The sequence below is a fragment of the Scatophagus argus genome, chromosome 7, assembly GCF_020382885.2.
Source record: "Scatophagus argus isolate fScaArg1 chromosome 7, fScaArg1.pri, whole genome shotgun sequence".
NCBI lineage: Eukaryota > Metazoa > Chordata > Actinopteri > Scatophagidae > Scatophagus > Scatophagus argus.
Window position 1 is genome coordinate 5062286 of NC_058499.1, and position 123537 is coordinate 5185822.

At 40.5% G+C, this 123537-nt stretch overlaps 1 protein-coding gene and 1 long non-coding RNA gene across 3 annotated transcripts; one reads left to right on the forward strand and one right to left on the reverse strand.

Moving 5' to 3' along the window:
- Positions 1-283: 283 nt before the first annotated feature.
- On the reverse strand, positions 284-65610 carry cspg4 (chondroitin sulfate proteoglycan 4). Its single transcript, XM_046394096.1, has 11 exons — positions 65445-65610; positions 31389-31552; positions 26533-30087; positions 24856-25044; positions 24412-24687; positions 19542-19718; positions 11302-11500; positions 10492-10623; positions 9076-9236; positions 6582-6765; positions 284-5509 (listed from the first exon to the last, which is right to left on the reverse strand). Exons 1-11 carry the CDS (start codon positions 65518-65520, stop codon positions 3639-3641), a joined length of 6984 nt encoding a protein of 2327 aa, XP_046250052.1. The 5' UTR covers positions 65521-65610; the 3' UTR covers positions 284-3638.
- A 14863-nt stretch (positions 65611-80473) lies between these two features.
- On the forward strand, positions 80474-86737 carry LOC124062469. Of its 2 annotated transcripts, none has more exons than XR_006843928.1 (3): positions 80474-80651; positions 82467-82569; positions 85052-86737. It is a non-coding gene; the product is annotated as an uncharacterized LOC124062469 (long non-coding RNA). The 2 variants fall into 2 exon arrangements; XR_006843929.1 differs by having other exon boundaries at positions 82481-82569.
- Positions 86738-123537: the final 36800 nt, after the last annotated feature.

Genomic DNA, 123537 nt, shown 5'->3' on the forward strand with positions numbered 1-123537 from the left:
AGAATGACGGATGCAGAGAACCTTGTTAAATGCTGACGAACGGCTGCAAAAGCTGATCTGGTTTCTGCCAGAGCTTGTGTGCACCCGAACGCCACCTGGTGGCCAAATACGCTTACAGTGTCTATAAAAAGCAGATAACAAAAGCTTGACAGAAAGATGTTTTCCTTATACAGATGCAGCAACTTTATTCTTAAATTTATTCTTTATTCTTTATTCTGTTTATTTTTAGTATTTTTTTAAATTTTATTCTTTCTTCTAAATAACTAAAACATGCACAGTCAGGTGTCTTTCTCTTGAACACTGAATTCAAATACATGTATTTTAATTAAAGGACCAATTTTACAGTAAATAAATTTATGAACTTTTTATTTTTAGTATTAAAATTCATACAGAGATCATGAGGACTATTGCATTACATTTGAGCACATCATACATATATCATTAATTGAAATCAAACCTTTTGATCCTGAAATAAACTAGTTCTAAAAGTTTAAAGTAAATTAAATATATAGTGCAAGTCTAGACATGTTATAATATTAACAACTACATGGACAGAAAATGCTCCAGAATAAATTTCCAAAAAAATAATAAAATAAGAGCAAGAGAAAGACCTTTATTTATTTGTTCATTCTTGTTGTTCTTCTTGTTGTCAAATAATTTGGAAGATCTACTTTCAAGACAAACTCGAGAAACGAGTGGACGCAATGGTTCACTGACCTGAGACTTTAATTTACTATATGGGCACAACAGTTCACACCTTGTTGTTCAGCAATAACTAAAACTCTGTACTTAATTTGAAATGTCACTGGGAGGCAGTGAAGACAAGCCAACCCTGAAATAATGTTCTCTCTTTGTTTGTATTAGAAGACGGGCTCCTGCATTCTGAGCCCTTGGTAGACAAAGTCCTCTTCAGCTCCTTTGCTTAAACAAGAGTTGAATTATAGTAATCTGGTAGGAAGGCAGTAAAACATGGATAATGTTCAAATTAAAAAAACATGCTGGATCTTTGAAGCAATTCAATGAAGAGAGAGCTTTGTAATGTTAAACTACATACCAAAGTACGGTAGTGTGAATTCAAAACAGCAAAACAAAAATTTCACTGATAAAACAATTAACACAGATTTTGTTGCATGAATGGTTTTATTTCTATTTGTGCCAAGAACAAGCTCAGAGGCATACTGTGGCAATAGACATTTCTCTTGTTCCAGAATTTAAACATTTCTTTGTGTCACCATTATCTTTAGAGGCACCTGCAGTTTATACATTACAATTTAATCTCTGACAAAGCATGTCACTTGTTTGCATAAATTGATGTATGGGGAGAAACAGAAATAATAAATAATGAAAATGAGGGGTGGTGATGAAACTGCAAAGAACCCAGCCTTCGTTAAGCATAATACAGATGAGTGACAGATTGAAAAGATGGCCATCTACACGAACACACACTCACACCCAGAGACGCACACTCCTGTGTAGTTTGTAGTTGAGCAGTCTAATCAGATGTGGTTGCATGTACACGTAGCTTTGACGCAAAACATGCTATCTATCTATCTATATATATATATAAATTTCGGAAATTAATCAAGCTCAAAAAATCTTACTCAAAAACAGAATATGTACACATTAAACTGGTAAGATGTGGAGTTGGTGTCCTGATGTCCAGTATTTTTATTTCAGCTATCTGTAAGAGATAGTGTCAGTGGAAAATACACATCACTTCCTGAGCTCTGTGCTGTCTGTACAATCCCTACTTTTATTTCCTGCTTTCAAAACACTACAAAAATATAAGATCACTAGAAGATGAATACTGCAAAGAAATTATTTTATATTCAGTATATGACTAACAAAGAATAAGGTGTCATCGGTATACAGTATGAGAAAAGAAATGTACAGCAAACACTCAAACAATTTTCAGAAAATAAAAATGTTGTTTGAATCTTTCTTTTCCTTAGTGGATCAAAATTATCCAATTCTCTCACTGTCAACTTTCTTCCTCACCTTAAGTACTTACACAACATTCAACAGCCAGATAACCATCACAGGTTAGAGAGACAATAAAGACGCTGATTTACAGTAATGCTCTTCTTAGTTTCAGCATACAAAACAAGTCTAAAAAGTCATAATTTCAGTAAATGACAATCTTTATGTTCAGCTTAAGTATGGAATGTTTCCAATCAAAAACAGCTTTGAAATCCCTAAACCAGTTTATTTCAATCAATCAATACAGCTTAACCAGTGGAACATTTTACTTATTTTCCCCACCCTAGCACCAACCAGTTCTTATGAAGTCTTATCTGCAGACTTGGAAACTGGGAACATACCAGTCTGAGATGACCTCACCCCTGCCTTTCAGCCAGTATGGATGTGTTAACGACCAGGACTCCCAATGTAACCCTGTGGTCTGCAAAATGTGTATTGCGTGGTTTTGCGGTCAGTGCTGTGCCAGTCCAGTGAATATTTACAAGCACTTTGAAGGCATGCAGAAATAATAACATATGACAGGTGATGGCATGACTTTGAGCTAAATTCAATCAAACTTGTGCAAGTTACTGCAACAAGTTTTTAATTTTAGATTTTAGTATTAAACCATCTTCTTTTCACACAAAAGTCAAACTACTAAAATGTTTTCATGTGATGACATTAAATTAACACCTTAGTTCAACATTTTGGGATGTCTAAGCTTATTTACTCTCTTACAGGGCTGGATGAGAACCCATAGTAGCATCCATAGTATCTATGAAAACCCCAACCTCTTATCTGTCTGTTTAATATAAAGCCACAGCCAGGTCATGGCTAGGTTAGCCAAGTTAGCTTAGCATCGCAAAAAGAGTACACACATAGGAATCACTTAGATGTTGTTTTTACACTGCGGTTTTTGTATGGATAATACAAAGCAATTTAACATGTTAATTTATGACTTGTAAATTTTTTTGGCTGTTACCCTCTTAGCCATTATGTTTAGCTAAGCTAACAGGCTGTGGTCTCTTATTGAACAGAAGTATCTACCTCTCAAGAAAAAGAAAATTGGCTTATTTTCCTAAGTGTTATACTATTCCTTTAAACTGAATTTAGCCCTGAGAAACATATAGAATGGTACCTTTAAAACATTATAAAGAGAAAACACGAAGAGGCAGTTTTTCATCTTCTCGATAATACAGCATATATTTACCTCATCATCTATATACAAGGCCTAACAACTTTCATGATGAATCAAAAACTAAAGTCAGACTATCACAAAGATTTTAATTTACCTTTCCACTTCAATGAATAATAATGGCCTACGATATCATATGGAGTACAATGGCAGAGCACAACCAAAATACTTTTTGCAAACACGTGACATGTTTATGTCTTCATTTGTGCCCTTTAACAAAGAGGAATGATAACTACTAAAATAAATAGAACCTCCCTAGATCCTAGATAAGAAACTGCCTCTTTCTTTGCCAATAACTATTCAGTGTTTCATTGCCTGAGAATTTGTCCACAGTTATGTTGAGAAACGTAATAACTAATGGTGTCAGAAAATAATTTTCTTCTAAACAGGTGTGGCAAGAGGTCTTTAATACTGAGAGGAATGATTTGAGGAGACTTCCAAACACTTGACATCCACCTCCCTCGGTGTCCTAACTCAAAGTGTCTCAGACCCAATACTGGTTCTTTTTCAAAGCTGGGTTTGTTGTCCGACAGTGCTGCAACAGCTCCGGGTCTGCATCTTTGGAGTCCATGTTGGACATGGGGATGTTATTGGCTGGGTCAGTTTTGCGAAAGGTTTCTGTGCCGGCCACCTCTCCGTTCTTGGGCTTAGATGCTGCCGTCTGGACGTCATGCTTGCCGGTCTTGTTTTTACGGATCAGGTAGTAGGCCAATACGGCTGCCAGGAGCAAGAGGAGGAGGATTACCAGGATTGGGATGAGAATAGACCAGAAGTTACTGCGTCGGGAAACATGTGGTTTCCCGTGGGGACTAGCGCCAGAAGATGTTGTTGTAGGGGCATCTCCACGGGGCCAGTCCATGTCACCCCTCCAGCGGGGACTAGCTGGAGTGGCATGAGGGGGCCCTCCCACACCAGGGGGGAGATTACTGTCCTTCGATGGGGCTTCTGAGGGAAGCTTCAGCAGAGTGGCAGGGTAAACCCCGGAGGCATTGTATGGGCCAGTCTGAAAGGAAAGCACACATTCTGCAGGAGGAACCCCATGGGCTTTGAGCAGGAAGCGGGCTTCATCCTGAATGACACTACCTTGTGATCCAGAAGAGCTATTCAGGACTTCCATGGCCACACGACCCTCATCCAGGTCCCTCTGACTGAATGTGCTCACTGGCTGACCTGCACCAGGACTTCCAGACCTCACAAAACGAGCTCCCCTTGGCTGTTGGATGACAGTGAATGTGGGGGATGTTCTGGTCTTGTTTGCCAAGGGAGTTGCATCCAGAAGCTTCCTGTCCAGTTGGACAAGAGCACCTTGGGGTAAGAGGGGATCCTGAGCAATGTTGGCCAGAGGCTGGACTGTGATGTTGAGGACAGAGGAGACATTAGCAGCTCGACTACGAGCTACAAATGCGACACTGTCTCTAGGGGAAGTGGACTTGACGAAGCGAACACTGACTCTGCCTTCTTTTATCTGTTTCTGGGTGAAGGCGGATGTAGGCTGCCGGTCTACCATGACAGCTGCATATTTAGGAACACTTGTGATCTTGTAAAGGATGTCCTCCTCTACAGGGCCCCCAGTAGTGGCCCGCAACATCTCCTCAGTCACCAGAGTCTCATCATCACCTTGCTTGACCTTGATTTCAGGGGCTTTGTCAAGAAGCAGGGTGCGAGCTAGAACGCCGATATGGAGAGTGTGAGGCTCTGTTTGGTGTCTTCCATCTGACACGATGAAATCCATAAAGCCATCAGCAAGGCTGCCATCGCTGTAGAAACCGACCTGCCCATGATTGATCATTTCTTGCGTGAACTCAGAAATGGGTTCCATCGTGAGTGAGTCAACCAGTCGACCATTGCTAGGAGCTTTAGTCACTTTGAAGTGCACCTCATCTGGAGGACTGTCCTCATCTTGAGTATTGAGATGCTTCTGGGTCAAGATGGTCATGGAACCTTGAAGAACTTCCAAGAGCATGTCTGTAGTGACTAGTTCAGGGGGATCAGAGCCCCGTCGTCTGACTGAGATGTTAAAGATTTCATCCAGGAACACAGATTCTGCAGGTGAAGCCAAACTATGACCTTCAGACTTTAGACGTGCCCTGAAAGAGAAGCTGTCAAAGGAGGCCCCAGAGTCATCATGGAGATACTCGACAGTTCCTTGAGTTACATCGTCCTGTGTGAAAGTTGGGGCATTACGTGGCAGGTCCTGACCACCCAGGGTGATACGCCCATGGTCAGGGAAACGCTTAATCTCAAAAACCACATCCACATGGCCTTGTTGAACTTCAGATAGGCTTGCGAGAAGGTTGGAGGCATCCAGAATTGAATCATCAATGGCTTTCCTCTGGCCTTGCACAATTTCCAGACCTGAACAGAAACAATAAAAAAAATAATTAAATACCATCCAGTTCAGTTTTCACAGATACTTTCTATCCAGTTTTGACTGTCTCCAGTCGATATTTAATTAGGCAGCACAGTACATTTAGGCTGCTGGCACATTAGGAGAGACAGATGGAGCAGGAGGCTTGTTGTTTTGGCAGCAAAAAAAGCAGGACTGATAAACCTCTTTATCACATTGAACACTTCAGGCAATTAAAAATTACAGTATAGGCTGTACAACTTATTCTAAAACTAAAAGGAAGAACAAGCTGCGATTTCCCATCATAATGATACATTAAATTGCACATCAATGTAAATTTGATCAGATCATGTTTTATGATGGAATGATATTTTAATAAGGTTGAATACACATACACTCTTTACACATTAATGATGATACTACTACTATTACTTCTAATAATAATAACTTTAACAATCGTAATAATAATCTTTTTAAAACAGTGCAGTCCCTCAAAAGTAACAGCATTCATAATTTCAATGTTTCTGACTTCATCCGAGGCCCCTTAGTGTAAAAATCCTCACAGCCATGCAAATATATGTATCTTCCAAGAAAAAAAAGTTAAAATGCTAAATTGTAAAACTGTTCAATGTGTAGGTATGAAAGACTCAAAATAAGGTAATTACAGCCTCTGTTATCCATGATGATGCCCATGATGTATTCTGTAAATCTATTCAAATTTTTTATCATGCATGCTCAGCCTGTCTATCCTGCAAGAATAAAGTTTAAAATAAATAAACAAATGAATAAATAAGCACCTTATGTGCTTATTATGTGCTGCAGATGGTAAAAATAATATTTCCACATTGTAGCTCTAGTGCTATTATTTCAAACAGAGACCACTAATGGGGCTTTATAGACTTAGCCACTAATTTCTGCATCTCCACATCTGTGGGAATGTATGTAAAATAATTACAATTGTCACAAATTACAGGTATTATGGTCATTTATTGAGATACTCCTTTCTGGAGTGGCTGTTTTCAAAAACATGCAATTTACCCCAGTGACAATATTATGTTCCTCCATCATTCCATCATTTACCTTTGTTCTTCCACAGCTGTGAGGAGATGTTGCTGTGAGCGGCATAGTAAGAGATGGTGATGGGCAGGATGTGGCGGACATCTGGGGCTGGCTGGGATGACAGTGTAAACTCTATGGAGTCCCTCGCTACCCAGAAAGGCTCCTCTGGTATCTGGTGCTCATAGTAAACTGCTCCTGACTCCAGCTGTGTATCAGAGACAACAAATTGACAGGAAGGTGAGTTGCTTGAAACTTTAAATATCACAATTTGCAGGTTTTACATACTGAAGTGGATAATCAGATAATATGAACATACTGGAACAAATAAAGACAGTCAAGTTAACTTAACTGATTGTGAAAAATTATTTAGCATCAGCTTTTATGTTAAAACATCTAAAAGTATGAGTCTGGACAAACATTCATGATACTGTTACACTATTTTGTTTGTCAATATCTTGTCCGTATGAGCTTTGACACCGTGTTAACCATCACTTGATACTGACTTGAAGTGAAATTAAAGACATTTTCAGTTTTATTAGTTTTACTCTCTTTTCCTTTGATGTTTGTAAGCACCACAATAAAATGGGAGCTGAAATGACTGCAGCAGTGGTTTGGCTCAGCTGCAATGAGATCTGGGTTTGAGAAGTGGAATCTGAAGGCCTGTGTTCGCTCTCTGAGATCACTGTGTCCTAAACTCAACTTTTCCTTCTCTTTCTCTGTCTCTTACACCCAAGCAAACCCAAGTATATTACACACACATGCACGAACAAACCTCACTGAATTCAAAAGCTCGCATTGTGTTTTCAGTATTGTTAGTTAGTCTGTCACACCTTAAACAGGGCAGTTTGAAGGGAAAGAAAATTTTTTTCTTTGGTCACATGGTCAAGAATGGACACGAAGACACGGTCTGGAATCAGACAGAAAGACAAAAGTGACAACGGGTGGGCGCCGCGTCCGTCACCATGGCAGACAAACACTGGGTCTACCATAAATACATAAAGGCACTACGTGGTCAAGTTGTATACCCAGTAATCCTAAATCAATCAATAAGTAAAAATACAGTCAGGACTGTTTTGATATGCATTTTTTTTCTCCTTTTGGTTATGTAAGCTGATTGAACTGAGAAAAATAGAACTGCTTCTAACAAAAGAGCCCTTTGATATCAAGGACCACACCACGATGAAGAGTTCTGTCTAAAAACCAAAGGCGTTTTGTCATACTCATAGGCTCATGCTGGTGATGAGCTGAAACATCACAATGGCACAATGCCATATTCAATGAGGCCCCCTGCTGGCGAAGAAGAGAAACACACTGATGCCTCATCTTGTGTGAAAGATAACTGAAACATTGCAACCGTGTACAAAATGGACTGCGCTTGCAGATGACCTAATGAAGTTTGAAGCTACTTAACTGCACAGTAGCAGTACGTCTAAGTATTACAGTACATTTCCATTAGCTATAGAAGCAGGCATTTGTTGTGTGATTTAGGTGAAACTGAAGAAGAAAAAAAAGAAGAAGTACTTCTCACATTTATTGCTCATTATGTGACGATTTAAGGACTACATTTGGGATGAATACAAATTGAGTTGGGAACTTCTTCATTTGCATTGTAATCTTATGCGCATGAAATTATGTTCTTGTCTGGGAAAGGTTTAATATCTGGATATACATAACAAAACAGATTAGAGCAGAACATAACTAACAAATACACTACACAAAAAAACCCCCAATAATATTTAACCTGAAAAGTTTGTGTTTGAACTAACTTCCAATGCTGTAGTTTTTCTGCTGATGACATTGTTTACAGCTAACAAATTTTTTAAAGGCTGCTCTCACTCTAGATTGAGGGAGCTTTACTACCGTGTTTATTGCACTGAATTCTGTAATATAAATAAAAGTCAAAGCTGAGTAAAATATATGCAATAACAGTCTTATTCCAATTTTAAAGCATTCAGACAAGTCAAAAGCTGCAACAGCAAGAATTTAAATGACTTAATTTCCACCTCTGGAAGAGTGGTAAGTTCTGCAGCCCCAGTTTGTGGAGGAGGAGGAGGATTAGCTGCATTTATATGCATACGTCTTCTTACATGTCTGTCTGAAGGTCTACGCAGCAGATGACTCGAGTGCCCTGAGCAGCTTTGACTGCTTAGAAACACAAACCTGCTATTAATAGGAGTGCAAAACCTGAAACTGGAGTGGCTTTATATGAAAAGAAGAAGATAAAGTTGAACTTGCAATGTTCCCTTAATGCAACTGCTTATTGAAGAAGAAAATCCATCAGGAGATGCTTTGTTTTTTTTTGTTTTTTTTAATATCCACAAGCTTTTATTATCTTGTGCTTTAATGTGTTCTCTGTTTACTTTTTTACATCACTCAAAATGCATCAATATCATTAAAGGTTAATGTAGAACATTGATTTTAAGAAGAGAGGAAGGGAAATTAGTGAAGTGCCTCTGAACAGAAATACGTGCCAGAAGCACACAATCGGCATCGCACACACAGAAAAAGTAATTACCTGCGTTTGTGAGAAGCGGGTAATTTCCTCGTATTGGTTCCTGTCATTGGCCAGAATGAGCCTTCCCAAACGAGGTGGGCGGATCAGTGAGTAGCTTATCTCATTTCCGTCCTCACTGGTTTCAGCCCCCAGATTGGCACTTGTGATGGGCTGCCTTGATCCTGTGAAGGCACACACACACACACACACACACACACACACACACACACACACACACGGTCCTCTGAGTGCTGAGATGATTCTGTGAAAAATGGCCTCTTGGAAGTGTAGTTGAAATTAAGAAGAGTCTGAAATTGCCTCAAACTTTAGCGGTTCCAGCAGCTCATGCACATTACTGTGCAGAGACGTTTCCTGATGGTGAGGGTTTCATTCCAAAATTTTTATCCAAGCTTTCAAACTCATCCCAGAAACCATGCTTAGAAGAGAAATTTATTATTTATAGCGCTGAGGTTATTTTCTGTGCTGACACTTGCTCACTCACTTCTCAGAAATTTGGGACATTTTCACCATTTAAAACAAAGTGATATTTTATTTCCAAAGTAAAAAAAATAAAATAATAAAACAGCTTCTCTTTGGTGCACTGGAACATTTTAAATCACGTGTTGATCAAGGAAGAGGAGGCTTAAAGCGAGATTATGTAATGTTTGTAAGACACAATAAAAAATCTTCCTCTTATGAATAGAAAATTCAAATTTATAAACAATTCAGCCTTATTATTTTAAATGCTCAGGTTTTGCAGCTACACGCTTCCTGTAGCTTACTCTCAGCACTAATACTGTGAAAGTGACATTAGCTGACTTTCCTCTTCTTGTGCTCCTGTTGCGTAACATTTTAACATGTTTCAGATAAATAGAATAATAAAATGACTAACTTAAGACAATCGTGGGAAATTAAGGCAAATCCATTGTGCCGCTATCTTGCAATTACCACATCTGGCCACAGTGGCCGCTGTTCAGCATCTTTACCACCACAATTTTTAAAATATTATTTCCTTTATGTTTAACATAGAACAAAGACAGATGGATGCTATATCATTGTTCATGGAAATGTACTGTTTTTACTGGTGATGATGATCATTGTTTACACATTAAATGTGTTTATGTGGTACATTTTCTACAGTAAATGACTTAAGGAGTGACAAGAAAAAGATGGTATATTTTTGTGTTTGTTCTGCATCTCAAATTTTCAATCCCTGCGTTTTCTCAGCCAGTGGTTGAAAGGAGTTTCAAGTTTGCTATTCACTAAAAAGTGCAAAAAAACCAAAGCAAAAATGCAAGGACCTGTTCTTACACTGTAATGACTGAAGCAAGAGTTGAAGAATCTGTTTTGACCAGTTTATTGTTATTTATTATAAACAATATATTTATTATTTATATACTTATTGTTACTTTGCTGCTATGGATACTGGCATCTTACCTGGAAATACCATGAGCTCCTCCTGCGTCACCATTGTAATGGTGAGCGGCCTGGCTGTGACAACAAACTGGTAGAGAGGAGACGTGTGCTCTCCATCTGTCACGGTGAAACCGAAACCTCCAGACTCCTTACCTGGACGAGACACAAGGGTTTGGAGGTCACTTACTGATCATTCATTTGGTTAACTGGTTCATTTATTCACCTCTTTGCTCTTGTAATGTAATTCATATTATACTACATGTTCACATCTGATTATTCTATCAATTACTAAAACAGAATGCAGCCCTAATGAATTGTACTTTCACTTAACACAACAAGGGGCAATTAAAGATTACTCTTGATTAGTACACTATGAAGACAAAAGTATTGGGACAGACCTCCTTATTATTGAATTCAAGTGTGGTATGAGGCTGTTTTTCAGGGTTTGGGTTCAGCCCCTCACTTCCAGTGAAGGGAAATCTTAATGTTACAGCATACCAAGACATTTTGGACAATGCTATGCTTCCAACTGTGTGGCAGCAGTTTGTTGAAGGTCCTTTTCTATTCCAGCATGACTGTGCCCCAGTGCACAAAGCAAAGCTCCATAAAGACATGTTGTGGAAAGCCTTCACAGAAGAGTGGAAGCTGTTAAAGCTGCAAAGTTGGCTGTGTATTTATAACGTGATGCCAAAGGTGTGATGGTCAGGTGTTCCACTACTTTTGTCTATGGTGTATTTTTACCTTCTCATGACACATGTCAATGCAGGAAACGATATATTCAGAAATATGACTGAGCAGTTACTTCCTGTCCTCTCAGCCTGGTGGCCTCACCCTTGTGAATGAAGATGACCTCGCCTTTGTTTATGTGAGACTGTGTGAAATTCAGGATGCCCTCCTCGGGTGCCTCTTTCAAAGCCACCATCCCATTGGTTGGCATCTCGACGTGGTAAACCAGTGCCTCTGCAGGGGTATCAGCGTCCTCAGTGCTCAGCATGCTGGAGGTGATATCAGCTTCCTCTCCGGCAAGAACCTGTGAAATATCAAAGACAGTGGGAAAGAGAGAGAGAGAGAGAGAGAAAGAGAGAGAGAGAGAGAGATGAAAAGACACCACAGATTACTCAGTCTGAGTTATGTTTGGGGGAATGTAATTGAAGCCAGGGGTCGGGAGTTTATTTGAAATTATTAGACTCTGCTGAGTGTCTGAAGTTTGTCAGAGTACAGAGGTGATTTTTTTAAAAAAATAGATAAAAGCAAACAAAAAGAAACCAACCCAAAGGAACAAAAGAAATAAACAAATCCTACAAACATCCCATAAACAACAGTGACAAACCGAAAAGTTAATTATGTCTCAGCAACAGCGTAGACGCTCCTTTTATCAGAAGATGGAGCACAGCGGCACAGGCTGAATGACTCTCCCTGGGTGGAGGGGCTTTAATGGACCTCTAATGGTTGGCTGGCTGAAAGGAGCATTAATTGAAAGAAATGGACCAGATCCTCAGAAAGGCATTCTTAAATAGCAGGAATCAGATGGGAGAGTGAGCCGAGGGTGCCCTGCAGTCAGGGGTACGTATTGATCTTGAAAGCTGATACCTTTCCCGCTACCTCTTTCTCAAGACTCAGGGTGAAGAGCAAGAAGCCTCCGGCAAGAGGAAGAGGAGAGAGCAAGCCTCGGCGGTGGATTTTAAAGCTTCAGGTGTCAATCACTGAGAGCCTGTTACATCTGCACAAGCACATGTACAACACATATGTCGAGAGGAATTCTCTAATGAGGCACTAGAGGTGCTGGAGTTGTTTTTCCTTCTTAAATTCCCGAAGCAAACTGTAATGACTTTCGCTGACCTTAGACGGTCGGTGTGAACTTGTGGCATTCATTTGTGGATTGTATGTGTAAGTAGTGACAGCAATAACACAGGCAAGGTTTTCCATTTGAGAAACAGCATGTCAGAACTTAAATCTCAACCTGTCTAATAGCTGCTTTATAGATTGGATACTGCAGGCCTGTCTCTACCTCTCAGATGAGGATTTACTCTACAGATTAAATGCTGGTGCAGGAATTAAGCTGCTTTTACATACCCTGACCTTACAGCATATGTTCCTGTGTTCCATGGGAATTTGAAAATGCACAACCAAATAAGCATAACACAAGCGAGCCAGAAAGACATGGTACATTGACAACAGCTGTTCTCAACAGCGATAACATTTGCTAATTGGCACTAGAAACAAAGCTGGGAATGTTATATTTGGCCACAAAAGAAAGTGCTGAACAAATTCAAAAATTGACCTTTAAGTAGAGGGATCATTTATTCATCCCAAGGGGAGACATGAACGGTTACTTCACTGCAATCCAGAAAATATTTGACATAAGTACTTAAAAATGCTTATTTTCTTTAGTCCTTTCAGCAGTTGGGTCTGTGTCTTTCCTGTGCTTCCTTTGTAAAACTGAATAAATTAAAACAAGGGTAAAGTTTTATTCAACATGTTACTGAAATGGACCCCATAATCTGTTTCCTTTCATCAACTTGGCACACTTCAGAAAAAGCTGCTCTCTCTCAGTTAAAGTGGCACACCCACAGTCCCATTTTCACTGCTTTTATAGGAGGAGTTCCTTTGTCTTTTCCCCAGTGGAACATTAGAGGTATTCACTCTCTGTCTGATTTCTATAATGAGGAAGGCCTCGGATTGTTTTATGACTTGCAAATATCATTCGGCTTACCTGGATGTTCATTTTTCTTTTGCCTGAAAGTGCCCTTGGGGACATTCTCTATGCATGAGACACAAGCTTTGTGTCATTTGGACGTGGGTCTTCAGCCAAGGGATTTGGTCTCTAAGCTCTATAGCTTTTTACTGAAGTACCCCTTTGTGGCCTTCTCATCGTTTATCAGGTGTGGAGAAAGAAATCTTAACTGTCACAGTGGAAAGATAGACTTAGACAACTTGGATAGCACAACTAAAACATCCTAGTCGCATTTCAGTTTTATACTCATGAAACTTCTTTCAATTTGTCCTCTTGGTCTTGTGGGCTCATATGTTCTGGGAAGTCCTAATGCAGCCTCATTTTGGCAAAATGTACCTTTGCTGCCGCTTTTCAATGACAGCCGTTGCTGGAGTCATCTGCATGCAAAATCACATCTTACTTGCCGGTCTTTGCAGCAGCAAATAAAGCTTGAAGCTAGAATCCTCCTCGTGCAATTGCTCTTTCTCTATGACCAATTTCATTTATGAACATACTACACATGAAGCTAGAATGCGTGGAGCGCGAGAAAGGGCTGTTCAGAAATGGGCCTCTGCTGCAGCGGATGTTAAATGGCTGCTGGCCTGAACATTTTTGCTGTGTCGTTATGATTCTATAAATCTGTCTTCTATGTAGTGTGGAACTGTGGTGGGACGGAGTGAGTTGACCTTTCTCGGTCTCAAGTGGTGGACTGAATGACCAACCCACATCTCTAGAGCCACATTGCTAACGTGGCTAACAAACACTCCATTTCCTCCTCCTTAAAAACACTTTGAAAGTGAGCTAAATTCTCCTTCCTTCCTCATGTTGTGGAACCAAACTTAAAGACGAAACATACCGATAAAACTGCTTTCTTGTTAGGTCCTTTTTGTCATTTCTGGTATTTCGGACTCATCTGGAGCGATTCAATATAACAAATGTGTTGTGGAGTGTATAATTTTGTTGCCTTGCAGTCCACTTCTCATAACAACCTGCTGAGTTAGACACTCCATCAAAGCTCTATCACCACGTCACACAGCATGAACCATTCAAAGCCGTAATCCATCATAAAACACTTGGTGTCGTTGTTCCTCTCATATGATAAATTTTATGGCTCCTGACAACTTTACAGACAAGTACTGAGAAGTGGAACCAACGGAAGGCTACTGTTAATGCTCACACCCCAGTCTCTGCTGCTTCTGCATGCATTAAAGGGGCTATTAAAAGTTGGCTCTGAAGGTTGTACCCGCATTACGGAGATAACAGCAAGAAATTTTAAATATTTGGAAAACATTTAACACATCAGGATTGTATAATTAAAAATAACTGAGAAACTTATCCAAGAAGACCCATTTCGCTTTGTGTACCTTCAATTAAATCTGGTTCATCAACATTTAAATGACAGCAATCACATGTGTATTCAGCCCTGCCTTCATTGAATGCAGCCATTTAAATGCTTACTGGGCAGGCACGGTTACCAGGGTGTGAAGAGCAGAGGAGCAGATGTCAAGTAGGCAGTAAGCAGGAAGCTATATTTTGGATAATCCCTGAACCATGAGGGATTAGAGGAGAGTAAGGCCTGCTGCCTGCTTGCGTTTTGCAGACAGTGGGGACCCCAGCTACAGTCCCAAAAGTTACAACACCTGAATCTAAAGCTGGACTATGTGAAACATGGATTGATACCAAAAGTCAGCAGCTCGCCTTGTGCTTCCACCAGCACTGCTTCAATACCTGCAGAGACTGTTTACCAGATTGTGATTAGGTCTGGTCACCATCCTGCCATGAGGGACTACAGAAGAAATCCTGTCCAAAGGATCAAAACCCTTTCATGCATCAAACACCTCCATGATGACATAATCTGCCTGGATGAGCCTGCTGGCGGCGTGTCGCCTTCAGAGGCAGAACGTCACATCACCCTGCCGGAAATTACGGTTCTACATCACTTCAAGCGTCTGACAGGCTGCAAGAATATTTCAGGTTGAAATGACAACTACATCCCATGAGCCTACATCAACAAACGGTGTAGCATTTTATCCACCTTGTTGTTGAAGCCTGCAGAGAGCCTTTGATATCAGGCTTTGGAGAATATCTACCTCCTCTGGGCAGTTTACATCTTGGCAGTTTGTCCGGGAGCAAACCCCTGGTGGGGGACTGGAGACTGAACCCAAAAATTCTGAGTCAAATCTGGACTCTGTTAGGAAAGGTAGAAGTGTATGTGTTTGCCTCAAGGCAGAACGCCCACGATGCACGGCATGCACCATGGATGAGACAGATGCTCTATGCTTTCCCTTTCCTCTGTTTTATCCCTCCCTTTAAAGAGAGAGACATAAGGTTTTTGGTAAATCTGGACATGATATGCAGAGATGGCTTAGCTGATAATAGAACCACCCACCTGGCAACTTTCTCTACATTAAGTAGCATTGCTGCAGGACAAAACTAATGTTACAATGCCTCACTATTATTCTTACACCACTGGTGGGGGGTGGGAAGAACAGAGAAGATGGTCTAAATTTTGAGCACAGCCTCAAGACAAAAACGTCAAGCTATCTCAAACAGTAACTTCAACATAAGCATCACCATTAAGATGAAGATTAGGGGCTTTGATCTGTGGGATGGGCACAAAAAAAGATCCACGGTGAATCACAGTAAAAGGCCTTTCTAGCTCATAACCATTGTGTTTTCCATGATATTTCCAGTAATGTCCTGCATTTTCTGAACAGGAAATGTGAACGGACCCTAAGAGACAGTGTGTTATTTTTGACTGATGATTATACTGCCTTGTGCTGTCCATGATGAGGATGGTAATAATCACCACATATGCAACACTGATTACCTATTGTGCTGAAACACATCGTTGTATAACAGATCTAGTATGAAATAACAGAAATAGAATTTACACTTTTAATCAGCCTTCTCTGTCATAAAAAGGCATCAGTATTTAACATGAGGTCACATCACTGGGTTCACAGTGTAGTCACTACCAGCTCTGATGTGTATTTCTTTTATTTTTTTACAGTATCAGTTCCACTTCCTGACACTAGATGGCCACATCAGCCCACTCCACACCCCAGTGAGGCACCAGACAATCTGGGGCAGGTAATCAGAAAATGTCCTCGCAAATTAAAGGTTTATATAACAATCAATGCTTTTAACACCTAAGAGGATGGGCCGAAAATTTAATTTGATCGAACGCTGACTGAAATTTCATTTGGATGCAGTAATGAAGAAGCTGCCATAGGCAAATGACTTCGTTTGCTGATGACTCAACACCCGTCCCTTAAATGTTTGAGACTCTGACAGGCGCCACATGTCTGAAGCTGTCCAGGCAACCGAAACCTTAGCTGGTTTAAGTATAGGGGACACCAGCTTGTCTTTATAACCCCATACTGGTGAGTGGGGTAGTAAAGGTGCACAAACAGCTGAAAAAAACAACAACATGAAAGATGACTGTCAGTGCCAAAGCTGTAGTCTATGGCCATGAAAACAAGAACGGAGGTGATCCATTTGGATTTCAGCATTTCCTTCAGCATCTCCGGCGATTCTCTCTGAGACACAAACTGACCACCCAAATACCTGCTGCAACGTCTCTCCTGCTCTGAGTTTTGATGAGACATACATCAGACATAATGTACCTCATCGATCACTCACTAGTCATGAGCTGATGCAAAGAGCCTTGATAGATAGATAGATAGATAGACAGACAGATAGAAAAAGAAGCTAGACTATTAAAAAGTCAGACTAACCCAGGGGAATAACTTTTTCAGAGAGACAATAAAGTTGAGTTGAACCAGACAGAGACAGAGTGTCAACCCTAATTGAGGCCAGCTGTATCCTATAGTCCTATAGATTGAGCCAAATGGGATCAGTGGTGATCTTGAACAGAGCCTGATCATGGACATGTTAGTTATCGTGTATGATCATGTGCTGCAGAGGTCATAACACACCCCAACAGACACACACACACACACACACACACACACACACTTCCTGCTTTAAATCAATCCAAGTGTCAGTGAGGCCAGGCCTGGCTCTGTGCAGGGAGACATCCACATATTATCATGTTACATTCTGCAGCCGCAGCAGAGGAGGCACAGCGATTGGATGCCGCCCTCACTCTGCCAGAAAGCCGTGGTCTCGTCGACCATCTTGGTTTTCCAAAAATACGGGTTGCCAGGGAGACGGGGAGCCGCAGGCAGAGCAGGGAGGGCTGAATGACACAGTTGGTTTCCAGTTCTGTGAGCTGATTATTGCTGGCTTTTTCCAACTGCCTCCCCACTCTTACAGCAGAACCTACTTCACTGGAGCTTCAAAACTTTCTTTCATGACTGATGAGAATCAGTTTGAGGGTGTGGCACAAACAAACTCTGAATTACCGTAGATTCTGTTCGATAAAAGATGTGTCTGACATCTCATTTTTACAGTTAAGTTATTTAGTGGTAGTTAGAGAAGAAACACAGACACATTTTCATGTTCTGGATGATAACATGCACATATATTGTCTATGTTAATGTGTATGTAAATAGAAAAACATAATGCATATGATGGGAGTTTTTCTGGTAAAATACGTTTTTAATACATATTATACATATATATATATGCAAAATTTTAATGCTTCCTTTCATGTAACTTAGCCTATTACTTTGTCTCTGTGCTTTTGGCGATTGATAGATTAAGTGTCTTGATAAAGGCAGAATATGTTTCCAATTTACAAATTTTTCATATTTTAAAATGCCACCTATTCATTATATATATATATATATACATATATATATGTGTATATATATATTTATAGCTCATTTCTGAGAAGCAACCCATTTACATATGTTTACACTGTGGCTTTTTAGTCTCTTGTCTCATACACACAGTCAATCTGGTCGACCTGCTTTCTCTGCACTCTATTACTTTATACTACTTTACTTTTATAGTACTTTATGTAGCATATGTTATATGTTAATATGTTTATTTAGTATATGTTTAGTCTATTTTTCCCACTAACAGTCAGGCCTTGTTTGGTTGTTTGTTTGCTTACTTTCGACTAACCTACGCTGCTGTAATGGGCTACTGGATTTTTGAATTTCCCTCGGGATCAATAAAGTATCTATCTATCTATCTATATAATAATAATAATAACTATAATAATAATAAATAACAACCAATAACAAATATCTTTGTGGTGTAGAAGCCATGATTATAGTATGTATTCTGTTCCTACATTTAAATACTTACTGCACACATGCTGTATGCTGCGTAGCTGGAATTCTGCTTGCTCTGCATCAAGTGCACACAGTAGAGAATCACTGGCCTTGTATACTTATGCACCATGCATGATTCAGTTTCATTTTGGATCAGTCAACCTGAGAATATGTTAATTCACCTCTTTTTTTTATGGTTCTTTACAAAAACAAATATGCTGTGGAGGCCACTGCTGTACCAATCCATCGTGCCTCCTCATCTGTGAGGTCAGTATTCTCCGTGTCTTAGTGAAGATTCCCTGCATTTATTGTCCTTGTTGCATTCATTGCATGAATTTAATTGTCAGCTCATACAGGATTCATGACAGTGGACTGTAACTGCAGCTGGAACTATGCAATATGAATGTGAGAAAGATCAGCAAATGACCACAGAGTTCATTCAGAGTTTAGAGTGCATTAATTCTTAAAACTATGATTTTATATCAAAAACCTTCAAAGTAAGACATTCCTGACAACTGTTTGAGTGTGTGATTCTCTTGGGATTTTAAATTAGCAGGTAAACCCGACTAAATTCAGATACCATTTTGTCAGAAAAGGGAGGTAGTTTTTATAAAATGAACCCTTTTCAAAATGTCAGAATCTCAAACTTCAGTCATTATAAAGGCACACATCTGCTGTTATTTCATATTTTTTGGTGCTTGGCCATGAGCCCAGTCATGCAAAGTCTGAAGCAGGTGCCCACTGCCTGTCAATCACATGCACAAGTTGGACTAGTTCTTATTTCCATATTGCAGGAGAGAAAACAAAGATGTCCAAAAAAGTAACATAAATTGAGGACTGGGCCTGATATAAAGCTGTAGGAAAGCAAATTAATTTAAATCTAAATAATTTTTTTCCGTAGTTTCATTGTTTAGTTTAAACTAATCTCTTGTTTTGAAGGGCCACAGTAAGAAGCTTGTTCTTTCCAGCTTCACACAAAGTGACGGCTGTGGTCAGCTTGAATTCTCATCAGCTGAAACGTACTAAAGGAAAAAAGTACTCAACAAACTGAAAGTTTACATTTTATAGAATTTTTCCTACAACAACATTTCCATCCAATTCACCACTGAGCATGTTGGAGAAAAGCTCAAAAGTAACAGCAAACGCACACTCAAAGAGCAAAACATTACCTCCAGTCCTGTGTTACGTGTCAGTTCTGGCGGCTCGTCGTTGACTGGGATGACAGTCACTGAGACGGTGACAGGGAGGCTCCGGCGATCAATCTCATAAACCGAGGCAGAGAGTGTAAAACTGTCCTCTGTGCTCTCTGTGCTGTCATGCATGTAGTAGACGTGTCCAAGTTTCAACTGGAGAAGACAAAAGAGGATTCAGTTGTCACTCATTTCACTATCAGACATAAATGGAAGGAAACATCACAAAATAGGAAAAGGCTCAGTGAGCCCAAAAGGTGGAATATAAAATTTTACATTGTGACTGTGTCTCCTAACACCCATCTCCAAAGAACATTGTTTTTGGGAAACCGTGAAGCCATTGTATCCTGGTTGACTTGGACAAACTCAGTTTCAATTTATTTAATTTATATTTAGCACCGTCTGTGTGTGGACACACATACAAATTAACGACTCAGTTTCCATCTCAAATATTTGATGTGATTCAAATATTTTGCTGCTCACTTTAATTATCTCCTATAGTAGTACCTCCCTCGATACCCCAGTAATTTTACTGAAAATAGTTAGTTCACTCATCAGTCCTACTCACTCTGAGACAACCGTTTTATAATGCCTCCTCTGGCTTTAGAGGGCCTGATTATCTCAGCTATGGAGACTCCATAAATGTATATCAGAAAATCCTGAAGTTACTGTCATGCCTGGTGGTTTTTGGTTATGCTTTGTCTCTTGATTTCAGTCCATGTGCCATGTTTCATGTTTGTCTTTTCATGTGTTTCCATGTATTATGTTCAAGGTTTTAGTCATGTCCTGTTTTATTTTGAAAGTGTCTTTTCCCCTGTGTGCCCTGTTTTCATGTAGCTTTGCTTTTAGTTTTCCTGATTGCTTTCTCCCTCCTGATGTGTGTCACCTGTGTCTCGTTGTCTTGTCTATTTAGTCCTTGTCTTCCCAGTCACCTTTGTCTGAGCGTCTGCATTTTTCCCCCCAAGCCATGCCAGGATCTGCGTTATTTCCATGTCAAGCTAGGAACCTTTTGTTGTACCTTGCCATGTTTGCCCAGGAGTTTTTGCCACAGTAGGTGTGTTATTTGAGTTTAGTTTTGTTTAATAAACGACCATTGTTTTTGGACCTCCCCCTCGCCTGCTCCTTTTGACTCTGCATTGGGGTTCAGTAAATTTCTGCGTCAGCGACGCCGACTATTCTTGACAGTTACACAGTAAAGTTTGAAACATATGAATGTTTACTAGACAGAGTATGTAAAATAAATTATTGGTTGCAGTATAAGAAAGGGAGCGTCGAGGGTTTGGATTGTGACTCACACTAGGGGGCTAAAACCAGCCTGTCCTCACTTGCCCTCTGCTTCCTCATCTGTCTCCTGTAAGTCCACCAACTTTATGGAAAGCAGTGAATGCCCCATATGCAATGAATGAGGAATGGTATTCCACTTGTTGATTTTGATATTTAAAAGCTGAGGACATTTCAGCAGTTCGGGCCAGAATGACACTGTTGCCACAGTATTATTCAGTATATAATACAGCATAATTTGAACACACACCTACAGCAAATACTTGTAAGTTTAAATGAAGCAATGAAAAACTTTGCACAAGATTTTTATTATACAACACTTTGCACTTGTGGTGTTGATATTTTTTTCGGACAGGGTCAGCCTAGCAATTTAAGCCTGTATCAAGTCTTTGTGTTAAGGGTCTTCTAACTGTCTCCTCATGTTTAATTTCCAAAGTGATAATGATCTTAGGCAATGAAGCAAATAAGTATGTTCCCAGAACTATCAAACTATTCCTTTAAGGGTCTCTGTTTAGGGGTCTGTTCTGAAACCTACATCTGTGTACAGTAAGCACTAAAACCTCTGTTGTCTAAGGAGATAATACGTTTTCATAGTTTTGAGATAAAGGCTATAATCAGGTCTTAACGTCTGGGAGCAGCACAGAAACAAGGACAATGTCCCCTGTGGGACAAAACCTTGAGGGAAACCAGATACACAAAGGAATCAGTCACCCAGTGTCCAAGTGTCCAAGGAAAACAGCACCTGCGACCGGGCCAAGCCGGGCCAAGCCGGGCCAAGCCAACTCTGATGACTTTCTGCACGCAGAAGAGGAATCAGCACCCAGTGCCCTGTGCTCTTGTTTCCTGCAGTTGTAATCTGAACCAGATAATCTGCCTACACAGCATCTTCCTCTGATACTTTCTGACAAATTCACAGAGACCCAGGGTGCTTCTCTGCAAGCAGGACAGTTAGAACTTTGTCTTGACAAAAGCCAGTAAGCTGCTGTGAAGAGAGAACCTGCTTCAGAGAGCAGGAAGTCCCAAATGGATCCCATATGACTGGCATCACTGTGGAATAACAACCCCTGTCATCATTACTGATCAGGGAAAGTCAGCGAGACAATCAGTCTGCTTGTTGGGACAATAAACGGTGGGTGGTTGTTGGACACATGTCCTTTGGATTCATTCTGAGAAAGATTGATGTGGTTGTCAATATTTAATGCTAATTTATTTTATTTCTTGTTTCGAATGATTAAAGTTCTGTTTGTGTACTGTTATTTGGAAAATCAGCAATGTAAACCATAGAAGCTCGCTCACTTTGCTCTGAAAACATTTTGTACTTTGTCAGAAATAAAGTTGCCTGTGTGGACTTTAATAGGTTTCCACAGATGGAAGCGCTAATCGATACCTGATGGAGAGCAGAACCTGATTAAAGCAAAGGTGTATGAGAGAAAAGCATTTAAGATTTCCTTTATTTCCTCAAGTTGGACCCCATTCAGCATCACATGTGTTCCTAAAGTGTTTACATGACTTTATTGCTCAAGGCTGGAGTAAATCATAGTCAGCACTTGTGTTAGGAGAATGCCATACACTATCTGACTCATATGCTTAAATGACACATCTGGGCCACATGGCACATATACTTATTTTACATTTTTGCGGCTGGTGATGTAGATCTTCTGCAGCAGACACTTTCAGCTTTTCTCACTACATACCACCCATGTTACTATATGCTTACATAACCTCAGTGAATCACCACAGCTGACAACTTTATCCCTAAATTACCATACACACCAACCAGTAGCATGTCCATTCTTAGAGTCAGGGGGTCTTGCCCAGTAGAGCTTGAAACAGCCTTGAACTTAGGCGGAAATAAACACAGCAATGCAGAAAAGTACAAACACATCTGACTTTCATTTTGGAATGACTATTGTGTGGTTTAAATGATGTGCAGATTGAGTCTTGGACGTTTATTCTTCATTGTGTTACACGGTTGCAAGAAGTGACCTTGTCTGATTCTATAATTATAGCACAGTGAAAGAAAACAGATAAAGAGCAAAAAAAGTCTCCAAGAAGAAGTGCAAAGAAAAGCTCTTTTTTCTCTTTGACATTTCCATCGTGGCAGATGATGATATCTATGTTCATTTTTGCCTACACGCCACCAACATAATCACTGCTACACACGAGACCCACTGGAGTGGCACAGTGGGATCTTTGAGAGACAGTATGAGTGAGTCTGGCAGTAGCAAAGCGCAAGAGTTTTGTGTGCACTCAAACATTATTATTGGAATATACCAGGCCAGTTTATTTTGGCTTCAGGCGGTCCAAAGGCAGCGTCAGTTTTTCCACAATGGTTCAGCAAAATAGAGAGCCAGACGAGAGCTAGATGTAGGAGCTATAAGATGTGTGTCTAACTAGCTCCACTAAACTATGCGGTTCTTTCAGAATGCATGAGGTTTTTCCACCAGTAACTACTCATGCATCTTTAATATTTTCCTGAAGCTGGGGCCTCTGAACCACATGGAGGCAGACCAGATAAATGTGCTGCAGCAACTCCCCCTCCTCCTCCCTCTCTGGTACAACACAACAAATCCAAAACAGCTCTGAGTACTAACTGGGGAAAGTTCCATGGTGACGCTTTGCTGCGGTAATCCTCTTGAACAACCACCATGATCTAGTCTTATGTGCCCTGGAGTTATTAAGACCGGATAAAATATGGATTATTGAGTTTTTGGGTCGTCTTGGAAGTTTTTGGTCCCAAACTGACAAAAATATCTTCGTCCGGGATGAAATTCCAGTACTTTGTCTACCTTGAAGAAGTGATTAATCAAATCTACTTCATGTTCAATGTTGGATAGTGGATCTAATGTTTTGGGTTATATGGCAAAACATATTGTAGGCTACACATATGCTATTATATATATATTTTGAAGGCATCTTTCTGTTAGTATGAAGGGCACATTTTTGCATGGCATGATCACATGCATCGGTGTGAACTGACACCTGACATCAGATTCTTCTCTGATCCAGTGCAGTTTAAAGTTTTGGGATTGAAAGGTGGGATTCATCTTCATTCCTGCTTCTCAGTCTGCTGCAGCAGCAAGACACGGAGGTGACGACCACAGCTCCACTGCTGGGTGTTTATGCACTATAATGTTGACTGCTGACTGGTCGGAAAATGTATTTTAGTTCATGAGTGTACAGAGACGAGAGGGGAAAAAGGAGAGAGAGAGATCCGGAGTCTCTGGTGAGTGCTGAGTTCAGTCAAAGGGTGAGCTGAATTCAAACACACACACACACACACACACACACACACACACACACCCACAGACAACCTCTTTGTTGGATGTTACTTGCTATCTTGCGGCTAATGTACAGTAAGGTAATTTAGGTATCTGGGGTGAAAAAACACCTGTGTGAGAAACACGAATAAACAATAATGATCCTGCTGTCAAAGTGGCACTAGTAACACAAGGTAAAAGTGTGCTTTGTGTTTAGTGCGAGCACACCATAATGATGGTGATATTTTCTGCTGGAATATGTAACTGAATTTTAATTTCTAAATTTCATTTATCACATCATTACATACCTCTTCCCATGTGAAGTAAGCCGCTTCGTCTCCGTCCAGGTAGCGGATGCCCCCGTGCTGTGGTGACTCGTCCACAACAAATTCAATATTAGCTGAGCTGTAGAAGGGATGCGAGATGTTAATGATCTCTGTGTTAATTGCTCTGCTGAGGCCTTCCTTCACTGTAAAGTTGAAGATCTGGATGGGGATGAGCCGGGGCACGATGTTCACAGAAATGTGCAGGTCCTCCACTGTAGTAAAACCATTGCTGACATCCACTGTGAAGACGTCATTGCCCTGAAAGAAATGGATAAGTTACTGATATACCAAATTTAAACCTTGTACGTTAGACACAACAGGGGCTGATGTTGTCTTTTGCCTGATTTTACTCTCGGCGTAAATATGAAAAGGAACAAGCTGCCTCATATGATTTAGGACAGGAGGATAAATTAAATAACAGCAGACCTGGATGAGTGCAGACACATAGAGAATGCGCCCCTGATCAATGTCCTCCTGAGTGAAGGTGTGAATGTAGTCGAGGACAGGCGAGGCTGTGCTGTCCGAGTTGTTTGTCAGCTTGACCACATGACCGAGACGAGGAGGCTCTTTAATGGTGAACACCATTTCTGTGGGCAGAATATCAGCTTGATCCACCTAAAAGGCAAACATTCACAGTTGAATATCATCACTTTTTTTATAATGACAAACTTGCAGAAGTAGTTGGAATCCTGTTCATCAATAGCATACTGTAGATGGCACACATTTCAAATAAAAAACTCACAAGTAAATAAGTAAAAAAGTCACAGATAAAAACCCTTTCATCTGAATGTGTTTGGTCCTTCCTGATAATTGAGCACAGCCCAAAATTCAATGTATGTCATAAAACTGACTGGTGAATGCATTAATAAAGGAACTACTCCCAGCTGACAAAAACACCTGGTGGTTGTGCAACTGTTACAGTGACATTTGGTTAAACAAATCAAATCAAACATTTTTTCTTTTTTAAACTGTCAGTACTGTTTCAACGTTGGACTCACTTTGGACATCTGGAATTGGACACCTTTCATTATTTCCTTAAAGTACAGAGGCAGTATTGTAAGTTAATATCAATACACTGCTTACATTTATTTGTATACTAAGTACCAAAACAGGGCACAGTCAACTTAGGTGCAGTTTAAAGTTAATGGTATGAGGTCAGCATATATTATCTAACTGGGACACCGTGACTGCACAGTGAAGACTAACCTAAAAAAGACATGTGTGATATCTGGCAGCGCTTAAAGTCATGCTGCAGATTTACAGGCAGATTTACGGTCATCCCACTCCGAGAAGATATAATAAACTCTGGAGCCTGAGTGTTTGTCAGTCATGCTTGCATTTGACAATATTTGAGAAAATGGTACTGTACTTTTCATTTCACAGTAAGGACAAACATCAGAAAAGCTCCAAGCCAAGTCAATATTTTGCCTCTTGCAAAGGCCATTCTATCAAGTATTTGTTCAATACACTTTTCAGTAGTATGTGTACTGGTCATTTAGGTTATTGTCCAGTAAATAGTTTAAAAGAAAGAACATTTTACTTTCTGGAATGTCTGTCATAATTTAAAAAAAATAAATGTATATGTAGAATGTATTATGAATGACCGACGATTTAAACCTTAATAACTGGACTCGAGATTAAGTGCATGCAGGCCCATCTTATAAATGACAGTAGGCTTCAGGAAGCTCCTCAGGGGATACTTAGTGCTCTGTTTTCCACACTTAATAGACTATAATTTAGTATATAAACTAGATTAAAAGCAGTCATATTTAGCTCTGCTTTCATGTGGTTAAAATGAAGATTAGAGACAGGGTTACAAAACAGGCCTCAATGAGTCATGTGAAGGATCTATTTCACAATGAGAGACTAAATGTGAAAAAAAGAAAGGCAGGGTTCTATCACATACTCTGTGCCAAAATTGTATATACATTAAATGATGACGTGTTGAATAACATGATTATATGTCCGTCAAGCAAATGAATTCAAACTGTAGATTTGCTAACTGCTACTGTAGCTTGAGATCACATATAAAAATCTTCCAGTTAGTTAAAAAATATATTTTTCTGCTGAACATACTGTCATTACAGAGTCAGTAAACATTACCTTGAGATTATCCTGGTTGATTACAGTGTGCTCTCCCTCATAGGAAATGATGACCTCATTGGTTACCACCTCAGGCTCAGAAAGGTAGCCTTGCTTGAATATTTTAATTCTGAATGTGCCCTCTTCAGAATGTCCTTTTGCTTGGACAGTGAAGCCGAAGGAGTCCTTGGATCTCAGACTTTCATAATTATGCTCATATGAGACGACACCTTTTTTCAGGTCCTCCTGGGTGAACACTGAAGCCTCAATCCCACTCACAATGATCCTGCCATCACTGGGTGGCGATGTGACCTGAAACTTGATCTCACTGTCGTCTCTGATGTCCATGTTGGAGTCAGCACTCAACAGAGTGGTGTTAAGGGTCTTGGTGCTTCCATGGTCGATGACAATGATTGTGTTGTTAATTATTCGCAGGTAGGGCTCACCTGCTTGGATCTGAAGCAAGGCAGTGGTCTTGTGGAAGCCATCCGACACCTGCAGTGAGAAGCGTTCTCGGTCTGCTCCGTGGTGAACGAAGAGGATGTTTTTATCTCGCAAATCAGCTTGTGTGAAACGGAAAAGAGGCTGTGAGGGATTCGATTTTGAGACGATATTGCCGGACAGGATTCCCTCACGAGCATAGACAATTTGGGTGTCATTGAAACCTGAGTCATCATCCCTAAACTGGATGACATCAGTTGTCAGCAGACGCTGACCATGGCGGACTACATTGAAGACTTTATCCACAACCCTAATAGGGGCATGCTCATTCTTGGACTGGATAGAAATTCTGAAAACGGCATCTAATGCTTTCTGATTGTCTGAACTTTGTGCAGATTGATCCAGTGTTGAAAAATGAAATTCATCACTGCTTGTCTTAGAGCCATCGTGCTTGTAAATAAGCCTGTTAAGCTGGAGATCTTCATTGCTGAATACTCTTACTGCCCCCTCAAATCTAGGCTGGCCCGATGGGGAGTCCCTTATCAGCCGGCCATACTTCGGCTGTTGTGTGATCTGGTATACAAAATCTGTGGAACCTGTAGACTGCATCCAAAGATAGTTTTTGTTAAGAGTCTGTTCCCCACCCTGTAAGACAACCAGCCTTTCATTGACCAACACAGGAGCATCTGAACTGGCAAGGATGTTAATAGGGAACGTGTATAGAGGGGAGTACTGATCATCAGCAAGGACTCTGAACTGGAACTGGTCGATACTGTCCACAGCTCTTTGCACATGCGCCCTATAACTTACAGCACTGTCCAAAATGTTCTTCTGTGTGAAGATGTCACCCTCAGCCAACTCTCTGTCTAGCAACCGGAGACTACCAAGTGTTGGAGGCTTGACAAGGATGTATTTTACAGTTTGTGGATCTGGGCTTTCCCCTTGTACCTCAGCCTGAAGCTCCTTGAGTCCAATTATTTGCTCTTCACCGGCCTGCATCTCCAGTGCAACCAGGTTAGAAACTTTCACTTGTGCAGGGATGATCTCGACTAAGAAAGTGTTATTCCAGAGGGAGAACCTCCCCAAGTGGACGTCGAACTGGATTCGCTCAACTACAACATCTTCCTGGTCTCTAGAGTCTGTGCTGACATATCTAAGGCGGTTTTGATCAAGATCAGATTGGTGGAAAGATGTAACCTGCTTGTACATTCCATCACTTGTCATTATCTGTAGTTCTCCAAATATCAGAGGTTGTGTGATGTTATAGATGACATCTCCATAACGAGGATGAGCAAGGACAGCTAGAATTTGAACACCTATGGATGCGTTGCTTCCTTGAGACACGTGAAGGCCAACGTTGGTGACAAGGGTCATATGTGGTGGTGTCACAGACAGCTGAAAGGTAGTTGAATGACTTACTGACTGTCCATCAGACACCTCCAGGGTAATTTCATCAGCACTACCTCCTCTGTGTACAAAATAGATATTTCCATCTTTCAACTCCCTGCAGGTGAACTCAGAGATTCTTCTTCCTGGCTGTTGACCATTTTCTAAGTAACCAACTTCCATCGAAGGCTCTGAGGTTACAGTTGCTACTAATTCATCACAGCGGGTGTCAGAATCCATGCTTTTAATAAGGCTGGGATTCAAACGAGTCCTGCCGTTTTCTGTGATAGTAATTTCTCCTCTACTAAGTTGTGGTATATCATTGGCGGGAAGAATTTCAACTGGGATGACATACTCATGTGGAGTTTTTAAGCATTCTGGAAGGTAGCTGTTAGTGTGAACAGCCACCTGTAGCTGGATTTGATCCGGATGCCTCTCATTTCCATCATGCATATACTTAATTTTGTTATTAACAACATCGAGAAGAGTGAACTTTTGTGTGCGTCTTGTGTTTATGTTCATATCAACCAAGCCATACCAGGGATCATTTTGGAGAGTCAAGATTATCTCAGACTGACGTATCGCTGCAGCACTGAGGTCAAATGTCGGTTTTAGGTTGTTGATATCAACAAGAACTTCGCCACCTTCAGGTACAAGCAATGGGGTGACATCAAGAAGTTTTCTCACATTTTTGAACATTTCTGGTGTGTCATCTGTTGGGTAGCAATGCTGCTCATGTAAGTCCATATCAACATATCGGATGCGAACAGGTGGAGGAGTGGTGGTTGCGTCTATGTCATAGTAACTTGAGTAATCATAGTCCTCTCCTTCACATTTAACATGAACATCTTTGGTCACTAAAGCATCCTGCAGGCTTCGATCCTTCTGATTTACTTTGATTTCCCCCAAGCAACCAATAAAGGATTCGGCTGTCACCTCCTCCTCTGCACGATTTAAGGACCCGCTTTCACGAAAGACGTCTTTCATTTTACCCTGGATTCCTCCTAAGTACAAGTTTCCAACCAGGTCCAATTTTTGTGATGAGTCAAAAGAGAGGGAGGAAGACTGGCTGTCTATATCCATGACAAAAGAATCCTGACTGATCTGCACCTTAACTCTATGCCACTGATCATCATCCAGCTGCACTTGGGTATTATCCAGTACCTCCATGCCACTGCCAAGGTCCACTAGACCTTTAAGATAGCCTTTTACAACCCCAATAGCAATGAAGTCTGAGTCTCGGCCAGGGTGGAAAACAAGTAACGCATCCTCAATGGTGGTTTTCATTAGGAACTCTAAGACTCTGGGAGCACCACTAGCCCCGCTCCAGGTTGGGAGGGACACAAAAGAATCAGGAGTGCTGAAACTAGTTGCTTCCCCATCACCAGCCTCAAACTCACTGCTGCAGGATTCCTTCGTATCGTGACATTGTTTAAATGCTGTGCTGAGAATATCAAACTGATGGGACTCAAATTTGACCTGAGTCATGCAGCCACGAAAAGGGGGGATGGCATTGCTGAGGTAGGGAGTGTCCAGGTCTCCTGTTCCTCCTAGCCAAATGCCCTGGTCAATGTTGAGCTGCTCCCCGTCGTCACTCACAGGAACATATGTTGGGTAGAGCTCATCAATTGTCATGGTCAGTTGACCATCTTTCAGTATGAGTGAGATTTTGTGTTCCAGCAGGTTGTTTAGCTGTACTCCTTGGGATGAGGACAGAGTCACTTCGCCAGCCCCCATGTTCATCCGTGCCTGTGGGGAAATAAACACATTGCATTTAGTTTAAAACTTACAATCAGTTTTGTAAATATACAGTATAATGGAGAATATAAGATACTTAATCTAGTGTATTTGGTTGGTCTGGGCAGTGTATCTACAACCCTAGGAAATTCTTCAAATATGCTCACAGTGTTGACTAAGCTATAATTTAAAAATTAACTTGTTTCAAGAAGTGTTTTGCCCAACTAAAGTTAAATGGGATGATTCTTACATATAGATGAAAGATAAGGCAATTGCGTTTTTGTGAAGCCTTGAGTCTGTTAGCTCAGCGCATCTCATATCACTAGGAGGAACAGAATGAAGAAGGCAGGTGAAGGTGAGATTTCACCTTACTGCAAAATGCAGAGATATTTTGCTTTCTTGGAATAATATGTGAGAACTTCAGTGGTAGCACATCTGATTTTAATTATTCTGCTTTTCAAAGCTGTCATACAATTAATTATTACAGATGTAAAACATCATGGTTCTCATTCCAGTGAGAGAACTCGAGAAGACAGCAGAAAAATCAAATCAATTTAGGTTGTTTTCAGTGTGGCACCTTTGAAATGAGTCGATATACATGTCTCATGGCTGAATGCTTGTCAAAACAACATTCTGACAAGCAACAACAACAACAAGATTTAAAATAATACTCCTCACAATCTATTGTATGTGATGATGGATAGATGGATCATAATAGAGAATGAATCAATAGGTTATTATTCAACTGAAATAATAACACTGGTGTAATTTTTTATCTATAAAGCATTTTCACTGCTTGAAATTATCTTTTGCCAAAGCAACACAGAATTGGAACACCAACTGCATTCAAAAGTGAGCACACAATAAAGGAAATATTTTGTTTTGACAGTGGATTTTACTTACATCCAACACACACACACACACACACACACACACACACACACAGTAATTATTATCTCACTTTTTTCTAAAATTAACAGTGGCAAGTCTCTCAAGTTGTTTTAGTACAAAACACAGTCATTGTTGTCCTAACGTCTCTAACGAGTGAATTTACTGATCTTATTATAATCTGCATTTTATTTTCATTCAAGTAATTATTTTCAGACACCTAATTTCCCTCAGAGAAGTCTCCTCTCTATCTATCTAATTATAAAGTACAGCCCTGTCTTTGTGTTGACGTTGTTTGAGGTACCATCACTAGTTTCTCTTAAAATTCACAAGACTTATTTTTTTTTTTGTTTTGCAGACTTCTGCTGTACCAAATGCAATGACTTCCTACCAATGGCCTCCTACACAGTTTGTTAACCATTCACCTGTATTTTTCCATTTTGGAGCTCGAGGAACAGGTAGTCCTCCATTCCTGCAGCCAGTAAAAGCAGCCCGCTTCGCCGACCTGTCTTGATCTGTAGTGACAAGTGGAATGAGGAGACATCTTGGAAAGCTTGTATACTGCAGAAGCTGTCCCCAAAGTAGGATTCTGTGAAGAGTGAAACATAAAATATTAAAAATGATTAAAAAAGAAAGCGGCATTGAATCAAAGACATACCATATAACTTTAACAATCAGTCTTCATCACTTGGTGTCACCAAAGTTATATTTCACATATTTTCCTTCACTGTACACTTTTGAATAAAGACAAAAAATACACTTTTTAAATTTTTTTTAACTATTTTTTTAGCTACTTAGTCAACAAAAACACTTAATTCTAGTGGCGAAAAGCAGCCTGAATTCACAATTTGTATTTCACATTTTTTGTTACTGTAGCAAAATGACATGGCTCACTAGACTGGGTTAACGTAAAAAGACAGCTGAAAACATTGCTATAAACTCATCCTACAACTGCTGGATAGAAAGCTCGGTGAATGCTAATGTGGAAGTTTGGAGAAACCAATTAGATGAGCATTTTTCCAAGTCTCAGGTTACAGTGAAACTTGCTTGGGACTGATTTCTATCTTTATCAGGTGTCCTCCAGCTGCTCCTGGTTGAAGAGGAGCTCCTCTGGCCTCAAAGGGATTCTCTCACTGAGACATCAGTCATTACTCCTGCAGAGGTTTCCCAGGCATATAGAGTCTAAGGGTGCAGGATTTCCCAGGCTTGAGCTGTCTCATTTCCAAAGATATGCAAATTCAGCCACCTGCCTCGGACTACGCTCTCCGAGGCTCTCGACAAAATGTAAACGACGGAGGAAGTCAATTATTTCCCAGTGCACAAGCTCTGAAATTAAACTGGATCACCTCCAAGACCCAGCTTCCTCAGCATGGGTTTTCCATGGCCTCAGCCAAGAGATATAGAAAGGGGGCTTTCCATTAGCCACCCTGTAGTCCTCACAGGAGTGATGGTTCAAGAGACAGAAACTCATTGGAACACAGTGAAAAAGGCAACACAACACAAATGCTTTGGAATGTTCTGAATAGTGAAGCAGAGAGAGAGACGTTGCTGTGTCAAAGTTAGAACATTCCTATGAGATCATGAAGACCAAAATATTCCCTCAAAATCAACAGTAGCATCCAGTGGCCCAGCAGGAGAGTGGGCTCGATGCCACAAGGCAAAAATCTCATAAAATAACTACTCAGACCCGACCCTGAGTCAGAAAATAGAGGAGAAACTACAATACTAAACATTCACATTCATAGCTATAAATGGAAAAAGTATTTTTGCTTCTACAAAGGTGTCCATGTATGAGCAAGTGTGTGTGTGTGAGTGTGTATGTGTGCAGCTTGTGTCTATGTCCTATGTCATCCACATTTATGCCGTGCTGCCAACTTCAAAGCACTGAAGGGTACATTTGTACTTTGGTTCCTCATCCTGTGAATGAACTGCTCCATCCCAGCTCTGTAACTAACACTGGGAACATAAACAATTTTTTTGACGCCAGCAGGGACGAAAGCAAAGCTTTTTTGTGGCTGTGTTTTTGTGATTTCACCAAGATGCATTTGCTTTTGGTTCCAATGCTGCTCTGTCATGAACAAAGTCAGTGATGAACGGTCTCAGTACAGGGCCAAATACACACAGACTATCGATTACACACTGCAGTACAGCACCGGTCTCCCGCAGCCAAAGAAACGCCCTGTTGGTGGCTCTCAGAAATAAATATCACAGGGAACTGTTTGTGACATGATCACATGTTGAAATTTGCAATCCATATGTGGTGAATAATCGCAAATGCTATGAATGAGACCAGAGAAAACTAGCAGAAGCAATGAGATCCTTCCTGCTACTTCAAAATCGAAATGAAGCTTAACATGCAAATATCATTTGTATTACTGAAATGAATGGAATTATCGCAGTTACACATCATCCATTTTCAAAATGTCACTTTTCAGAGGCTATTGTCATTAGCTGTTAGTGAATGTGCCGGAGGCTATTATGGTACAGTTCTGGTGAGACTAAGGTATTCCAAATGAAAGAGTAGTGCAAACTGCACAGGAGCCTTCGGGCTGAAAGTGAAAAATGTAGGAACAGAATCTTTTCTTACAGGCAATTGCATTAACAAAGAAAATCGCAATGAGCTCCATGGTTCTTAAACCCGAGCTTTTGTTGGATTGTTCACTGAGCATGGGGATAAAAAGCCAGAGAAGAGAGCGATGCCAAGACAATTCTGCCTGGGGATTTTCTGGTTCAAATTTGCTGCTGTTGCCTTCAGGAAAAGGAGCACATTTTCTAATGATACACACAATAGCATTACTCTGTGCAGTGTACCTGGACCTGGAATTCATTAGTTCCCCAGCTAAGCTGAGTAAAGCTCAGGCAGATAATAGGCTTCATGTAGGAAAAGCACATTTTCAATATGCTATCTGTTTAAAAGCCCTGCTCTGTGACACTTCTTTTGTCTCTGTGCCCCTGCTTTCCTCTAGCAGGTATGCAGAAGGAGCCTCATACCTACAGGATGGAAGAAAAACATAAACATGAAGGGCTTCTGAGAATGTGCATCGCAAGTCTCCAGCTTTCTATGGCAACGTGACAGTCAGCTATATTCTCCATCTCGCAGGGACTTGGAGGCTGGTGTAAATGGGATCTAGCTGAGGTAACTTCGCTGACAAGGCATCATTATCTGTAAAGGATCATCCCCACTCCTTAAGAGTGTAAGCTGGAGCTGTGAAGCTGCTGCCACACTTGCTGTCAGTCTGTGTCTGGTGATTTAACCACCTAAAAGGACAGTCTCTGATCTCCCTCAGCTACCACACCCTTTCTCACACTACTTTATTGTGCGTCAAGCAGAATCCTGGTCTCAGGCCAATGCAGATGGCTATAATTTGATGACTGACTGCGTTTGTATTCATAATGCTCCGAGGAAACTGACTCTCTCCTCTCTTTCACAGACGACTGAATGAACTACCCTGTTGTCTTTCTTTTCCTTTCCTCCTCCTCCTCCTCCTCCTCTTTGCCATCCTCTTTTGGTCTCAATCTAGAGACACATGTCCGGAAAAGCTGTAGGGAAGAGAGACATGCTGACCACAAGTGCAGGAAGATTGGAGACATTCAGACGACTTTGTGTCCTGTGACTTGTCTGTGCTGATTAATCAGACTCTTACTTTAAATAAATGTCAAGATGCACTGCCAGACAAGTTTTGATCCTTTGCAATGCTGATTTTCTGCTGCCTTTGTGTTGCTCATTAAAGAAAACACTTAAATCACACACACAATATCCTGCAGCTGAAATTCTCAATGAACTGTCTGATCCATATCAGTCTGACTAGCATTAACTAAAACAGACTAACACTCAATACTATTGTTTTATAAACACGATTGTTCACATTTCTTTTGAGTAATGTGATTTGCTAGTTTAAAAATATTTAACAGAAGCATGGATAGCCACTGTGTGTTCCTCTACAACAGTTTTGCCATGGTAACACTTCCTGGAATCCAAACAAACCACCTACTTGCGAAACCCATGGTTAAACCATGGTTAGCTTGACTATAAATAGTGGTTATGTTGGTCATTTGTTTCTTTGCTGGGCTGCGCCTACTACAACAGGATAGAATGGCTTCTGGATATAATTACATGAAGGATAGGGTGTTGTTAACCATAGATAGAGTTGGAGAGTGTTTGGCTGTAATGGTGTTTGCCATATGGCATCACGGTCATTACCACACTGAGCAATTACATCTCTCACAGGGGTCAATGGCACTTGAGCTTGTGATAAACATTAGTTTTCCTGTTATGTCTGCAACCCAATAGACTATCAAAACATGGATTATAATATATTGTAGTAACTGTACAACAGAAATACATTTAAATAGAAATATATACATAGAAAATCCAAACAATTTTGATTGTCAGTTAACAAGTAAAAATGCTAAATATTTGCTGTAGTTTCTGCTTCTTATTTTCTCCTTTTCTCCTTAAACATTGGCTAATTGTGAATGAAATACGTTTAGGTTTAGAACAACCGTGCATTTGCTAATTCTAACAGCTGATTAACCAAAGATATATTGCACATCGACATTAATCTACAATAAGGTGTGTGCAATATCAGAGCCAGAGAGCAGTGACACCTGAAGTACATTTTTTCACATGATAAACATAAAATAGTGTTTCTACTGAATGTATTCACTAGTACTCACAAACAAACTGGTTCTTTTGTTTGCTGGATAACCAGAAACCTGATTTTTCAACAAATTATATTCCCACACTACTTACAGCACACCAGCGGCTCTTAAAAGGAGGCGATCATGTTGGTGCAACATGTTTACAGACCTGACTCTGAATACAGCAGTCTGTATAAGAAAATACCGCTAACTCCAGCATTGTTAAACAGCAGAGAGCAGAGCCACAAATCTACATGCCTTGAAAGCGCTGCCTTTTAAGGACCCCCCCACCGACCCTCTTTCCCCATTGACTTTTCAAAAGTCACCAGGGACACACTTTTACAGGCTTTATAGAGCCATTTCTCAGACCAGACTATGTCAGCGTGAAAGAAAACACATCATCATTTTAGTCCTCTTTCAACTCCCCATCTACCTCTGCATCCCTCTGAGACATTCCTATGCTACTCAGAGTGAAGAGGTACAATACTTTAAAGCAAAAAAATAAATAAATTAAAAAACAGGCTTGTGGAGCCACAGCAGGTAGCCTCCTCCCTGGTAATAATTAAAACTTTTCAGGCTGTTTCTCTGTAAAACTCGCACTTACACAACAGACAAGGGGTGGCGGCAGCAAGGAAAAATTATGACCTTTCCCTGTGAAAGGAGAATGGCGGTGTAATGTAATTTCAGCTTAGGAAAATGAACCTGTGAGAAAAGGGAGGGAAAGCGTGGAAAGGATGTGAAAGACTCAGTGTTGTCTGGGTCTGTGCTGTTAATGCGAGAGGGGGTCTGAAAGGCTGGGTTTCAAAACAAAATGAATAGGAAACACTCATTTTCTTCCTTGGAGGCATACAGAAATAAAAGAAAGGCCATTGCTGAGTATTACTGACTGTGAAAACTGACATGTTTGCATCTGCTGCCATTCTCTTCCTCCATTGCTGGGACGAGATGCGATTGACAGCAGAAAATCAGGACTTTGTGACAGGTGATACAGGAGTACCTCAATCAAACAACAGCCAATCAGATCAGTGGAAATCATTCTTTTATTCTGAAAGAATTGCAGTCTGTACACTCTGCTGCTCAACTGCCAGTGAAAACATTTCCACCAAATGTTGGCTGCATTTCAGTTTCATGTTAACTCTCCTATACTGTAATTCAAGGCAACAGTGAACAAAGAAAGATTGTGCTACTTCAGAAGTACACAATGGGACATTCTCAAATTTTCAAGTCGGGCTTCAGCTACAAGGTAAACCTCTTTGCTCAAACTCAACATTCCAGCCAAATAAGGTGCGTGACGATTCCTCAATTTGTTGGCTCATCGCACTCAACTAAAAGTCTCATTGGTCATTATGACTTCGGGCTGGTGATCTCACTCATCTAACAACATTGTAAGGCAAACACAGCCGTGAACAGAAGCATTGTAGTGACTCAGGGCTCTGCTGTAGTTTATGACTGGATAATACAAAGCATGCCTCTGTCGGCCCAGTCGGGCTACGGAAGCCATCAACCGCCAAGGTCCCAGTGGGTGGGTCCTGTTAAAATAATCCCCGTGACATCAGAGAGGACTGAACCCACCTTACCATACCCGTACTATTTCAACTTAAACTTAAGGTAACTTAAATCCCCTCTCACACCAACTGAGACCCTCTACACTGCACTCTGCACTCCTTTTGCCAAATACTCTGCAAGAAATGTTGTAACAAGTGATTGTTTATACAAGAAGCTGTGACTTTCTGTTTATAGAAAGACCTGGTGGACATTTTAACACACTGGTAATGAATTCCCGTGTGAGGTCTCATCATGTGAACAGTCAGTAGAACAGCGTGTCGATGGAGAGGACTGGAAGGCAAAAAGTAGTACCAAATAGCTACGTACTAAATAGCTATTAAATATAGACTGTTGAACTTATGACTTTAACAATGATACATTTCTCATCTTGCAGAATAGAAAGTGTTTTGCACTTCTGCATTTCAACACCTGACTTATCCTGATAAATCTAAAGGTCAATAAAGAATTTTCATTACACTACAGTACCTTATTTTAAAAAAAAAAAGCTTAAAGGTGAAAGCAAAAACTAAGAGGACTCCATGTAATGCATGACTGGCACTGTTCTGGCTTTGTTCCACAGCACTGATGATGAAGGTAATAGCAGGAGGAAATTAGACAGCAGTTAAGGACTGTACAGCCACTTGAGTTTCTAATATTTGCAATGTCAACACAAAATGGAAGAGCAAAGAGGTCCTGTGCCCTGCTGCTACATCTACTGATTTCTACGGATAATTAAACTAAATTATTTTAATGTTGGTTGTTTTAAGGCACCAGTTTGAAGCCATCATTTTCCTGCGACGTTGCTTGGTTTACAGACTTTCCCCGTCTTTCATGAACTGTGCATCCATTTTATGTGAATAGCATCAGTTTCTAAAATTTCGACACATGTACAGTGTCTCGCATCTTAAATCTTATCTACCAAAGTTGTATCACCTGTAGGCTGTAAAGGTGGTTTTAAGAAGTTTGTAACTTACTCCTTGACTCATAGCCACATTCATTTTGTTAGACACAATATAGCTGAAAACACTACTTCCTTATTTTATGGTTGTCACTGACTCACTGCTCCAGGGCTCCATCAGAATTAGCATATTTAACAATTTGTTGGCGAAGCATTGAATGTGAGGTATCATACTATAGTGCTGGTTTTAAGACTCTGGCTCCAAATGATGTCACAGCACAAGATGGCAGTGCTCAGGTTTGGGATATTTGGTTTCACTTTTGTACAGTCAGGACACATCGTATATTAAGTGCTTATTATTCTATTTCTTACTCTTTATTTTTATATCTTTATTTTTTACTTATGTATAGTGTTTCAGGGAGCACCATCCTGGAGAAACGCTGTCTCATTGCTTTATGTACTGCACACATATAGATGTGATGACAAATAAAACTCCTTGAATCTTTGAATCCCTGAATGCTAGTTTCATATTACATATGTCAAAGCTCCTCACATAACAGAAATGTAAATCTTAGCGCTTTTACAGGGAATTACATGCTCTAACTGTTTCTTAGAAAACATCAGCCTGGCAGAATAAGCTGAACTGACTGCCTTCAACGCCAGCTCCACACTGTGCACAGATATGAGAGTGCTAATGATCGTCTTTGATGATGGATCCAACTCTTGGCAAGAAAGCGAATATTTTGTGTATTTTGCAAAATGTCAAATTTTCCTGTTAAGAACATTGCAGGAAGCAGAAATATTTGGCAGTAAATAGTGGAATATACATTCACTTAATTTCAAGTTTTAGAGCTTTGGCATACGTAGTCTCCCAATGCAGATGTAGCCAGCTTGTGCCTATATGTCGTGACTCAGACACCCCTCTACAATTCCTGGTATTTCCCTTTATGTCAGAACACTGTACTCTTGAGGTTTTTGCCCTCAGTGTGGGTTTTAATTTTATCTTCATACATATGATTGGTTTGCCAGTGCACACTACCGACAGCGTCTGTGGCATTATCGAGTTTATTGAAAAGTATGAACGAGCTGAGAGCACTTAGCAACACCATGGTTCTGTTTCATAATTTTCCACCATCACTCTTTTTTGGGAAGTATTGAAAAAGATATGTCTACACGTTCCATACTCTTTCCAGGCCTGACTCATTCACTGTTAACAGACATTTCTGACATGTCAATAGCTCCATTCAGCCTTCGCTCAAAGTGCCCTTATGACTGCAGTTATGACTTCGAGCGCATGCATCACTCACTCCACCACTAATTATCAGCATGACATTGGCTTTTCAGTGGGCTGGAAAACACTTCGCTGAGTAGCAGCTCACTATCATAAATCATTCCACTTAAACGTCAGCACAGGGGAAGAGATTTAGGACCAGCACCCTGAGAAACCTTGCTCAGCTGGGGTTTGGTGCAGGGGAACACTTGATCGAGAGGGAGTTTATGTTGGACTTCTCTTCTGTAGGCGCTCCAAATATCTCCCAGACAGATACCATAAATAAACCGACTCTTTCTTTTCTCTCTGTCGTTGTCCATGTTGTACTTAACTCTCAGTATGGCCTCATTTATGTGTATTTTCCAATACTAATACTGATGTGATACCTAAGTTTTGGCTGCTGTACTGTAACAATGTACAGTACTTTGAGAAACATGAACATATACTATATAGATTTATTTATTGTTTTACAAAACTATTTGTTTCATGGGTGGCTGTGGCTCAAGAGGTAAAACAGGTTGTATGTTAATTATAGGATTGGTGGTTTGACTCTTGGCTTCATGTATCCATGTGTCAAAGTGCAATAAAGCAAGACCCCAACCCCAAGTTCTTCCCATTGGCCAGGCAGGCATGGCTGTGCATGGCATGGCTCCACTGTCTTTGGTGTATGTAAATAGGCGAATGAGTGGCATGTTATGAGTTGTTTTGTTTGCCAAGGTCGCAGAGTTGCCCCACTATCTACAAAAGCGGTGAATTTAAAGAAACATATTTTTCCATCCTATTTTTAGTGCTATTTTCCATTGATTTTGCAGAGTTTTGAAGCTTGGTGCCATGTTTTGGTACTTGACCGTTTTTGATACTCAGCACTTCTGACATAGTTCCACAGTTTCATAGCTGCACAGTATTCCATGACCAAATTTTATAGTGAGCCCTTTCTATAAACGAGGCCCCCAGTCTTGCTGTGCTCTGAGGAGGGGAAACTGTGATACAGAAGCTGCAGTGAAGGGGCCTCCCAAAACCCATATCCGGCTTTAACCTGGGTCTGCAAAGTCAGTGTGTGTTTGAGATCAGAGCGTCACATTAACCCCATAATGAGAACCAGCTGAAGGCACACACCACCAGACTGACCCTTTCCAGCTCAGACTGACCCCCTGACACACACACACACACACACACACACTGCCACACAATCTCACCCCTTTCCCTGAGCCCAGGAGACTCTTCTCTCCCGCTTAACTCTGCTGAATTTAGGCCCAGATAAATGCCTTATCCAGATGCTTGCTCTCAAACCCTTCCATCAACAGGCACTACTCTAAACCATTCCGGTGCACACGCCCAAAGACAGAAGTACATGGTGCAAACATAAACACCCACGCTCGCCCATGCACATATTAGTGGCCTTGAACACACATGCGCACACATACACACTCTCTTACTCTCTCCATCATGAGTTAGAAATCTCACAAACTAACAGTCATTCCTCCGCTGCCTGCCGGCTGAGTCAGCCCACCGTCTCCCGCCATTCACATAAGTGTTTTCCACCAGGCTACAGTTGAGGATCTCCGCCCTGCCCCACCCAGCATTTCCAGCCACTTTTCTCCCTACAACTGCTCAGCTCTCATTCAGGAGAGGTTAGGAGCATCCCCACCCCCCACCCCCACTTTCCTGCCTCTCTGTCCTGCCCTCACTCTTCCCCCTCTGTCCTCCACTCTCAGCCCAAAATAAACAGCCTAAATAAACGGTCTACAACATGGAAAGCCTGGGAATGTTGTTCCAGCTCCAACTTATACATCCATTTTATTTTTCCACAGTTTGTACTGTTTGATTTCATTACTGATGTACTGACTTGAATATGAATAGCATTGGTTTCAGTGGAAAATGGCGGTAGATGGTACAGTCCCTCATTGGGGATCTTGAAAAAGAGGACTTTCTCTCTCTCTCCTCTTCACCACAAACAGATGTACAGCTGAGCTGATGCAAGCAGATTTGATTCAGATTCAGGTATAAATTGGTGTGATTCTGAATTCAAAGTGATGTGAATGGAAAGTATGAGTCAAACCAAAACAGTATGCACAGTAATGATCATTTATTAAAGGCACAATGTGGGGATATGGTCCAGTGTGAAGACTTTCAGTTTGTTTACCTAACCTTAGGTTCGCTGAGCGTGGATGCCTTTTTCCAGGAACGCCCTGCTCAGCACACTTACATACACAAACCTAGAAGCTAGCAATACAATGTTCTTCGCTCAAGTCTTCCTTAGTAGTGACAAGGAAGGAACAAGAGCTGTTCTTTGCCTTCTCTCCCCCAGATTTGGTCAGCTGTTCGGCACCGGATCAAGCCGACAAACTTCTGATCACAAGCCAGCTTCTTTTTCGCATCTCAGTTTTTTCAAACCAAAAATGCATTGTGCCGTCTGCCTTGTGAAGTCCTTCCTGTCTCTACATGGCATATAGAATGCACGTTTAACGTAAACACTGGTTTTGTTGGGCCTAAACACACATGCCACATCTGTGGTAATGGTTTAAACATGTGGTGACAAAAATGCCCCAGGGGGAAACAAACTGCGTCCCTACCAAATCATTCACTGACAGCGGCCACACTGCACACCGCAGTGGGCCTGGAGGGATGTCGTGGCAACGTGCATCCACTGTTCACTGTACATAACTCACGCCCTTCGGCAGCTGTGCTGTGTACAGATGTAGCAACAGTGGAAGTCCAACCATGTAATCTATGATGGCTGCATGCACCAACCTGCCATCTCTTATACTTTTCAAAAGAAAGGCTTTTCAGTTTCAGATAAATTCACAAGATATTTGTTGCCCTTCAAACATTTCACAGAATCATTTAGATCAGGTGTGCACAGCCACTTTTACTTAAGGTCTATGTTTTAATTCACTTGGAAACACTTTATTTATTCATGGCTTCCAATGTTTCAGACAGATGTATCCATCTTGGCAACCACAGTGTAGGATAAAAGCAGGGTGGGAAAGACTGGCTGCATACTCCCTAAAATCTAAAACCGTTATTTGAGAAAGATGGTGCAAATACTGAGTAACAAGAACCTTATTCTTATGCAAGCTGGTATCTAGACAATACTATGTGTTGTCAGATAAAACGAGAGAGACAGTGAGAGGTAGAAAGCAGATCAGTCACCTGGTTAGAGTTTGGTTATGTTTAGGCAGCTAAAAGTACTTACTTTGGGAAAGTTTGTCTTGGATAAAAGTTACCACAGTGTTGAGTGTCAACCGTATTCTTTACTTCCTATGTTGAAATATCCACTGCAGCCTATGTCCACCTTTGTTTCTGACTGGACAGTCATACTTTACATGAGGTCACTTACCATTAAAATATGAACACAGATCGTCCTAGTCCTCTAAACAAACAAGCAATGCTGTCTGTTTTTTTTTCTGGTGAAGACAGTCTTCCTGGTGTTTATATGTGAAAGTCCTGAGAGAAAGGGTAACTTGTGACAAGGGTCATGAGTCAGACTTGCAGCCACTGTGCCACGAGTTCATGTGCATCATAGCTTGCTGAACCTCAAGGATGCCTCAAAGACAGAGAGCACAAAAAACTTCACAAAAATTTAGAAAAACAAAATGTTCAGAGGGAAAGAAATATGATCAAAAAGAAGTAGAGAAACTTGGAACCATGCTTCTGGGAAAGACCGAGTGCATGAAAACTGAGAGCTACAACTACATCAGAGAGCCTTCTTTCTTTTTGCTGTTCCTCTAAGTTGGCACAGAACTTCAGCAGATAGACAGATAAGGTCCTTATTACATCCAATTTGCATTTAGATGATAACAAGAGCAGGGAGTTTGAATGGGCTGTTGTTCCAACAACTTCTCCGTGTCTCCAACAGATGTAATTACGAGTAATGCACCTCATTGCCTCTGACTGATTGCAGTGTTATTTCTTCATTTTATCGGAGAGAAGTTGCTCATAATCATCCTTTGTGCAACCCCCAAATGTGCAGGGCTGATTCAACTAAATGCTCGTTACTGTGTTTGAAATGTCCATATGTACTGCAGGTGACTGCAGAGAAATCAAACTCCCTCCCAAACCATTCAGCCCAGCTTAAAGAGAACAGCAGATAAGCACAGCTATTGTTGGAAGCTGACTTCTTGTTCACTATGGGGCTGATCTATGGAAGTGCGTGTCCGGAAAGCGAAGCTGCCGTACCATGCTCAGAGATCTGTCTAAATTGACTGGATACAAGGTGCCTGCAGGTGTGTTTAGAAGCTATGAAGCATGTACATGGTCTTACAAGGGAAAACAACAACTGATGTATTGGTTATAGTGTACAGAGTGGCAGTTGGGAACATATTGGAACATACTGCACCATGTGTATGTTCACAGTTCAACAAGGTATTGATCAAGAGGGCTATTTCAGAGGTCCAAGATTTCTGGATGCAGGAATCTCTTTCATTATCATCATTGATCACATTAGATGACTGGCACTTCAAAGGATTGGAGGCTTTTGAAAATATTTGGAGATAAATTTGTGAAAATAATGAAATGTTCAGATTTGACTTTCAAGTACAGCAGTAGTTAGTGCATCCTGAAGCCTTAAGGGTTGAAATGTTAAGCATTAATCACAGCATGAAAACAAACAAACAACCCCTCCAACAATCAAAACAAGCAAATCACCAAAAACAGGAACATCTGTCAGTGTTCTGCAAAAACTGCGGATTTAAAGTCTCTACAAAACTGCGTTACAAAAGCTACTGGAACAGAAGTAGGATCTTTTGCTCTGAACATCTGCTTTCACTGGACAAGCTCTTCCGTTCTGCATGATTCACTTCTCAACTGCCTCGAGTCTTTTGTGTCTTAAGGGTTCTTCATAAGAGCATCCACTAAAATTTACCTGGTCTACATTCCAGAGCACATGTTCTCCAAACTTGTGCACACCGAGTGGGAATGTCATCATCCATCATCAGGTAGACAAATGTTTAATCTTGCCACGGCACAATTACGTCTACTGATGAAAATGCCACACACGGGTGAGTAATTTGATGATGTAAGACACGCTATGGGCACAGATGGCTTGCTAAGATTTTATGCATAATTCCCACATCGCTACACGTAGTTTTACATGCATTGCTGACAGCTCCTCAGCTATATTTAGATTTATGTACACATTTGCTGGTCTCATTGAGGAGCTAGATGGCTTTTTGCCCACTTTGCGTGGTGAATGTATTGACAAGGCTGTCAGATTCTGATGAATCCAGGGGTTGGAAGAGCTTGAATGACAGCAAGATCATCAACGGGGCGAGTAACTGAGCACTGGTAACTGAGAAATGTATTTTTTATTTACTGCCAGAGGCGAAAGCTCTGTGGAGACAGAGTCACTGTCTCGACCGAAGACTAAAAACAAAGCCCACGATTAAAATCAATACTTGGCTTCACGAAACCCACAACACACAAGAACCTGATAGAAGCAACCACTGTGAACTTTTACGTGGTGGAGAAAAAAACAAATAAAAATCCCCGGAGGGTTTAAAAGTCTATCCAGATGGCTGATAATACTCAGTATTGACTGCAGAACAGGTTTTATTTGTGAAGTGTGAGTCTGTAATTCAACTCTGCATAAAATGTTGCCTCTTAACAAAGACACAGAAACACAGAAATAGACAAAAGCAGACTCCTCATTTCTAGTTGACCTTGTGTTTTGTCAAGTCGGTCTTTAGCAGATTGAAAAAGCTGTAGGTAACTAGTTAACGTTAACTATGAGATGGTTGTTAACACTCTCTCAGACTGACTTGTTTTCAAATGAGACCAAAACACAAAGTTCTTCAATATGCAACAGGACATAATTTCAGCTGAAAGTTATACAGACTTGGTGAGTCAGCCCTAGTGTCAGCTTGTACTTCAGTATCATGATGAAAATGTAAGATTAATTCACTACAGCCAACCATGGAAACACATTAGGACAAACATCAGAGGTTCAGTGTATCCATTTATACTTTTTTGGTCATATTTAAAAAGTCTATTTCACTTTTACGAGAGAAAGGGGTCATTTTATTCGAGGGGTGTGTATACGACTGACATGACGTGTTGTTAATATCAGAGAGTCTTTATAACTGTTCGTTAAGTGTCATTTGATCAGTTGTCATTTTCATGCTTCTTTGATATGACAACTTAACATTAGCAATAATTAGCAAAATTAAAGGAACTGTTTGGCTTTATGTGCTAACATTACATTAACCTGTCACATGTGGTTTGTTTTTACATTAGCTGTCACCAAACCATTATCATCATGTCGTAAATATTTTCCTTGACCTCAACTCAGCTAGAGGCAACAAACAGGCTGTCTATGACAAGACGTCACCCTCCAAACAGAGTGCTGCAGGAAGAGCATGTGGAGAAATCAAAAGTTTGACAGGGCCAATGTGAAAAGTTGGCAAGCTATTATAAGACAGTTTCTTTTAGGGTTTGGTGAACTGTTGTCAACACGACAAGTTGTGACATGCAATGAGAACGACACTTACACTTTGCAAACTGGTATTATTGCACAGAAGCAATATGAAAACAAGTGTAAATTCAGTGTAATGTGAACTTTTATTACCTATTCAGTGTGTTATGTGTAAAATGAAGTCATAAAACAGACTACAGTATATTGGCATCGAGCATGCTGAGAGCAAATTGTGTACCTTGTTTAAATATGTAAATGAATTCATTAAAGGACCTACTTCTCTGCTTCTACTCCCTGTGGATGAGTGAAAGTATGTCATGATGGTGCTATTACAGATAATAGTCCTTTCCGGAGCAAATGTTCTGTCCTTCACCTTCTTTCTCCCCCATTTCCCTTCTAATGTTTTATGAACACGTGCTCAACATGCTGTCATTTGGCAGACTTTGGCACCCTGACCACATGTTTTGTTTAAAGGTATTGAAGGCAGGTCTGTTTATGCGTCGAATAATCTCTTAGTAATGAAAAACAGATTTTCATTTTCTGATGTAATGTTTAAAAATGTAGACTCTTAGTGTTGACCGGCTGCTACAAATAGTAGCAAATAGGGCTTTTAACCTAGCACCGTACTATGTTATCTGTGCTACCTACGCCTAGCTTATGTTTACCTTGTTGTCTGCGCTAGATTTCCCATCATTTATAAGCCTGTACTGTTGTGTTTTAGTGTTACAGAATCAAAAGCACACATACAGCCAAAAAACATGAAATCAGTGAAAACTCTACTTTGGAAAGGGATAATACATTGCGTTTCTCCACAAAAACTGATGGCCTCATTTGCCACTTTCAGTGTGTATCAAGATGCCATTTCTGACAACCGCTTTTTCATTTAGATGACATCAGGATGAGCCGTGGTTGTGTTTACATGCTTGTGTGGACTTGAATGGTCTTTTGAGGCTCAACAAATATGACTTCCTCAGGTCGTGCATAATCACAACGTGTGTATTAAGGACAATCACAGAATTTATGAGTGTCAAAATACACTCAAGCGTCTTTAAAATCTTTCTCCCTGTAGACACAGAGGTGCACTTCAGTCTGTGTAAAAAATATTCTTGATCTCAAGCACGGAGTCAAATATCCAAAAGTCAGGAAAACGATGATAATCCCTTTTTAAGGTTAGATTTTTGAGGCTTATAAGGCTTCAGGTAGGCTTTCTCTGTTATACTCACTCTTCTTTTGACCTCCTGCAGAAATCCCCCATGCACACCTGTATTTGGGACATTCATTGTGATTCGTTAGTTGTTACTTGAATGTTGGCCACAAAAAAGCTATTTGAACTTTTTCCAAAGGGGGAATTATCATGCATTATCTTCCATCTGGCCCGTTTGGGAGGAAGACGAGGACGTGAAAATGAAACTTTTATGTCCTCTTTTTTAATGGAATACTTTCACCTGGAAAACATGGGGAAAATGGCACAGGAGGCCTCCTACTGTACAAACCCAAACTATCAGCAGATGTGTAGATGGTGCTACCCCACTAAGTAAACAAACAAGAATGTCAATATTTGTGAGAAATGATGCGCCACATGATCTTAACATGCTTATATTACATTCCATACCTCACAGAGAGATCAAATTCCATGCCAACAGATATGATAATCATAAATCTGAGGATTAGCCTTTTCTATATTTCACAGATCTGCATGATCTGTCAAGCTGGAAACATACTCTCACAGCAAATGTTAAACATCAGACATACAAATGATGAAAACTCAGTCGCTTAAAATGCAACTTTCACAACATTTCTAATCTTTGATGGATTGAGAAATTAAATGTTTTCTTGTGAGATTCTTATTTTTGTCTGAAATCAGTAAGCGAAATCGAAATATTTCAGTTGTATCCGTCAAACAACAGTTCAAAATCAATCAGCCGACAGGATTCAACTACTCAAATCTGACTGAATATGTTTTTGTTTTTATTATTAACAGAAATCACATCACCTGTGAAGTGGCAAGTCTACTTGTTTACTCCTGCCGGAGTTTGCGGATGAAACGAAAACAGCTTAAGAAACCATTAATTTAACATCCAAGCAACACGATCTAACCCAGTTGAAAGCTATTTGAGTGTAATTAAAATTCCTCTGGATTTAAATACATTCTCAAGTGTGGACGCTAACGACTCTTTTGGGAGCTTCTTGGACTAATCGGAGAGACTGAGAAGTGTGTTCCTTTTGCTAATGGGTGAACACATGATTTCACAGCTCCCAATGCGATTATACTCCTATTAGGGTCAGACATTCATAAAGACTCATTAGAAATTTTTTCCCCATCATGTGTGTGGGTGATATCTTTTCTATCTCTTTTGGTGTGTGCAGCCTTCTTGCTTTGATTCCACTGACTCGCTCCCTTTGAACCAATTTGTAAGCCACCGAGCGTTCGCACCCTTTCTTAACCTAGACTTATTAACAAGCAAAACTCTAACCAAAAAGGCAGAAAGGCTAAGAGCCTCTCTCTGGTTTGATTTCATAAATGTTCAAGTGGTTCAGTTCTGAACAGACTTTGAGGGATCACGAGATGGACTTTTGACAAGTTAAAACTCAGTAATTTAGGATTGACAGCTTGCACACATTTGTGTTTTAAACAAAGAGCATCCTAAGCAACATATGTTGAGGATGCTGAGGAGGTTGAGGAGAATGTGGAAAAGCCAAGTCAAAAGGGCTCAGTGTGAGAAAATCTTACTTCACATAAGTAATTATTATTATTTACGACAGCAACAACATCCCCCTTTTCAGAGAGGGTACTACAAGCAATTCACTGCTGCTTTGTGCTCTTCTTTTCAGCTAAAAATAAAGAGCTATTGGAAGCCCACCTACAGAGATAGTTTACATTCAAGTTAATTGAATAATGTGCAAGTGCTCAGCGATGGCAGTGTAATTAATGGTTAACAACCCATCGCGGCAGTGTATGTGGCTGTCTCCCTCAGTCAAATGAGGCCTGGTATTCTGGGAATGCATAATTCAGTTTAGTCAGCAGTTTTGTAAAAGCTGCATTACGCTTTTTTCTTCTCTGAGTCATACAAATGTTGTAGTTGCTGGATCCAGCACAGATAATTTTCAGTAAGTTCTTTGATTGACTATATTTATGAATGCTGTACGAAGTTAGTGTGCTGTTTTATAACTTTTAATGTGAACTGTGCAGTAATTTTGGTCCGCAAATCACCTGAAATTACCTGAAATTCGCGATAAGTGCTAATTATTCAGAGATTTCAACATTAAATGGATTCATAAACTATATTTTTGGCAAGCAGGCGTGTTAAAAAGTTTTTCACCGAGCAACAATGGGCAACGGAACTGAATGTATTGGCAGCAACAAAAGTGAAAAGCTTAAAATGTGAGTCTCATACATCTGTCTTCATGCTTCAAATGGCCACACACATATGTAAACACATGAGAATCCCCATTTCCTGCTCTCACAGAATCCTCCCAATGAGCCACAGACACGCTCAATTTGATTCACTCGGGCAAAAAAAAAGGTACAAACACACACCCTTTGATGCAGATAAAGGACCTTCTGATTAAGCGCGAGCATATGCATGTGCTGGTGGCGTGAAGGTTATAGAGGGGAGTTTATGACTGCAGGGATGTCAGTTCGAATCCCCAACTGAGCTGGGGGTTGAGTAGCGTCGTTTCCTCCCACTAAAAGTGAGGTGCCTCTGAGCAACATGCATAAGCTGCCGTTAACACGGGTGGCTCCCCAGCGTGAAGCTAATGACATGAATGTGAAGCAGAGTGTTGCAAAGTGATGAAAAATGCCTTATCTCTGAAGTTCTCATCACCATCCACACCTGCCATATGGAGAGTTTATCAGCATTCATGGCTCTACCACAGGAAAACAAACACATAGGACATTTTTGAGCAAACATAAACTGTCAGACATGCAGTTAGCTGACAACTCTGGAAAACCGAACTGCACACATGGATTTCCTTCACAAACACACAACCTTGCAAGCATAACCGGCGCTGTAGCTGATGACATGGAATGTGTTTGCTGCATTTTACGCCGTTTGTTCTTTAACTCTGCCAGTCTTTGAGGTGGTTTTGGATTGAGGAGAAGGAGGCTTTTTTATTTAAACATTTATAAGCTGCAGGGCGACTCAGTTGCAAAAGGGAGGGGCCATCTAAACCAGGCTGTGGAGGAAACCGCCTGCTCCCCCCCAAAAAAGCAAACCAAACAAATGGCACAAAAAGTTATTTTTCAGATGGCTACTGTAAAAGGGAGTCTTTGTGCCCTCAAAAATCTGCTCCAGCTCTTGACTACGCTTGACTAAGTGTAGCAAAGGAAAGGACAAACGGAAAGAAAGACTCAGAGAAAGTATGCAATGTACCCACTGGGAGGAGGGGATTTTCTGGTGTGCAGCAAAAGATATATTTTGGGGAAAAGAGTTCCTTCTGGAGGCTTCTGATCTACTTTTTCACCAGAAGGCCTTGGAATCGTGTCAGGGCGTTGGTCTTGTTTCCAATAGCGTCACTTTCTGTGTGACAGCAGATTCATAAGACCTTAATAATGTGCTTTATTTTTAACTGCTTTAGCTGGTTAATGTGGCAGCGCTAACCTCAACAGTCATGTTCAATGAGAAGCTGCAGTAAAACCAGGGCACACGTAAACTGCGAGGAGAACAGAGAAATGTGTTGTCGTGTTTGTCTGCCGGGAAGAAGCACATGTGCACTGAGCACTTGTCTTTCAGCTGCAGTGCTGGACAACTGCTGATGGACAGCTCTTAGCTGTTGCCATGCGACTGAAGAAAAACCATCTGAAGCATGTCAGCCATTTACAACAAAATAATATTATATACATGTAAACTGAAGCCTTTGGTTCTCTGAGCACTTAGCAACAGGAACATACAGTAAACCATCCTTCCGAATGAAAATACAGAACAAATGATGCCTACTTTAAAGGAAGATACCTTGTGGGCAGACCTGCTAAATCACTAAAAATTGAAAAGGAATATCATTTGCTTTAGTATACAGTTCACACGGAGGTTTCATTTCATCTCTACACGCTTGTGAAATGAAAACTTATCCAAGTTAAGCCTTCTGTTTAAAATGCCAGCTTCAGTATGTCAGAGTCCTGGATATTATGACGGGTTTGAAACATGTATGTACCACTGCATATGTCGCTTTTCAAAATTCATAACACTGGTCCTGTGAATCTGATGTAAATGAGTCCTGGCCTTTAGTTATGAATACATTCACAGCTGTTTATTAGAATTTAAATGAGACTGAGGAATTGAATTCCACAGGCCAAATGAAACCAATGTATTTCTGCCTGCTAATGAACGCTGTTCGGAAATGCACTGGTTCTCGATAATCCTGCCAAAGGCATCCAATACCATCCAGCTGGCATTCAGATGTTCTACAGATGCGCTCCATTCACCAAGAACAAGGCCCATAGCGCAAAGTATGGAATGCGTGGATGATGCATTTTCATAAACATGCTTAGCTGAGTGACTTCTGAGCCAACAGTTTGCATATGAGGAACAATGTGATACAAAAGTCCATTTGTTGTTGACTGTCTTGATTCTGCAGGATGATGTGGTTCATGCTTTGCTCCCATGAAGTCAAATGAGGTGACCGGTGTTTTAGTACATATCATCTGCATTTTTTTTATTTTTCTTCTGTCTGTGTATTAAAGCTGAAATGACAAGAAAAACATATTTGTACACCTACAAACATAATCTTATCCTTCCAGAAAAAAAATCTAATAAGCTGTATATAAATGTTCTGCAGTAGTATGAGGGTGAGATGCTGTACACAGACAAATATAAATGTGCACTTCAGCAGAAATCATTTTCATTGAGTTTAGCGGAATATCACTGGATCAGGCCACAAAACCAGAGAATTTGACCTGCTTAGATGGACTAGGATGCTGAAGTGTAGTGCAGGAGTTGAGAGGAAAGAGGACGCAGTCACGTTATCAATGCTGTCTTTGTTAAGCAATCTTAATTTCATCATACACATATACATTTTTGCACATGTATCTTAACCAGATCCTGTCTTGGCTGATGCAGGAGGGTGAGGCAGGGTGGAGCTGGGCAGTGCATACTGGTCTTGTTGGGTTTGGCAATAAAACGTCCAGCTCTGGACCACCACAGCATCCTCCTCACACAATGTGTGCTTCTTGTCCTGTCCGTGATCCACTAAAATCATACCATATGCCCACATGAGACTTTGGTATGCATGAGGTTCAGTGGTTTAACATTATTTATTCACATTTCACTCAGCAATGTAGTGGAGCCCTTTTTCCCCTAAACAATATATTTTTGTAGCACAAGTCTGACAGGAAGGAAGTACATAATAACTGTAACACAAGACACCTGCTCACAGTTAAATCCTCATTCATAAATCCAATTCAGCAGCCTGTTACAGTACATGTTATCCAGCTCCATTATTTCTCCACATACAGACAGTTTCAATTCCACTAACTTTGTTTCCAAATGACCTCACTCTGGAGTGATTCATGTGATTCAGGAGTCACTGGTGAGTTCACATGGAGACCACCATCACTAGTTTATGACGAGCATTTAAAAGTGGCCTGAGAAGGTCTGTTCTGGTCAAGGTGAACCGTTATCATCTGTGAATGAATCGTGCATCTGACAGTCAGTCTTCACATAACCCACCACGGGGGCTTGAAACCACATACAAAACAGCAATCAGGAGGTCAATCAATCAGCATGTAAGTGGCACAAATTGAATATTTGACAAGACAGGCCCTGCAATAAGTCTTTTAGGCGAATTTGGCAGTAAAAGTAAAAAAACTAAAACCCCCTGCAAGAAACCTATTTTGTCAACAATGTTCATTAGACTCCTCAACATGAAGGTATTGAAAAAGCTGACAGCACATGGGCAATCTTTGGTCATCCCCTTTGGTCTTTCCTCTAGGACCACCAACCAATGGACAGTCATGGTTTCCAGGAAATGAATCCATGGAGTTAACTTTTGTGGATTGGCTTGAAATGGAAAACTTTGTAACAACTTTGTGAACACGTTCTCATCAGCCCACAGCTTCACTTTGTGTTTGGTTTTTACTAGAAAATGTTAGCATGCTAACACACTAAACAAAAATGAACATGATAAACACTATACCCATTCAGCATCAGCATGCTAGCATAGTGATGATGGGATTTAGCTCAAAGCACTGCTGTGGTGAAGTAAAGCCTGGCAGAGTATGGCTGACTCTGAGTCTTGTTTAAATATCAGTGGTCCAGTGGAAGTTTTGACCCAGAGGTGGCACTGAACAGAAGGTCAGAGATTTATAAAAATCAATAGGAGCTGTTCTCTCGCATGCAAAGCTTACTGGTAATCTATATCTTGCTCTGCAGCAAAGTACTGGACAGGCTGACCATCTGCTTATAATTTTGAGACTAATATTTTGAAATTTCTAAAAGCATCATATCAATTAAGTTGAACCGGACAGGACTATGGATTTCATTCCACATCTCTTACAGTGCACTCACATTATTTCTTCCATGATGGACATGAAGAAAAATTACAGCAACAACTAGTAAGTATTTCAATGCACTTGATACCTAATTATTGTTTGGCAGAAGTTTGGTTGTTTATCTTTCGGGTATCAGAACAGCAGCTTTAAGGGTTGTGTACAAAACTCTTCAGCCAGACAAAAATGCTAAATTCCTTTTTATGCCGTTGCCATTTTCGCTCAGCTTCCAAACTGTATCCACTCAGCCCAACAAAGGACTCAGGAATGCTGGCCTGCGCACACCAAGACAGATGTCAGGTAATGTCTGAACATTCCCTGGCGGTAATGCACTATTTCAAATTTCCAGAGACCATCGAATCATGTTTTAATGAGAATGTGGACTGTATTTCACCTTTGGACACCTTGAGAACAATCTCTTCTGCAGTGCTATCTGGAGGCGAGCGTTCCCAGTAAAGCAGAGGCTTTTGGCGAACAGCGTATGTTCAAAAAGTCTGTCAGTTATGAGAGGCACTGAAGTTTTCACAGTAGAGGAGGAGGGAAGGTTACAGCAATGCCAACACATGTTTGACGAGCACATGCTGTAATTTGTTATAGGCTGCACGCAGAAGTGGTAGCCTGAAGTGGGCCTGTTTGCGTTCCGATTGTGCAGCCTCTAATAAGGATTCATGATTAAATCTAATCAATGGTCTATTATTCAGGCCTATTCTTGACTGCATGCAGTTTCAGTCATTGTCATCAGACTAATTCATTTTACTGAGATGTTTATTTTGTTTCATAATTCCCTGCTATTTGCTTTTCATGTACAGAAAAGGATTCTGGAAAGCAGAAGCTACTACACATATAAGCTTTAAGATAACATGACAGTCTTCTCTACCTTTGACAACCATGTTCAATTATGTCTGGGAAAGAAATCCACAATTTGGCAAGGCGGTGAATGCAGTTTATTCCACTTTCAGTTGCCAGGAAAATATTTGTGCTCACAAGTAGCTGAATGTTGGATGATACTAAGATTTTCTGCAACAACAGCTGCTGAGTGAGTTAGTGTTGAGACTCCCAAAATACACAACATGACAAATGACTGAAGGCAAATCTTTACTTCTGCAGAAATAGGTCTCAGTGTCTCCGTGTTATATTTTCATATTTCTCTTACTCTGATTTTATCAAACTCTGTTTCTGTCCTATCAGTTCTTCAAACCCACCACTCCCCAACATACTGATGTACTATCTGGTTTGATAATGTCTGGTGGCAAAGTGGAAAACATGAATCTTGTATCTAGAAAGTTTGTTGAGGCTGTAAAAGTGGCTTTTAGATGAGGATGAAATATAATCACGGCGGGATATTCTTATTTTAAGGTTTGGACCATACTTTTCGGGGATCAGATATTTCTGTTTTAAACTGCTGACCTCTCTTTCACTGTCTGCTAAAGTAGAGCAGAAGTTTGTGTGTGTGACACGCACCCACCCTCTTCAAACCCGCCTCCCTATCCATGATGTCTCAACTGACTCATAGCTTAAACCTGATGGGAAAGTGTCTGCTCCCCTTCATCTGCGTCTCGCATTTGAGACTGAACTCAGACAAACTGGTCGACTCATTTAATGATCGTAGCGTTCAGCTGGATTCACCTGCTGATGTGGAAAGAGCAGATGGTCGTAATGTTATGAGTATACGAACTTTCACACATGGAAATCAGTGAGTTCAAAGTGTTAATTCGACGCCTCAAGGATTGAAACCATTACAGTAAACGCCACACGCCCGACTTTCCTCTCAGTCATCTCTGACTGCTGAATAACAGTCTGCATTGTGTTTTTACTTGACCATTTTTCCTTTTCATACACGTACAAGATTTGTTTATGCATTTAATGGTTAGAGGAAAACAAACACAGGAGGCTTGCTAATTTTTCTAACAAATTAATATGCATTAGAGAATCAGGCAGCCGGAAAAAGCTGGTTCAATTTGTGCCCTTCAGGCTGGCCTTAAGCAAACTGCCATCCAATGGTTGTTGGCACCCTTATGTGTAGCAAAATGCTTTCTCGCACTGCAAATTAGTTATGTAGCCTTTGTTATTATACAAAGATTGTAACACATTGCACACTGGAATACCCTTACAGGTCATGTGTATCATTGGATTGCTCTAAAGGAAGAAAGGGAAGCTTTCCTGTTGTGTCAGCATCTCCACAATGTTTGAATCTTCAGCACCGAGAACCATAAAAACAAAATGAATCTGAGTGCATTGCAATTAAGATCACCAAATCTAAACTCAACATCTGCAGTGTCTCCTCTGTGGTGTCTTACACAATAGAGATTTGTCTTGAAGAGAAGCTCGGGAATGCATTTTTGGCTGTAAAGTGACAGGATGCTCGCGGGTCACACATGGTCAGCTTCCCTAAGTCTGTATCTTTTCATTTTCCAAGGGGGCGTATTCCCACGACCCAGTCTGGCACAATCTGGTACATCAGATTGCATAGTTGGCCACAAAAATACCAGTTGCTCTTGGTGTGCACACATCTCTCCTGTCATCTGCATTTCTTCTGGTTTGGCTGATCATTTGTTGACTTCAGTGCATTCAGCTGCTGCTGTCATTTGGACAAAGATTATTTTATCTCATTTCTCACAGCCTTTGTTCTCCTCCACAAGATTTAGTAGCTTTGGTAAATATGTTTTCCTTTTTTTTGTTTATTTAATCAGAAATGTAGGTTTCCCCAAATTTCATGAAACATGAAAAATGTGTGGAAATTCTTTTATGTGCTTGGAGGCACAAAATATGAGAGATGTTTTTGACGAAAATAAGAATGTAGGAAATAACGTTTGATGATGACGCAGCGGAAGTCGGGTCTGTTATGATGACAGTGGTGTATGCATGCTTTACATGCTATATATTTCAGAAAAGTATGCAAGGCGTTAAAAACTGATTATTTTTGTTACACTCTTTTTATTTTAACTTGTGTGGATCAGTGTTTCAGCGCATCTTGTGTGCTTCAGGATAAAAGCCAGTAATTGTCTGATAGGCTTATGTATTGTTTGCAACTGGAGTTTCAAGTCACAAGTTGTGCTAGCCTGGCACAACTTGATGTTTTGTCACTTCTGGCTGCTACAGTAGCTTTAACTTTCTATTTATTGCACAGTCATGAGAGTGACTGATCTGCTAAACAGAATAAGCGTGCAGAATATGGGCCTTTTCTTGTGTCTTATGATTAACAACTGTGGCCTTCTTCACTGGTTATGTTATGTCTGCCTTCAGATCATTCTGACTTCAACTGCAAACCTTTGAATAAATTGCACATTATGTGTCCAGCCGTTTAATCCCAACGCAAATTCAGCTTAAACCTTAAAATGATCAATTCTAGCTTCAACAAATTTCCTTTGAACCACAGCTATTCAGCATGCCTGGAAGTATTCATGAACTAGATTTTCTCTGTGACAAACAGCAGATAACACAATGTAATTAGTGAAGGAAGAATTTAATGTTCATAAAACTGATGCTCACTGCGCATAATTTCTTCTCATTTCAGAATATTGTAACTATGCTGAACTGTTTAGCATCTGTTTTGTCCCAACTGTGTGAAAGATGAAACACATGATTGCACAAGAAGTTTGGCTGTCTGGTTTGGTGAACCAATGATGTGTGCTTCGGCTCATGTGTGCAGCTGCCGTTGGCTTCATGCTACTGCAGACGGCCGTACAGTCAGTCAAACCAAACTTCATGAGACACATCATTTCCTCTGGTTATTTTAAGCCCTCATAACCAGTGGGATGACGGCATTTGTTCTGGCCTCCTAACACTGGGATCTGTGTGAACCACAGCACATACAGAATACACGCCCTCACACACACAGGCACAAAATCCCCACCCTGGATTCCCTTTCCCCCTCCTTCGAGCATTCGTCAACCTCATGTGAAGCAACATCCGCTATTGTTGGTTCTCTCGTCTAGCTATATTTATCTGGTGCAAGCTATTCCAGACTGTCATCTGCCTGATCCGAGGCCTGGTGCTATCCCCAGCCCCCTTGATTCTGTCTGAACCCAGTCTGTAATGAGGCCGTCTGGCATTAAATTACTCAGAACACTTCACGGTCCCTCAGCGGTGCTGATGAAGATTTTCAACAGGATGGGATGGTGCTGATTTGCCTTCGTGTCAGCATACTGTGAAAAGTGGCTTTCCTAACTGCAGCCTCCCGCTGCCATGCTGTGGAGATGATAGAGCAAGAGACTAGCTATTTGGATGAAATAGTGGATGTTCACATTTATGTGACATGATCATCCTCATGTAAAATAAAGACAATTAAGTCACTTTCTTGCCAAAGTTACTCTTCAGGTGTCAGGTGTTTCCCAGAAAGTGTGAGAATCTGCGAGTCTAGAGTGTCAAAACTTTGTCTGTGACCAAATGCACCAAGCAGAAATATTTTCTAACATATCGTAGCACTTCACAGCTAATGGTAAAGCCTTGCAACAGAAGTCGGTCGTGAACTAAAAACTTAGTTTCGAGTCTGATGTCTTATGATTAACAACTGTGGCCTTGTGCTTATGAGTCATACATTCTCTGGGCTGGAGGGAGTCCCAACATCCACAGTGGATTTCTCTATATTTGAAATAGTGAGTCATACTCATGTGTGAGCTACTGTCCCTGCTGGACTTGCAAAAATAGCAAACTCAAGTCTCCAAGGGATGTGTAGAACCACACTTAACATGAGTGAAATGCAACATACAACACATGAATGTTAAAGACATTTTAGAATTTCAATATTTTTCCTTTTGATGTATTCGAGTCACTACTGTGCATGACCTACTGTATTTACAGCTAGCTAAAATAATCTGAGTTCCCAGGAGTAGAAAGAAGTGTTGAGAGAACAAACACAAAACACATCTGATAACAAATTGGTCTCAGTTGGTGCTTGAAGAAATACTTCAGGGCTAACACTGAGCATTCTTCAAAACTTGGCTAATTGCGGTACACTTGCATTCTTTCACCACAGTTGTTTTGTCTATATTAGGTAAGAGAAGTGGAGGGACAATTTGATTAAAGCCTCTAGCTTTGGCTTGTTACTAACTGACCAAGCAGGCTCCAGATGTTGGAGTGGAAACCTCAGGCTTTTCCTAACACGTCTCAGATGAATCAGCCAAACAGTGGAAACATTTCCCATGATTCATGCTGCTTTTCCAGGGTCTTAGTGGCCTTTTGTTACCCCATTGGCCACATCATTTTGATTCCACTGATCAGGGCATGTGAGTTACATGCGATGCAGAATGTTGAACAAAGCAAGCATTGTTCCTAAATCTGATTTAGACTTGAATTAATATCATATGATGTTGTAAGATAACAATATCTGATGATACTATCAGCTGATAATATTCACAATAAACTAGAAGGAGAGATTTTGAGAGATGATCTTGGGAGGTAAATGACTTGAGTATTCCATAAAAACCCTTTGGGGTAAAGGGACACTTTTCTATTCCTTTGTCTTTTTAATTTATTTTCAATGGATAAGAGAAACAGTGGCAGCTAGAATAGAACTGATTTCTCTTTATTCAACCAAAATGATAAAACAGACTATTCTCTAAAAATATGAAAAAGGGAATAAACCCATAGAGGCCATCGAGGAGACATCTGGTCATGCATAATTCCTGCTTATTGAAAACTTGGCAGTTCTGTGATGATGAGAATTTTCTCTGGAGTTTTCATTTTGGGCACTAAACTCCCCAGCAGCTCTTATCAAAAATAAACACACAGAGCTCAGTCGCTGCAGTGGGCCAGAGTATAAGCCTGTCTGTCTCAGGGTCATGACACACGCTTTGATTTTGAAAGCTTCTCTTCAGGTCGTGGTGCCATTGTGGTCTTACAGGTAACCTGATGTGCATGACATTATCAGTGCAGTACATTAAGGTAAGTGGTATTTGCCTTTTGATTTTATGCAGTGTTGTTTGTTTTATCCTTGCTTTCTTGTATTTTACAGTGTTTGCTTTTTATTTGTTGAGACATCAATATTAATTCATTATTATCCATATACTGTTGACTGCTGCTGCAAAGTATCATGAATCAAATCTAATCTACTATTCCAGATTTTTGAATACGTCAAGCTTTGGGCACAAGGACAAAAATTTAATAGGATTTTGTCCCAAACACTTTTGCGGTGTCCTCTGCGAGTGGCAATGTCAGTTCGTCCGCCACTGCGATCCTGACTGAAATATTTCAACAGCTACTGAATGTATCACCATTAAATTCTGTACAGACATTCATGGTCCCCAGAGGATGACTCCCGTGGACTTGGGTGATCCAATGACTTTACCTTTGATGCCAGTACCTTATACTTAACCATCAAAACAGTTACTTGCCCAGAACTTATGGCCACATTTATGAACAAATGCCTACAGAACATTCCCATCAGCTGCAGCTGTGCTTTGTGTTTAGTGCTCATTAGCAAATGTTGTCATGCTAATATATCAAACTAAAAGGGAGAGCGTGGTAAACAATATACTTGCTAAACATATGCAAATTAGTATTGTCACTGTAACTGCGCTGTAGTTCCTGAAGGGGACTCATTCATTTAATAAGTGGACATATAAAAATATCTGTGCTCATCATACTTCTCACTAACATACTTTGTTAACTTTGTAATCACGTATCATTTACTCTAATTATGAGACTATGAGTCTACATGCAAGCAGTTTGTTTAGGATGTTGAATATTTTCCTCTTCCACCCATGCAGCTCTGACCCTGCTCTGCTGCTGTTGGTAGGACTCAGTCCTTAGAATTGCCTAAAATTGCATGGCAACAAGGAAATCACAGTTTAACAATTTGAAATCCCAAATTGCTACTTACAGATGTAAAATCTAGATGAAGACCATCCGTCACTAATCTACTGCAAAATCCCCCCCTCTGCCGACTTATCTGATTGACATGGGAAGGGTTAAAACAACACTGGAGCACACTACAAGATGGCCTTTGACCTTCCACCTAGGGACAGAATCTGGGCCTGTGTTTATGTACAGAAACTCTTTTGTGTACACACCCAGAGCAAAATGAGGTCTGTGTGTGGGCTGTCTGCCTGCTCTAAGGAGATCACGGCCCAAAAATATAATCCGAGCAGCCTGCCGTTGACAACTAGCAACCTCAAAGAGAGCAATGTGGGAAAGATCATCTGCCAGGGAAGTATGGAGTCCTCAAGGCGGAGGATATGCCTTTTTTCAGTGTTTTTGCATCACAATGAGAATAAACTGAGCTACCATATGTGTTCTCTTGAAGCCCTTTGCTTCAATTGTGACAATAATGCTGGAGATACAGCACACTGAGATTGTAGAGAAGTACTTCGCTCTTATTTTGGAAGGGTTGTGGATCTGTAGCCCTGTGAGGATAGCTTGATAGCTTCATCAAGCTTCATGTAAATTATTATACATTCTGCTTTGTAACAGACCTTTCACTTTTAATCTTTGTGTTCTGTGCTTTTATTAGTGTTTATTGCATGGCTTTTTATCTCAAGTCTGTGGATACTGCTGGAGTTTGTGAATTTCCCTTGGGGATGAGTAAAGTATCCATCTATCTACTGATCACGTTTCTCCTGCTTTAAAGGATTATCACAGTTTGCAGACATACATGTAATGACCTACCATACTACCAAATGAAGCGCTTTAGAAAATCTAGCTACAATATTGTCTTACTTAATCCCTGCCTGGTTGTTTGATCATTTTCACTTCTTACCCTGTGGGACTTTTTTTGTAGGGATCTTGTTAGGTTTTAAGATCTCAGCAAAACTGACACAATTGTTAACCAAGACTACATTAAGAAGACCCAAGTTTTATTGAAGTGGAATTATCCTTTAAATATGATGATGACCAATGACTTTTCTCAGGCACTCGTTTGCATTTCACAATTGTGGCTTTAAGCTGACCTGCTTATCTGAGCTCACTGTGAATGAGCAGCAGTGGCACAGTGTCTTGCTCAAGGACACCTTGACAGGAGTTATAGCTGTTACAGGAGTCAAGCCTCTAACATTTCCATTATGGGACCGACACTGTAATCACTGGGCAGACATGCTGCCCACCCTGTTGCTGCAGGTCAGATAAAAAAAAAAAAACGACCTGTAGTTACAAGATGAGGTTATAGAGAGGAGAGGAGAGGGGTGAGACATTTCCACCCGTACAGCTAACTTTGGATTCTTGCAATGATGTTTGCCTTGGGCCAGAATCTCAAGAAATAGTTAATAAACCATGACTCACTGAGACTCTCTCTCTCTGAAGTGCCGGATAAAACATCAGGCAGGCAGAAGTAAGGAAGGTTATCAAATCAGTTATATCAAATTAGAAAAGTTATCAGTATTGATTGTCTCCCATGCTCAGAGATGTTATGGGGCTCTCATAATGTCAAGAGTACAGGAATGTTTAGATGAAATGCACATTTCCTTTAGAAGAAGAACCTCCAGAACTTATTTTCCTTAAAAAATGTGTTAGGATAAAGAAGTAAATTGCATGTAATTGGTTTAAGTCTAAAAAAAAAAGATATTATTACTTCTCACATAAGATTATTCTTCTTCCTGCTCTTTTTCAACCATGGATTGTGTAATGCTGTAATTTGTTACAAACTACATTTTATATTTTGTGCAAAATAATGATAGGATGTAAAACTCGCTGCTCAGACGTTTATGACAAAGATGAAGTAACCACTTACTTTTTAAACATTCAGTCCTTCAGTCGCATGTGAGAGAAAGCAGGCACGGGTCTGTGCATTCTGCTTTGCATTTATAAACACTCTGATTTTCTTGTTTGGATTTACTCCAAATGCCCCATTTCTTTTCTGTCCTAACATTGTGTTGTGTTTAAACTCAGAGGTGAGCGAGGGTCACAAAGTGTGTCTGTGCGACCAACACAACCACCAGAACACTAATCTCATCAATTTCACAATGCAAATATTGGACTTATTAATCTTCTGTGCAGACACTTGTAGTCACACCATTCTCCCAGCCAACTCTCAGGGAACACATGGAGGCCTTGTATGCAGACATTTCACAAAGCCCAGGCAAATTTCATGTTTATTTTTTTCTTGTTACCATAGAGACACTATACTCTAGGGGAGATAGCGGGCTCATATGCAGTCTTGGGATGCAAATCCTCTCGTTAAGCTTTGCAATTGAAAATGCAAACACATTCAGAAACAAGACGTTGCTGAAGCACTCCAAAATGTGCATAAACCAATCAACAATGTTTACAGTGGGTGCGGTGGTCTTATTATATGTTATTTGATCAATTTAAGACAAGCTTCGTCAATTAGGTACGTGTTAATTCAGTCGACGCTCTCACAGCGTTATCTAGTAGCTTTTGCACATTAATACGTTGTGGTAGTATTTTACACGCATTAGCATTACTTCTGCCAACAGAGCTGGACAGGAGTTTTATTTTGTTTTGTTTGTCTGACTCTTTATCTGTCAGATCAAATTTGTATTTCACATATTAAAAAAATAGCCAATATTTCAATAAAGGATTTTGAGAAAACAACACAAAACAAAAGACAACAGAAAAGAAGTCATTAACTTTTCACACACTGTTTGGCCATCAGAGGGGAGTGGCAGAAGACATGGCCTCTTCAGCAACACATAATATCCAAACAACATCAAACTTTGTGTGCCTAACAACAGACAGAAAACAGAAAAAAAGAGAACCAAAACAAAAACTGCATTACCAGGCCAACCGAACAACATTTAAGGTCTTGGAGAGCAATTTATGGTTTGGAAATAACAACCTTGGCAATTTTTCCAAACCTTGGTCAAGTAGTGGTTAAAGAGCAGTTGTCCAGGCCACACAAGACATACAGAGCTGCAGGCTGTTTAAAGACTCTGAACAGGAACTTGCTGTGTCCAATTTCAGATAGAGCCCTGATAAAGTGAGCATCCCTTCATTTGTCAGATGGCTGCTGAATACAGAACCCTGCCGGATTTTAATGTCATGAAAGACGCTACTCTTTTAAATTCTCCTGGGAAATGAAACTCATTGATACACAGGGTCTAAAGGAGTTGATAGGTATTTAGTCAGCTTGGGTGGGTGAAAGAGCGCGTTATCACTCACAGGTGCATTGTTGAATTGAGGGCCATGACATTCCTAGAAGGTTAAACAGGGAAGTCTTGGAGCATGAATGCTAAAATATATCGACCGTGAAACACTTATTACATTTTCTTCATATATTCTATGTGAACAGGAGATTATTAAATTGATTTGGTGAGCTTCCCCCTTACGCATCACAATTGTTCCTGAGGCCGCCGTGTGGGTGGATGAGACATGACGGCATAAGACTATGGGAAAGTGGTAGTTTGCTCCACTGAGCAAAATGGAAAATATTATTATAGGGGAAGGCTCACTGTGCTGCATTCATGACTTGATTCAGTTCACTTCTGCTACTGAGCAAGATGTTCTTAAAGGAAGAGAAACATAGCAAGACTGGGTGCAGGTATGACACTTGGACATTGGACAGTGCTTCTGTAAAGAAAGGTGCCAGTGACTTGAAGAACATCCAGGCATCATGTGGCGCGTGGCCTGTGAAATCTGAAGTTGTAAACACATGGAAGAAATGAAACCTTCTGTAAGCCTTCTAAGGTAGCTGGTTGAAGAGTCCCCCGACAGCCTGTGGCAGGCATTTTGTGGAGCAAAGGGGGTCCAAAATCTAATCAGTGACTCTGTACATCTGGTCAACATTAGCATTCAGTTCTCCAGGGTCAGTGGGTGAGTACTGTTCACACTGAAGGAGCAAGGATTTTGCGAGCAGATAATTAGATGGGGAGAAATTGTTCCTTCATGCAGTTTTCCTCTTCTATTCTGCCACAATTGTTGTTTAGAGGAACATTTGCTTTTGGAAAATTACATCTACTGCACCATTTGACCAGTCAGCCTTATCTACTATTCTAGAGACAGCATGCATATGTCTGCTTTAGGACACTGCACCTTCAGCAGTCAGCTGTCAGTTCTCGCTTGATGTACATTAAAATCTTTAGCGGAGGTGTCTCTGTCACACTAGACAGCGGGGTTCATCTATAAATGAGCAAACAGAAGGGTAGATGACTCTTTTCAAGCTTGTGGTGAACAGATCGCAGTGAACTGACTCCAGCTCTCCAGCTGAGCTTTGATTCTGTGCCACAGAAACAAAGCGATACTCCTCCGTTCAGATCAAGAGCCACTTTTTCACTCTAGCTGCCAAAGAGACACTCATGGAGAGGTTTGCCCAGACTTAATTGGAGTGGAATTTGCAGTGAGAGTTTGAAGATCTGACAGCCAGCGGAAGACAATGGGCTCAACAGCTGCTCTAAGTCCACGGCTGATTGTGCCAACTCACCATATGTACAATTTTGTGCTGAGGTGAGTCAGTTAAGCTGTTCGACGACACTGCTTCAGCTTCCCATCCACGTACCAGATTTGCCTCACCCAAACACTGTACATCTACACTGTAGTCACACTCAGGAGGAATAAGGACAAGAACGGCTGCATCATATCACACTGAGAAAGGTACATCTGTGGCCGACTTTACTCATGCACTATGGGGCCATTGTATGGGCCTCGGCCTTCCAGCATCCCCCTCGCCAACACACAGACACTGCCTCTCACACTCCTTTACTAGTCCCTCTCACACTTTCATCTCTCCTCTCTGGGTGGATAAGGAGCAGCTCCGCCTGCCACTGTGCACTTTCCTCTGAAAGACCCATTCATTGCTGCCGGCAGAGGGACCTCAGCTCACCTCCAGCCGCAGAGGGTTTCAGCTTCACTAGCTCCTGCTTTCTGGCAACATGCTTTCAATGCAAACATTCTCAAGGTAAATGTGCTCACAGGCTCACCCTGGCACAGACTGAAAAGCAAAGGGAAAAAAAAAAAAGATTTAGAAGAGAAATCGACAGATGTTGTCTCAGACCTTGGACCAGGGTCAGACCCTTGGCACATCTTTCCTTTTATGTACTGAGATTCATCTGAGGAAAGGACGGTTTCAGTGGCCAGCAATTAATGACATGAAGACAGTGAGAATGGACAAGTAAAGTAAAAATAAGGAAAAAAAGAGAAGCTCTGTTCTAGAATTGATGTACTTTTACTAAACATTTTGTTTGATGCAATAATAGTGCAAATTGAAGCTTGTTTAATTTCAGCATGGTTGGTTTGATGCATGGTTTCAGGAACAGTGATCTGCTCTGCTGCTGCATCTCTCACAGAGGGGAGCAGAAGGAGGAAACAGGACACTAAAATAGTGATTTGCAGTAGCACTTACCTCCGTGACCAGGACTGGGGAGCCAGAGCAGCAGGGTCAGGAAGGCACTGACCAGGACTGAATGTAGAGCTCTCATATTTTCTTGCTGAAAGTTAAGTCCTCCACTCTCACTTTAAAGACACTCCATTCAGAAGGGACTGAATGAGTTTCCAGTTTTGGGACCTGCTACAGGATACTCCTCTATGTGAAGGGGCAGGGTTGGGGAGGGACCATGAGAGGGACGCCCTCTTTTAACCCCCACCCCTCTCCAGCACACTTACATACACACTCAATGATTGAAAAATCAGATCCTGCCTCCTGCCTCTCCCTCTTGCTCCTGAACTTACTCATTCACTGGCTCAAGATAGGCATCGAGATAATTAAAGACAATTATTCACTTTACTGTGAATAATTTACTTCACAGGCCTGCATCACATGAGGTGTGGATTTCTATCTTTGTAGACATATTCTTCAATTAGATGTAGCTTACTGACGTGGTTACTGCGGTATCCTTCAATTAAGTTAACCATCAAGCTGAGCCTTGAACAGGGTGTCTATATTGTCTACACACACATTATCTAGACAAAAATATTGGGACATCTGACCATTACACCAACAGGGACTTTAATATCATCACATTCTAAATACACGGACAGCTTTGCAGCTGTTAACAGCTACGACTCTTTCCACAACATGTTGGAGTGTTTCTGTGGGAATTTGTGCCCATTCATGCAGTAGAACATTTGTGAGTTCAGACACTGATGTTGGACCAAAAGGCCTGGTTCACACTCTCCGTTCCAGTTCATCCCAAAGGTGTTGGATGGGGTTGAGGTCAGGACTCTGTGTGGGCCAGTCAAGTTCTTCCACACCAAACTCATCCAACCATGTCTTTATGGAGCTTTGCTTTGTGCACTGGGACACAGTCATGCTGGAATAGAAAAGGGCCTTCAACAAACTGTTGCCACAAAGTTGGAAGCAAAGTTGGAAGCATAGCATTGTCCCTTCAGTGGAAGTGAGGGGCTGAGCCCAATCCCAGACAGTGTAGTTCAGTAGGTTCTAACACAAGTAAGACAACTTGGGGAGGTCTTACTCATCGCTCAACGTTACATACTCACTGTCTAAGCTTAGCCACAGTTATCATGCTTACATAAACTGGATATACTTACACAGACCCACAGGGGGAGCATAGTGTTTCTCTTGACTGGTATTACTCATGTTTCACAACAATCAGTCTTACTTACTTAAGTGCATTTTGCTGCTTACAAGCATGTGAGCAATTTCCAGAACAAAACAAATTCTCTCTCTCTCTCACACACACACACAAACACACACACACACACACATATATATATATATATTGCTGTACTACCGTGCCCCCTACAGCAGTGTTACCTCTCTACCTCTCTCAGTCTGGACACTCCTGGATTGTAGAACTCCCTCCACTCAGTAATTGGAGTGGCCTTTGGAGACCAGCTGCCGCCTTCTGCAAGGATAACCCTTTTACTTTTAATTAAAGACAAATCAGGTTGCCCAAGTCTCTTTGCGCTTTATCTTCCCAGCCTTTCCCTTGATCAATGTCTCGATCTTTATGTTTTTGTTCGACAAACCTGCTCCAGAAGCTAATTAAACCAACACTTGAGCGTGGGGTAGAAGTGGGTTTCGGTGGATTTACGTTCTGTATCTCTTCCCAATTGATAGGGCAGGGCATGGACAGTGGAAAAGTTTCACTGCTCAAGATATCGACAGCACTCAGACAGAGGCTTTAATCGTGGTGAGTGCTGTCACTGATTGTTCTCCACTTGGCTTTTACTTTCATTTTCTGGGGATAATGAACATGCAAACGCACCTTCCAAAGCCTGGTATTTTCTGGTTGGGTGCTAAGATTAAACCTCAAGTTCACTCTTGAAGCGAGAACATTCATTTTCACCTGTCTTACAGCCAACTTTTTGGCAAAGTACTGTTCATTCTTTCTGACAGTTGAAATGGGAATACAATTAGAATTTTTCTCTCAGGTGTGCAATAGCTTCACTACAGTAATTCACTACGGAGTGCAGCCAATGCAGTTCAATTAGTGTTTCTTTTCAACCGAACAAACAATTTCTCAGAAATCATTTTCAAATTAAATGCAATGTAAAATATGACAAACCAAGAACACAAGACTGAAAGGGAGTGAATTTTTTTACATGAAATTATATTGTGAATTCAGACTGTAACAGAAACACATCCAAAATATAGTTTCTGTTCTCTGTTCTGTACAGAAAAGACACAATTCCCCTTCAAACAAAATCCAAATTCGTCTTTTCTTTGGATCAGCAGCACCTCCAGTGGCAAATAAGAGATCTTTGCACTGAGGTGGCATTGATTTGTGGGGGAAACAACAAACACGGTGAAGATGAAGTGGACCTCTCGTCTCTTTACTCCGTAAAAGGATGTGCGTGGTTGTAACTGTAACAAAACCTCTAAAACAACACACGTCACCTTTAACACGACACTGTTCATTGAAGGAAACCTTTTCTGACATAACAGCCTCCTTGATTATTTCAGCATGGCACAAGCTACAATTAAAATTCTTCCTCTGAGCCTCAGCCAACGGTTTGCACCGATGACATACTCTGGCCTCCCCGGGGAAGCTTAAATTTGCCCCAGAGGGATGTCACCCACTGATATGAGTAGGCTGATGCAGTATGTGAGAGCACAGGCAGTCTTATGCAATCTGTAACACCAGTGGCCCTTGTGGCATAAGCATTTCGGATGATGCAAGAAGATGTACGCGAACCCACCTTTATCAGAGTGAGTTGATGCAATTCTTGATTTTTTTGGATTAATAATGCATGGTCATGCTGTGATTAGGTGTCCTGTGTGGAGTCTTTATTGTAAACAAACAAGTTTGTTTGTTTGTATCCTCACGAAAATACATTTTGTCCTTCAGGGCTAAAAACATGTTGAAAGTATTTTCCAACTCATAAAACATCCGCCCACCCTTTTAAAATCTTGAAACCTGTATTGTTTACACAAACATGCACAGTTCTTCTACTGATCTTCTTTTGTAGCTGCATTGCTATGTTTTATCGTGAAATTGTTATCATATGACCCCTGGCTCTTGTAGTGCATGTGCATCTTTGTGGTAGTGGAACACAAGATATAACAACGGATAGATTATACCAGAGAAATACTAGTGGTCACAAAAGCCCATAAAATACGTTTAAAGCTTCAATAATTTATGTTTTGGACACTTTGAACCAGCAGAATTAGCTGAAAAGACAACATCTGACATTTAAATTTGTTTTCACAAACCTGTTAGTGAACACTGACCTATTAACACATCCAGCAGACACGGAGCAACGGTTTCATTTGGAGTTGTGTTTCTCCTAAAAGAGGCTAAAAGAGGCTAAAAGGTCCATCGTTGGTGATTCTCTGTGTCTCTGTGTAAAAATATGTTCATTGCACATTTAAAATTTAGGCTCACCATCATTTCAAGTCAATAATAATAAAATGTCCACCTGTCCATATGTTAAATTAAAGAGTTACTGGTCACTGTGGTCATTCCTCATCTCCATGCTGGCACTGAAGTGATCCCTTTGCAGTATAAATCTAATGTAAGACACAAAGGACAGTCCACATTCCTGTTCTTCTAAAATTAAGCTGAAGTCAGAGCGCCAGGTGAAGTCAGGCTGCTGAAGACTCACATTAACTTTGGATATTATTTAGAATGCAGTTTTTACACCAAATAACGACTACTTGTCTCCCTTCTTTCACACGGTCAGATTTCTAAACCAAATATCTGAGCACTATATCAGCACACAGATATCTGCAACAGTATGCAGTATTTTATTCTACCATTTCACCAGATGTGTAGTTTTGTTCTGCTTTGAGGCACGTCAGACATTCTTATCAGATCTTTTCTCTCTCCCAGTTGATGTGATCTTCACAAAAAGCAGTAACTTGGGGCATTGTGCTGAAATATCACCTCTCCAGTCATCTTGGGCAGAGCAAAGAAGCTCAGCTTTCACCACATGGTCTCAAATATCATCTTCGTGTGTTGCTGCAGCCTGTCTGGCCAGACCACCGCTATGCTCTCAAAGCTCCAGACTTGATTAAACCGCAGCAAGTATGTCAGTGTTATTCCAAACCTTTTTTTCCACTGTCAGGATAAGAACTTGAGCCAAATGCCATATAATCACAGTGGTCTGTTTTGATCAGCATAATTTACTGCTTTTAAAATACGCTGTAATAATCAAGTGGCCTCTGAAGAAAGGGCTTTCATGCTGTGGGAAAAGAGAACATTTTCGTCATAAGAGATTCTTCATTTTGTCTGGGACATATAACATTTTCTTTGCCTGTTCAACTAACACAAGCCCACTTTTATTTTGTCTCTTAAGCACAGTATAATGCTCACTTGTCGTTAACCCAGTTGTGTGACTACTGTAGTAATCAACGACTCCTCTGTGTTTTTTCTCCTTTCCATGACAGCCTAAAGTGAGAATAAACCGAGACCACCTGCATAACCTCAGAGCTCCGTTTGCAGCATATGCTTCAACCGTGGCAGCTGGACAGGATTTTAAGAGCGGAAAAGTTTCTTTAGGAGGTTGCAGGTTGCAACCTCTGTCATTTAACAGCACAGGTAAACACTTTGATGAGTTGCAGTGAGAGAAAGCAGCTCGCCAAGAGGCAAAGTTCAAGGTGACATTAACTCTAACAGGGCAAGAAGGTTACTTTCAAAGTGTAATCTGCCGTAGATCAATGATTATTAGAGAAGAGCCTTAACAGATGAAACAGTGAAAAGAGAAACTACTGCAGTATATCATCACAAAGGCTGTTATTGGTAGCTACAGCAGCTTTGTTACTTTACAATTCGATGAGTTGATCAACACAACATTAATCACTAACTATTTTAATAACTGATTGATTGTCTGGTTATTATCCAAAGGAAAATTACTAAAATGTGATGCACTATTTTGGCTATTTTCCAATATTTCATAGACTAAACCCTGAAAACTGAGAAAATAACCAGCAGCGTAATCATGAAAGTGTTAAATGATGAGTTATTTTGACACAGAATCATTAAATCATGCTGAGATTTCACTAAAAATGCATACAATCTCCACATCTCAATCAATCTATATTTATATACCAACTTTGTACTACACTACTTGTGACCCGATGCACGGCAGATGATGAAGATGAAGTGTTTATGTCCTGGAATAAGCTCTGGAATCCAGAGATGCATTTGTCACATGAAGTGTTGAGATAAGATTAAGCTTTCACCACCTGTGTATAATTCTGTATGTGGGCTTACTGCTAAATGTGACCTGCACTGGAGAGGTTAACGGACTTATCCTCATAAGTTTTGTTGGAATATTAGTTCAAATAAATCTATTTTAAGCTGCGAGAATTTATGTCTGCCCAACTCTCGGAGGCAGAGGTGTTACAGTGTGATTAACAAGCTTAACACTGTCAAAAAGGTGTAGATTGAACTTTAAGGCTGTAGGCTGGTGTTTATACCAAGAGCTAAAATAAAGCTTAAATATTGACCTTACATTTAATTAATTATTAAGGTGTTTTAATCGATAAATGATCCAGGCTGCATTTTCTTCCCTGACTGACAGTCGACCGATAACGTCATTCCACTCATGACACGTTTAAAGGACTCTCGGTGACCAGCAGCCAACATTTTCATACAATTAAAAAAAAAGGTATGACGGATATAATTTTCTTTTATTTGACTTTTATTTTGTGCTGCACCATTAGCAGATGCTAGTTGTCAGAGTTACTTTCTTCCCACTGTAAGCCTATTACAGTCCCTTTTTGACAATCCATCACCAGCGTCAACTTAATTTTCTTTTTTCACCTCACTTAATGCATGACGCCACTGGAAAATGGTTGACTCATTTGCCGCATATACACATGTAATGTTGTTTATCCCACATTTATTAACGGTCCTAATCCCTATGACAATATTTGTGTCACCTTCAGTTTTTTCCAAGTTCAATAACCACTGGTTTAGATATGTTTGCTCAAGGAGAGGAGATGATTAAGCTTGCCAATCAAATAATTCCAGCCTTTAAAAAGATGTAACTTGATAATAAGTGGTTGCTGCTTAAATTGTATTTCGGCATTTGCTGTAAAATTCATTTCAGGGTCTTAATCTCTATTAGCATGCAGTTTTCAAAGGCACAGGGTTCCTTGGCTAAATCCTCATCACATCCAGTTTGTTTATCTTTTCCCTGACAGCTTTGTGACTTTGAATCTCCGTCCCTAATGCAGTGCTCTGGGGTGCATTGTCAGCAGATAGATGAGGATCCTAAGGTGTAAAACGAAGCTTCTGGAGAAAAGAAACACATTAATAAACACAAAGATGCATGGAAACTGGAAGATAAATAACTAAGCACAAGAGTTCATGAAACAGACTTATAGCTTTTAAAGTTAAAGATATCGAATGGCAATAACGTCTGACGGCAAACACAGAACACATTCCATTGTTTTTCTCTGTCGGAGTAAAATTGTAGCTAACTGCTAACCTCACTTACTAACAATCTATTCATTAACCCTATTTATTCTGTAGGCCTACTGAATAAATTCTACTAAATATGCTCGCTCTGTTGCAGAAAAAATCTTTCCCAGTCTTCATACACACTATTAATGCTGCGAGACACAGCATCAGAACTGATCGTCTAAAACTGGATTTTCATCCTTCAAAGCCAGCACAATCTTTATAACAATTAATTGTGTGTTGGAGAGTCAGCACGTACACAAAGCTAAATACAGAATTTCACACGTCGTTTCACTTGGTAACGAGAGGAATGTCAGCCGTTCAGTGAATGAACTTGCTAAATGGGAGGAGGGTTGGGGTTGTACAGGCGTTGTTACTGTAACGCTGAGTCCCCCTGCTGTGCTCTGAACATCATGGTGCTTTAAAGCAGCAAATATGCAGCATGAAGTAGCATATGAAGTTGTGTGAGAGAGCAAAGCAGCCAGAAACAGTCAAGGCACATGAGATGGGGAGGTTTTTTTTTTTATTATTATTATTTTATTTTTTGAAGTAAAGGAAAGCATCCTTTTGAGTTCCCACCTGAAATCAATAAGTAATGTGTTGCATCATTTTCCTGAGACAGCACAAACAGGACACGACTACAAGCTATACAAGAAACCCTGGTTCTACTGGAAAAAACTGAATCTACACCGTTTGTAAGATACTGTGGAGTCTGATGGTATAGAAACTAATTCATCTCACAGTGCTCTTGTCTTGTAAAAGCACAGCCAGCAGTTTGTTAGCATAGCTTAGCCCCCCCCCCCCACCAAAAAAATGAAAACAGGGAGAAACAGTTTGCAGTCCAAAGGTAACAAAATACACCCACTAGCAGCTCAAAAAACTGATTAATTAAACCATTAAGTCTTGTTTGATTAGTCCTAAATTCGCCACTGCCTACCTGCCTCACTTTCTGCCAGGTGTAGTGATTTCCTCAAGTCTCCACTGATGGTGTCTTCAGAGACAGGGTAGCCATTGAGCTTTTGAGATAAAAAAGAGATAAACTTTATTGTCCCACACGTGGGAAATTTGTCTTGGGCTCTTAACCCATGCTGCAGCCACATGCACAACCGAACAAGTCAATAGCACACAACAAGACAACAATCAACCCACAATGATCCTGATGCTGTGTAGTTCATAACATGGCGCCCTGCAGGTTTTATGTAACCATTTTGCAAATATGCATACAAAAATAGGTTCTGAGGTGCCGTTAGCCATATTTTGTTACCTACTTTACCTTCCAGACATGAGAGCAGTATTGATCATCTATATCTCTACCATTCTTTAACGCACAATGATAAAGTTTGCTGTAAGAATGATTGTGCAGATGTGTGTATTGACTTTTCTTATAAAAATGTAATCAAGATGCTTCCTGGTCATTGCCGCATAAAGATAACTTAAGTATACTGAAGTATTGAAGCACTACAGCAGGAATGAATTGGATAAAGAATAAAAATCTTCATACTGGAAACAGAATTCATGCTGGCTAAAAAAACCCCCAGATGTACAACAGATGTTTTCTCTTTTCAGATCTTTTTATTTGCTTTCTAGTGGAATCCATGACTATGTACTCCATGTCTTCGAAAGATTTCAGTCATATATCGTCAATGTTATCTTTTTATCCTTGCAAAACACGTGTTCCTCACTTTGCACACATGCAGTATTTAAACAAGGTGTCATTCTCACTTCACAGAGCACAGTGGGGCTTTATTACAGGCTATATTTATATATCATGTAATGTGAAGTGATGGTGTAATTTGAATACCAAGATGTGGGTGGGGAGATGCTCGTCTTCACAGAGGTCAGCGCACAGCCTTGGCCATACCAGTGAATACAGAGACAGAAAAATGTCTTGGCTTGCAGTCATAATATTCAAAAGAAACAACTGGCAAAGTGCTAAAGTATAAGACACTACATGTTCATGGAAGAAGCTGGAGGCGAAGGAGATGTGCGTTCATTTTTTCCGCCCATTTTTCTTTTCTGATATTCTTATAGCAAATAATACCTCATGAAGCAGCCTTGTAATTTCTTCAGCTTGTCACTGGTCCAGACTTTCCTGTCAAGAGCAGAAATTAGCTTCATGGTGCACACGGGAGGATTAAATGACTTAATTACTTTCAATTCTGTAACCTTGATTGAGTAGGCCAGTATCATCATTTTTTTTTTAACATTTAAAGAAACCTGCTGGGAGTTTTACTGCCTTTTGTGTTTGCACCAGACTTGTTCAGACACAAAGAAACACACTCAGATACAAAGCTTAGCACAGTGCGACAAGGCGATTATTAAAAAAAGCTCCATTTCAGTTCTCTCAGTGATTCTCTGCATCTTCTGTTCTTGTGTTCTTTTTTGAGAGGTGCTGGCATGGATCCAAAGCACCTCCCATCTATGCTTTGTGAAAGAGGAACGAGGGTTTATACCATGTAGTGTCACGGCAAGAAAAGTTTCATCCCACATTGTCTGAAAGTTAAAGCTGTGCAATGCCTGCTAAATAGTGCTGTAATACAGACAATACCATCAATCTTTTTTGCTTGTTTGTTTTTATTTATTTGATCTTATCATGCAAAGTGTGCAGAATAGAAATAAGCTCTGAGGTACAGTAGGAGGTGCGGCAGCCACTGCACCACCAGGGAGTCAAGAGGAGCTTTGAGGTCAAGAGAGCATTTAGCACTGCCCTCTGGTGGAGGATCAAATGAGCTTTGATGACCACCCATCAGGGCTCTCGTCCTGCACACACTTGAATGGGTAATTACAATTATTATAATGAGGAGACTGTTGCAAGGGGCAGCAATCGTCCTTTTCCAATAAAAGAGCCTGATGCATGCATCACTCACCAGAATCTGCTCCGTGGGAAAAACTCTCAAATCAAACGCTTCCGGTTCACAAAGCAGGCACTTGCAGTGATGTTGAGTGACTTCGTACAACAGGAATGAAGCAACCACGTCACCAAACATTGCAGTGAATAAACAGTCATTTCCGATGTGATGCTGCATTCACATGCTGGTAAGACTGAGATGGTCAAAAATGCAAGGTCAGTCTCTGGGTTCCTGGGAACAAGACAGCCTGGATGCTTGTAAAACAAATTCATGCATGTGAATGTAATTTCATTAGTCAGCTGCGGTCAGAGGTTGTCATCACTAAATGACAACTGATGAATCAGGGAAAATGATCTTGTCTCACATAGTCAGCGTGTTGGGCCCAGAGCTTTGGTCCTGTGTGTGTGTGTGTGTGTGTGTGTCTTTTGTCTTTTGCAGGTTCTTGGCTGGTTGGAGTTGAAGTCCAATCAAGTGAACTGGGAACACTGGGCCACTGTTTGTGGTTACCTAAGCTCCTGCCTGGATACTAGTGTCGGGCCCAGGACTCTGAACCAAGCTCAGTGTGCTACATTTATTCTGGGGAGGTTTTTTGTTGTTGTATTACAGCAACAACAACAAGCACCACACAATGTCTACTGCACTTACATACACCTCTGATCCAAACAGCCACACCTCATCGCAGGTATTATTGCTATTTACTTACTTCAATAAATTTCAGTTTGATATTGTTAAACTCAGCATTCACCTCCTTTCATTGTCGCAGCCTGTGAGCCGGACATAACAGGCAAAGCGACTGCTGTGATTCTGTGCTGATTGCAATATTTTTTAGCTGATGCTTATTTCTCTTGATTTGCAAAGCACAGCTGGTTCCATCTTTAAAATCCTGTTCTTTTATTAATAAAAATCTCATCACAGTTTAGAATTTCACTGACATTTAACAGTGAATTGTATTTTCATGCCAGCAAATCAATCTGCGAAAGGTTTCATATTTTTCAAAAGCTGCCTTTCATATTTTATGAGGTGTGTAAAACCATGTGGCAGTCCATTCACTTTTCAACAATACAACATCCCAGAGTGATAGAGGAGGTTATGGTAAGTACCATAGCAAGATTAGGCAAAATGCTGCATGAATGGTTTCTAAATTACAGTTTTGAAATGAACAAGATGGCCTTCTCTGAGCTTCTGTTGAACCCTGACGTCTGAAAGGTGGTTTTCTTCACTAAAATGGTCTCCTGTGCAAAGCCCTCTATCCAGATACAAATGCACTTGCGTCATACAGGCAGACATATGTTGAGATGTGCATATGTGTGTGTAGGTGTTGTGTGAAATCAGCTCCCACTCCTGTGTTCCACCAGCCCTGTAATGCAGCTCTATGAATACACCAATGTTGAGTCAATTTCTTATGTGTTTGACTTACGGTGTTTTTCCCAGCAGACCTTGGTTATCTGTCTGTCTGCCTGTCTCGCTGAATCGCCACATGTCCGTCTTTTTTCTCTCTGTCTGTCTGCTTGTCTCACTGCGTCTCCCTGACTCTTCCTCTCCTTCTCCTCAGTGCACCGAGGCCATTGTAAAACACTGGCCTGAGTCCCAAGCCCTCAGGAGGCTCAGGGGCTCAGGGTTGACTGATCGCTGGATTTCACCACAGGCTCCAAGAACGGGGATTGTTCAAGAGCTTTTCCTTCCCACTGAGACCCATGTGGATTAAGGATTCCTGGCTTCTGTTGCAATAATAAGGCCTCACACACTGCCAAAAGAAAATACTGCAGCAAAGCTCTGCACTGCTTCATCTGTAGATCACTTTTTTTTTCTTTTTCCTGTTTTAAAGTTTATGTTGCATTTTTTATCTTCAGTGATCTGACATATCAGATGTAAGATTGAAATTTAATATCAGTGTTTGCAATATACCACAACAATGTGGTATATTTTATATATTATTTCCATCAAAAGTATATCTGTTCCACGAAATGGAAATGATATAATAAAGGAGGTACAAATTTGAACTGCAATAATTTGGATTTATGAAATTCATGAAATACTTACACATTGGCTTAGCTGTTCAACAGGAGACCTGCAATGCCTGCTTCATAAATATTTTGACTTTTTTCTTTTCTTTACTGTTTAAACCTGCATTGAAAACAGGAAGAAAAACAAAACAAAACAAACAAAAGCACAACATGTAGTAAGGCGTGATTTCTAGCTTGAGTATTTCCAGTTAACAGGGAAACACCTCAAGTAGGCAGATATAGATTGTAAAGGTTTTAGCAAACATTCCCACCCACATAGTGACAGCAGTGCACATGTATATCAATATATTGATGCTCGTTTACGTTACATACGCAGATGCCAACAGCAGCTTTGCAGCAACTAAAATGCCCCAGAAAAGATGCACGTTAGCCATACTCCTCTTCACAGGCATTTTAATGCACACTTCGATCTCCCAGCTGAGTGCCAATGCGTTCAATCAGAAAGCAAGAGGTGTGAAGTGAAATAAGAACGACACAAATCCGGAAGCCAATAAAGATGGGAAGATGAAGGAATGAGACTTGATCCGAGGAAGGAGGAAAATCTATGAGAAAGATTGAAATCAAAAGGATTCTTTTTCTGTGAAAGACATGCAGTATGAAGGTCTGCAGTCATCTGCCCTGCTGAAGTTTACCTGGAGCAGGAAGGAAGTTTGGAAGAAATTTCCTCCCGCCCCAGGGCTGCCCGAGGGCTACTCCAGCATGGGCTGGACTGCTCTATTGTTTAATCAATGTTACACTGTTATTTCCAATGTTTTTCACATAACAAAACTCTTCAAGTATAAAATAAAGAAAAACTAATTTAAATAAAAACACTAAATTCATAACAATTTCTTCAGAATAGTGGACGATTATTTTTGTGCAAAGAAAATGTGACATTATGTGAAAATCAATAAAAATAATACTGAACTCTTGCATTATGCATGATAGGAAAAAAAAGAGTTGTTGGAGATACATATATAATAAGAAAGAATTCTGTTCTGCTGGTGACTAGCATACAAACTGACTGTTGTAGTCTGTCTTGCTTGTGGGATGGGGAGGAGACAGTAACAGGAAAGACAGTGTGCGATACAAGTCAAAGTCTGTGGCTCTTTGGGCGGTTTTGTCACAGTTCTTGTTTCCATAAAGTGTCACCCTCAACATGTGATAGATACTGGTGATAGTTAGGTCTGTATGCAAATTGAAGTTATTTGATTGGCTGTATGAAAATAACTGGTTAATCTTGACAGAAAAAGAATAGGATTTTACACCCATGAGGTGCTATCCTGAAAAATCAAAAGCTCAAATAGTCTGTCTTTACAATATAAAGTTTCCCCAATTATGTACTGATTTACTTCCCAAAAGATGGGACATTACAGACTGACGTATGTTGTAGCAGAAAAACAACATGAATATGACACAGGGAGGGAGCAACCAAGACTGAGAGTGGGAACAAGACACTGCCAGTCGTCTTCACTCAGCTCCTTATGTGATGTTGATTGGCACAGGTACAGTAACAGTACTTAGTGCTAATGGCATATGCAGGCGGCTGCCATTGGGCTGCAGTTCCAGATGGCTCTCTGCGGTGTTTTTGACGCCACAGCCTTCTGCATGCAAATTAGTGGCAGAGGCTGACCAACATTAGCTCTTTATGGAAGTCAGATTCCATTAGCACCATTGATTACATTATTGCAGAGTGCCTCTAACAGCCATTGCCCCCTCATCATCAAGCTGTCCTTCTAGCCCCACAACCATACAGAGAAAACATTATCTGCGTCTTGGGCACAGTTGTGAAGGCTCAAATGAAGCCTTCTGGAGTCAGCATCTGAAGCCCAAGATAACCAGTTAATACAAAGAGGTGTAAGCAGAGGAAGAATAAAGTCAATGAATAGTAATGACAAAGTTGGACTCCAAAACTAGTTCAACAGCACTACTGACACGACCAGATGCTAAACCTTCCAGACTCTTGGGAACAGACATATTCTCCATGCAGAGGCTTTCAGAATGGATTGATCTTGCTGGCCTCCGTCAACATAAGCAGTGAATTTTGATTTAAGCTGGTGTGAATATAACAAGAAGCCACTTCCATTGCGCAGTAGCAAGGATTACAAAAGCCCACTTTGCTGATCTCCCTAAGGTCAGAGGAAAAGTAATTGCTGGACTTTTGCACTTGATAAAACCAAGCCAGAAACAAATGGGTGGCCTCCATGGTTTCGCCTCAAAGTAAAGCTAGTCAATAATTCCTCTGTTAATCCTTTCTTCTTGATTTGAGATCTCTAAAGAAGGACTCAAAAGACAATTAGGAGGAGGTGGAGAGGGAAAGAGGTGGATCTTTATTTTTCTCCTGAGACCAGACAGAAAGGCTTTAGACTTACTTTGTGGTATTCTTTGTGCTATTCTTTTATTTTGATTGCAATTTATTTCTGGATTTTCTGCTTTCTGCTGTAGACATGTCTAACAGCAAACAGTCTGACAGACAGGTCTACTTTTTCAATACCTATTCAGAGGCTATGAGCCACTGTGGAGAACTTTTACTTTCTAATGACTGCAAAGTAGTATTGATTGCTTAGTTTTTCTTTAAGTACTGCCATATTGACTAGACTTATTTAACCATCCCTCAAAAGTGGATCTTGTTTGGAGATGGAGATGAAATAGCTGTAGGTGTGAATATTTAGTATGTGTGTGCAGTCTTACACAAATACACACCCGGGCAGCCATTAAGAGTCTAAACCCCAGTGGGTGAACAAGAGTAAAAAAATGCCACTAATGTTTGTTTCTTATGTCTACTATATCTGCACCAGTCTCACTCCATCTCGACTGTTGCGTAGGGTGTCCTGGCACATTAAATTTTAAGTCACGTTATCGCCGTCACAGGATTCTTAACAGCTTTGAAAGTGACTGCAGCTCCATCTTTGTCGGTTTGAAGCAACGGTCCATTACTGTACAAATAAATGTTGTTGTAGTGGAAAAGCAGTTTGAGAACGAAATAAACAGCGAGTCCCTTGACGTGTAGCAGGCGATAAGAACATACAAAAGAGGCGGAATGCTTTGTTTTGTGTTGGATTTTATAGTTTTATGCCTTCGTTTCACACATGAGCGCTTGAGCCTAAGAATTTCTATCTAAGAATAGAAATTCACAGGTGGGCTGAGGAAGGTGAACACAGCACAAATCCTCAGCTTCTGTAAGGTTGAAGTTTTGATAGAACAACCTGTAACCTTGCTGGTGTGTGATAACCTCAAAATTCAAAAATAACTTTTATTGTCTGTCAGGTCAATTTTATTTATACGACCCAAAGGCATAAATCACACTGACACCCTCTGTCCTTAGACCCTCCGTTCGAGTAGGGAAAAACCCCTCCCTCTAAAAAAATCCTTTAAGGAAGGAAAGAAAATGGAAGAATCCTCAGGAAGAGTCACAGATTAGGAACCCCTCTCTGAGGACCGACAAACATGCATGCAATTTTGTGCATACAGAACAGACCATCAAATCACAGTTCTGACATATGTAGATATATTGTGATCTGGAAGACATTAATGTAATGATAATAAAGGGCACAATGTCAGGATTTGGAGCTTCTTTAGTTTCTTTCCTGTTTTATTTTGTAATTTTTCTCCCCTTGTGTCTGGTTTAGTTCTTTATTTCCTGTCTTTGTCTGTTTTCCCTCCTTCTCTGATTGTTTGGCCCGCCTTGATTGGGTTCACCTGTGTCTAGTTACTCCTGTCTTTATATACCTGGGTTCTCCTTGGGTGTTTTGTCAGTTCGTTTGTGCTTCCAAGCTTCATGCCATTCTTGTGCTTTCCTGTGTTCTCAGTTTTGGGATTATTTCTTTGTTTGGATTTTATCCCCTGGACTCCCAGCCAGCTTTTGTTTGTGCCTGTTCTGTTCTGAGTAAGTTATTTTATTAAAGTCTCCTTGTTCACCTTCTCCCTCATGTTGGTGTCTACATTTTGGGGTCCTCTGTTTGAAATTCTTAACTTAACTTAATTCTTAAATATACACAAATGTTGATGATGCATACATGGAGACCTTAAAAATGTTAGCTATTGATTGTTAAAAAGACAACAGATTGACAAACTAATTGTGAAAAGGTCTGAGGCAAATTCTAGTAAAAGCAGACTTGAGGAGGATCTCACATTGACAGATTTGAATACCATCCAACAGCACTTTATTTTTACTTTAACACAGATTCTGAACTTGACGTGACAGACATCTTTGCCAGCTACGCCACCTCACATTTCTGAGTGTTGGGAGATGGTTTTGCTGAGCTTTGCAAACTAATGGAATCACCTGTTAACACCTGAGCTGAATCAATTATCAATATTGGATAACTGAAATGAGCTCATACCCAGTGTGCTGCACATCTTGCAAACTGACAACCTCAGTCTGAGCTGCAGCTTCTCACTGTCTCCAGATCAGACCAACCTCACCTGCTCAAAATGGAAAAATAAACAAAAACAATCAAATATCCAGGCGTGAACAGTGGTGAGGACCTCACAGTGTGAAGCGAAGACCCTGTTTTAACTCGCCTAAGGCTCTCCTGAACGAGTGTCGTGCGCTCAGTGACGGGTTCAGCCGTGAGCTTTAACTTGCAATATGAGCGGGCGAGCAGCACGCTGACTACTCATGAGTACATACATCCACAAAGTGGAGCAGCAGCTGGCAAATGGCTGCATCATCGGGACGCAGTGTGGGAAAGTAAACAAGACGAAGCCAGATACTGTGGCACTGTCCACTGGGCTTTGAGGACAGCGATTAGTCATGTTAAGTATGCTGGCAAAGACTGGCTAGGTTTCCTCAAAGTTTACTCTGGCACTGTGCTTAAATACAGTTTGTACTTCTCTTGAGTATGTGTTTCTTTATATGGTAATTCTACTATTGGGAAGTTATGTTTTCATCCACCACATTTGACAGCTATAAATAACTTGACATTTGAATTTTGATTATTTCTTCATGCATAATCTGTGTTTATGCCCAGGATCTATAGGCTTACAGTACAAGACACCATAAACTATGACGGTGTATTAGGACCACTGGGTTAAGATATGCTGTCATGGTGTACAAACAACACAAAACAAAAAAAAAAACAGCTAAAGCATCTTCAATGTTTTCATGTGTTCATGTATTCTATCATGTTTTTTTGTACCTGAGTCTTGCTCCTACGTTTCTGTGTGTTCTATGTTTTACCAGGCTGCAAAACAGATTACCCCTTACGGTCAATACGAGTGAAGTTGAAGTATATGGGCAAATACTGGAATACTGTATTGCTAAAGAATCTTTTTCACGGCAGGCATTTTTACTTGTGAGAGCAGGAAAGGCAAAGGTGAAACAAATCTTATTAACGATGGCTCAGTTCTGTTTGCTGCCACTGAGCCAGCTTGCACAATACCAGGACCCTGGAAGTAGCTCACCTAAATGGAATGCAGTCGTTATATTATTACACTTGCTCTCATCTTGCTATGACTTGCCAAAATGTCTGCTGGAAGAAAGGTTTATTGCTGTAAAAAAACCAAAACAATACAAAATAAAGCTACCGCTACCGGCTATAAATCAAAAATCGAGTTTAATATAATTTATAGATGACTTTGAAGAAAGACATTCTTATGCTGCCTCTGTATTGTACTTTCTCCACCGCACATGCATGCAGGTACATGCACCATGCACACCCACACATCACTGTCATCTTTAAACCTCCTGTGTCCTCAGCCTTGTTGTATGAGCCTTCTACAGTGCATTACCACCACCAGTGACAGCAGCGGCTGAGCCGACCTGCAGCTATAGCATCGGCAACTTATTATTCATGCAAGAGGTAAGAGTGAGGGTACATCTTTCATAGGTAGCACACTTATGGAGCAGGTACCTTTGACAGATAAGTCCATTTGTATTATGATATGCCAGGAGTGGATAAATACCAATCCCCCAGAAGGATATTCCGTTGGTTTGAATGAGATTCTGACATTCAGAGTCAAGGTAAATAAATCCCAATTTATATGAAAAGTAAAAGAACATATACTCTCTTTGGAAGCATTAAGTCGAAGAGGTGTTTAGAGAGACACAACACATTCCCTGCTTTAAACTGGATAGGGAGAGAGAGAGAGAGAGACAGGAAGACACAAAGATGCAGAGGGTATGAGAGGACATATGAGGTCAGACAGTGCTGGCAGACTAAGCATAACAAGTATCTCTGGAGGAACGGCTCATGTCTCTGAACTGCTCTGATACCGTGAATTGAAACGGTGGTTTGATAATTACATTGAAAAACAGCCCTATGAATTTGGCCAAAAATATATGGTACAGCTAACAAGAACAATAAGCTTTAATTCAAATTCATCAGGACTTTGAGTTATGCATGCATTTGCATATTCTTCGAGGAGAAAAATCCAACTCAAACAGCACATGCAAGTGGGTTTTATAGGACAAAAATGGCTAAAATTAAATTTTTTAAGAAGGAAAGAAAAATGCTTGTTTGCTGCTTTCCTCTCAGGGTATATAATTTAGCTCAGTGCTTGATAGCATATTCCACTGGTAACGACAGCAATAGATTTTCTGCTTTATGCCTTTAATGTGATATTAGAGGATCTACACAAAACACACGACTTCTGAGAATCAGATGAATCTGAACACCAAAAACATGCTCACAATAAGAGAAAGACTACAGACAGCCCCCACGCTAAGTCTGCAATCTGTCTAACCCAGTGTGGTCAGCATAAAGATGTACGCATTCAGATCTCCACAGCTGTCTGCCCTATTTCAGGAGGAAGCAAAGAAAGTGGAGACAGTCCACTTCCCCCCCTGGGCAGATCTGGACGGTGGAGTTGAATAGACGTAACACTAATTGGCCTTACTTCCTCCTACATTCTGTGACTCAAAATTCAGACCTGACCACGCTCTAAAGGGGGAGCTCTTGCTTAAAGTTCAACATCTGCTGGCCTCATGATCAGCAGAGCACCAGGCAGCAGCGTAGGCCAGTGATAGTCTGCTGAGAGACAGCTTGTCACAGGTCGGCTCCTGGGAGCTCACCGACCTCATTTGCAATCAGACTGTCAGGAGTTTAACCTGATGGAGATGGTTCAACAGCCCGTCTTTGGCTTCCTTTTACCCCCCTGCTTTTCTAACCTCTTTTTTTTTGTCACTTTTCAAAGCTGCAGGCCTGCCAATTTCATTTGTTGCCGTCTCTCACAATAATAGTAATTGTTTTAATCTCCAGGGCCCACTGTTTCCACCAGTTATCATCATTTTTGTGATAATAAAACAGACAGGCATTGTGCTAAATCATTCCAATTCTTCTGAAATGATTTTGTAGTATTATGAAAAGGTTGGGCAGTGTCGTTATAATGGAGTTTATGCACAGCAAAAGATCTGCACCCTCATCTAAGACCTCATGGCATTCCAAAATCCACATACAAAGCTTTCAGGGAAGCTAAACTAGTCCTTTGACAACTCTGACATTTTCTAAACTTTCAGAGAAATGTGTATCTCATCACATAAAAGAAAATTAATGTGTTGATGTAGGGCAAGCCCCCAAGAAAGGCATTCTGGCAAGGAAGAACTGGCAGTGTAATTACAAGTGAGAGAAGTCAGTTTTTGACCACTTATCTGATGTCTCCTAACCCCAATACCATTTTCCAGCGCAGATTTGGAAAACTCCCTCCAGCCATAAAAACTCAAGTGCTGTCTGGCAGCATTGCACAATCAGTAAAGATCCGACCAAGGTGATTTGTAAAGTGTGGAAAAGTAAATTCAGCAAAGGCAAAGACCATCTGTCGACAGCTGTAAGCACAATAACTGCGATGCATTTCAACCATCCTGTCCTAGTATCCACCCAACCTGCCCACACGTACCATATCAACAACACTGTTAGGCCTCTGTTATGAGATGCATAATGTTAGAAAACTGAATTAGCTGCTTGACAGAATTAATATTACCATACTAATGTATGAGTCCTTGAAGAAAATATCTCATCCAACACAAAAGACAGTTTACCTAAAATCGCAAAGAATATGCTAAGAATGTAAACCAAATGACCAAGCTGTCAGTAAGGTAACTTAATCAAATGTTTCCCTCTCAGCCTTCATACACAGAACACAAACAATGGAATAAACATATGCCCAATATGACAATGTGTGATGCCACTAAAGTCCCAGCAAACCAATGTTTCTTAGTAATATTATCCAGTGTGGTAAACATTGGTAAACACACTATTTCCTGTAATGTTAATCACTAGAATGCCTTATTAAGAGTTCACAGTATTGGTACAACAGACTTTAATTCTGATCCTGTCATCATTTCAGGGTGAAGCCCGAGTGACAAGACATATCTTCCCTGCTGGGGTTACCTCGACTGAGAAACTGAATCCTTGCCAACTCACCTGGTGCTGTTCCGTGGCTGAATTTGACTTCTGGCCTCCATGTGAAAGTCAGTACATTTCTAAGGGGAGGGGTAATTATTGTCAATTAAGGTATGGATTGTAGAAATCAAACAAATAAACAGGATAAACAAGTCAGCTTCTGCAGATACACCGAAGACACTGCAGTCTAACAGAATCACATTGAAACAGATCTGCTGTGACATGCAACTGAATATGTAAATGACAAATTTTCGACACTCACATCAGCTTAGCTGAGTTAAATATCTGGTCCCAAAGCAGGAACAATGCTTCCAGCAGGCCACACACACCAGAAATGTGAGTCTGTTTTCTTGTTTTTTACTGATACTTTCTGCTAATGCACTGTATCCTTTTGACTTTTCCCACATGTTTCTGGGACTTTCTCTGAAGAAATGCAACAGTGATTAATTATAATATCTGTTGGTTTCTTCATGTAGAGTACATCAAACCTGGTCATTGTTCTGGGTTTTGGTATTTTAAGAAGTGCATTTGGTTCAATAGTAGTAGCTCAAATCATTTTCTAAGGAACACTGTGAGTCAGTTCATATTAGGGTTTCTTATGTGTATGGGAATGAAGCCACAGGTTTGCCTTTTCACTGACATGACAGGAGGTTTCACTAGCTTTTAGTGGGCCAAAAGGCATTTTATTGCTATCTTTATGTACTGTAATAGACAAAAAGTTCTGCCACAAAACACAAGACCTAGACAGACTCAGAAGTGTTTCTTTTTTTGTTAAAAGATGCCACAAGACATTTTGGAGAAACGTCTCCTGTATAATGGAGGCAAGACACCACCAGCACTCCAGTGTTGGCGGTTTGTTGTGAGTCAGCCAGTAATCACTGAAACAGATTGCACTTTACTTTCACAACTCAAAGAGACTGAGAGAACGAGAGAAAAACTGGAGCTGCCGTCTTTTAGTCTCAGAGACATTGTTCTTCTGAGCTTGGCTCTAGCAGGAAAACAACTGTGTGAACAACAATAACGTGGTGTATCTCCATATTCAGCTCTGCAGAAAACAAAAGTAAACAGTTTCAGAGAGACTGTCAACATAACACTTCTCCACAATTGGAAGTAAATGTGCATTGACTTAAAAAGCAGCCTGAACCATACCTCAACTTTCAATATTTAATGAAAGTGCAATAAATATGAAAGTTCGGGCTTTCAAAACTCCTTATCAGACTTTTAAATTTGCATTGTGAAGGTATACCCCCTAGATAATAATGTTGAACTGCTGCTTAGCAACATTTCCATGCACAGAATTAATAACAAATGCGATTGCAAGGTTTGAAGAATTTCTCACCGATAGAGTCAGAATTATGTTAACCTCCTATAGCAGATTTTTGTGGCCACACTTCCAAACACACCATTGACATCGTCATCTTTTAAGTTATGGAGCTGAGGCTGGGGCTGTAAATAGTTCTCTAATTTTTAACAACTTGATCAGCTTGATCAAAAAAACAAAAACAAAAAAACAAACAAACAAAAAAAACCATATCAGTTTCAGGGTTAAATTAACAACTTCAAGCCCTACCTAAATCCTGATTAAGCACCACTCATGTCCTGCCAAGCCCCAGCCAAGTACAGATACAGATAAAGAATTTCTAGTTCAGGTCAAAATTCACTCTCTTTTAGCTCTGTTTTTGGTCTCTACCAACTCCTGAGGAATGAAGTGAGACCTGTTATAAAGCTTCGTAAAGCTGAGGAGATTCAGGTGAAGGATAGAGAGATGCTGTCATCTGATACAACTTTAAAGGATAATTCCAATTTCTTACAGCTTTGGTGTAATTTTTGTGTGTTTTTTTTTTTATTAATTTCTTTTAGTTATAATAACATTGTTAACATTGTGGTTTGTTGTAAATCCACCAGTTTCAGCTAGGTTAATGTTTTTTGTACTTTTTTATTAAACCATAAAATGAGCACATCCAAAATGTCAATAAAAATCATTCTTTGAAGAGCTTTACTGACTGTGATTTAATAGGATCGAGAACATCAAAGAAATGGACAGATTTATGTATGTTGGGTATTATGCCAGTGTTAATGAACTCTGAAAAGAAGCCCAAACACTAGATTATCATTAGATATCAATGTTAAAGCCAGTGGAAGATCCTCACGCACAGAGCTAAGCAGCACGTGACTTGATTGACCATCCGATATGAACGTGATCAAGGGTAATCCCATCTGAGAGGGTCTTTTGGTCATTACAGAACATACTGTCATATTCATGTCTGACAGCACTATTGGAAACCTCTCCGTTCTGTACGCAGGCTGCTGTTGAAGTGTCTTTACACAGGGAAATAGGTCATAAAATCCTTAAAATCTTTTGCTGAATGTCTATATTTATTGTTTGATGCAGATTACAACCCACCACTCATCTAGCATCTTTGCTGTGTCACATTAGTGTGGAGATCTGTTCAGTTTGGCTTCCATGGTGGGTTGTTTATTGGTCTTTGTTTATGATCAGTATTCAGCAGAGGTATTGATTGTTGGAATCTTTTTTTTTCCTTTCTTTTTTTTTACTGACACACTTCACAGTGATCTGGAGGGTCCTAACCAATTTATCATAACAATTTACCAATTTAATTTCATTGTGTACATTATAAGACTAAGCAACAGTCTGTAATCCTGCAGTACCCATGTATCCTTGTTCTGTTGTAAGTATGGTGTCCTCTGGAAGCATTTATGTTGTTGATTTCTGTATTTGCAGGGAGTTTGTTTGTTGCCAAATCATCATCAAATTTGATGAAATAATTGCAGTCCAAGTTTAAATTGCATTCTGAATATCCATTAATATGCAAAGTATCAATTCTTATTATATTTCCCTTCATTACATTCTAATGATATTCTTGTGCCATTACTATGATATTGGATTTGTGAAATTCTGTCCTTATTCTCCCTGTTTTCTGCATAAATTCATCTAGATGTTTCAGAGCTTGTTTTTCTCCATTTGCTTAATTCTGGTACAGTATGAACAGAACAAAAAACAACTTCCACCAGAGAAAATAATCCATCCCAGCAAACACTAAACCTAAATTTGGATTTGTTGCTGTTTGTGTGTTGTTCTATTGTGCTTTTACATCAGTGCACACAATATGTTATGCTCTACTTCCTGTCAATCACCTGATACCCACAGGAAGAAATGGAAGTCTCTGTAAGAATGTGGACCTCAGATTCTTCATGTTTCCTTATCTGGGACACAGTTATTAGCTGGGGCAGCACTTAATTTTAAACTGGATTTAACAGGTAGAGATATGAATTGATTTGAAGATTGGACTCTGGGAAATTTTGATGGGTATTATCTTCTATTTTTTGACATTTTACTCTCGGAAATGAGATGCTTAATCATGGAAAGGGACATTAGTTGGAACTATAAGCAATATTAGTGTTTAATTTATATATTTCCAGACATTAAATCTGGAGCAATCACATTTAGACACATGTTCAGGAACCATCATGACGAGAACACAGTCTCTGTGCATTGGCTTGCAAAGGCACATAAGTGAAGAAAAACAATGCCATGGGTGAAGCCCTTAGGCTGACAAACTACAGCTGATACAAAGAATGAGAGTGGAGAAATTAACATTTACAATGTACCCGAGGTTCCTTTGACTTAACCTGTTACGTCCGCAAAGCCTACAGCTGCTCTACTGGCAGTGAAGGGCAGATTGACTTTTGGGACACACGGAAGGTTTATTTGAAGGTTTTTACACTTGAATAAGCTTTATTTCCCTTTTCCACTCTGTATGCCATGCTGCCTCAGTACACATAGTGGTGGTATATTGGTGTCTACTGTCCATTGTACTTCGGATGTTGTCCTCTTGAACCACACGTGAGGCTCTGATGGCCCTGCATGATATTTGCTGGCATGTGCCTACTGCTGTACATTGTCATACACACTATAGTTTGTATAGTTTTTTTAATATATATTTTAATACTTTTTTTAATATAGTTTTTTTTCATATTTATATGTAAAATATGACAGTATTACTTTTGAGGAAAAACAAGCCACGTATGTGATCAAATCACTTGACATTTTCTCTTTTAATAATATGTATCCATGCAACCAGGAAATGAAACAAGGTGGTGTTACAGTCACCTTTTCTACCCCCAATGTGTCAAAAGCACAAAATCTTGTTGCAGGAAATCAGAAAGTACTGCATGTGCATTTATGTACATACTGGTAACAGTGTGTGACTGGATTTTCACAGCGTCAACAAAAAGGCAGAACTTCATTTCCTTTGATGTTGGTGGTAGTGTTTTGACCATTGCTGTTAATTTGTAAGTCAACTGAAGTGATTAAATTAGCTGTGAAAATAAAATACGTCCTTTAAATTACTGATTAAGGTTTGTATGTGGTCAAAAATGAGTGAGGACTGATCAGCGTGAGTGGCACATTCGCTCCACTTTAATCAGAGTCACTGTGGAGGGGGAGCAAGCCAGCCAAACGTAAGACCAAGCAGGAAAGAACCGTAAAGGAGAACAGAGCAGGAGAGATGTGGTCGATGCCTCGAGGGGAGAGTCACATAGTGAGAGATGGTCAGAACGTTAGAGAGGGATTGAGAGAGCAGAGTAGACACGGAGCCAGAGGAAACCAATTAGGACAGTGATGGGCACTTAAATCAGGCTGTTATTCAATACTGCACAGTCTGTGTGGGAGTATTACAATTCCCTGAAGCTTGATGGAGTATTTCTTGTCTTTAGTTGACAAGGGCTTAAAAGGGGGATAATACTGATTTTTAGCTTTGTGTTGCTCTTACGCGCTCCAAGAAAACTGCCTGTATTAGCGAACATTTTCTGCAGCCTCTTATAGCCAGAAACAAGAACAAAGCTTGTCCTGCCTTCTAAGCTGTGATGTGACACCTTCTCTATATATCTTCTCTGTACCACACGTTTTTCAGGAGATTATCTCCACAATAAAACATTTTTTTTGGATTGTAAACTGCTTCTACTTAGCACTATTTAGTATTAAAATACAATAACGGTGGTCACATTGTCATCATTCCAGCATATTTATCCAAACAAACATTTTCAACAACGAGTACAGTATTTAAAGCTGGATTGAATTTTTTTTTGTGGCCAGTCTGCGTGGGGCAGTGGGAAAAAACAACATGTACAACAACATATTAGCCCTTTATAGAATTACTGTCAGCACACACCTGCCTATTTATGTATTTGGCAGACACAAATCAATAGCGTGTGGGCCCGAAGACCAGGAAAATAAGCTAAACGTGGCTGAAATTGATGGGAAAGTAGATTTTGGTATAAAAGTAAAATATTGCACATGCACGCACACACTTGATCTGTTTTTAATCTAAAAATATCAATTAGCAGAGCTTTAAAATAATTATCTGGTTCTGTTTGGTTTTTTTGTCATCAGAACTGTAAAGATTTGTCAAAGCAGTAAACTGAAGAAGTTGGACATAACAGTCTCTAAAGTCTCTGGAGGGCAGTGGAACAAGCTGTAAACACAACATGGATATTTCATTGCTGAATACATTTGTGGCAAACTGTTGTCTAAAAACACATCTACCTGATGAATCTAAATCCAGTATTCACTCACCCTTTACCTCTGCTTTGGTCTCTATCTGGCTCTTTCATTGCTAAACGCTCCAGTATATTTATTTTATATTGTTGTTAACTTAGTTGTGGTTTAGTGCAGGACAGGAAATGAATGGGAGGTTTATGAGAGCTTTTTCTCTCAAAACAACATCTTTTTGCTTCTGGAAACCAGGTACATGAAAGCAATGAGACTGAACCCTAAACTTTGTGGGCTTCTTTACTGAAACACTAAGCTGAACAGATGATAAACACTCCATAAAGTCAACTGATAATTATCTGTGGGTTTGTCACTACAAACAATAACATTACACATAATTTTGTGAACAGTTGGTGATGGAAAAATACTGTATCGCTGAGCTTTAGATGGGCCTACTGTATAATCTGTTGAGCTGATGAGCAAGTGGAGACAAGGATTCTTTTGAAGGCCAGACTCTATCTAACTTGTAAGCCACAATGACAAAAACACACAAGTTACAGATTAAAGATTGTTGCAGTGGCAGTCGGATTACAGCACATTTTTCAGTTTGATGCCTGTTGCATCTTTTATACTGTTTTCAGACATATAACCATATGAATTCACTCAGATTTAATAATGAGATAAGATTTTCTTCATACAAAATAATAGCACACACATACATTCCAAGAGCAAAACAAAACAACAAATACGATTTGCAAAAGAGCTAGAAAATTAACTGCCTGTGCTTGTTAACTCTTTATTATACACAGGACATCAGCAGAGGAGTTTTAGTTTGAAAGCTGATGCAACATGATATGAAAATGGAATCTTTTCTATTTAGGGAAAGGTGTTCATGCTCACAAAATACAATTACAAGGCTTGTAAACAAACAACAGCATATTTTAAGAAAAGAGGTGTTTCCTCCTTTTAATAGGCATACTTGGAATACTGACTGAACATTATTTACCCTAACCAAGTCAAAGACAAACAATGAATGCTATAAAATGAACTGCCAGCGCAGCAGTTCTCGCAGCTAACAGAATAAACTCATGACATGTTGAAGTTGTAATTGCCTCGAACACTGATTTTCCCATTGATTACCGCACCCTCTTATGATAATACGTCTGATCCAAATTCAAACTGATATCAGCTTTAATATTTACTGCCATTAAAGCTGATGCACCTAATTAAACTTGTGCAACACTGAGTCTTTGCTTATTCTACTGGCACTAAATCCCTTCACACAAACACACAAACACACACACACACACACTCTCCTTTTCTCCCCCCTCTAGAGATCTAGTAGAATTACTGAGTGTAAATAACAAGGTATAAAGAGGGATGGCTTTATGTCCAATCACCTAAGATCTGTGGGGGAGGGCGAGATGAAATGGGCAAGTCTCTGGGATGGAACACAGCCAGCGTCAGTTTTATGCTTAAGTGACTTGTGTTTGTGGACCTGCCTTGCACACAACCCCGTCAAATTGATCCGTTAGGGGAGCCAGAACGGGACCAAGCAAAGGCCCATTGCCCTATTTCAAAAAGACATCTTCATTTGTATTGATTTGACCAGAGAGTCTGCCAAGAGCTCTCTGTATCCCCTGTCATGCATTCTTAGTCTTGTCCTCAGCAGACCTATATTTGGGCACTGGGCGCTTTATTGCATGGTTAGTGTACACATCTCAGCATTCGGCAGTTGGGAAATGGATGCAGGAATTTCACCCGTCTTGCCACTCAGATGCACAGAAGTTGCTTTGTTAGCAGATGGCTCTTCACACACACACACACACACACACACACACACACGCGCGCGTGTGCCTGCACAAATCATAAGCTTCATTTTCCATAATCCAAGTCAAAAATAGCTTGTCAGTGGCTGAACAAGTAGCCTGAGCTCAAATGCCACAAAGATGTTAAGCATGCAGTGAAGGAAGTTAACTAAATACAAATAACATTTTGTGGTGTTTATTCACACTGCAGCCTTTTTAAATTTATTAGGTCTGGCATGCAGAGAAGAATTATCCCAAATTATTATCCAGCGATGAGCAAACCTTGAGGCTATTCTGGCTATGATAGTTCAAATTAAAGGCTACAGTGGTTAAGCTGAAGGCACCTGCCATGTTAGCATCATGGCAGGAGCCTTCAGGTGAATGAAATCAGTCCTGCTAGCTGGTTTAATACATCAGTTTGCAACATTTGCGCTGGCCATGGAGATGAAAATTTAATATATTTTAAATAAATTTTGGCATGCTAAGTTATTCACTCCATCTGCCCCTCCGCCAAAGCAGCCATCAGTCAGTGAAGGCTAAGCTCTAACATGCCAAACGTTCATAAATGAGGAATGTACATACAGAAAACAAACCCTTGGGAGTGTGTGGCCTGTAGTTAATTTGGGTATTTGCTTTGCATCAGGATCGGGTGGGGTATGGGGTAAATTAATTTTATATTCATATAGTAGAATAAGAAAACTACAGCTTTAACAATGATCTTAATCTAAATTTAAATAATGTATGTGGTTGTTGAGTGTCTCAGCTACTTTAGCTAGTCTTCAGCAGTATAAGTAATTGACTACAAATCAAAATTCTGTTGCTACATAGTCTACTAGATGTTGTCAGAAATATATTTTTGATGTACTATTTAGCCAAAATATGAGAACTTTATTTTTTTTTTTTAACCAGGTGGCCAAGACTGGAGCTCAGATTACAGCCCATTCAAAGAGAGTGGAATTTCATTTACTACTCCACTGTATTTTTACAAAGCAAAGAGTTGTTTCCTGCTACATTAATGTTCAATGTCTAATTTATTTAACGTAAAGCATTTTATGTGATATCAATGTTAAAGCTTATTGAAAATAAATATGGCTTTCATACAGATAAAGCAACTTGTCAATATGAAAGGCCATATAGGCTATAATGTGGCTTCAGATACTCCTCAGAACCTTGTGTTAGCATGGTTAGCCTTTGTGGAATATCATACTGAGTAAACTATGTTAACGAGGTAATTAATCTCAGGTGGTGGTGGCGTTATGATCATGCTGTAAAAGGGTTTATGATTCCAGCCACTGATGACTCCGGTGGTATTGCACAGACAGACCAGACGTGATAATCCCGCAGGGTAGAGTCGTCATTATTTCCATTTTAATAGCCATTATTGTCATTGTCAAGGTTACAGCTGCAGCTATGCTTGCTGACATTTTGTGTTGTCGAGGTGTAGATGGTGCATATTCTCCCTTCACTGCACATGGTTATTGGATTCACAAACCATATTTATGTTTTTAATCCCCTGCGACAAAAGTCACCAGAGGGAACACGCACATATAACCAGCCATATCTGCTGCTAACAACCGAGTCCAGTGAGAATCTGCATCGTTTCACCCTCAGATATATGGAGCATTACAGCTGGAGGCCTTGAGATAAATAGCTATATCGGTTTGTTTTGACTTTCTGAAAAGTAGATATACTCTCTGTTAATTCTAAATGGCCCTGAGCATGGATGTTTCACATCACAGGAAATATAACTGTCACTCTCTTTGTCTATTAACTGCACAGCATGTGGGCTCACAAACTTTAGATTTAAAGGTTTTGAATAATCACTCATCCGGAAATTGAAATTCTATCAATTCTATTCAGTCATTTTTCTCTTCAGGGCTTCGCTTGTTCCTTACCTGCAAAGCTTTTCTCATAATGTGTTGATAATGATGAGCTAAAGGAGCAATGTAAATATTCAAAGAAAAGTTTAGACCTTAATGTTGTAAATCTGACTCTGGAGATGATGGTGTTCACAATGTAGTTCAGAAAATGACATTAGCCACAACAAGGGTTTTTGAACAGCAACAGTCAGAAGTCCAACTTTCTTGCTCTTAAGGAATCAGTTTCTCTTTCTGCTTTTAAGTTTTACCACTTCCTGTGCAAGGAATTGATTTTCTGCTAGTGTCCATGGAGTTAAATTTGCAAAGATAGAGTCAATCCACTTAGCCAGAATCAATAGGGATGAAGACACTATTCTCTGTTGCAGTGCTTCTCTATGATTTGTGCTGATAGGATGGGTCTATACAAATATCATTCCTTGCACAGCTTGGAACCCTGAGTGAGTACAAAGGAAACACAATGCTGTAGTGTGGTAGGTACTGCAGTAAAGCAATTAAAAACTGATTAACAAATGCAAATACACCATACAGTGTACAGTTCCTCTGCATTTGCACAACTATGGCCCATTGAGAACCATACAATAGATAAGTAATGATTAAGGCACCTTGGGCTTTTTGATGTATCCATGAAGACAAGCCCTACAAATTTAGAACATGTTAGGTTAGCTGAATTATTATGAAATCTGTCCCTTCTACAGTCTGTATGAAGATATTTTATGGATAATCGTCAATCATCAATTTCATGAGTCATCAAGCTCGATGAAGCATTACATTTATGAGCGACAACACCTGTGAGTGCCACTAGACTGATACCTTCATATCACTGCATACATATGCTTATATTGTGCTCTAAGAAAGGTTCCTGGACAAGGTATTTCTGTTGTGTTCAGGTGTGTAATTTCCATAATACAGTGTGAAGTATGTTGGCAGTTAGATGTTGAGCTTTTAATGGTGTATCTATGGCTCTCAGCCAATGGGCAGCTGGCAGCCAAAGGAGTTACGTGGCTGATGAGGTCGATGTGGGTACAAAACAGATGGCAAACCGAGCGTCATGACACATACCTGCAAAATTTTAAAGGTGTGTGATAAAGATTGTTATTAAAAAGAGCATATGTCATTTCCTACTGGGAATGCAAATGCTGAGAAAAGGAAGTTTTTTTTTAATAAAGTATATAAAAAGCAGAATAAGCTCAGACCTCCTGAGTCACATAAATATACAAAATCTACCCTCATTTAATATGCAAACAGATGTTTTTCTCTTTTTTTAATGTTTACCGTCCAGATCAGGATTGATTTCACTAGCCTCTGGTGTCTGATTAAAGATGCACTGCAGTGGACCTGCATTCTACAGTCTATGACAATTTTGTGCCTTGATATGTAGCCAAAATTGGTGGTTTCTGTGTCTCTCTGTAATTCCCCTTTGTATGTGCTAACTCATATGCTTCAGTGGGCACCTGTTTTAAGTCCACTAACAAGAAAGCATAACCCTTCTACACTGCTCCATCCTGCTCCCTGGTGCTGCTAGCAAAAATGAAAGTAAAGCTGCTTTCTTTGATGTAGATGTTGAGGCCTGTGATCTTACTTAGACTAATTAATTAATGACATTCAAAGGCTTTCACTTGTCATCCTGGAAGGTTTACTTACAGCCATACCACATTTAGTGTGTAATTATCAGCGGCTCTGGTTTTCACTTGACATTGCCTCGACTGAATTTTTCTCTCTGTCTCTCCTTTAGCTCCTGCAGCTAAATCACAATTCATTCAGTGACGTGCCAGCCTTTCCCTATTGTGAGGTGGCTGTTAAGGCATGTCTGAATATCCAAATGCGGCACCTGTCCTAGAAAACTGATCACACTTCAATCACAATAGATTCACATCTTTCTTTCCAGCCCCCACACCCAGTTTTCTGGCACAAGGGTTTTTGAAGAGAAAGACAGGGCAAACGATGTTGATTGGGTGGATGAGACCTAGATTTGATGCGGCTCTACTCTGTCAAACCTGCCAGGATAGGGAGATGGACTCTTACCGAGGCAGAAGTTGCAACTGGCGGGGGTGACGAGGTGGAGCGGATAGCAGACTGACAGCTGTCATCAATCACTTGCCCCACCAGCCAGATGCAGGTTGACAGGAAGGAGCACGTTGGCTAGAATGGCGATTCGTACACAGTTTACCAGGGATGCCTTTTTGCCAGCCAGTCTGTGGTGGAATGCTGCCTGTCATTAATTCATCTGACCATCTATCAATCAGTTCCTTTTCCAGGGTCAGGCCTACATGCGACATACTCCGTTTAACAGCGTTACGGAGCAGTGGCACAGCTTCATTTATATTTTCTGAGTGAACTGGCTGTATTTGCCCAAGGAGGAAAAACTGCAAATGTTTAACACAGATCACATAAGAATTTGCAGCCAAAATCAAATCAGAATCATGACGTACCTTCCTTTAGAAGCTGAAGATGGAGAAAAAAACTTTGAGAAACTTTTGGAACTTTGTTGTTATTCTCAAGCACATACCTTGTGAATTTAGAGATGAGGCAGCAGAAAGAATGGATTACAAAAGTCAAGTGAAGAGTCGAGAGAGGATAGACTGAGACGACCAGAAGCTAAATAATGCCTGTCCGGGGCAGTTGGACAGACAGGAGAGAGATACTGCTTTGTCTCGGAGGAGTTTCCATTGGTTGAAGCTCACTGATGCTGAACACTCCAGACAGCTTGAGCTAACTCTCAGCAAATCTCATTTTTGCAGCCTCCATATAGGTAATTCTTACATTTCCCCAGTCGATACGTATTCATGTTTACAGTCTGACAAACAGAGCAATGAAATAAATGCATCCAGGGCATGAGAATATTACATGTGAATGCCTACAATGTGCATAATAATGCAAAGTTGCATAGTTAACATACATAACTGAACATTTTAATATTATAGAACATCCAGAAGACATGGTTTAATAATTAATCATATAATTTAGACCTACTTAACTTCAAGGCGTAGCTCATGAAAGCCTCATTCCCTTGTGCACTGTGTCTGCACACTTGTTTGTTTTAACCCACACAATAAACAAGTTGTTTTCTTAGGATGGTCATGATAACCATTTCAGTCACAAGACGAGTTTTAGAGAACGGTGGGTCTTAAAGTGGAGTCATTGTATGATTTTATGTTTATGATTTTTTGTGTGTGGTGGACTTAGTTCGCTTCCCTGGAGGAATCCCTGCTCTTTTGCTTGAGTCGTGTCTGTTTAGCCTGTCTGTCAGTTGTTGGGAAACATGCTGCTGATTTCACGACTTTCTTGCTTGTGCTTTAAACTAGTGCGAAAATCCATGTGTAGTCAGCAACACTGCCAGGGCTGCTTATCCACAAGCTCTTACTAAACGTAAATTTACCACACCTGACCAGGTTTGTTCAGTGCTTTCTTTAGTGGGTTTTTTGGGATAATGCATGGCACCAATACGGTGCCAGGCTGAAACACCATCTCATTGAGAGGGCACTGGAGCCTGCAGTTTACCTGAGAAGAAGAAGGTCAGCTTCCATTTAACAAGTCAGGGGTGTATATATTGGGTTTAAGTGTCACAAAACACTGAGGTGACAAGCTCTTTGGGATGTGATCAAGCGCAAATATGATTGGAGTGCAGTGGAGCAGTGAAGGTGCGGCCTCTGGGATGGGCTTTGATTATGCCAGGAGCTGGCTGCTAAATCAATAGACCCTGACGCTATCGCTGTCTGCACAACAAGCACCCAAGCTTTCATGTACCTGTCTTGTCTGGCTGCAGCAGACAATCTGTCCAAACGGACTCACAGTTCTCTCAAATGAAATGTCCTATTATTTTTATTGGTACCGTCGCATTTTCTCGTTTTGATGATTGTGAATACAGTTTGGACATTTTGGCCTGAGCAGCTGATGACCAGGTTGCTTTCATCTTTAGTGTCACATCTATTGAAATGGAGGATGCACAAATTAAGGAAACAGGCATTGAATGTGCCTTGATGTTGCTCAGGCATTCATGACCAGGTTCATCAGCTGCCTTGGTGCAAAATTTGAATAATGTTGCCTGCTCCCTGTTTAATGACAACTTTGGTGGCCTTGGGCAAAACTGTGCAGAGTACAGAACAACAGCACGGCACACATCTTGATTACTTTATCCTGAGGGTAATTAGGAATATTTACTTTGCTTTCTTTCTTTTTCATTTTCTCAGTCCAAAATGTGTGTTTGACAGAAAAAGGCAAAATGCAACCGCATGTTGATCGATTCGAAAAAAGGTCTATTCTTCAGAGGCATTTAAACAGCACCTTGTGTGGCATATTGAGCAGAATATTCGGTACTTGAAGCCAGGCCATTATTTTTAGCCCTCAGGTTGCTAGAGGTGGACTGTTAGTCTAACTGTGGTTAACATAGCTCATACAACAACAAGATTGCTTTGAGTCCAAATCAGTCTCCCTGCGACTGAGCTGGACCGTGAACTCTGTGCTATCATTACTACAATATTGTTGTTGAATTATTGGCTAAGTTTCAATTTGACCTGTATTTCTTCTTCAGTTAGCGAAAGTGACATCGTGTGACTCCTGTCTGTCTTGTGATGCAATCGGTGCAGCGAGACAGGAAGTAGCATGAGACAGTCTTCAGTGCTGATTTTTTTTTTTATTACAAGTGAATCTTAATCTTCATTAGTGAATGTCTGTGTTTTACAATTTGATTGTAATAAAGTTTAAATGGTATATGTCAGCATCAAAATTTTGCTCTGCAGCAGACGTTTTAAAGAGATGCAGCTTTCACAACATCGCAGGCGCGTGAGAAGTGAATGTTGGCTATCAGTGGGTGAAATAAAAGGAAGCAGAAAGCAATTAAAACAAGATGACAAGATGAATTTCATTGTCTCTCAGAGTAGTGCTGCTCCTCTTTCCCACTTTCCCCACTTCTGTTCTTTCTTCGCTCACAAATAAGGTTTACCAATTCAGTTTTTACTTCACTATCTTTTATTTCAGCTGTGCTTTTTCTGCGTTTTGTGTTTGTGTATGAGAGATTTCTGCAACATACCTGCTGCTTTCTGAGATCCTTTTAAAGTCTGCAGAGCAAAAAAGTGTAACTACAGTAGGAAACATATGCCTGCATTTCTCAGGTGCCTTTAGACTGGTGAGGAGATTTTGAGGACGCAACATTAGCTTGTTTATCCTATAAGAGCACCACATGGTGCTGAGCTGAAAGCTGAGTCTAACTGCTTTCCCAACAACTGTATGTCTAAGTGATGTTAGACAATCAGAAATCAGAAAGTCCCATCTTCATGCCTATTTTCTAGTGACGTTTAATTTTCGACCAGCTACTTACATGTTGACTTTAGCTTACATCTGCTCTGCGGAGAGATTTGTAATCAGATTCATCATTGTGTCCAGTTGTGGAGCTCATAGTCATAAAAAAAACAGGCACGGTGTCTGAGGACTGTGAATAACAAGTCGTCATTTCTGCCTTTTTTACAGGCAATATCTCCTCTCCTTCATGGCACTGTTTTATAGAATGAGTGGCTCCACAGTGTTTAACGCATCATTTCCCACCTCATTGTGAGAAGGGAGGGGAGAGCAGGATGATGGGTGGGTGGGTGGTGGTGGTGGTGGTGGGTGGGGAGGGGATCCAATGTCCTTGCATTTTATCGCCCAGCTCTTGTCCTTCCAGCATGGCTAGTCAGATCGGGACCCTGGGTAATACAAATAAGCAAATGCCCTTTTCATGCTGACACTCAAATGGTGTGAGACTTTGATTTCCAAAAGACAGACACTCTGTTTACAGCGTTTTTAATATTTCATCATGAGGAAATGGCTCTGAGGGATAAGCAGTCAGTGATTCATGAGAAACAAGAATTTGTGAAATTAAGAGTGCAGGATTAGATGTAGTTACTAGAGAGCATTAAAGGAATTAAACACAGTCTCATGCTCTCTTAGCGAAAGAAAAAAAATGAAGCTTCTTGGCCAGGTCTGCATCAAAATCACAGCAAATCATCTTCACTTAGCTTGATCAAAAGCTGATTCTTGAAAACTCGGCCATGCCCTCTCCAGGGCCAATATTTAGTATTTAGATGGGTCTGCACTGAACTTCTGAACCTTGACTTGAACCGAAGTTTCAAGAGGGTTTCTTGCCTTTAATGAGCCGTGACTAACTGGTTTTACATTTCACTTTAATTACAGATTGCTAATACGCAACTGCCTCAAATTGTTCATAGCTGGGTAATTTTAATTTTGGCTTCCTAAATTGATTTATTTAAGCTTAATGAAAGTGTTATCTTTCAATGCACCATCTTCACCATGGCGTCTAATTATGGCCACACATCAGTGCAGACCAACAGCCCTTTCTGGGATGAAACTACAGTAAGTCAAGAAGATAACCTGTAACTGCTTGGTATAAATATGGTGTTCTATATTAATTTTATGCCTCAGTTTTCTTTAAATCAATTTCATTACATTCTCTCTGCAGATTACAATCATGAGGCACCTAAAGTCAATTTTGAAAGCACCCAGAGACAATTTTGATTGTAAAAGGTGCTATATAAATAAAATTGAAATGGATGATAGTCTGAAAAAAAAGTTAAAAAGTGGTTGAATTATTACAGTTATACCATATGCTCATAAGAATGTAAAGTCAAGCTATACATGTTTGATTGCAAATCAGTTACCGTCTACACCATTAATAAGAAGACTTAACAACCACAAGATCAAGAGTGGTTCAAAAGGGAGGAGCTCAACTAGTTAGCTTAACCGCATACAGTTCTGTTAATGAAGTCATATCATCTACTGATTGCAGTTCTCGAACTGCAATAAGAGTAAGATTTTGTTTTGCATTTTATCTACTTAACAAGTCAAGCCAATTCTATTTCTACAGCTAAATTTCGCAAATTCCAGTCTGCACATCATACGCCACCCTCGATCCTTAGATATTCGATTCAGATATGAAGCTCTCCAAAAAACACTGTTAATAGGGAAGACAGTGGACGGTCAGCTAACCGCTAACTCATATTATTTGTAGGATATGTTTTATTAATATCAGTGTATAGTTTAATATATCATGACAGGAAAAACTGCTTTCAAAAGCCCATAACCAATGGTGCCTCCTAGTAGCAGTTATGAGAGTTTGTGTTTCATGGACACTGAAAGCAGTGGTGCTAAAACAACAATATATGTTATTACTAGACGTTGCCTGCTCTTAGCAAAATGATATTTGCAAATTGAAGGCCAGACATCTATGTCTTAATCTGAGTTAATCAACGTCACTTCATCATGCCGAGGACAGCTAAGTCATCCTGAACACTCCCCTCGACTTTTCATATCCGGTCTTCCTCTCTTCCTCTCCCTCCTCCATGACGGACAGCTGTGACTGAGTACATAATGGTTTAATGGTCTTCAGTAAGATGAGACTGAACCACACAGGAGATCTGTTCTGTCAGTTTGCCTATGTAAGGCGATAGCTGTTCACCGTGAAAAAGACTAAAGGAGGTTTTGTACAGAATTCATAAATTCATGCTGTTTCCAGGAGGTGCACAGAGTCATATAGTTCAGTAAATGGTCTGGATGGGAAATGCAGGATTTATCAGGTCCAAAATGATGGCTCATCCTTCTTTTTGTTTTCATTTTCAACAGTGCAGAAAACAAAAATTTTGTTTTGAGGTAATAGGATTTGTTTTAAAGGTTGAGTTTCCATGACAGTTTAATGTTTTCAATACAGTGAGAATATTCTTGTGAAGCACTGTCTTGTTGACATCCTTCAATAAACATATTCGAAAAAAACGTAAACCTGAAAGATATGCTGTTATTTAACAATCCTCCATGTATCTGCCCACCAAAAATCTCTGGGGCCAGTTAGGCTGTAAATGTTATGGCAAAAACAGGCACTGTCAAGTAAGTCTTTGGGAAAATAACCCCATCACAAATCCAATGGCTTGTGTCAGGCACTCAGCTGACACCTTTGATACAGTACAGCTCAGCCTTGTTGGCGTCATGGTGGAATTGCTTTTAGTGGAGCTGAGATTTTGAAGGCTACTTTGTATTGAGATGTTTTTCCTCCCCTGTTTCCCCCACCCTTTCTGACAGCAGACACATTGATAAGGACAGACAGATGGAGAGACGGAGGAGCACTGCAAAGACAAGGGAGGGGGGCTAGCTTGTAACGAGGAGGTAATAACTCCCCACACCGTCAGCGGGAGGAGACATCAAAAGACCCTCGACTTAAACGAATTCTGACAGGCTCTGGTTACAGCCCATCAATATCCTCCGCCGCCATTAAATCAACATCCAAAACCCGAGCTGGATACTTGCTTATAAAGCCACGGTCCTGAGACAAAAGGATTTGGACCCTAACGAGAAGGCAGGTGACGGATGCACGCCTCTCGACAAGGATAGCTAAGTGACGAGCAGAATTGCTAATGAAAGGGAAGGCTTTAAATCTCATGCTGCTGCTTACCAGAATGATATTCAAACAGACAGCCAAAATGAATTCAGTTGCTAGAGCTGTAATGATTGGAAGATAACGGAGTAAACATCTAAAAGATCAGCACTGCTTGACTGTGCTGAAGAACATCGCTGTCCTTATCATTCAGCCTCTGCGACACGAGTTTCGACTGTTAAGATGACGCACAACAACTTTGAATGTTGAGATACAACAGCAAAGGCGTGTATCACACTGAGTTTATCTCCAGAAAGATGCCATCTCTGAGATTATTCTCTTAATTGATGAAGTTTAACAGACTAATAAAAGTGTGGCCATAAACAAAAAAAAAAGTTGTGAATTGCAGCTTCACTGTGGTATATTACTGCACTGCCAACCTCTAAAAACTTTACAAGAACTCGGAGTTCTGCCCTTGAGAAGGCAGGAATAGGAGGGAGAGGAGGAGGAGGAGGAGGAGGAGGAGGAGGAGGAGGAGGAAGAGGAGGTGCACAGGACAGAATCAGTCATATAGACAACCTATGCAGGACCAAGACTGTAACGCAGATCCATGATGCTGGACAGGGTCAGCGGAGGCAGTGGAGTGTGTTTTAGTGCACCATAACCTCAGACGAATGGGCACGGTGGGAGTAGTGCCATGGAAGAACAAGAAAAAAGAGAAAACCCTTTGTTCCACCTGACTCTCTCTTAGAGATGAGTATCCAAGATAAACTCATGGCTGTTTTTTTCTCTTCATGAGTGCTTGTCTTTAATCTACAAATGCTTTATTATCCTGTAATGTAGTGCCTTTTAATCCACATTTAACTAAAATGGAAAGTGATCAATAGTCATATGCTAGGATTACTTGCAAATCAGAATGTATAGATGGATCCTAATTGCTTGCATCTTGTCAGTCAATATCAATTTTTTTGTTCCCGGTACATTTGGTATAATTCGGACTGCAGCTCATCACGCAGACTTCCTGCGGTGAATTGGATAATTTAAACTCTCCAATACATCCAGCTCTTCAATAAAGGCCACACGCTTGCAAGCGTATCATTTAGATTGACAACAGAGGCAGAAGCAATTTAAGTGAACTTAAGTCTACCCCCTGCCCTATAAATAATATTTAATCCCCCTTTGGAAGGGAGAATTGGTAATGAGTCCCACAGCCTTTTTGATGCTTCACATTGCCTTCAGCTACGGCTGACACCAATGGGATATAAACCAGACGGCTTTCTGTGGCCTACAATGGTGAGATACGACAGCATTTTCAAGATCGGATCAATCAAATAGTTGAAGTCTGGTAAAATCAGGGTACTGAGACACACAAAGTCTTTTGTCTGAAATGTGAAAGAATGTGGAGAAGAAAGCAAGAGTGTGGGAAACACTATAAAGCGTTGTCGTCCTTTGGGGTATTATTAAAAACCTAAGAGGTATTAGTTCAAATATTTGAACTTTCAGCTAGAAGAAATAGTAGCTAAATATTATAAAGACTTTCTGAGCTGAAATCCAATAAAGAGACGGCTAAGTATCTAAGCTTATATTATTGCATATTAATGCCACTCACTCTATATGTTGATGCACTTTTATGTTTTTTCATGTCTCTCGGTTTTCTCTCATTTAAATGACTATGCGAATGGCCAGCAACCTGAACTCTGAAAGTGTCTGAAATGATAACCCTGGCAACACGTCAGCTGTCGCAGTCTGTTCCTCCCTGCAGCCACACTCCCACTTTCTCAAACGCATTCATTCCTGTCCATCGGATGCCCTCTGACGTTTCCTCTCATCTCAGTCATCCCAGTCCCACATTCAGCCACTCCCTCCCACCCTGCAATCACCCCTTTCTCTCCAGACCCGGTCGCCTGACCTTCTCCACCCACCTGCTCACCCCTTTCCTCTCCCCATGGTCACCCTTGCAGTATTTAAGTGGCCCTTCGCACTCTCTCCCTGCTGGGTCACCCCATGTTGTTTCAAGCAGTGATATGCAGGGTAGGCAGGCCTCACCAGAGTGATCTTTAATAATTGTTTCATAATCCATAATCTTATGAATTTTAGATATTCTGCTCAAAATTCTTTATTCATAATTTGCCTGCTGTTGCCACTGCTTGCTCCTAAATGCTATTTGTGCCTCTGTCTGTCCAGGGACCAGCATTTTGTATTTTTTTTTTAGATTTGTGCATGCATAATCTGTTCATTTTCATTTCTTTTCACTTTGGACTGTGCTTTTGGTGAACTGACTCGCAAGCCGTGCAGTGAGTATGTATTCTGCAAGTTTCGCCCAAGATCCAACAAATTTTAGATCAGAGTTGCCACTCAGTCAGAAACAAATCCTCTGACTGCTCGAGGTACGCATCACAAGACATGCAAGGCCAGTTGACTGTCAACAACAATACATTTTTCAACAAGGAATAACGAAAAATGAAGCGTTGCTAGTGAGAGGATATTTTGTCCACAAAATCAAAGGTAAATTTTATGATGTTACTCTTCAATTTATTTGTAGTACCAGTATTAGGTTGTTTGGACTTTGGATTCTGTAAGCCTTACACATTAGCATCATCATCAGCTCTGCCTCTGTCACCTACATTTGGGTCTAACCCATGTTGCTGAGACCAGACTTGAGAAATCCAATTCATTAAAATGTGCTGCAGCTGTTAATTTTTGTGTTTAATCGCTCAAAGTGCTTTGCATTTTACTGCATAATTCTTCATCTAACCTCCAGGAAAGTAGCAGCCAGTCTATCCAGACCAATAACATGCTTATCTGCTATCCAGCTATTAAAACATGTTGCCAGGCTTAATGTACTATCCTGCTGCTTCACACTGATACAAAGTGAGAGTAATATTACCTAAATGGTAAGTAAATAGATTCCATGAGGAATAATAGCCGTCAGCAGTCTGATCCAATAAAGAAGTAAGCAGAGAGAGCATGAAGGGAAGATGAATGAATCTTATTAAAGAGTACTGATGCCTGGTCAGCAGGAAAATGAAGAAACAGCCAGACTGGGCCACACCTGCAAACTCACTGAGCAGAGCTTCTGGACTGTCTCTGTTTGCCTTTCACCTGGTTATCAGCAAAGGTTTTACTGATCACAACTCTGATTCAACTTGAAGATCAAACACAAAATGGTTTATTGACAGAAAATTCACTCACTCACTCACTCACTCACTCACTCACTCACTCACCATGTCCCCATGAATTTTTTTAGATGCCACAAATGTAGTCTTAATGTTGCCACTTTACATCAGCAACCTCTAAGAACAACCCAAATAACATACTTTTGGGTGCTATCATCTACTATCACTGGAACTGTTATTAAGGGAAAATGCATCCTGAGACACCTGATAAAATTTCTCCATTTGTTTTAGGCACCTCAGAATACCAGAGAAAGCGTTTCTTTATAAACACACGCACTCACATTACCCGTATGGGCTGAAATCCATCATAGGGGATACAAGTTCTTATCCTAACAGAATCCTCAGTAGACCAGAAAGCAGCACAGCCACAAGACATGTGACTTACTGTGTGAGGCGTGCAGCCTTCATCAGAGTGCAAAGGCTCATGCTCTCTTGCGTTTTTAAAGCTATTGCTATCACTCTTGCTCTTTCCACCTACATGCATAACCCACAGCTGAATGCAATACGTTCCTTCCTGCTCTCCGGGGAATTTTTAAGTCATTCTGGGCAATGTGGGAAATCGCTCACTGAAGTAGAAGTGGATGAGGTTGAGGGAAAATGCACGCAACAAAAAAGTAAATGACACCATTTCCTCAGGAAACAACATCTGGAATGCAGTGAACGTCTCAAACTGTTATGTGTAAAAATATAAGAGAACCTGAGGGTTGACATTTCCTCTAAGTGCCTGGTCCAAAGGAAATTCGGTGTTTATTGAACAGGATGGAGTCTATCACATTCAAATTCTTTATTAATTTTACACTGTAGATTTGAATCGGCAACTGGCTGTCTAATCATTAGACTACGGTTTCCATATGAAGGACCAATTCACATAGTAAAGATCAAGTCTCCACGCTGGTGTTTTCCTGTGTTTACTTATGAGAGTAGTACCCTGTAAAGGTCAAGAGACATTCACATACTGAAACTGTATCATGCCAGATTACTCCAATGGTGTTTTCAAATGAACTTCATCATGCTGATCGAATTCACTAAAAATGTACACCTGTCGACCTCTGGGACACAATATTTAAAAAACGATTTCCTTTTGTAGAGAGCAGCAGAGCTTAATCTTTGCTAGCAATTGCCAGTGAATCCAAGCTATGAAAAACATTGCATAAATACACAAATTCCCATGAGCAAAAGCAACAATTTAGCCAAAATCCCTCTCTCATCTAAACATGATGTAGTGGGTAGCAGGAAGTGGTAGCAGTTCTTTGAGTTGTGCTGGCGGGCTCCTTTTTAACGCCTGCCAGCAGACGTGCAGGGTGTGCAGGTGCACAGTGGGCAGACACCCCTCTGAGAAACCAAACCTTCATTATTTATTAGGCTACAAAATGAAGCTGTGAGAGGGGTCAGTCAGCCGTGAAGCTGGCAGGAGGGGATGTTACTTCCTTGTTTGCCAGAGACGCAGGTTGGAGCGCTGGGCATGTGCTGCTAGTAGCTGCACGAGTGGAAGAGAGACCTGGGATTCAATTCCACCTACTGCGTGTGACAGACCAAATATAGTCTATCAGATGGAGTTGTTAATTTCAAGATGGCACACCATCCTTTATCCCCCTCCCGTCCCACACCTCCCCAGAATCGACCATTTCAGGTCCCACATAATCTTTAATCGTGCCCACTCATTTTCTCGCCCTACATTCTTTCTCTCCTTTCTGCCTCTACACTATTGTAATGGCTTAGAGCCGGATCCAGCCTTGATTCTTCTTCTTCTATTCAAGGCAATTTCTTCGCTTTCATGAACAATTTTCCATTATCCCTTGCCTCGCCTTATTGACTCAATAAATGCCATTTGACTTTCTTTGCTGTGGATAGTGAAAAACGGGAAAAAGAATGCTGTTTTCAATAATCCTGCCAATACGATGATTCAGTTGATTTTCCTCCTGTTATTCTTCCTGCAAAATTGCACTGTTCACAAACTAAATCTTTCCATCTAATAATGCATACTAATGGATGTCCATGCAGTTCCAACTTGGTATTTTATGTAAAACCGTTAATATGTACTATGCATCAGTACTGTATCTTGCCATCACCATGGCAGCTATTCGTTTGTTCTTTCGTCATTGTTTTTCCATTCATTTTTTTTGAGAGCAGTTTTAAAATCACATTGTCTCCTCATCCTCAATGCTTTTGATTGAGAAATTATTTAAGGATTAGTCAGTTATCAAAATTGTTGACTGAATTTCCTAATTTTCTGTTCATTGGTTAATTGATAAATTACTTCTGCACTAAAGGCAACCAAAACAGCTTTTTTATGCAAGTTGTTTTGTCTTTGGGACTCATTCACAGTCCACTTTGTCTATAAATAAAGATTGAAAACGTGTTAATGAATGCGTAACTCGCATGAATCACAGCGTGTTTAGTTTTCGTATCTTTGTGTATTTGCTGAATGCAGAGCATACAGAGCTCACGTATTGAGCCACCCATTGGAACAACATGAAGCCATGTAGCTTGTCCACACTAAAAGCAAACCATCACTAACACGAAATAGCTTTAAACTAAATCTGAGATAGATAGGTTTTCACTTGTCTCTGCCAGAGTTATTTATATGATTTCTGCTGCTTATTCATCAGCCTGATTCACACAACCTTTGTGCATGAAAAGATGCAGTCAGTATAAACATTGAACTTGTGCACCACTGCTGCGATCAAAAAGCCGCTGATCCCTGATCTCTTTTACTGGGTCACAGTCTGCTACTGCCATTATACCACACATACAGCTGAGAGAGGTAAATTGTGGAAAATGTTTCACATACTGAGGTTTTATAAAACAAAATTGAAAAGGAAAATAGAAAGTATTTGGATGAATGTGTTCATCATTCCGGCCTCCACAGCTTGTATTTTTCTTTCTTTGTGCAGAGAGTATGCACATTGAGGACATCATGCTCATGAAATCACAGATGAGCAAGCAGAGAGAATGTCACATGGAAAAGGCAGCAGCCTGTAAAGGAAACATGTTCTCAGAGGGGTCCTTGGTGATGGTTTGGCCTTTGGTAATAGAGCCATTGTGAGAGCACTCCTGCTTCACGAGGTTAAGAGCGACTTGCCACGCTGTGGTGAAAATGGACAGTCCTGAGCACTTCTAACCTGTGTCCCTCATGTCCTCTCGGGCCTCCTTTTGTCCTCACTCCCTTCTCATCGTCTCTGTCCTGATGTTCATTTCTCCCTTTCTCCCACACTGTCCTCGCTCATGCACTCCCCTCCTGTTTCCTTACTTCTATCCTCCCTCACAACTTCTGACTTCATTTCTCACTCCCTCACACGCTCTCATCCTCTTTCCTTCTCATTCAGTCTCTTTCTCTCTCCCTCTCTCTCCCTCTCTCTCTCTTTTCAGCCGTCAGTGTGGGAGTAAAAAGGATTAGTCAAACCAAGAGAGGGAGCAAAGCACTAAATGACGGTATTGAATTCTGGCAAAATAAATTTGGGCTTCTCACGCCAAGTGAGAAGTTAAGTCTCAGGCAGTGCCGTTTCTAGCACATCTAACATGATAACAGTGCATAATGAACTCATTTCAGAATGACAGTTATATTATCAAAAGCCTGCTGCTATTTAGTTTAAGAACATTAAAGCTACAAAAAAGAGGGTAATGGAGAAAATTGAACAAATATCTCTTAAACTACTAGCTGCAAAGTATTAAGGTCATTTTCATATCTAATAAAAACATTTTTTTTTTAATGTTACAACAGTTACTTGTTGCTGTCCAACCAGCATCTTCAGTTGCTGTGACATGTGGAGAATATGTTAAATATTTTAACAGTTGAAAAAAAAGGTAGGTACTTTAAAATGCACATTTAATTCAAGTGCATCAATAATGCAAACAGATTTTTCACATTATTTATTAATATCATTGTATTTGACATTTATTTAATGGGCTAGTTTAAGGATTTCCTTTTCAAGCATGACTGACAATTCACAATATAGCATCAAAATGAACACTGAGGACACATAAGATTAAAATCACATATGACAGTGATAAAAAGTGAATACAAAAGCGCTCAAGAGATAGGAGTCCAGTTAGAATATAAGGGCGAGAGGCCGAGCCCATATAAATAGTGGATAAACAAAGCACGGATGGCCCTTTATTGAGTTGGCCTCAAGATCCTTCATAGCTGGCTTGAATTTGCCAAGACAGGCCAGCTCTGTCAGTAATATCACACTGCTGGGGTGAATGACAGTCAACAGTCTGAACTCAGAGCAGGCTCTGCCTCTGTGTAAGGCCATGTGTCCAGGTATGACAGGCGTGTAATGAAATTCCTCCCCTCTTTACTCTTAGCATCAGTGTTACTGTGCTTTGTTGCCTTGGAGGTTGAGACACTATGGAAGGTACCTGCAAAGTCGCCAGTTAGACGTTCAACCGTAGCAGGAGCTCATACAGCATGTGTTACTGGTATTACAATCTGTAGTTCCTGTCATTCATCTGGTAAAATACTAAATAAGCCTGAATATTGTTTTATACCAAGGAGACATGTTGATATCTGTGTGTTTGCACTCTCTTGTTTTGACATTTGCTCGTATTTGCTTTTAAGACACAACCAAAAATCATAAATGTTTTCGTCACTCACAAACCTGGAATACTATCATCACTCTTGTGTTATCCCTTGTTTGGTCTCCTCCAACTGCTGAGGGAAATATAATATATCTTGGGAAATATATCTTGTTTTTTTCTTCTTGTAAATACTTTATTCTTCATTTTTTATTATTACTATTTGTTATTTTGTATTTTGTATGGTGCACAGGAGAGAGAAAAATCCGGAGTCAAATTCCATGTATGGTCACGCGTACTTGGCAAATAAAGCTGATTCTGATTCTGATTCTGAAATATTTGTCTCTTTAGCTGCTAAATACTGCACTATGTTCGCCAGCCGTGTTTGCTCCTGATAAGGCAGCTTACAGTCAGCTTTTAGACGCTTTTCTGTGAAAGCGACCGCGATCAGTCACCTTTAAATGATGCCGATGAGAGTGACTGGACTAAACCAAAACAGTACATTTGCAGACTGTAAAACCAAACGGAGGAGAACTACAGACTGATAATATTCTGGGGGTTTATGAATGTCAGAGAACCCATTCACATAAATGTGGTCCTCTGAAAATTAATTTAAAAAAAGATTATAGCTGCTCTGAAATTGTTGTTCCATCGTTTTACAAAAAGTTTTAAGACGTTCTTCAAAAGTCCACAAGATAACACAGCCATTTGGAAAAGATTTTGTGTCATCATTTCTGATTTCCCACAGATTGTGGAGGACTTACTTTTGTCACGAAGGCTATGCCTCAGCAAAAAACAGCAAGACAGCCGCCTCATTGTGAATCAACAGTGTGAACCTGCTCATAATGGCAGATGGTGGACCCATTGAAGGAACACTCTGCGAACAGCTGTACTCTCCTCAACTGAATGCAAAAAGAAGCTTTTAATGAAGGAGGCAAAATGACTGAAGAAGTGACAGAGTTCAGGGGAGGACCAGATCCATTAATGAGCTGCTATTTCCACATCATTTACATTAGTAATTCATACAGAGTTAGCCTCTGCTGCTGGTGCAGTCTGAGTCAGCCAGTCTGCAGTTGTGGGTCTTGCTGTTTCTTAGTAAACTTATGAAATGTTGAGATTACTGGCTTACTAGACAAGAGGAAGAGTTGAAGTTTCTGCCTCTTCAGATTTCACCTCATCTTGGGTTGCCTCTCAGCAGGCAGCATAACATAAAGGGCAAACTTCAACCATTTTTAAAATAGATTATTTTTGGTGTGAAATGAATATCTTTTAAAAATGTATTAATTATACTTTGTGCTCAGTGAAATTCAAAACTCTGTCAAGCTGTTCCCTTGATGCTTCATCTCTCCATCTGTGACGCCCAATGGCAACATCAAAAGAAGTGCTCAATATGATGCATGTCAGATTCATGCTTAATGAGTTTTGGCCTTATGTCAGGGCCTGATTAAAGTCATACAGTATGTTCTTCTTAAGTGCGTAATTTACAAACAATTAATAGAAAACATCCTGGAGCAGGGAACAGATGGGTTACATAACCCATTGTTTGCAAGGGAGAGCTTATTTAGCAATCTCTCTTTAGTTCCACCATTAATGATCAGTGAAATGTGGATATTTTTAAATGGTAAATGCTAATTAATTCCACTCCATAGCCCTGGCATTCAAGAATATATTCCACTCCACAGCTTCAGCATGCAGGAATGAAAACCAAATCATTTTGGGACTGAACCATTAGGACTTTGCAATGCTTGAGCATCTCCTGCACAGCATTTACAGCATGAGTCGATTCTTGTCACGACTATTTTAATTTTTCTGACCGTCTGTGTTGCATCTTGGAAGGTTCCCAGGCCACGCAAACCAAAATGTGCTCGCATGTACTGTATGTTTCTTCTTCCGTTGAGATGACTTGCTTAACAAGCCTGAGACTTAACTTCTCTCTGTGTGAGTGCACTGCAGAACAGAAACTAACCGGTGCCACAGGGCCTCTCACTGCACCAGAAACAACTGAAAGTGAGCTGATGCTGCAAACAGCCTCTGTGGAGGGTGCGAAGGTTGCGGGGATACAAGCTGGTGCGTGCTGGTGTGGAAGAAGGTGTGTGGTTGTTGAGTTTTAAACAGTGCAGGTTCCTCACTGAGCTTTCCTACAGCCAGGAATATTTGTACCTTATGAAATGCCAAGTTTGCATCCAAGTTTTTCATAATTTATTGTTCACAACATTGCTGTTTCAAGTTAAAAAGAAAAAAAAAACCAGCATTATCAGCTTTCCTCATCAACCTGTGAGTACTTTTCCTTCCTCCTGCTGTGTTCACAGTATTCTCTGAACGATGAATCATGCTCAACATGTTGTGCAACGCTGCTGTGCTCACTCGCAGAGGTTACTGAAGCTATGGAGAGTGATATGTTGTTTTTACATTAAACACAGAAACTCTGGCTTTATACAATAATGATGTAAGGCTACTTTGGTTGTAATGATACTGATAAGGATTGGTTCAGAAGTAAGAGATGATAAAATGAAGGAAAGCATCTTCTTTGACTCCTTATCATCCCATTTCAAAGCTTTTCTTTTGCAGTGTGTATGTGTCTGTGCAGGCTCTTTTGTGCACTGTTCATCAGGTGCATGCTCCTCACAACGCGTATGATTACCTTTTGCTCGTTAATGCTCTGTACTCTAACGTCTGTCATGCTGTCACCATCCTGAGATTAGACCTCCTCATGTTGATAGGAAATCTGCCACCCAACTTCAGCATCACAGGAAGGCAAGAAACAAAACAAAACAGTACTTAGAAATGAAACAGGCGGTGTCAAAGTGTCTGGCAATGTCTGTCTTTGCGGATTTATTGTTTTCATTATGTCACTACATCTTAAAAATGCAATCTGGAAAGTATTTGGCCATTAAGGTTTAGCTGTATTCAAATATGACTTTGGTTGAATAATAAGCTTACGAGGATTTCATTTAAAATCATAATGGGATGGCACTAGAAAATGTCGACAAGCTGTTAGACACCCAAAAATGTCATTTCAGAACTGTTACATGATTGTACTGCAAAAAACTGAAAAATGATTTTAATCAAATAGAACATGTAAACGCAGTCTTTAAACTCACAGTGACACTGAGTCAGTTTGAAATATTTTGGATGTTTTAATTTTGCAGAATTATAAAATTCTATTTTGCCAGAAAATGCAAGCTGCTGAGTAGATCACAGTGTGTGACTTGTCAGATGACAGGGAAAGAATTCAGTGGATAGAGAATATTTATCCACAGAACGTCACCGTACCAATTACTTGTATATTTAAAAGGGTTGTTTTCTGAAATCAGATGTTGCAGACGATGCAGTTTTGATGTTATCAACATTACCTGTGCCTTTCTTGCTATGATAAACCTAAACGTCTGCTGTGAAATAGGTCTGTTAAATAAAATGAAATTCACAGTTCCTGCAGGATGAATCCTACTGACTTTGGAGATCCCTGACTTTTCATATAAATATTACCTGCTAAGTATCAGCATTTCAGCATTCTGATGTTGGCATTTAGCTCACAGCACTGCTGTGCATGAGAACAGCCTCACAGAGATGCTAGCACAGCAGACTCTGCTATGGGCAGCCGACTACGGCAGATGTGACCAAACTCCCACACTTATTGTTTCATGTAAGCTCACCAGCTGCAGGCCAGTTTCTTTTAAACAAACGTGAACGTTATTACGCTTTGACTACTGTGCCCTGACTACTTCTTTTTGCATTACATGTTTGATGAGGACGTGACTTGTCACAGGATCTGTGATTTGCCCAGTTTGTCTCATATAAATGTCATACTTAGAGCATCTATTTACTGCCATATTTAATCCTTTGAGGGTGGATAATCACAGTGGGAATCAGTCTCCTGACCTTGGCGAATTTGGCGCCATGCTGTCTCCACTGAGCTACTGAGAACCGCAAGGTTATAATTTGTAGTGAAGCCATTAAAAACCATAAGCACACAGCAAATGTTTTGCCCACTGAGAAATTAGGCTCACTAACATGGTAAACCATCTGCCTCTCCAAATAGGATTCTGCAGCCTTTGGATGCAACTTCAGTGTGCAGCATCTTTCTTAAATCAGCTGCAGACTTCACAGTGAAAGCCCAGACTGCGTGTGAACAGAATGAGAGCACAGCATTGGGTAGCAGGCTGAGGGAGGAAAAACCTCCTCTGCAGAGCAGCTGCGTTACTCTTCCCTGTCACCAGGGGGCCACATTGTGCTTCAATAAAACCCTTTGTCTTTTTTTTTTTTTTTTTTTTTTTTGTTCCCTCCATAAGTCAGATAAACACACCATGAAAACAGAGCTCACCTCCCATCAGTTGCTCTGTAAATGTATAGCTTTGTAAGTGGCATTGAGAGTGTGCGATGAGAAGTGCGTGGGGCGGAAGAGATTTGGATGTATACGTTTCAAAGAGTAGTCTCAGATTTAGCTGGCCTCTTTGCAGATGGAGAGACACACGCCTCTGCTGCCTCAAAAATTCTCATTCTCTAACATGGCATCTCTGGTAACGGGAGATTAGCGTAAAGAAAGGGAGACCGAAACAGAGAGGAGGAGAATGACAGTTGGAGTGAGAGGAAAAGGGGAAGACAGATGGAAACAGGCAGCAGGGGGCTGCACTGAGAGCGGGAAGTAGAAGAGATCAAGAGACAGGAAACAAAAATATTTAGATTCAAATAACTCATTTATGATCTTCTGTTGTTGCCCGTTTGCAGCAGTTGCTGCACTATATGGCCAAAAGTATGTGGATGACTCTTTCCACATATCCTGTGTGCTTATTTGTTGTTTGTTTTTTTCTATTAAAGCAAATATTTATTTTGTAGAAGTGTCCATCCACAGAAGCGAAATTACTTCTTTTTGGAATAAAAAAAAACTACCTGTCAAATAGCTGGTGTTCCTTCACTGTGAGCGCAGAAGGTATTTGTGCTCCTCCTGCTTGTGCTGCTGTGTCAGGAAGACATCAGGACAGTGGAGGAGAGAGAGCACAGACTGAAAGCAGCAGCGTAGCCTGATTAAAATAAAGGCAAAACTTGGCACACTGCTACTGCACTGTTTTTGTTAACCTTAATTAGACTTTTGTTATCCTATTGGACCTACAATATGTGAAGTGGGGTTTGTTTGACTGGGAGGAAGAGATTAACCTACACTATCTGTGTGCTCTATGTGAAACTGGATCCAGCAGCATGTTAGCTTAGCTTAGCATAAAATCTTAAATTGGGGACACTGCTAGCCTTCTCTGCCAAAAGATGTACTTTAAACCAAGAAATTGTAATTTGTGCCCTTTGGACTGATTGAACAGCTAAGATGTAACATGTTAACTGTGAGCTTTAAGGTGCTGGTTGTGGGGTTTCGTTCTCTCTGGCAGAGCTAGTAAGACCATGGCAGAGTGGTATCAGTCTTCTCATAGCCCTCGGCTAATAACAGCAGCATTTCCCAAAATGCTTAAGCAACCTTTCTTCATCAAAGTATCATGTTTTTTTTCTTTTAAAAAAAAACTTTGCTGACATAATGTACGACAAAGATTGACTACAATTGATGAGAATTTTAAATTGGGCTAAAGAAAGAAAGAAAGTAAGTGTGCTTTTAATTTGACACAGTGTTCCCATGCATAAAGCCAGGTCCACAGCAAATGGTCTACCCATTTCGGTGCTTTGTTGCAAAAGAACTTCAAAGGCCTGCACTGAGCCCTGAACCCAACTCCAATCAGCACCTTCAGGATGTATTGGCTTGCTAGGTACAAGGCCTAATCACCATCTGAGCATCATGGGCAGACCTCATGGATGCTTCTGGGAGGATGGGAGGAAATCCTTCCCACAAGACTGGAACACCATAGCTGCATATTAGGCCAGCAGCCCTCATTTCAGACTTCAGTCGTCCCTTTACTTTGGATGGTAGTTGTCTTTTTCAGCTCGTCTAGGACCGTTCTATTCCACTATCTCTGTGCGACTCTTCAGAGTTATAGCAGTTAAAGTTCTAATTTGATTTATAGTGAGTCAGTCACTAAGACAGAGAGGTGAGGAGGATGGGTGCAGTTTTTTTGGGACACTGAAGGTTTCTGCACTACACTGCACCGGGGGAGGCACACAGTGTATCTGATTCCACTTAGCTGGGTGCTCCCTATGCCAGTCAGATGCCAGCATCAGTGCCAACTCTCGCTTTCCTCCCACTAAAACCCTCCATCCCCCTCCTGATGCTGCAGGGATGCAACAGCTTTGGCAACTCCTGCCTGTGACAGACAGCAAGAGGGGTGCTGGGAGAGAGAGGTGAGAAAGAGAAACTGCAGAAAGAAGAGGAAGAGAGAGAGAGAGTGAAGTGGGAGTTAGCAAAGGGAAGGAGAAAGGGAGGAGGATGAAGGAGAGGAAGACGAGAAGAAACGGAAGGAAAACATTTATTGCTTTCCCTCTCTGGTAATGAGACGTAGCAAAAAGCAGGAGAGTGACAAACAGACAGTCAGAGAGCGAGCAAAAGAGGACAGCGGCGGGGAGAGAAATGAGGATGACAAAGGCTGAAGAATGAGAAAGAGGGTAACAGAGACAACGAAAGATCTACAGGAGCGAGACAGCTGTTGTTTAAGACCACAGGAAAAAAAAAGCAGCTACAGACACTGAAAAGCAGGTCGGCTGCACAGCTCCAGCAGAACCTCTGTTTATACAAATAAAGCCTGGAGGGCTGTTTGAGCGTCTGCGCCTATGTGTGTTTTGGTGCTTACGTGGTTCTGCCTTCGTTTGCGTTTGTTGATGCACATGTGCTGCGTTTTTTGCTTGTGTTTGCATGTGTGTAAGCGCATGACGAACGGTAATATAATTGTCACAAGTGTGCAGCTAGGGGGTGGGTGGGATGTGTGAGGGGTAACAGCTGTGTATCTGAAAGCTGACCCCATACTGCAATCATGCAAGCCAGACGAATGTACTCCAGTGCTCCCTCTGAGGCCTAAGGCAAGGAAATATGGAGCTCAGCACAACAGCATTAGCTTGTGTGTCTGTGAATGGATATTTGTGCATCAAGCGTGAGCAAAGAAGAGTGTTTGTGTGAGCGAATGCAAGTGTGATTCGGAGGAATAATACTGCTCTTTTCTGGATGCAACGGGGCTATGTTTAAGCATCACATCCTCTTGTTTATGCCACGGGCAACGTGTTGTCCATGGAAGAGAGCCCCAGCCAACTTTGCTGATGCAAGGTCAAACACACAGGCATGGGCCCCGGGTTGCTTTGAAACAGATGTTACCCCCGCACGCTGACACCCCGCCCCCTTCGTCTCTCACACCCAAGCTCCCACACAAATCTATTGCCTCCGACAGCACCGCACAGGGTTGGGGTCTGATAAAATTCAAATGACAGACTACACATATTTCACTCTCTGACCAAAGTGTGTGCCTCTGGGTGTAAAACCATCCCCTGCATCTTAAAACATGGCAGGTCCCTGAACCTCACCTGCCCATCCAACTGGCTTTAAACAAGAACGGAAAATGTAATTTTTCTTTTTTTGTTATTTTAGCCGTTTGGTAAGATCTTTCCATGGTTGTCTAAACAGGACAAAAGTCTGATTCGCTTTGTGTGTGAGTGTGTACGTATGTGTGAAGCAATATTAAAGGAGCTTAAAGTTTGGGCTATGATTTTTATTCCAGCATGTCTGTCAATGCAAACAGATAAAAATCAAACAGAAGAGAGTCACGCAAGTGCACAGGGATGATTTTGTAATGAGGACATTATCAAAGTGAGATTTCTTTCAAGGTTTTTAGCCTTTTGCTGTTTGTCGGAATTAAAATCAGAACGGAGGCACAAGGACACATGTAGCAGCTTTCTCAGTTAACTATTGTTTGGTGTAGCTGGCAAGACTGGTCCAAGGCCGTTCTGCTATTAGTTATGACTATGATGAGCTGAACATACAAATCTATGTTGTATCTGCCCCTTGACTCTTGGTTGTAGCTTTGACCCCCCCCCCCCCCCCCCCGGAGTTTTGAATTCCTGAAAGGTTTCAAACAAAACCATGAAAAACGGTGAACAAATCCCCTAAGAAACCACTCCACAGATAATTAAACATTGCATGGCTTGAACACTAGTACATACAATATGTGCATATGAACAATATATATGATGAACAAAAACATTACATTCTAATGTTTGTAGAGCTTTTCAACTAGCCACGAAACATGTAAGTTCAGCACTGCTGAATTCGATCTCGTGCCAACACAGTGTCCATTTAATGGCCTCGTAGTCTGCTGAAATGTCCTTGTACAAGACACCAACCTTGTACCTGCACACTCATTAAAGCAAGGTGAAAACTGCAGGCAGTATTAGCAGAGCTAACTACTAAAAAAGACAATTGCAAATGTAAGGCACCGACAGTATAATCACCTGTATATTGACATTAAGTATTCTTGCATCTGTCACTTCCTTAAATGAAAGTGCTTTTAAGCATCTCATAATGTGCACAAAATTTTGTAACAAATGGATGTTACAAATGGAAAACAAATATTTGTTTTTTCACTTTTATAGTTTTAATCACGCCCCAACCGGTTTAAGAACAAATTAAGCAAGGGCAGCACCATATTGCATGCTTTTGGTAGCTGCCCCTCATGAGAGCAGACATACACCAGACTTTAATAAGCTCACTTACTGCACTGATAAAATGGTGCCATTGGCTGCCATTCATTTTCATTTAAGCATCTGCAGCCAACATATTCAGAAGAAACCAATCACAAAAGAGTCACAATTCTAGGCCATCCTCTAAACTTACCAAATCATCACTTCATTACTCATCTGAAATCAATACAAAAGAGGGGCGGATGAGATATGGACTTTGAGGGACAAAAATTAATGGAAACTCTACTTTGAATCCAGACCAGAGAAAAAAGCTGATGGACAAAATCCCTGCAAAAAGCTCACCATTCACACCAAAAGACTCCAGCTCAGTCACCTGTAACGCTGACTGCCACTTAACGAATGAATGAATGAAGCCTGTGGACAGACACACTCCACAAAAGGGGAACAGATCTGTTACTCACTTTATAAAGCATGCAGACAGTGAAGTCTGTTTGCTGTTCAACTAAATGTTCGAATGGGTAACACATGTTATCTAAGCGGCACTGAAGGAAGTTGGATCGTTAGTGCCAGACTTTGTTAGCAGCCAACCTCTTGAGGCTTGCGTGCACTGCGGTGTTTACTGTGAAGGGAATGGACCACAAAAAGGTGATGTCACTGAGTCAGCAAGCACCAAGATCAGCGCATAACATTTTCAGCACCTTGTTGATTGCACGCTTCAAAGAGCTGAGAATGTTTAAAAAGGCTAAATGAGCCCATCCAGGTGGGGATAACACTTTATTTTTGGGTCCAACACTCAAAGAACTGCTTGAAAGGAACCAATATGCAACTTAAGAGATATAAACTCTGAAGGAGGACTGTGTAATTTGTTCTAATTAATAAAATGGCTAATCAAATAATGAGTTAAATGGAAACAGTTTTCAACTCTTACAGTTACTATTAATTCCAATTAATATTTGGCTTCGCCTCAAGTCTTACTTTGTGCACAGTAAGATTTTTTGCACAGTCAGCTGCATTTAAAAAATCCTATGCAATTATCAATTATAGGCAACATAAAAGTCAAAATTACAAAGAATCAGTCATAAATTACAAGCTTCATTTTGTGGATTTTTATGTGATTTGAGCTATTTTTAAATTATTTAGAGTTTTGGAAAAACAAAATTCTGCTGAAAATCAAAAAAAAAAAAGAAAGGAAAAACTAACAAAAAAAAGGCCTGAGGAGGATATGAGGCCTGAGGTGAGTGCATCCGGTGTCATTTTAATGCTGCCATTAGGAATTACCAAGCCTAAACTTCTCAAATCTCGCACTATTCGACTGTTACAATTTCCCTGATATTCATACCAAATTACACAGTACTTCATAACGAGAATGGATTGAAATGCATTTGCGAGGAGTCTTGAGCCAAACACTGTCCTTTTATAACTGTAAGTTATAAAAGACACAAGGGAGTGTGTGAAATCTGGCTATGAGTCAATTAAAAAGTTTGCTGAGGCTACAGTTTCCCAAGTAGCCCACGTATCTTGTCTTGTAAGTAAAACAACATATCGTTTTATTTCTTGCTGACAGTCAAACATTGAATTCAGAGAAAGTCTGATTTCAGATGAATAACTTCTGATTGCAAGTTTTAGCATATTCTGCCTGTAAACACATTTTGTATGTTCCCTTTAAGAACAAAACCCTGAACAAATTTTACTCTGCTCATCTTAAATCCCAAATTATTTATATACATTATGCTGTCAAACGCCATGTCAGATTAAACCTTAACATGGTTAGAAATTTAACTTTAAATTAGGCTGACTTACATGTTTACCAGACTTAAATGTCAACTCAGAGCCCACTTTTAAATGTGCTTAAAGGTACTTGACTGCTGTTATTTTTGAAACCTCAAGGACACACACAGTGCATTTTGCCAAGAAACACTGAATGTAACCAGGACCTTCGTTTGTTTACAAGAGAGTGACTAAACCCACACTGATGCACATACTGTACCTCTCATTTTGGTTAAAAAGAGCCAAGCACAAAGTACAACACTCAGCTGTATATCCCCAAATAATTAAGAATATATAAATAAATAAATCTGTAGCTAGCTTTTAGTCTTTTCACAAGTCCACACATTCACGTGTTGGCCATCTGCTGGAATGTTCTGCTTCATCAGAGCAATAGCAGAGTACAGTATGAGAATGTATTATTGGAATCTGTTTTTTTTTTGTTTTTCATTAAATCCAACACTAGCCTAAGAGGAGACAATATGATTCATAAAGGGAATGACTCATCTCCCAAGTGTGCGAGTGTGTGTGTATGTGTCTGTGTGTGTGTGTTTGTCTGTCGTCAGCCTGCTCATGAAGCATAAACAAATGCTCCATATAACCCTGTATACGGGAGTGAAACCTTAATCCAATTTCTAGCTCGGTTGGTGTTGAAGGCACACAGGGAACGGCCATGCTTGTCTCTTTCCTTCTCGCCGCCACTAACCTGAGTCTCGGTTAGTGAGGGACACGAAAGCAGGCAAAATGCACTGTAGCCCCATTATGTCACTTCTCCTCTCAGTATAATGTATTCATGCTACACAGTGTTTTCTCCTTCAGAGCTCCTGCTTGACATTGTGTACAACACCAACAGTACTTTTATCTTAAACACAGCTCGATGCAAAAGCCTTTTTGAGATGTGACGTCAAATAAAAGCAGAAGTCAAACGCAGCAGCGTCTGAATCCCGAGTCCGGTTAACATTCGTTACTGTCACAGAGGTGATTCTGTCTGCTGTCGCTTTTAGTTGCAGTGGGGCTTTTTTTTCAGTGTGTGTACTTTCCTGTTGCGAGACAGTGTGGCGTGTCATGTTACTTTATGCAAAGCAACATCAGAAATAAAAACTATCAACAATAGCAGGAGGTATAGAGACATAGCTAGCATGGTCGTAATCTGTTTCTATTGGTTACTCAGAGCCAACAATAATTTACTCTGCAGTAGGTCCACGGAAGACTCAAGGATGTATTTTCATCTCTTATGTCCAGATTTATGTGTGCAGCATATAATTCAGAATGCTACCTCCTTACATGCTTCCCCACTTCCATGTTTCTCGATATGAAAAGCTTGTTTTCAGTTGGTTCAGTTTTGATAATCTTGACATTAACCTTTCAGTCATGTATTTGGCATTTCTGCTCACAACTCAACACTCATGTGGAGCCTTTCCTGAGACCCTCTGAATCTGCTTCAGAAAACATACAGAGGCCAGAGGATAAAGAAGTGAGATTGGAGGAAGTAAAAGAAAGCAAAAGAAAGAGTTGCTGATGAGAAGAACACAAACAGACAGGTTTGGCATGTCCTTTTGCTAGCTAACTTACATTTAAGTTAATGCAGAGTTGCACAACAAATGGGGCCTTCAGTGTTGTCAGAGTTACCACACAAGGCAGCTGGAATCACTAGATAGCAAGATCACTCGAGAATCCATTTCGCTGCACGGTTTCACCCTGGTGGTTTGGCTTTGAGGACCTACTGGCTGGTAAGGGGACAGTTTAGGTGTGACACCTGTGTGTAACATCAACATCAGCACTAAAGGCTTTTCTTCATGGAAAAGATGTTTTCACCTTTCCACCGACTGGTCTCAGCGACAGTCCAATGGTTCGTTGATCTTGTTGGTTGAAGTTAGCCTGTGATAGACAGTGATAGACAGATGGTTCATTCAATCACCTGCCAAGTATTTTTTTTAGCGTCTGCCCTTTTCCAAACTGTTTCCAAGGACAACTTCTCAGATGGTTCTGTGCGACAAACCATCTGCTGCATTAGATTCGCTGAAATGCGCCTGAACACCAGACTTCACACAGGCCTTTCAAAGCTTACACAAAAATTATCCATGATTTGGTTTCCATTTGGCAAAGCTGAAGCTGCCTTTTCATATTGCCCATGTGACCCTAACAAGAACTAAAATGCTGTTTGGTAACTTGGGGGCAGAAGATTCAAGATTCAAGAGTCCTTATCGTCATTATGCGAGCATAACGAAATTTTGTAGAGATTCTCTGCTTAAAGGCACACGTATACTACAAAAGATTTAAAATGAACACTTAAGAAAAAATATAAAACACAAAGTAAAGTAAATAAAGTGCACTTAGTGTCAGTCTATGGTATGCTGTGAGTGTTTGATTGTGTGTGTGTGTGTGTGTGAGAACATGTTCCACCTGCAAGTACTTGCAAGCACTTCATTGTGTTTGATAGTAAAATTGCCCAACAGTTTTGTTGCCAAATTGATTCAGAATCTGCAGGGAAGCCTGGCATCTGATGGTAACATACCTGTCATTGAGAGGTGGAGAAAGTGGGCCATTTTCACTCTTGATTGACGAGACTATTGACAAGAGAGATGACAAGCAGCTTGTGCTTCCATTCGAGGTTTTGAGGGATAGAGAGCAGCAACTTGTTTATGCTGATCTGTAGCACGGCGACAAGTGAGGGCATATCCAAAACAGTCAGCGCTTGCCTGCAGTAAACTGCCTGCTTGTGTGTACCGTTCACATTAGTTGGTTGGTGTATATGTGCATATCACTGTGGATGTATGTACAGTATGTTGTTGAGGAGTAATGAAGCAACCAGGGCTGTTTTGACTTCCACTCAGTGAAGCAGACTGTGAGGGGCAATTTTCACTGG

Bases quoted from the DNA above. Each gene is read 5' to 3' on its own strand.
- cspg4 (XM_046394096.1), bottom strand. From the start codon at position 65,520: ATGAGAGCTCTACATTCAGTCCTGGTCAGTGCCTTCCTGACCCTGCTG. The intron at 24,688-24,855 runs GTCTGCTGTTAT...CATTTCTTTCAG, and splicing joins ATGTGTCTGCACTCATCCAG to GGCAATGACGTCTTCACAGT. The intron at 5,510-6,581 runs GTAAATGATGGA...GTTTCTGTTCAG, and splicing joins ACAGCTGTGGAAGAACAAAG to GTCTGGAAATTGTGCAAGGC.